Genomic DNA, 121,896 nt, shown 5'->3' on the forward strand with positions numbered 1-121,896 from the left:
AATATTCCCTTTAGCCATCGAAGTTGGTCCTGGGCCGACAGGTGTGCATTTCTCTCTCAGTGGTCTACTCAGAAATGATAAGGTTACAGCTTTTTTTTTCTTTCTTTTTTTTTTTTTTTAAATTTTAAATAAAAAAAGCAATTGACTGAAGCATTTTTTTTTTTAGGTAAATAGCAAAAATAAAAATAAAAACCAACCCTGGCATTTGCACAAATAAGCAAATGGAATGCCATGGCCTTTAAGAGGTTAGTAGTAGAAAGACTAAAGTGAAGAAAATCCAGAGAAAAATCATGTATTAATTTCCTTCTTTTTTTTTTTTAAATTTCTACATGTGCAAAAAGAAAAAAAAAAGAAAAGAAAAAAGAAAAACAAACAAACAAACAAAAAACCCCATGCTGTTTGAGGAAACCGAAAAGAAATGAATACATAAAACTAAAAATATAAATAACGTTTGGATGATTCGGTAAAAACAGAAACCAACCTGGGTTATAGAAGGGTTATACATTCAAGATGCTTTTAAACCCAGTGGGATAACTTATGTTAAAACTGTGTTAATAGTTAACTTTAAAAATCTCAAGTTTGTTCTTAAATCTTCACAATACAAGCAAAGCTGTTTAAAATATACACTATACATATTTCTCATAGTCTCTCCAACCTCTTAGTGCGCATTAGGCTTTTTCATATACTAAAAGGAGGGGTTCTCAAAGCTAACTTGCTCATTATAACCTGCATTATTTAAATGTTTTATATGGGTTAAAAACCTTTTCAGACTTACATAAATAGGATTTAGCAACACAAGTGTTAATTTAGAAACTCTAAAGCATTTACAAATAGTCAGGTTGGAACAGCCTAGGCAAGTTATGTGCACTGTACTTTAAAATGTTATTTACATCAGACCATTGTTTTTGTAAAAATTTCCCTAAAAAAATAAAAAAAAAGAGAATTAACCTATTCTAAAACTAGCAGAGAAGGATCACAAAAAGTAAAATAAGAACAAAATTATTTCCTAATGGAAACCCCACACATCCCCCTTCACTTGGATTTTACTCTATAAAACCACCGTGACTCCTAATAGGCTCTTCTATCAAGTGTCAAGATTATGTGGTAAAACAGTTTGTTAGGTAAATTACTGGCCAAGTGGACTTGAAAAAAATGTTTTTCCACCTTGTCTCTGGCTTGGGTTACATGTGTATTTAAATTGAGGGGCAATCTAAATAGGCACAATTCCCATTTAATGTGGACAAAAAGACAAAATTAAATTGTTAGGAAGAAAGGGTGATGATTTCTTTCAGAGTATGACGTGCAAGGACAACAGCACATGTGGAATGAATGGGCAGCAAAAGACAACAGCATGGCTGTACCCTAGGGCAGCCAACGCCTTGATAAACTGATAGCTGTTTATGACCCAAAGAAAGGGCAAGGGCTCCAGTACCCTCACTGTTATTTGAGATGGAGACCAACCAAACTGCAAACTCAGGCAGCTGCATCTTTCAAAATGACAGAATTCGCTTGATGACCATGTGCAATTTATATTAACAATAATGTTCATGCCGAGGCAATGTATTTGAGGGCTAAGAAAAAGCAAAGTGTGCCACTGAGAGAAACCTGTTTCCGTATAACTGGTCTTCATGCTTTCAAGTGGCTCTAATATACCTTGGACACTAAGCCAAGCCATGCAAAAGCAAAGAGTACATACTTTTCATTAACATTGGTATCTCATTTCTAAACCACTGACTTCAAAGTTGCCATAGAAACATATAACACAATACTGAAAGCATACAATTGAGGGTTCATGGATTTTTAAGAAATGCATTTCCCTCATCTATGTTCAACAGTCTTTAATATCTTAGCTACAAGGCATATCAGAAGGAGGGAGGTTAAGTGGGGTAATGTCAAGGAACATACAGAATTCTGGAAGTAGGAAAAATGTTCCAGAAATGGGATCAATGTGCCAGCAATAAGCATAGTTCATTTCATTTTAAAATTCAGTTAAAAGAGCCCATAAACAGTCCCAAACCATAGTTATCACCTGCATAATTTACATAAACATCAACACACTTGCACTTTATAGACAAAACACTCTGTAAACATGGCCACTGGGGGGGGAGACTCCCTACACCTCACTCATGACTGACAACATGTAATCATCATATTAAATAAAATTACTTAGTTTCAAATGATTTCAAACCTGACCAATGATTAAGCTCCATTTCTCCCTGTTTAACAACATTTAACCATTAATTCTAAAAATGTCACCTAGGATGGTGTCAGGATTAGGTGCTAGAATCACAACTAGCAATGACAGCAACCTCTCTAGCTGGCACAGACCTATAAACTTTAGTACAAAACCAAAAAAATACAGAAACTAGGTCAATTTGTTAGCTACATATTTACAGATAATTACATGATTTCCACTCATAATTGTTAAAACTACAAGTGAAAGGAAACTGTGCAGGTTGAATTACCCGTACTGGGGGGGGGGAGGGGTTCTTGAGCATCAAGATACCCTTTTTCATTCATTGAGAAGTCTTTCCTTCTCTTCTCTCCACATTTCAACTACCTACAGATGTAAAGACTATATATCCAGTGGGCATTGGCTGGAGAGGATTAACTTTTTCCTCTGTTAAAGAACCCCTTGTATATTTAAAAGCAAAGCAAAACCCTCTCTCCCTCACTCTCTCTCTCTCTCTCCCTCTCTCCCTCCCTCCCTCCCTCTCTCTCTCTCTCTCTCTCTCTCACACACACACACACACACACACACACACACACAGTTCGGATTGCTGCAAACAGTGAACAGATATGGTGACATAGTACATGCTCCCCAGTTTGTATTCCGTTTCTATTTCTTAAGATACTTATTTTTGCATGGATGGGCAGTGCAAGTTTCAGAAGCCTGCAACAGCAGATATGGTGCCTATTTCTTATGATCTGAAGGCCAGCCACTTATTTGAATAAAACTTTGGAAATCTGAATATAATCAAAGAGGAAAAAACAAGTCAATACAACTTTAAAAGTGGGCTATCAGAATTCAGCAGAAAATATAAATGCACAAAAGGAAGAGTTCTCAGCTTCACTTTCTTTTTCTACAGTGTTTAATAAAAATTTCTTTACAAATTAATAATTATTTCCAACGCAGATGTACTGTAGTGATTTCATAAAAGTGCAGACAACATAACCAGACACAGCAAAACAGACTTCAATCAGTAGTCCTTGCATACAAGAGGCACGTATGCTGAGTGTACAGCACACTCTTCATCCTTTAAGGAATCCGAGGGTGGGAATTTCCAGTTCTTAACTAAGGGTGAGCGCCTTTTAAAAGGCAATGCTAAACCAGGGAAGGGAGACTTCTGTTATAGGGGAACAAAACAAAAACAATGTGTTTATCTTCAATATTGATCTGTATTTTGATAAGCAGCTCAATGACAGCCCAAATTTTGACTTTGCTCTTTAGAGAAGGCTCTATGTAAGAAGTGAGAAATTTTCATCATTATAGAAGATTCACACTTAGTACACCTTAAATATATTATTTTTCTGACTTTAATATACATTAGGACACTTCACATTCTGAACATGAGTCAAATGCAGAACTATAAACCTCCAAAAGAAAGGGTTGCTGTGGCTGAGCATGGTGGTTCAGGCCTGGAATCCCACTACCTGGGAGCCTGGGACAGGAGTGCTAGGAATTTGAGGTCGGCCTTGGGAAAACATCAATTACCAGACCAGAAAGGGTTACACAGCAAGACCCTGTCTCAAAAGAAAAGAAACTAAGAAAGGGGTGTTGTGTTGGACCAAATCTCTGCTTGAACAGCAGTGGCTCAGAAGGGGTGGAAGGTTCATAAGGAACTTACTATTAGCAAATAAGAAGAGTACTTAAAAGGAGACAACCCTTCAAATCAGTTCACACCTTCTCTCCCAGTGACCACCTCCTGTAATTAACAGTTTAGGAGAACCTTAGATATGTTTTAGTAGTAATTTCTTTCTTGGCAGTTTTGATCCTCAGTAAAATACAGAACTATTGCTATTAAGAGGAAAAGGGAATGAGGGGGTCACGGATTCAGCACTAAGAATCTAAAAGGTCTATTAAGAATGTGACTCACTGACTTTTTTACCTTTGCAGAATCAGCACTAGTGTGTTCTTTGCACAGTTTACTTTTCTCCTGCTTGTATCTTTTGTTGCATTGTAAAACAAACTCAAAGAAACACCATCTGGCTCCTTCCCTATCACATTTTTACTACATTGTAATTTATGGTTTCATTTTACTTAACTTTCTCCTAATAGAAGTGCTAAGGGATTGAAAAAGAAAGACTGCATCTACTAATCATCTCATAAATATCAGCCCAGAGTACTCTTTAAAAACAGACACATCCTTGCCTTAACAGAGGATAAAAAAGAAAACAACAAAACTCAAAGCTGAACCCTGGCAGACATATATAGAGTGAGTTATAACCATCCATCTACACACACATATAGACACACTCTCTCTCTCACACACACACTATACACAAATGAAAACAGCTATACCAAAAATGTGCATATGTAACAGTTTTAAAAAGCCAGTAGATCATGGTATAATACAATTTATTTCCACTTGTAAATGGCACAAATGGAGAAATGCAAAGGTGTTCAAGTACAATGAAATCATTTTTATAGGTGAAAATAAATCATATTATTCCAGTGTCCAAAACAATGTATTCTATATATGTTTAAAATGCTAGACATTTACAGAAGCACAAACTTACTAAATTCTGCCTTAAGATCTGGGGGAAAAAAAAAAAGGATGTACACAAAACCTTGTTAGTAGCAGGATGGATCTGTAGGTCAGTTTCTTTAGTGTTCTGAATGTTGTTTACTTGGTATCCAGGCAGTCAAAAAATCATAACGACGATGTACAAAGCCCCACTTACTAGCAAGGCCTTGAATTGAGACTAAGTGTGTTTCATCTGTGGATGTGACATTATAATCAGGACTATTCATCTCTAGTTATGGAAATGTGCAGAATAGGAACTCTAAAATATAAACACACTTTCAGCAAACATTGTTTACACAGTGTAAACACTTTCTGATGTCACAATTTAGGGTTAGAGCTAAGTTTAAAAGAAATGTTATGTGCAAAGGGCAGTGAATTTAATGAGAAATAAAATATCTCAAGATATGAGGCTTTGTATTTTTAAAATGCTGACCCAAGAAAGGTAGAACAAGAAAGTTTCCCTGTTAGGTTCTGGATACTAGAAATATATCCATAACTTCTGGTGCACTACCCATTTTTCCACACTTTCACTTTCTTCAACACACATATAATAAGTGAATTAACTGGGGAGGAGGTAGTGCTAATTTGGTCAAATGTTTACATTTCTACTCCCCCCCACCCCCAGAAAGTACTTGCCTTATCTTCTGGGTATTTCAAACCCTTTCAAAATTTCCTGCTACCAGTTTTTACTGTGATAAATTCTGCCGTGTACATGATTCCTCAGAAGTTAGCACTTACACACAAACCTATTAATTTTAATCATTTTGCAAACCACATGTATTTTAACTAAATTGATCGTATAATCATGACCTACATGGGAAAACTGGGTGCCACACAATTAGATGAGGCAGAAATTCCTATTGGACATGACACACAGTATTCAATCACACTAGTATGAGTGCATTACGATCAAAATGGACTCAGTCACTCAATCTGACCAAGTGAAGCTCACAGCTGGACTATAAAGTGTATCTCTGGTAGTAGTTTGGAGTCTGATGGAATTTTTTAATTCACATTTGACTTGCTTTCCCATTCTAACCCTCCGGGAGCAGATAGGGGCCAGATGTATGAAAAATGGTTTTTAATGGTTTTATAAGACCATCTTATAAAAGATGGTCTTCTTTTATAGTTTTGAACATCCTATTAAATCTAAAGCTTTCCCTTATTTCCTCCAAATATACAGAGCTCTCAATTTGTTTGAAACTCTTGAATAGTGTTTTGAATGCAAAAGACAGACAACTAAGAGCCCTTTTCATTAGTTATTTTTTCACCTAAAAACTGACATAGAACATGCTTAAACCCTGCCCAGAAGTGTGTGTAAACTTTACTGTCAACCTTCTATTGGTTTTCCAAGAATCTATATTATAGCATCTTTCTTTCTGCCCTTCGTGAGACAGATGAAGGCAACCTTGAACCCCAGACTCCCACTTCCCAAGTGCTGGAATTATAAGCATGTGCTACTACACCCTGATCTAATTTTTGTTTTAACTAGTGTCAGAAACCCTCAAACCAAAGTCAGAAATTCCTTAAGGGGGTAAGTCATGGAGACTGGAATGACATACCTGGACAAGACATAAAATGTTAAGAAAAGAAAGAATGTCAATAGTAGCAGATGACAATTTGGTCGCTAGTTTGTTCTAAGTATGATTAAGTGTGTTCTTACCCTCTAAATTCCATGAAAAGCAGGACCCAGAGTTAGCAACAAGAGCTCTTCAAAACAACTGAAAGGGGAGCAGGGCAATAACTTGTAAGAAACTCTGGTCTGTCACTAAAAATGGCACTGCCCCTTGTCTACCTCCAACTCACACTCTCCACAAGCAACCAGAGGACAAACTAGCACTGACGTAGACCACTGGATTGATCCTTCATTGAAAAAGAGAACACATTTTCCAGTTAGTGGTCCCTGACCACTATAGAACTTACTTTTAATTTTTGTTGTTGTTTTCTTTCACTCACCAAACTACTAGTTTCTTCTCAGTAGTATTTCAGCACTAAGCTGGAGACTTCTGAAAGGGATCTGCTATTGTGTGATATTAACATGGACCAAGGTGGTCCCCATCGAACTAAGTCTGTAAGGTACGCAGCAATACAACAGCGGCTGAACACAGAGGACCTGCACACAAAGCGGCACCCACAGTGTGAGGATTAGTCAGCGGCTGGTAGGCATTGGCTCAGACTCCTGGTGGCAACTAAATAAATAACTGACTATTGCTACTTGTAAACAGGAAATCCCATACGCCAAAAAGGGGGTAATAAAATTATGTCTGTGTAGTGTGATGAATATTCTAATAGGTGGCAGTTCACAAATATGGCATCATTCAAATACCTCTGGCATCTGCTCTGTGTTGGCTAAGTGTCTTTGTTTTTGTACAAACAAAGCAAAAGTACTGTCTGGGGTCTTAGAGTTTGGGTAGCATGAGATCTCACTGTACAAGAGACAAAATGTAGGAATAGAGAGGCTTTAGCTCCTCACTCCATGCTGAACATATCTATCACAGGAACTTTCAGGGTCCCCTGACCTTCTGGTTTTTCCCTCTGATAGTTCACAGGCTTGGTAGTGCAATCCCCACACAGCTTATGATCTCCTTAAGCAACTCCATCTTATAATGATAGAACCTACAAAATCAGCGACAAACTTCTGAAGCACTTAGCAAAGAACTACATGATTTTTTACCACCTGAAAAGGTGAATACAATCTTTTAATGTTCATGGTTTTCTGCTTTTTAGTCCGAATGAGGTTGGGAAGTCAGGCCCATTTCATAAAGAAAGGAAACACACTGGTAAGGAGTGGAGGTGTGTTTCAGCACAGATGCTACCTGCCCTCAGTGGCTCACAGACTGTGGAATAGGGAGGAAGGCTGTAGATCTTCCAATAAACTTCTTAGGCTATGGACATCCTAAAGTGATGATTCAGGCCAGTTTGCTTCATTTTATTTTGACATTGTTCAGATAAAACCCCTTCTATTAAGCCAATTTCTTTTTGCCACACACATGAAATATTTATCTATTCCCACTTTTAAAATTTTCCAAAAGTTAAAAACAAAGAAACAAAAAGCCAACCACAAAAACCCGGCAGCCAAATACTATGACAACCCAATTAGTAAACACAAAACATAACGCTTTACAAAAACGAATAAAATATACCATATGCACTCAGCTTCCACATGGTAGTACCCAAGTGAGGAGGCTGCGGTGATGATTTCTGTAGGCAGTTTCTTTTGGCAGACAGCTCCAGCGGAATTGCCACTTTCAATTATTATGTGTAAGACATGTGTGACCCATTGGATATTTGTGAAGTGACACTCGTGCTTCTGCTCATGCCCTGTTCTGTCCGTCCCCCAGAAGCTGTCCGCCTCAGAGCCTGGGGGCTATTGCGGACTCCCATACTGCTACCTCGAGGGACCCCTTGCATTGGCCCTGAGGGATGACCCCAAGGCTGGGGTCCACCTTGCATTGGATGGCCCCAAGCTTGTGGTGTGCCACCCATGGGATGACCCCAGTGAGGTCCGGGACCCCCAGTAGGATTGTGAGACCAACTAGAAGCTCCTGGGTAGCTGTGGCTGAATGCCTCAGGGGAGAGATTAGAAAGGACCATGTTACTGAAACCTAGTCTCATGCTTTCAGAGTCAAAAGCTTCAATTTCTCGGGCTTGACGTTCAAGCAGGCTACGTATTCGTTCTGTGCGTTCATTCTGCAAAGCCAACATCTCTTCTTCAATCTGTCAGGGTAGGAAAAGGGAGTAAGAATATCAATTTATGTTTCAGATCTATAAGCTAAAGCAGCAATAACTACTCAAAACAATCAACAGCTTTTTTTGTTTGTTTGTTTGTTTGTTTTCGAGACAGTGTTTTTCTGTGTAGCTTTGCGCCTTTCCGGGAACTTGCTTTGGAGACCAGGCTGGCCTTGAACTCACAGAGATCCGCCTGGTTCTGCCTCCCGAGTGCTGGGATTAAAGGCGTGCGCCACCACCGCCCGGCGATCAACAGCTTTTTTATGAATTATACTGAAAATTGTTTTAAAAGATACACTGGGATTACAGGTGTGTGCCACCACTGCCAAAACTACTTTTTTTTTTTTTTTTTTTAAATAGAGAAAGTGTTTACAGTTTTTGAAAGACATTCTATTCTTAAGTACAAATAGGATTTGAGACAGGGTCTCACTGTGTAGTCTTAGCTGGCCTTGAACTCACAACCTACCTGACCCTCCCTCTGGAGTACCCAGCCAGATTGTACTTTTTGACCTCATGTTAATTATGGTTAACAAAATAACCATTTCATTGTGATATCTAATAAATTGATAACCAATTTTTAGTGTGTATCTAAATTTCTCTTATTATCTCAAAAGTCTTGTTGATAATTTTTTTATTTGGATTGAGGTTCAAACAAAAACCATTCATTTTGTCATTTGTCTTTAATTTTTTTAAGTCTATAGCAGCTGTCCATTCTCCTCACCAGTCACTTGTAAACTGGCTATAAAAATGTCTAAATTCTGGATTTGATCAAATATATATATATATATATATATATATATATATATATATATATATATATATGTGTGTGTGTTTTGCTTTTGAGACAGGGTTTCTCTGTGTAGCTTTGGAGCCTGTCCTGGAACTCGCTCTGTAGACCAGGCCGGCCTCGAACTCACAGAGATCTGTTTGCCTCTGCCTCCCGTGTGCTAGGATTAAAGGTGTGCGCCACTACCACCCAGCTTACCAATTATATCTTGATGCCATCATTTAGTATTTTCTCCTGTGCTCTACTTGGTATTTGCTATAAACTGGTAGATCCAGAGGGATGTTTATATTTAGGTTAAATAAGGATTGACTGATTAATTGGTCATTATTGATATAAATTGGCCAAAACTCATTATCTTTCTTGCATCAGTCAGAACTCTCTGTGCCAGACAGAGGACAGTATATCCACATCTTAAATCAAACTGCACAAGAAATGGATTCAGCATGATATGGTTACCATGCTGAATCATGGTATGGTGTACCATCTTATCAGCTTTCTTCAAAGAAAACAAAACAAAACAAAATTGGGTTGGGGGTGGATGAAGTCACTACTGGTGATTGAACCCCAGATCTCCCGCAAGCTAGAAAAAATTACCACCTAGATACTACATTTTACATCACATAAAATGTGTGTCTGTTCAAAGAGTCCATTGCTTTATGTACCTCAAGCTATGCTGGAACTTTGCATCCTCCTGCCTCAGCCTGCCAAGTGCTAGAATTACAGATATGTGCCACCATGCATGGCTTGATCCTTCTTTTGATTAAACAAAAACATTTTAAATTATTTTTATTTATGAATATATACATTTTTGTCTGCACCATGTGTGTGCCTGATACTCATGGATAAAAGAAATGGGTGTCTGATCCTCTGAAATTAGAGTTACAGGTGGATATGATCTATTATAAGGGTGCTAGAAATCAAACCAGTGCTCTTAACCACTAAGCCATTCTCCAGGCCCATGTTTTGAGTAATATTAATATTAATCGGTAGATTCTGATGGTCAACTCATCCATGCAACAGAAAGTTTTCTTTCGGCTTTTTAAATTGACTGGGCTTGGCGATGCACACCTGTTATCCCAGCACCCAGGAGGCTATACATCTGGAGGTAAGAGCTGAAATAAGACTTTATAAAATTTGAAGAACTAGGGTTAGAAGTATTGCTCAGTCATAGAGCATGTGCTTAGTATGTGCAATGTTTTGCATCAAAAAGAGGAGAAGGCAGAGGAGGAGAAGAGAGGGGAGAGAAGGAAGGGGAGGGATAGCAGAGGAGGTGGATGACAGTTGAGCTGGGTCCTGGGGATCACACACAGCTTGTCAGGCTTGGCAGCAAATGCCTCTACCTGCTCAGCCATCTCACCCGCCCTACTTTTATTTACTTATTTAACTCCCCCTCACCACCCCAAGACAGGGTTTCTCTGTGTAGCTCTGGCTGTCCTGGAACTCACTCCATAGACCAAGCTAAGAGACAGACAGTGATCTGCCTGCCTCTGCCTCCCAAGTGTACCGCTGCTACCACAATCTGGCTTCTGCTTTTCTTTTTTTAATACAGAGTCTTGCTGAGTTGCCCATTATGGCTTTGAACTTGCAATTATCCTGTCTTGGCCTCCCCAGTAGTTGACATTGTAAGCCTGTGCCACCAGGCTTGATTGAAGTAAATAAACAAATATTAATTTATCAACAGTAATTATAAGCGAACACACACACACACACACACACACACACACACACACACACACACACCACACACACACACCCACACACCCACACACTAATGTATTCTATTTTTATTACAAGAACTACATGAACACAAAACTTTACAAGGCAATGGTTCAAAACAATGGATGGCAATTTTAAGATGACCAATAGGCAAGTACTAACTAACAATGCACAATGGACTGAACTACATCAGCTATTGTGAATTTACTGCTCAAGAACTTTGGAACGTATCACTGAATTCCGTATATAAATTACTAACATTTCTCATAACGAATGCCTTCCCTTTTTAAACTCAAAAATCTTTTGCTAATATCCTTTTACTAAATCAATCTCTCTCAGACAGACAGACAGAAATACATATACCTTAGTACTTTGAATGACAAATTAATTTCAAGATTCTAGGTCTGTTTTCTAATATATCTGACAATAAGTCAGAAAAAGTAAAGACATGCTAACATGGTGCTGCATGTTTGTAATCCCAACGCTAAGGTGGAAACAACTCTGAGGAGAGTTCAAGGCCAACTTAAACTATAAGACTTGTCTCCATCCCCGCCTCCACCCCCACCCGCCAAAGCTCCAAACAGTAATGATGAATCTGGATGTATAAGATGTATAATTTTTCAGCTTGTGGAACTGGTTTTAACTTCTGTTCCTCAGTAATTTCCCACTAGCTGTACAGTTTCAGACAAAGACTTAAAGTTTATATATACACTCCTGGTTCGTTCTCTCTCTCTCTCTCTCTCTCTCTCTCTCTCTCTCTCTCTCTCTCTCAGGCAATCCCTGCAATTTTTTTTTTTTTTTTTTTTTTGGTTTTTCAAGACAGGGTTTCTCTGTATAGCTTTGCGCCTTTCCTGGAACTCACTTGGTAGCCCAGGCTGGCCTCGAACTCACAGAGATCCGCCTGCCTCTGCCTCCCGAGTGCTGGGATTAAAGGCGTGCGCCACCACCGCCCGGCAATCCCTGCAATTCTTATTCCTCATTATGTCAGTCTTTCTGCAGCCTCCTTAGGTAGAGCTAGGCAGACAAAGCAGTAAGGGAAACGGAGAAAGCATTGCTCCTCTCATAGTTCCATGATCTTCACATAGCTTCATATTCTTTTTGTCTGTACTGAGACAAGCTCTCACGTAGCCCAGGTTGGCCTCAAACCTGCTATGTAGGCAAGGATAACCTTGAACTCCTGTCCTCCTGCATCCACACCCAAATCCCAAGGGCTTAGATTATAGGTATGTGCCACCACACACAGTTCATTTTTTATGTGTTATTGTTTTTGGACCCCAGGCCCTGATAAAGTACTTGCACAGTGGGTATAGCCATTACTCCCTTTCTTCAGTTTCTCGCTGGGCTCAGTGGTGCATGGCTCATTTTTTCTTGGGCCAGAGGTCCATGGGCCTGTACTTGTCCCTGTAGAATTTTCTGTGGTTTTCTTTCTGAGTCTGGTTAATGATGGTGAGGACACGAATGATTTGTGGACAACTCCGAACTTGGAAAGCTTAGCACAGAGACACATGTCAACCATAATTTGAGACAGCTCCACCTTCAGATCACTGAGTTGTTTCAGCAGCTCCTTCATACCTCCAAGGTCTCAAGTCTTAGTCTTCTCACAGCTCATAATCTTTATCCATTAATATTTCTTTGAGGTTTAGAACTCATTAATTAAAAAGTTCGTTATTGAATACTTAAACTACAAAACTAGAACTAACGAAAGACAGTATTATAAAAGAAATCTAACTCAATCCCTGTTGGTATTAGTAGAGTTCTTGTCTTGTAAGTGCAAGACCTGAGGCTCATTCCCTCAGTCTAAATAATTAAAAGCTGTGAGCCTGGGTGTAGTGGTGCAATTCTTTAATCCCAACACCTGTAGAGGCAGGGAGAGCTCTGAGTTCAAGACCTGTCTTGTCTATCTAGAAAATTCAAGGCCTGCTAGGGCTACGGAGTGAGACCCTGCCTCAAAAAAACGAACCAGAGCTATGGAGATGGCTCAGGAGGTAAAAGTATTTGACATGCAAGTATGAGGACTTGAGTCCAGATCTCCTGAACCTATGTGAAACATAGACACAGCCAGGTATACTGCTGCACCTTCTCTGTGAGTTTAAAGCTAGCCTGGTCTACATAGAGTTCCTGGCCAGCCAGGGCTACATAGCGAAACTTTGTCTCAAGAAGAAAAAAAAAAAGAAGGCAGCAAAGCATGAAAAGGCATATCTGTAATTCCACTGTGTTTATGGTGAGATGGAAAGCACAGGAGATCCCCAGAACTTGTGGGCCAGCTACCATAACAAGGCGCAAAGTGAAGAATGACACCTGACATCCTTCTCTGACTTCCACAATGCCATGGCATATAAGCCTGCACTCACACACAAACATGCACTTGTACAGACAATACACGATACGCACGTATTCAAAGAAAATGAAAACATACGCCCCCACATCCCCAAGCTTGTGAGCACACACGTATATTTAATTCTTTTGATTAAAAACCAATAGTAGGCCGGGCGGTGGTGGCGCACGCCTTTAATCCCAGCACTCGGGAGGCAGAGGCAGGCGGATCTCTGTGAGTTCGAGGCCAGCCTGGGCTACCAAGTGAGCTCCAGGAAAGGCGCAAAGCTACACAGAGAAACCCTGTCTCGGAAAACCAAAAAAAAAAAACAAAAAAAAAAAAAAAAAAAAAAAAAAAAACCAATAGTAGGCCGGGCGGTGGTGGCACACGCCTTTAATCCCAGCACTTGGGAGGCAGAGGCAGGAGGATCTGTGAGTTTGAGGCCAGCCTGGGCTACAGAGAGAGTTCCAGGAAAGGCACCAAAGCTACACAGAGAAACTCTGTCTTGAAAAACAAAACAAAACAACAAAAAAACCAATAGTAGCCGGGCGGTGGTGGCGCACTCCTTTAATCCCAGCACTCGGGAGGCAGAGCCAGGCGGATCTCTGTGAGTTCGAGGCCAGCCTGGGCTACCAAGTGAGTTCCAGGAAAGGCGCAAAGCTACACAGAGAAACCCTGTCTCGAAAAACCAAAAAAAAAAAAAAAAAAAAAAAAAAAAAAAAAAAAAAAAAACCAATAGTAGAAAAATTCTCTTCCTTCTCTTATCTATACCTTTTGTTCTAAGAGTGCTCTGCGAAGGGAGACCCTCTGTTCCAGCTCTCGAAGCTCTCGATCATGTTGGGCCTCAGCCTGCATCTTGATTTTGCTCTGATATGCATTCAGTAGCTCCAGTTCCTGCTGCAGCTGCATCTTCAAAACCTGGCATTCTGCTTCCTGTGCTTCATCCAAACGCAGCTGAGAGAAAGAAGAGAAACTGATATATTCTACTGTGAACTAACCATTCATAACTTATAGCAGAGTGAGAGAAGACAGACTACGTTTTTGTAAGCTATATAAGAGCTCTTTCTTGTAGTCTGGTGTGAACATCCCTGAAAAAGAAAGATAATAACCAATACTGCATGACAGAAGATGCTATCATAAGCTGTTCTAAAGATGCCTGAATAACTATACTTTTTCTTAAGAAAAATCTAGAATATGATTGGGTAATATAAAGTGCTCAGTCTCTCCTTCCCTAGTAGAATCAAAGTCAATAAGCACAGTACACAAGCCTGATCTGGGTAGCTGCTTATTTTTGTTCAGTTCAATATCTAAAACTGAGTCTTACATATTGACATGGTTACATTTTTAATAGTTAGAAGTACCTATACAATATCAATTTTACCTCCTGGTTTGCAAATCTAAAATACTGATTATTTGGTCCTTTAAGAAAATACTTGCGCCGGGTGGTGGTGGCCCATGCCTTTAATCCCAGATTAAATCGGGAGGCAGAGGCAGGAGGATCTCTGTGAGTTCAAGGCCAGCCTGGTCTACAGAGCAAGATCCAGAAAAGGTGCAAAGCTACACAAAGAAACCCTGTCTTGAAAAACCAAAAAAAAAAAAAGGGGGGGGGGGAGGGCGCAGAGCTGGAGTGATGGCTCAGTGGTTAAGAGCACCAATTGCTCTACCAGAGGACCCGGGTTCAATTCCCAGCACCCATATGGCAGCTAACAACTGTCTGTAACTCTAAGATCTGACACCCTCACATAGACATACATGCATACACCAATGCACATAAAATAAAGACAAATTGTTTAAAAAAAAAAAAAAGAAAGAAAAAGAAAATACTTGCACAGTATTTCATCTGTGTGCTCCAAAGTAACCATTTAGATTCGTATATACATAAGTATGTTTTGCCTACAGTTTACTCACCTGGTCTTTTTAAGTTGTTGGAATACACACCTGCGGGGAACCTTTATAAGATCTTATGTTTAAATATATCAGTGAAATTCTATATACACCATGGTTTTTCCAAGCAATGCTAAGAATAGGAAGAATATGGATGACCACTATTTTTTCCTGTGCTATTAAAGAGCTATCATTGCCAACTTATCTTTTAATTGCGAGGGTTTCATTTAGGTGGTACAAAGAAAAGGGTACTAAATTTGTTTTGCCTAAACAAAGCAAACTCACAGCTTGTGTGGAGAGCATTTCATTAATGCTATGATCATACTGCTCAGCCAAGATGGCTAACTTCCGAGTCTGTTCCTCCTTGAGTCTCTTCAGAACGGCTTTGTGCTCACTCTTTGGTGTAGTCTCCAGTAGGTGGTTTCTTAATGCTTTGTACTGTCTGGTTTGAATTTTGCATGTATCCTGAAACTGCTTTTTTATCTGGAGTTCTTTAGACTGGAAAGAAAAAAAACAAACAAAAAAATATATATATGGAGAGAGAGAGAGAGAGAGAGAGAGAGAGAGGGAGAATATCTTAACATATAGCATTTGGCATAGTGTATACTTACTTACTTATATATAAAGTCAAGAAGAAAAAAGAAGAAAACCACAATGTCATATGATAAGACTGCAGCTATTTTTTATACTTGGCAAACATTCACGTCATAAACCTAAATTTCATCTCATAAATCAAATTATGGTAGTTATACAGCAAGGCAGAATTTTACCAGGTATCTTGAGGCAGAAAACAAAGCATTGTTTCTTTGTTTATTTAGAACGCTCTATTCTAATTTCTTTTCTTTCCATGATAATCTCAACTCTAACCACAATCTGTAACAGATCCTACTTTCTGTGGAATCTATGTGCCAAACTTTAGATTGATTTTGAAGTGTGCAATAGTAAATGATTATTCCAATTGTCTTTTCTTTAAGACAATAAGCTAGACAGAATCAAACATTAGTTCACTCCACCTGCCTTACAATATTAAAGTCTGAACCTGAAGCATCATACATGTCAGCAAACACTCTACCATCAATTCACATTCCAACCCCTTTTAAAAAAATGTTTTATTTTGAAACACGGTTATGCTAAGTTGACCAAGTTGTCCTTGAAGTCCTCCCACTTCAGTGTGCTTCAGCCTACTCAGTGCTGGGACTACAGGAGGCATGTGCCACCTGCAGTAATGGCTTACTTTATTCTTTTCTATTTTTATTGATTTATCTTTGGTTTTATGAGACAGGGTTTCTCTGTGTAACCTTGGTTGTCTTGGATCTTACTCTGTGGACTAGGCTGGCTTCGAACACACAGAGATCCACCTGTCTCTGCCTCCTAAGTGCTGGGATTAAAAGTGTGCCAAACCACTGCATGGCGAGATACATTTCTATAAGGTATGTATGTTAGTTCAGCCTAGAAGTGAGAATATATTCACTTACTATACTGAAACAGAACCCACAGTTAAAAAAATATTTTTTGCCATTATAAATAACGGCAGATATAAATTAGTTGATTCAATATACACGTCAAGAATACAAATATAGCAGCCGGGCGGTGGTGGCGCACGCCTTTAATCCCAGCACTCGGGAGGCAGAGCCAGGCGGATCTCTGGGAGTTCGAGGCCAGCCTGGGCTACCAAGTGAGCTCCAGGAAAGGCGCAAAGCTACACAGAGAAACCCTGTCTCGAAAAACCAAAAAAAAAAAAAAAAAGAATACAAATATAGCTGGGCGTTTGTGGTACATGCCTTTAATCTCAGCACTCGGGAGGCAGAGCCAGGAGGATTTCTGTGAGTCTGAGGCCAGCCTGGGCTACAGAGTGAGTTCCAGGACAGACTCCAAAGCTACACAGAGAAACTCTATCTCAAAAAGAGGAAAATGAATACAAACATAAACCCAAGTTTAGCTGGGGATTAGTTCAGAAGTAGAGCACCTGCCTAGCAGTGAAGTATAATTAAATGAAAAGTTACCTATTTGTCCAGGAAAAGAAAATGTCTCTATTTCCACATTATAACATTAATATACATATATATGTATTTCTCACCAACCGAGGAACCATGTCCTGGCCATATGCTAGGGCTCATTATGTGAAGAAGGGTAAAGAAATGGAAAACTAGGTTGGGGATTTGGCTCAGTGGTAGAGCGCTTGCCTAGCAAGCGTAAGGCCCTGGGTTCGATCCTCAGCTCAAAAAAAAAAAGAAATGGAATTTTTTTTTTGTTGTTGTTTTTGTTTTTGGAGACAGGGTTTCCCTGTGTAGCTTTGCGCCTTTCCTGGAGCTCACTTGGTAGCCCAGGTTGGCCTCGAACTCAGAGATCTGCCTGGCTCTGCCTCCCGAGTGCTGGGATTAAAGGCGTGCGCCACCACCGCCCGGCTAAGAAATAGAAAATTATAAAAGACTTTTGGTTTAGCCAAGCTTAGTATCATTGCTCTTAAATACTGGTTTGGTTTGGTTTGGTTGGCGACAACGTCTCACCATGTAACTCTGGCTGGCCTGGAACTTGATATATTCAGGCTGACTCTGCTTTCAGAGTGCTGGGACTAAAGAGCCACCACACTCAGCTTAAATACTGTTCTGGATCAACATTCTACCAAGACCTTCTAGACAAGAACAAATAATGAAATTTAGACATTATCTTCTACCTCTGTGTAACAGTCTCTTCTTTAAAATGTTAATCATCCCATAACATGGAGAGTGCTCCTTAAAATTTTCTTTATCATAAATAAAATTAAATTATTGTTGGCAGACACTATAATACCAGCACTTGGGATGCTGAGGTAGGAAGATTAAGGCCCATCTGGACTTCATAGAGAGACTGCTGCACAGACCAAGAGGAAGAGCCAGATTTGGCACATGCCTGTAATCTTAGTACTTAGGAAAGGTAAGAGGAGTAGGAATTAAGGCTATTCACAGCTACACACAATGGTTTTGAGACCAGCTTGGACTATGAGATTGTGCCCTGAAAAGCAAAAAAAACTGAGAAACACAAAAAATGTCCCTTACTTAACTGCTGACACCTCCACACCCCCCCCAAAAAAAAGTCAGAGCAGTCTTAAGAGCACTAGGTACTCTTGCAGAGGACCTGAGTTCAGTTCCCAGCACTCATATGGCAGCTCATACACCACCTGTAAGTCTAGTTTCAGAGGATCCAAGCCCTCTTCTGGTCTCTGAGGGCACCAGCCACATACATACATGTAGGCCAACATTCACACACATAAAATGGAAATAAAAAACCAAAAGTGAAACCAAAGCCCCAGAGAAATATTAATAATCAGACCAAGAAAAACTACATCCTTCGATGTTGATTCAACAGAAAATGAGATGGGAAGCTGGGTGGTAGTTGCACATGCCTTTAATCCCAGCACTAGGCAGGCAGTGGCAGGTGGATGTCTGTGAGTTTAAGGCCAGCCTGGTTTACAGAGTGAGTTCCAAGACAACCAAGGCTGCACAGAGAAATTCTGTCTCAAAAAACCCAAAGAAAGTGAGATGGATTCAAATTATAATTATTTCTACTCATATAATACTAACAAAAAAGTCATCACCTGGAAAGAAGGTTGAAGACATAGAAGAGGTAGTAGTTTTACCTAATCCATTCCACAGAAACAGCACCCTTCTCTCAGAAATCCTAGTCAACATATATATGTACCCAAACTGACGTTTCTCCTCTAGCTCAGCGTCTCACAGAAAACTACAGGTGCACAGACACTTATTGGGATATGTTGGTGGTAAACCAAACATTCTGTTGAAACTAAACAAATAAGAGAAACATTTTTTCTTTCATACAAGAGGGAAACCTTACATTCGTCATCAGTAGAAGGTATTCTCCTTAATGTCTGAAATGAGATGGTGAAACATTTCCCTCACTTTCATGTGATGCCTGAGAAAATCAGATTACTTTTTTTAAAAGCTCTCAAACTAAAACGGTTACAGGAAGAAAGGTTCAAGTCGAACAACGCCCTAGGAAAATGGAGTCACATCGGAATTATGGTATGACTACAGTAAATGAATTAGGTGTCATTTTGGTTCATCTCTGGGTACTGCAGACTTTCAAGCTATCATTTCAAAAGCAAATACTATTTTAAAAAATCTTTGGTAGGGTTTACGAACGTAGCTCACTTAGAAGAGTGCTTTCTCAGCATGTATAAATCTCCTGGTTCAGTCCTCAGCACTACGGGGATGTTGGTACATCCCAGCAATTCCATCACCCAGAAGGTTTAGACAGAAATATCAGATTTCAAGGTCATCTTTGGCTACATGATGAGCAAGCTATACTATATGTGACCTCATCTTGAAAACTAAAAGGTGGGGGGGACACTTTGGTGGGCAGTATCTGAACTACAGCCATATGATTCTCTCTCCACTATATAAACAAAGAAATCGGCCGGGAGGTGGTGGTGCAGGCCTTTAATCCCAGCACTCGGGAGGCAGAGGCAGGTGGATCTCTGTGAGTTCGAGGCCAGCCTGGTCTCCAAAGCGAGTTCCAGGAAAGGCGCAAAGCTACACAGAGAAACCTTGTCTCGAGGAAAAAAAAAAAAAGTCATTATGAATTCTAACCTCTTTAAACACTGGCAATCAGCACAACTACTCTGTAAGTGCTTCAGTCTTCTGAGTGCTGGATTAAAGGATGCCATATTTGGCAGAAAAGCAATCTTTTCAACATAAATACTTTGGGACCTGGAGCTAACTGGACATAAAAAAAATTTTAATCTGTAAACAAGTACAGATTATAATCACTGATGAAAACCTTACAGTGAGTGCTTTTTGTTTTGTGTTTTTAAAAACTGATTCAATTACTTCAAATATTCATTCTAAAATATGAAATTTGAAAATTTTCTTAGAATTGTTAAGTTCCATTTGAGCTAAATATTTAAAAAACAATCTTTGTTGGGGTTTAGGAATGTAGGATAAAGGAAGAGAGCAAACTTTTACATTAAATTGTTTTTTTAAAACTTGATTTTATAGTAAAGCTACACAGAGAAACCCTGTCTCGAAAAACCAAAAAAAAAAAACCAAAAAACAAAAAAAAAAAAAAAAACTTGATTTTATAATTATGAGTGTTTTGCCTGCATGAATGTATGTGCACCATGTATTATTCCTGGTGCCTGAAAAGGTTATTGGGTTCCCTGGAACTAGAGCTGCAGATGGTAATGAATCACCATGTCAGTGCTGGGAATCAATTTCAAGTCCTCTGAAATAGCAACCATTGCTCTTAATTGCTGAGCCATCTCTTCAAACTCACTTTTATATTTTTAAATTTTATATAAATCAGCTGGGCGGTGGTAGCACACACCTTTAATGTCAGCATTCAGGGAGGCAGCGGCAGGCAGATCTCTGTGAGTTTGAGGCCAGCCTGGTCCATATAGTTACAGGACAGCCAGAGCTACATGGTGAGACCCTGTCTCAAAACACCAAAAATTTTATATAAATCATATTGACATCAAATTAAGAGTCCCAGACTGAGTTACTTAGAATAAAAAGAGCCGGGCGGTGGTGGCGCACGCCTTTAATCCCAGCACTCGGGAGGCAGAGCCAGGCGGATCTCTGTGAGTTCGAGGCCAGCCTGGGCTACCAAGTGAGCTCCAGGAAAGGCGCAAAGCTACGCAGAGAAACCCTGTCTCGAAAAACCAAAAAAAAAAAAAAAAAAAAAAAAAAGAATAAAAAGAAAGGTTAGTATTTTGACTGTGGACTATAATTTAAGCGTCAGATACTATCTACATTTAAAAAAATACTGATTAAGAATTCCCAGAGTTAGCCGGGCGGTGGTGGCGCACGCCTTTAATCCCAGCACTCGGGAGGCAGAGGCAGGTGGATCTCTGTGAGTTCGAGGCCAGCCTGGACTACCAAGTGAGTCCCAGGAAAGGCGCAAAGCTACACAGAGAAACCCTGTCTCGAAAAACCAAAAAAAAAAAAAAAAAAAAAAGAATTCCCAGAGTTATAATTTTGGTGATTCTTTTCCTTTGATACAAAGTACACAAGCAAAAGCTGAAGCAGTCCATACAGGAACCAAGGAAGCATGCTAAAAATGAACAGGACTGAGTCAACTCAACCTGTCTCAATGACTAGACATATGCCAAGAAGCTTACACTAACGGTACCTTTAAACTCTTAGGTTGTTGTCGAACTTCCATAACATGTTTTCGTCTTAGTTCCCGTTCCCTTCGCTTATTGTATTCCAGCTGGTTAGTGAGCTCAGTTTGATGCTGCAGTCTGATCAACTCACAGCGCATCTTCTGAATAGTGTTGAGGTGGCGAAACTCCAGTTCTTGCATGGATTCATGCTGTCGTAGTAGCATTGCATGTTCTAAGTCCTTCTGAGTCTGCCTTTTGTTTAACTCCTAAAATATAATTCCAAAGACAAAGGTATACTTTATAGCTTTACAAACCCAGGGGGGAAAACATTAACAAATGTTTTCACTTTCCACAGAAACATGAAGATCTGATTTCAAATCCCCAGAACCCACGTAAATTTTAGCCATGATAGAACAGAGAAACCCTGTAGTAAACAAACAAAACAAACAAACAAATAAAAAGTTATTCTCTTAAAATATTTTTTTCAAATAAAAAGGGGAGCTGGAGAGAAGATAAAGTAAAAAAGAGCACTTGATGCTCATGCAAAGGACTTGGTTTTGGTTCCCAGCACTTGCATAGTGGCTCACAGCCTCCTCCACTTCCAGGGCAACCAACATCTTTCTTCTTCCCTCCACAGGCACTGCACACACATGGTGTACATATAATCACATACATACATACACATAAATGTTTTAAAAGTATATATACATATAGAACTATCAGTAACATGAAAATCAATGGCATCTATTATGCTGCAAACCCTCATTCCTAGAGGTAACGGGTTGTTGTAGATGTTTCTCAGCTTTATCTAATTTATTGGGACATATCCATTAATAAAAAAAAATAAAGCTGGACAGTGGTGGCACACACCTTTAATCCCAGCACTCAGGAGGCACAGGCAGAAGGATCTCTGTGAGTTCGAGGCCAGCCTGGTCTACAGAGTGAGTTCCAGGAAAGGCACAAAGCTACACAGAGAAACCCTGTCTCAAAAAACCAAAAAAAAAAAAAAATAATAATAATAATAAAAAAATAAAATAAAATAGAAATAAAAAAATAAAACATCTCAATTGATTAATATAGGCACAAAACTTTGTTTTCTTCCATTTGATAATCTAATGCATATATACCTGGATCAGACCAGCATACAAACACTTTTTTTTCATTCATTCATTCATTCATTCATTCATTCATTCATTCATTCATTCATTCATTCTCTCTCTCTCTCTCTCTCTCCCGCCCTCCAAAATTTTCGTAACTAAACTGCCAGGAATGAAAAAATCCTCTTGCCTGCCTCTCCCTCTCAAGTACTGGGATTAACAGTGTGTGCCACCACATCCAGAAAAAGACATTTTACTTTTACTGAAAGCTACCACTTTGTGATACAATTTTCAAATGATTAGTCATTTAAGATGGTTCCCTCTGTTTGCTTCTACCAAAGGTATCAACAAATGTCTAACTATGTTTATCATGTTACTATTTCTACAGAATAGAACTCCAAATGTACATTTGACAGGTAAATGTTTACGTGCATAATTTTTAAAGATTTACTTTTATTTTTAATTATGTGTACATGAGTGTGTATACACCACATATGTGTGGGTATCCTGAGAGGCCAGAAGAGTGTCACATCTGCTAGAGCTGGAATTACAAGCTGTTATGAGTTGCCTAATGTTGAGTGTTGGAAACTGAATAAAGGTCCTCTGAAGGTCCAAGAACTTTCTTAACCATTGAACCATTACTCTAGTCACTCTGTATATTTTTAAAAGCTATAGTTCAGTCAGGTGGTGGTAGTGCACATCTTTGACCCCAGTATTTGGCAGGTAGAGGCAAGTGGATCTCTGAGTTTGAGGTCAGCCTGGTCTACAGAGTGGGTTCCAGGACAACACAGAGAAACCCCATCTTGAAAAACAGCAACATCAAAAAGCTGTAATTCAATATTGCTCAAAGGATGGTAGGTACTAACAATGTCCATTAACACCTACGCCTACATCTAAGACTGGATGTTTTTTCTTATCAATATAATTTTAAATTTAAATCTAATCAATATAACTTTAAATTTTAATTTCATTTTTATGATTTATTTTTATATATGTACATTGGTGTTTTGCCCACATATGTGTCTGTGTGAGGATGTTGGACCACCTGCAACTGGAACTACTGACAGTTTTGAGCTGCCATTTGGGTACTGGGAATTGAGCCCAGGTCCTCTGGAAAAGCAGCCAGTGCTCTTAACGGCTGAACCATCTCTCCAGCCCCTCTCTCATCTTTTTGATACAAGGTTTCACTATGTAGCCCTGGCAGTCCTGGAACTCAAAGTCTGTCTGCCTCTACCTCCCAAGCCGAGTGACAACATGCCTGGCTAAGTTCAAATGCCCTTAAAATTTAAGAACTTATCTTAAATTACAGGTATGCGTGCTGTTGTGTGGTATGAGCACTTGGGTGCAGGTTCCTGAGGCCAGAGGCATCAAATCCTCTTGGAGCTGGAATACAGGCAGTTGCAGGCCCCTGTGAGTGCTGGGAACTGAACACATGGCCCCTGCAAGAGCAGTATGTGCTTTTAGGTGCTGTGCCATCTCTCTAGCCCCTGAGTTTCTTCACTGAATACTCAGCATTATACTCTAAGCACAACTTACTTTATTCCATTCTTTGAAAGAAATTTATTTATGTTGACAGACATCCTGGTAAAGGGAATAATTATTAAGACACGACTAGGCCTGGTGGCACAAGCTTTTAATCCCAGTATTCAGGTAGCAAAGTCAGGTTGATCTCCCCATCTTAAAAAAAAAAAAAAAAAAAAAATGGGCTGGCAAGGCTGGCAAGATGTCTCAAAGGGTAAAGGGGTCTGCTTGTCAAGCCTGAAGTTTCCCAGGACCTACAAGGTAGAAGAATACACCTAACTTCTACAAGTAGTCCTCTGACCTCCATATATTCATGTGTCCACATCCAAAGATAAATAAATAAAAGAATTAAAAAAAGAAAAAAAACTTTCAATAACATTTGCCAAGTAATAATTAACAAGATTATTAAAAAGTAAATGGTAATTAATACATACCTCATGGTACCCATTCCAGATCAGAGGTAAGAGTTGCCAAATTAATTTTCTCATATTCAAAAATTAGTATTTTTGTAATTCCCATATTATCAACAAGTTATTTACTGAATGCCTACTATAGGGTAGATGCTGGGCATACGAAGAACTGAACAAAGTCTGAGACTTCATAAAAAGCCAGGTCTAAGCCAGGCAGTGGTGGTGCACACCTTTAATCCCAGCACTCAGAAGGCAGAGGCAAGTGGATCTCTGTGAGTTCGAGGCCAATCTGTTCTACAGAGCGAGTTCCAGGATAGGCTCCAAAAGCCACACAGAGAAACCCAGTCTCAAAAAACCAAAAGTCAGTTCTAATGAGGAAGATAGACACACTGACCTCCAAAATATTGTGTCTTCATGTGTACAGAAGAGGGCGAAAAGCAGAGCACCTTTAGAAGGAGAAGTAATTGGTACCAAGAGGAGGTTTTTCTCAGATGCTATCACAGGGGAAAGGTCTTGTGAATATCTGCACAATAGTGACTCAGGTCAAGAGAAATCCATGTAGAAAAGCAGAGATTTGGAAGTGACTGGAAACTGAAAATTTTCACTTTCTTTCAGTTTTTTGAGACAGGTCTGCTATCCTGGAACTCACTATGTAGACCAGGCTGGCCTCAAACTCAGAGATCTGCCTGCCTCTGCCTCCGAGTGCTGGAGTTAAAGGTGTGCACCACCACACCAGACAAAATTTTCAATTTTCACAAAGGATTCATTGATAAAGAGTTTTACAGTAACAATCAGGAGATGAGGCAGGAGTTACCACACAAGTCTAAGATTACCTTGGACTCAATAGTAAGTTTTAGACCAACCTGGCCCATAGACTAAGGCCTTGTCTTAAAAAAATGTTTTAATTTCCAGCTCTGACTATTTACTTATTTTAATTTTTATAGCATTCAAATATACATACCTCCCTGACAAGGTCCTGTTCCAAGTTATGTCGCCCAAGTAACATTCTTCTCTTGAAGCGGCGACATTCCAGCTCTAGATACTGCCTTTGGCGTCGAAGAAGGTTAGCTTCTTCTTCTGCCTGGAAGTGTTGTATGTTCTCCTTCTGCTTGGAAAGCCATTCCTGCTTTTCTTTTTTAGGTGTGCTCTGGTTTTCATTCAGCTCCTGGAAACAAAACCACCAGAAAAATTCAGCTACATAAAAATTAACTATGTGAATGTATAATGTAACATGGTACACTGATCTAGTAATGTTTTGAGTTTTGTTACTGTTATTACTATGCAGCCTGGGCTGATCTTGAATTTACAATCCTCCTGCTTTAGTCTACTTGTTGGTAGAATTATGCAGGTATACATCCCCATGACTAGCTAGGATAAATTTACTTATTTACTTTTCACAAGGGAGGGAACTTAATGTAGGGCCCTGACCATGCTGGAAGCTACATCCTCAATCCATTACATGCTAAACTCTAGTTGTGTTTTGTTTCTAGTAAGAGCTCAGTAGACCTGGAAAAGCTAGGTAATATGATTCTATGTACATCATAATATATAAATAGCTTTAGTTTTGCACAGGCTCATTTTCATGTTTCCTGGCTTTAAAGCACAGAATGACTGGTTAAAAAGTAAATAAACTTTAAAAACCTTTCCAAGGTTAAAAAGTAAAACTTTAAAAACCTTTCCAAGAAGAGCCAGAAGCTATTTCAAGTTAAAAACAAAATCATATTTTAATTGGAATAAGGATAAAACATTTAAGCATAATTTTAATCCCTTTGTTTTTCAATATTCTGAAATACATTCATATTAAGCAAAACTGAAACACAAACAACTAATCATATTACTCAAGGAGATGAACCCTAAGATGCTAATTAATACTGGTAGATTTTTCCTCAGACTCCTAAGTACAGGATTATTAGTGTACAACACCATCTCTAGATGAAGGAAATGAGTCTATTTAGCTCCTAGTCAACTAGAAAATTTAAGTAACTTAGACATTACACTCAATGCCGTCACATAAGCAGATATATACTCTGTGGCCACAAACAAATCTTTATGCTAACTGCCAAGTAGAGAACCATTAAACACAGGAATTTGGTAAAGAAGTACCTCCTTAAGCTGCTCTTTTCGAAGTTTATATTCTCTTTTTTGGGACTCCAAAAAGCTATTCAGTTCTTTCTTCTGTTGAGCCTGAATGTGCTGCTGGAATTTTTTCTCCTCATTGGCCATCACTTTAGCCTATATAGAATGTTTTAAAAAAATGAATCAAATCAGTTAAGTAGGAAAGTTTAAAGCAAAAGTTTACTATCTCTGACCAAGGATACTTAGTAGTAGTAGAAGAGGAGGAAGACTAACAGAATCATCAGAACACAAACAACCAAACAACCTAACCAGTTCATTCTTTTCAGTCTAATTTCAGATGATTTGTTTTGTTTGTGCAATTTATTTTTTAAATATATTTACAGAACCAAAATGTTTTCCTCATTTTATTGAATAAGAACATACACTCTGCCGTGCAGTAGTGGCACACACCTTTAATCCCAGCACTTGGGAGGCAGAAGCAAGCAGATCTCTGAGTTCCAGGCCTGCCGGGTCTATACAGAGTGAATTCCAGGACAGCCAAGGGTCTTATACAGAGAAACCCTGTCTCCAAAACCAAAACCAAAACCAAAACCAAATACCCCAAAACAAACAAACAAACAAACAAAACAAAAAAAAATCCATACATTTCCTTCAATAAATAAAAACCAAATACATATTTATCTTCAAACATAAACTAATAATTAAAAAAATATTTTTAATTATGTGTGCATTTGTCAGTGTATAGGTATGTGGAGATGCCTGTTGAGGCCAGAGGAATCAGCTCCCCCTGGTGCTGGAGTTACAGGTGTTATGAACCACCTGATGTGGGTGCCAGAAACTGAACTTAGGATCCCTGGAGTATGTGCTCTTAACTGCTTAGCCATCTGCCCAGTCCTATAAACCAAGCTTTTTTTTTTTTAACCTGAGTTAATATATATATTAAATAATGACATACATTCATCTTCAAATTAGATCCTTACCTGTAACTCATACTAAAATGAATGCTAAATATTACATATGTATCACATATAATTTGGGTGGAGTGTGTGATGTTTTGAGTCTACATATGTGAGTGTACGTAAGTGGAGGCCAGAGGTTGATTCTGGGTGTCTTCCCTATTTTCTGAGATTCTCACTGACCAAAGCTCATCAATTTAGCTAGATTAGCTGTAACATTCTGCTGCAAAGCCACTGCTTTCTAGGATGAACCTTTTTAAGCATTGTTGTTGTTGTTGTTGCAGTGCCAAGAAAGGATAAAATATTGAGCCTTGTACATGCTGGGGAAGCACCCAATCACCTGCTTTGATCTCTACCTCCAGACCCTTTTGTAAAAATATTGAGTCTTACTGTGTGACTCGGGTTATCTGTAAACTTGCTATGTGTGTAGCCTACCTCCACCTCCCAAGACCTCAAACTCACAGAGGTGCACTTGCCTCCACCCTCCAAGACCTCAAACTCAGAGGTGCAACTGCCTCTACCTCCCAAGACCTCAAACTCAGAGATCCACCTGCCTCCACCTCCCAAGACCTCAAACTCACAGAGATCCACCTGCCTCCACCTCCCAAGATCTCAAACTCAGAGATCCACCTGCCTCCACCTCCCAAGTGCTGAGAATAAAGGCATATACTACCACATGTAACCTGCACAATTATTTGTTTATTTGTTTGTCTGTTTATTTATTTAAATATTTTTGAGACAGGGTTTCTCTGTGTAGCCCTGACTGTCCTGGAACTCACATTGTAGACCAATCTGGCTTTGAACTTACACAGAGATCCATCTGCCTCTGCCTCCCAACTGCTGGGATTAAAGGTGTGTGCCACCACAACCTGAACCAGTTTGTTTTGTTTTTGGTTTTTTGAGACAAGGTTTCTCTGTGTAGCTTTGCGCCTTTCCTGTAGACCAGACTGGCCTAGAACTCACAGAGATCCTTCTGCCTCTGCCTCCTGAGTGCTGGGATTAAAGGCGTGCGCCACTTGTTTTTGATTCTTAAATAGAAAGCTTTATACAAGTTACATAAATGCTTCTCCTTCCTGGATCAATTTCCTTAGTTCCTAGGGCTAGAAACTTCAAACATCAAAATGCTAATCTAGATAATTCAGAGATGGACACAGTCTAAAAGGAATAAATAATATTAGCCACCTCTTTTTCCATAGCAGCTTGGTGTTTCTTGATAAGTTTCTCCATTTCTGCAGCGAAATTGTTACGCTGAGTTTCAAGATCTTTGTCTAATCTGAGACGGTGTTCATCCATCTCCGCCTTTAGTTTATTTTCCAGAGTCATCAGCTGCTTTTGATGCTGCCGCCTCATCCGCTTGTAACCAGACATCTGTTCTCGAAGTTCAGAGTCCTGCTCATGCTCTTGCATCTGCCTTGTAACCTAGACACAAAATTGAGAAGCAAAAGACAAGAAAGTCAAACATTTTTCTTTCACAGCTTTAGAAAGAAAGCTGGGCATGGTGGTACAGGCCTGTAACCCTAGCACTTGCTTGGCTGAGAAAAGAAATCACCCAGAGCTCAAGTCCAGACTGGTAGTACCATATATAATGAGTCTAAGGCCAAGCCAAGTCTTTTATGTCACAAGACCCTCTCTCTACTAAACAAAATAATAATGATTAAGCATTCAGAACATTAGTATCACTGGAGGAGGTAGTTAACCTAAGAAATTCCATTACAGTTTACAATTAAAATTCTAGCAGATTTTTTTTTTTTTAATTTATTTTCATGTTTGTGTACAACATACGATTGTGAGCTGTCCCATATGGGTGCTGGGAACCGGAACTCAGATCCTCTGGAAGAGCAGCCAGTGTTCTTAACCACTACGCCATCTCTCCAGCCCCCTCCTCTAGCATTTCTTTTAAAGAAATAGACAGGCTTGAGAGATGGCTCAGAGGTTAAGAGCACTGTTTGCTCTTCCAAAGGACCTGGGTTCAATTGCTAGCACCCACACAACAGCTCACAACTGTCTTTAAATCCAGGGGATCTGACACCAGGAAAAAAAGAGAGAGAGAGAGAGGGAGGGAGGGAGGGAGGGAGAAAGAGAGAGAGGGAGAGGGAGGGAGGGAGGGAGAAAGAGAGAGAGAGAGGGAGGGAGGGAGGGAGACAGAGAGAGAGGGAGAGGGAGAGAGAGAGGGAGAGGGAGAGGGAGAGGGAGAGGGAGAGGGAGAGGGAGAGGGAGAGGGAGAGGGAGAGGGAGAGGGAGAGAGAGAGAGAGAGAGAGAGAGAGAGAGAGAGAGAGAGAGAAAGAGGGCCTGGCAGTGGTGGCACATGCCTTTAATCCAGCACTCAGGAGGCAGAGGCAGAAGGATCACTGTGAGTTCAAGGCCAGCCTGGTCTACAGAGTGAGATCCAGGACAGGCACCAAAACTACACAGAGAAACCCTGTCTCAAAAAACCAACCACCTCCCAAAAAAAGAAGAAAAAAAGAAAAGAAATAGACAAGCTGATTCTAAAACTTATACTAGTCAAGACAGCATAAGGCTAAGCTAAGCAAAGAAACAAACTGAGCAGGGCTTAGAAGCACATGGCTTTAATTCTAGCACTCAGGAGGCAGAGGCAGGTGAAGCTCTGTGAGTTCTAAGACAGCCAGGGCTACACAAAGAAGCCGAAAAACATTCACATTCACATTCACATTCACATTCACATTCTCTCTCTCTCTCTCTCTCTCTCTCTCTCTCTCTCTCTCTCTCTCTCTCTCTCTCTCTCTCCCAGGGCTACACAAAGAAGCCGAAAAACATTCACATTCACATTCACATTCTCTCTCTCTCTCTCTCTCTCTCTCTCTCTCTCTCTCTCTCTCTCTCACACACACACACACACACACACACACACTCACTCTCTCTGTCACACACACACACACACACACACACACACACACACACACACACACACAACCAAAACCAAAACCAAAACCAAAACCAAAACCAAAACCAAAACCAAAACCAAAAAAAACCAAAGAGGTGGGAGTGGTGGCACACACCTATGACCTCAGCACTTGGGAGGCAGACGCAGGTAGATCTCTGAGTTAGAGGCCAGCCTGGACAACAGAGAAAGTTCCAGCATAGCCAAGACTACACAGAGAAATTCTGTCTTGAAAAACTGAAAGGGGAAAAAAAGAAAAGAAAAAAAGAGAAAATAGCAAAAATTAGAAACACCTATACACAAAGGTATATGCCTATAGCCTCAACTACTTGAAAAAAATCAAAAATGGAAGATCACTTATACTAAAGAGCTCAAGCCTAGCCTGGGCAAGAGACTGAATCATCATCTAAACAACTAACCAACAACAAAAAACAAACCAGGGAGAAATGAACTAGATGGAACTAGAACAATGATTGTGAACTGTCATGTGGCTACTGGGAATTGAATCCTGGTTCTTCTGGAAGAGCAGCCTTTTAAATGTTGAGCCATCTCTACAGCTCCATGAAAAGTGGTTTTTAACAAACTATAAAAACAATTGGGCCAGGCAGTGGTGGCGCACACCTTTAATCCCAGCACTTGGGAGGCAGAGCCAGGCGGATCACTGTTAGTTCAAGGCCAGTCTGGTCTATAGAGCGAGCTCCAGGACAGGCTCCAAAACTACACAGAGAAACCCTGTCGGGGGACCACGACAATTGGTTCTCAACACAGAATTTAAAAAAAAAAATACTGACCCTCTTTATCATCATTTCACATAAAAAAAAAAAATTGGGAGGAAAAGGGATGCTGAGTAAGCAAGGGAAGCTGAATTAAATTCCAGAACGCATGTAAAAGCCTGGCATGGTGATGTGTTCCTATACTGAGTACAAAAGAGGCAGGGGTAGGTGAATCCCTGAAGCTTATTAGCTCTGCAATCTGGTCAAGACTTATTTTAGTAAAAAATCATCTAGTTTATGTGTGTGAGTGAGTGCTCTGCCCACATGCGTTGTGTGTGCACATGACGCAGTGCCCCCGAGAGGCCAGGAGGGGTGCTCTGTCCTCCAGAACTTAAGCGTCAACTTTCCAATCTCTATTTTAACTTTTTACATTTATGTGGGTGGGGAGGGGGTATGTGTGTGTTAGTGCAGCTGTTCAAGGACACCAGAGGTGTGAGCAAGAGTTATAGTCAGTTGGTCTTCTGCAAGGTCTGTACACACGTCAACCACTGTTAACTTTTCTCCACTCGTTCTACCTTTAAACAGACAAATATTTTTTGGGCCAGTCAAAAAAAAAACACTGACCATAAAGAAAAGATAGATATCTATGATCTTAAAGTTGAAATAAAATTTTCACATTTACTTGTTTTGGGTGTGTATATAGTGAATACATGTCATAGCATGTTTGTGGAGGGTAGAAAGCGACCCTTCCACCATGTGGGTTCCAGGATCACACTCAAGTTGTCAAGCTAGACAGCAAGCTCTTTTACCAATGCATGAACATAAAGAGAACTTTCTGAGTTGACAGAAATTTGACAGCTTCTTTGTACAAGGCATGTATAATTATAAAAATTTCGAACTGAGTATGTAAAATCTGTGTAATTTACTGTACAAAGAAAGTAGATTAAATTATTGTACAAAGTCCTTATAATGAATGAGTACAGCTATATTTATTTGTGAAAAAAACTACACACATATAAGATAATCTACTTGAAATAAATGGAATAACTGTTTAAGAATATAAACATTTTCCAGGTTTTAATTTTTTCAAGATTTCACTTATTATTTTATGTCTATGGCTGTTTGTCTCCACGGACATCTGTCCAGCAAATGCATACCTGGTGCCTGTGGAAACAAGAAAAGGGTGTTGGATCCCCTGGAACTTGAATTACAGATGGTTGTGGGTGCTGGGAATGGAACACAAGTCCTTGGGAAGAGCAGGCAGTGCTTTTAACTGCTAAGCAATTTCTCCAACCCCTTTAGCTTTTTATTGAACTTATAATCTAAAAGTATTAACTAATTCAAGGAAGCCAAACCTTGGGAAGGAAGAACCTGACATTTAATGTGTGAGGTCATGGAGAGGTTTTCCCTTGAGCTTGAGCCTTCTCTATCTACCATCACAGTCATGAAAAACTACAATGTTGTCACTGTCTCTATATAAAGTATATTTATTACACTTTACATAGTAGTAAGATTTATAGTGGAAAATTATGTTCTTTATATGTATCTGTACATGTGTGCACATATACAGGCCAGAAGGCAAGGTCATGTGTCTTAATGGCTATGCACCTAATCTTTCAAAAATAAATTTTAATGTTTTATTACATTTATTTATTTATTAGGTGTGTGTGAGGCATGCCATGGTGTTTGTGTTGAGGTCAGAGGACAACTTGCAGGAGTTAATCCTCTCATTCCATTATGTGGGTACTAGTAATAGAACTCAGATTGTCAGGCTTGAAGGTAAAATTATCTTTCCCACTGGGCTATAAAGCTGGCCCACCATACTTTTTTTGAGACACAGTCTCTCACTGAACTTGGAGCCTTTCTGATTCTGTGGACCAGGTTGGCCTCGAACTCAGAGATTCGCTTGTCTCTGTCTCCTGAGTGCTGGGATTAAAGGAGTGTGCCAGCATCACTCAGCCAAATTCAGGTTCTTATGCTTGTGTTGCAAATTCTTTATTAACTGAGTCTTTTTCCTAGACCTATAAACACTGTGTTGTTGTTTTTTTTATTTTTCTTTTGTTGTTGTTGTTTGAGACAGGGTTCCTCTGTGTAGCTTTGGCACCTGTCCTGGAACTCACTTGGTAGCCCAGGCTGGCCTTGAACTCACAGAGATCTGCTTGCTTCTGCCTCCCAAGTGCTGGGATTAAAGGTGTACCCCACTACCACCCGGCAACACTGTGTTCTTGATTGTGTATCATATAGTTTCATGGCCATATAGCATTGTGAAGTTGATAAACCAGACAACTCTGAAACTCTTATTTTGGTGTATGGTGTTGGAGATAAAATTTAAGTGTTTGGAATAAATGACTTAAGTACTCTACTACTTAGGTGAATTGTCAATCCTTGGGGTTTTATTTGTTTTTGTTTTTCAGACAGGGTCTCAACTATGCAGCTCACACTGGCCTTGGACTCAAGATCCTTCTCTATCAATATTTTCAGTGCTAAAATTACAGGCATATGCCACTATACTTGGCTCACGCTATATATTCTAGTAACCAAACCATGACATCTTAATGCACTTTCCTTTAAATTGAGAATCTTTTATCATGCTTGACTCTACAGGGTCTCACTGTGTAGTCGTGGCTGGGCTAGAACTTTGTATATTTATCACACTTGTTGTAAACTCACAGAGATCCACCTGCTGGAATTAAAGGCATGCACTACAACTGGCTACTTTCAAAATCTTTTACAATTGTATATATTTTTTAACAGTGGGGAATCTTCAGAGGAAGAGTAAGAATATCAAGGCAAGCATGCTTATGACTTAGGCCAGTATCCAAAGAAACAGAAAAGGAAAATGGAAATATTACACTTTTTTAGTTAGAACTCAAAAGAAGTGGAAAGGCTTAGCAGTGAAGATCTGCAAGCATGGCCGAAACAGGGTTTTAAATGTCCCATAATATGTTTGTAATAGAAAAATAATCCATGCTGTTTTTTGGGAAATGGAAATGACATTTAGAGCATATTAATACAATCAACTGCAATTTTCTAATTTTCAAACACTTCCCTCTTACTGGCTACCCTAACCATATAGCTTTCTCTTTTTGTTAATTCTTATCTTTCTTGATCTTTTTTTTTGGGGGGGGGGGAGGTGGTTTCGAGACAGTGTTTCTCCATGTGTAGACTTGGCCATCCTAGAATCCAAGATATCTGCCTCCTGTGCTTCCCAGTGCTGGGATTAATGGTGTGTGCCACATCACCAGGCATTTCTTTCATTTCTCTTTTTGAGACAGGGTCTCATTATGTAACTTTGGCTGGCTTGGAATTCTTTATGTAGACCAGGCTTGCCTTGAACCCAGAGATGCACCTGCCTCTGCCTCGTGGGTATTGAGATTAAGTTTGTGTTAACACACTTGGAATGTTAATTTTATGTGGCAATACACTGATTCTCTTCTCCTGTTCCTAAAACCTAACAGCTTTAAATGCTCAAACTCTGTCACAAAACTTTTTTTTTTTTTGAGACAGGGTTTCTCTGTGTAGCTTTGGTGTCTGTCTTGGATCTCACTCTGTAGACCAGGCACAAAAACTTCTTTTGTATCACTAATCAAAACTAATTTGAGGGGCTCAGAGGCTAAGAGCACTGGCTGCTCTTCCAAAGGTCCTGAGTTCAGTTCTCAGCATCCATATGTGGCTCACAACCATCTATAATGGGATCTGGTGCCCTCTTCTGGCGTGCTGGCATATACACAGACAGCACACTGCATACATAATAAATAAATAAATAAATATAAAAAAAAAGGGGGGGAGGCTGGAGAGATAGATGGCTCAGCGGTTAAGAGCACTGACTACTCTTCCAGAGGACCTGAGTTCAATTCCCAGCAACCACATGGTGGCTCACAACCATCTGTAATGAGATCTGGTGCCCTCTTCTGGCCTGCAAGGACACATGCATGCAGACCACTGTATACATAATAAATAAATAAAAAAAAGAATTTGAAGCCAAGCATGGTGGCATACTCCTTTAGTTCCAGTCTTCAGCAAGCAGCGGCAGGTGGACCTCAGTGAGTTATAGCTCAGCCTGGTCTACAGAGTAAGATGCTGTTTCAAACAAACAAACAAACCAACAAAAATTACTATGTGAATATATATCTCAAAGACATTACTAAGAGTGCTTTCTTCTAACAGGAAAATTAAATGCTTAATGTTTTGTAAAATAAATCCCAAACACAGAAACAACGAAGTTATTATATTTGAGTTCATATACCAACATAACAAAGATAGTGCTTTTTGGACAGGAATACATACCAGTGATGCTGTTCTTATAGTTGCAAAGTGTTCTCTATTACGATAATGTGATTTGTGACGAGACACTTGAGGTGGAGACTGTGGATCTGATGCTCTTGTTCTAGGATCTCCTTCTTCTCTGTAATTCTCCTCCTCCTTAAAAGAGAAAGAGAGACAGAAACTATTTTGTAAGGTGAACCATTTTTTGAGGTTTCAAGGAAAAGAATAAAGGCAATTTTAATCAATAATCTTAAAGAAACACAATTTTACAAAGCAGAAATAGGAAGGAACTTGAAATATTATTGTTGTTTTCAACACAAGTAGAGTTAGCTGAAATTATTTCCAGAGTGCGTGAAAAAATACAGATTCAACATATGCAATATACAGTTTTATATTCTATATATTATATGCAAACCAAAAAGCTTGAGCTGGAGAGATTGCTCAGTGGTAAATAGCATGTACTTCCCGCACAGAACCCAAGTTTCATCCCAGCACACACATCAGGCTGTTTACAAGCACCTCTGACTCCAGCTTCAGCGGACCTGACACCTCTGGCTTCCAGGGTCAACTGCACTCATTTGCATGTAACCCCCACATACACAAATATTTTAAAATAAAACCGAAAAACTTTAATGTAAATTAAAAAAACAAAATAATACAACATGTAATGAATGCTTCAAATAATTAATCTTGAGTTTTATAAGCAATGCAGTACAACACCATTTTGTTGTGTTTTCTTTGGTTATAGATAGGTGAAACTATGATAAACTTAAGATTATAATAATATTTCTGCCATTTGTCTAAAATAAACAATAGAGGGCTGGGCGGTGGTGGCGCCCACCTTTAATCTCAGCACTAGGGAGGCAGAGGTAGGAGAATGTCTATGAGTTCAAGACCAGCCTGGTCTATAGAGCTAGTTCTAGGAGAGCAAGGCTACACAAAGAAACCCTGTCATGACAAACCAAAAATAAATAGGTAGACAGACAGAGTAAACACTAGAAAAGATGTAAAAATTAAGGAAAATCGCCAGGCGGTGGTGGCACACGCCTTTAATCCCAGCACTTGGGAGGCAGAGGCAGGCGGATCTTTTTGAGTTTGAGGCCAGCCTGGGCTATAGAGTGAGTTCCAGGACAGGCTCCAAAGCTACACAGAGAAACCCTGTCTGAAGAAAAAAAAAAAAAAAAGAAACCCACTCTTGCTGTTACTGGGTGTGGGGGCTGCTGCCTGTGGCTGAGACAACACTGCCATGAATGTAAACCCAACCTTGTCTAGACTACGAACAGGTCTCAAGAGAAAATAAAAATTATGTAGAATTTTTATAATAACAATGATGTTATAATTTAACCATCATTCATAATAGGTGCTATGTATATGTTAAGATATATTAAGGCTTGGCATATACAGCACACAGAGGCAGAGGCAGCCGGATCTCTGTGAGTTCAAGGCCAGCCTGGCCTACAGGGTGAGTTCCAGGAAAGGCACAAAGCTACACAGAGAAATCTGGTCTCGAGAAGAAAAACAACAACAACAACAAAAACAAAACAAAACAAAACAAAAACAACAATGTGTTTCAAAACAGTAATTTCCCATATTCAGGTGATAGATTAATACTTTAAACCATTGCTATGGAAAACAAAAATGATCTAAAGTTTGTTTTTTGGGCATAGGATGTCCTCTATGTAACCCTGACATCCAGAGATTTTGTATGCACATGCACACACACACACATCTGTACATTTTGAATGCAGATGTCCATGGAGTCCAGAAGAGGGTATTATGTCCTTTGGACCTGGAATTATACACAGCTATGACACAAATGCTTGTTGTGGATGTTGAGAAACAAACTCAGGTCCTCTGGAACAGCAACAAACGATCTAAACCACTGAACCAGCTCTCCAGCACAAACTCTTTTTTGCTTTTTTCCTTTTTCTAGGGGTAGTGGTGGTGGTGGCACACAGGGTCATATGCAGCCCAGGTTGGCCTCAACTTTACTATGTAGCTGAGGTAGCCCTTGAATTCCTGATCCTTCCAAGTACGGGATTCAGGTGTGTGCCACCACACCCAGATTCCAAACTTCTTAAACTTCAAGGAAAATCTCTTGAATTAATCAGTCGAAGAAAATGATGGGTCAAAGTTGAGGGTTTGGCTCCCACCCCCCATAGAAATGCAAATACTCACAGGTTTTAAGTGGATGACAGAACTGTTAGACATTACTGTATGGTCTCCCTCCATCATGTCTAGCTCACTCTTGTCATCCGAGGCATCTGGAAGACTGTTAACACTGCTGCTTTGACTGCTGGCACTGATAGACATACTGGGAATAGACTGATTACTTCCAACACTATTCACTGTTCCTGTCCGGCCAACACCATGATCTTGCTCCTAAAGGAAAAGAGCATTAAACTAAAATATCTAAATCTTTTTTTCAATTATCGATTAAAGGAGAAGAGAAGCCTGATGAACACAAAGAGGTTTCTTTAGTAAAAGACTTCTCATACTCAATAAAAGACTTCTTGTATCCTTTACTACACAACATAAAACAGTTGGATAGAAAGTATATAATAACAAGATTTTTTTTTTGGAGCGAGGACCAAACCCAGGGCACAAGCACTCTACCACTGAGCTAAATCCCAAACCCCTATAAAAATAAGATTAAAGGATTTCAGAGAATCAATGATAATAGCACAGTATATTGGAACCATTGATATTAAAAGTATGTTTAGCTGGACAATTAGTATAAGAAATCAATAAATCAAACTAAAAATTTGTGTTATTTTGGGGAATTATACCTCTTCTTCTTCCTGTGCTTCTACCGCTGGTCCATTATGTGCCTCCTGGAAAAGGAGTTTCTTCATCTTTCTATACTGCAGATTGTCCAGCTCTCTTACTGCATCCTTTGTCCTTTGAATAAGATCTATTAACACTGTGTCCGGGCGCTCTCGAAGAACAAACATGTGCTGGAAGGGAAAAAAATAAAAATAGATTACTTTTTTCCTAATTAGTTCAAATATATTCCTTTCTCATAATCTACAGTTATTACACTATGATATACAATTCATACAATCTATAGCTATCTGATTCTTTTACATCAAAGACTTTTGATACTTAGGAAGAAGTAATTTCTACATTCAATTTGTGCTTACATATTAAATACTCTTGAATAATTCCTCACCATGATATATTTAGTTGGCCAATGAAAATACAGTTGAGAGCTGGGTGGTGGTGGCACACGCCTTTAATCCCAGCACTCGGGAGGCAGAGACAGGAGGATCTCTGTGAGTTCAAGGCCTGCCTGGTCTACAGAGTGAGTGCCAGGACAGGCTCCAAGGCTACACAGAGGAAACCCTATCTCAGAGGGAAAAAAAAAATAGTTGAAATTATCAAAGCATATAAAATCTAAGAAAATTCACTACTGATTATAAGCTATGCTTGCTTTAAGTAACCGAAAGTGAATGAAGTAACCAGAATTTAAGACACTATGGATTTCTTTTTCTTGAGGCAGGATTTCACTGTGACAGTCACAGTTTTGCTTTGAACTAGTGATCCTCCTAGTGCTGAAATACAGGCAAAAACAGCCATGACCAGACTATTATAATATGTTGCTAGTGTGAGTGTTCAAATGGTCAGGCTTCCATTTCTGAGACTATAGATGAGCTTATTCCCTGGAACTACAAAAGCAGTATGGAAAACTTTTACTGTTTTTTTATATAACATGATAGCAAATAATATTATCCTATGTATGTATATTTGTTGTAGTTTAATTTAGCTGACATTTGTGAGTGAAAAAAAATTTACCTGTTTTGAAATTCTAAAACATTAATACAAAAATAGTTCATATAAATCTTGTGGAAACAACTTCTAGCTAGAGTCAAATTCTCATTACTGCCTAGTCAAGATGATTTATTTATTTATTCGTTTATTTATTTATTTATGGTTCTGAGACAGGATTTCTCTGTGTAGCCCTGGCTGTCCTGGAACTCACTCTGTAGACCAGAGTGGCCTCAAACTCAGAGATCCATCTGCATCTGCCTACTGAGTGCTGGGATTAAAGGCATGCACCACCACTGCCTGGTGATGTTTTGTATTTTTATTTTATTTGTATGAGTATTTTGTCTAAGTATGTTTTGTGCATGTGCAGTACCCTCCAAGGCCAGAAGAGAGCATCATATGCTCGAGGACTGAGAGTGCAAACAGTTGTGGGTGCCGGCAATCAACCCTGGGTCCTCTACAAGAGCAACCAATGCTCTTAACCACTGAGCCACCTCTTCAGATCTAATCAAGATATTTTAAGAGAGCTGTGGATGTAGTTCAGTTGGTAGTATTTGCCTAAGATTCACGAAGTCTTGAATTAAATCCCAGTACCATATACACAACCATGGAGAACACAGTACTTGGGATGTAAGGCAGGAGGATCAGTACTTTTGAGATCATTCTCAATTACACAGCAAAAGTACAAGGCCAGTCTAGGATACATGAGATCCCTTCTCAAAAAAGATGCTTTAAGAACCACATTAAGACAAATATGAAGATGTATACTTTTAACCACTGCACTAGGGAGGCAGACAGAAGGATCTTTAAGAGTTCAAGGCTAGCCTGGTCTATATATTGAGTTCCAGGCCAATCAAGGCATAATGAGATCTTGAGTCAAAAAAAAAAAAAAAAAAAGGGCAAGGGGCTGGAGAGATGGCTTAGAGGTTAAGAGCACTGGCTGCTCTTCCGGAGGTCCTGGGTTTAATTCCCAGCAACCACATGGTGGCTAACAACCATCTATAATGAGATCTGATGCCCTCTTCTGGTATACAGGCAAACATGCAGGCAGAACACTGTATACATAATAAAATAAGTGTTAAGAAAAATAAAATAAAAAACCAACCTTCCTGCAAAAAAAAGGGGCAAAACCCACTAAAATCAGTAAAACTATTATACTATTATCAGTATTAATTAAATGGTCAACACTCAAAACTTTTTTGAGAAAGGCCAGTTAAATTGAAGAGAATCTATATTTTAAAATATTGTAAATGAAATTTTTTGTGAGAAAGGAGTTGCATGAGCATGTGCATTCCTATCTATGCAGATGTCAGAAGACAACCTGTGAGAGTCAATTCTCTCCTTCTATAATATGGGTTCCAGAGATAGAACCCAGGTCTTAAGTCTTAAGTGCCTTTATCCACTAGGTCATCTTGGCAATCTAAAGCTACACACTTTTTATACTATTTCATTGCTAAATGAGTCAAGAGTTCAGATGCCAGCATTCACAACGAGGTGAAGTGTCTACAAATGGAGGGGGGACCAGAAGGGCTTGTGATCTTCCAGCCTAGCTGAGATTCTGCCTCAGAAGAACAGTCTTCTCTCTCTCTCTCCCTCCTTCTCCCTCTCGTACACATACACTCTTTAAAAATCTTTAAAACAAAATACAGTATCTAAGGTAAGTCACCAGGGCCAGGGGTGTGGCTCAATTGGGAAAATGCCTGCCTACTATTTTCAAAGTCCTGAGTCCAATACTCAGAATCAAGAAATAATGATATAAACATACTAATATTTTAGCTGAGTGGGTGGTTCATGCCAGCACTTAAGGAAGCAGAGGCAGGGGAATCTCTGTGAATTCAAGGCCTGGTTTATATAGTAATTTCCAGAACAGTCATAGCTACAGAGTTGAGACACTATCTCAAAAAAACAACAATTAGTATTTCAATAGGCTGGGGGAAATAGCTAACTGATAACAGTACATGCTTAATATGCAGTCCTATTTGAGTGCCAGCAGTGAAAAAAAAAAAAAACCCAAGACAACAACAACTTTTAAATTATTATTTTAGAACTACAAAGCCTTTATTACATGTGTTTATTATTTATGAAGGGGAAAACACAACACAGACATGTATGCTGAAATTAGTTCTCTCCTCTCACCATGTAGATTTCGGGGATTCAATGAAGGTTGTTAGCTTTGGAAACAAGTGCCCTTACTGAGCTATGTCACTGGCCCCAAATATAGTATTTTAGTAAAAACCAACATAGTTAATCCTGACTGAGTAAAAAAAGCGTTTTAAAATCATTTCTTAAGGGTTAAAACAAAGTTTTACAGACTGACCTTTAAAAGTTCCTCTGAAGTAGGGCGATCTTGAGGGATTTTCTGGAGGCAAGAATCTACAAAGTTGCGAAAATAATCAGACCTATTGTAAAGAAAGTATCAAGTGAACATATTGCTATTTCCTTTAAAAACACATTCAAAAAGGCATAAGCCTACTCACAGGAGGAAGAATGGAAAAGAAATGATAATATAATTTCATCTATTCAAAGATATCAAACGCAACCAATGACTCAACATTTTTCAAAAATAGATTTGCACAGATCATTTAAAAATCTTAGGCTAGGGGTATAGTGCCACGATAGAGTATAAGTATATACTTGGCTAGAAAAAAAAATCTTGTTCCCACATATTTACCTATCAGAAACAATTCGATATTTAGTCAAAAGGAAGAAAGGCCATCCAGAGTTTTTCCCCATTCAAATACGCTTTCCCACATTCCTTCCCCTTTCAGTATTGCCTTATTTGTGCTTTGGACTGTTTTCTATACAAGCTGTTTTAGAACATAACTCTTACTCCCTCTGGAAAAGAGCATTTGTTTGTTCTGTTTTTCAAGACAGGCCTTCTCTGCGTAGTCATTCTGCAGACCAGGGAAGAAGAGCATTTCTAAACACCTGAGCAGTTGTTGTCCCTGACCAAAAGGATAAGATTTCCATTACATCTAGAAAACCAATAAAGGTATATTTTAAAAATATTAAAAGCCTGTTATGTGTCATGGGAGCTCAGTGGATCACTCAATAAATAATTACTCCATCAATGTTTATCTCTAATATTAAAAGAGTAACATTTTTTTGTTGTTGTTGTTTATTTTTTGAGATAGAGTTTCACACTATAGCCCAGGCTGGCTTTGAATTTGAAGCAATCCTCCTGCCTCATCCTCCTAAAGGCTAAGATCATAGAAAATGAGACTTGTTTTTCATTGCACAAGTGGTCATAAGTAAGAGTTTACCATACGTCTCAGAAGAGACCTCAGGCATTGGACTTTTATATAATGTTGGAACTGTTAGAGACTATGGGAACTTTCAGAGATGAAATAATGTATTTTGTATTATGAAATGAACATGCAAGTTTAGGGGAAAGAAGTGTAATGCTGACAAGGTGTGGAATAGTAGTCGTTAATCCTACCAACTGGAGAGAATTTAGAATCACCATGGGAACACACCTCTGAGGGGGTCTATGAGGGTGCTTCCAGAAAGGTTCAACTGCAGAAGACTCACTCTGAATGCAGGTGGCACCATGCCATGGGATGGAGCTCCAGACTGAATAAATGCATCAAAGCAAGTAGAGCTCCATTATCCATCTCTTTCTAATTGCTCACTGAGGACACAATGTATCAAGCTCCTACCACTAATGCCTTCCCTTCACAATGGACTATATCCTCTAACTGTGATCCCAAATAAATTCTTCCTTCTTTAAGTTGCCTTGTCAGGTAAATTATTAAAGAAATGAGAAAAGTAACTAATATACATTTTTTTTCAACTCATAACAATTCTAGTCTCAACTTGTTAATAATCTCTTCTCCACATACTACTTTACATGAAGTTTTATCAAATTAAAGACTACACACCAGAAGAAAAATCAGAGCAATGAGAACAACATAGTTAGAACATTTCCAAGGTTTTAAATAACCTAACAATTTTGAAAGAATCAAACCATTTTACCTATGTCTTATACAATATAAATGATAATCTATTCTTCATACAATTATCACAACAGGTTATAGCTGTGCATTTTTAAAAATGCTATTATTACGGTTATCTGTGCTCCTAAAATTTAATAGAAAAGTAAACCTACTTTCTTTTCAGTAAGTATATTTACTTACATAAAATTAAGTCATCTTGATAATGATTTATATTTTATCAATATTTACAAAATTTTCAAAATGTTAATCAATATCTTGTGGGAATACTCACCATTCATTAGACTGTAGTGTAGGGGATTCATTTTGGGCTATGTGATATAAGGCACTCATTGCATTCATATTAAATAAAGGAGGCTTCCTCTCCGCTATAAAAGAGAGGAAACCTTTCTGTTAAAATGTGAATATATAAAAATACTAAAATGTTAATCAAGTTTTTAAAGAAGATATTTTCAAAATAACTTTAAGCTTAATAAAAAATTGTTGTAGACAGAAAAACCTTTTTGTTTTGTTTTTTTGAGACAGGGTTTCTGTGTAACCCCAGCTGTCCTGGAACTTGCTTTGTAGATCAAGTCGGCCTTGAACTCACAGGGATGCGCCGGCCTCTGCTCCCCGAGTGTTGGGATTATAGGTGTGTACTATGACACCTGGCTACAAAGAACCCTTTAAAAATATTTATAGATTCATTTTATGTATGTGAGTGGCCTGTTTTCACGTACACTGTAAGTGAGAATTAGACCCCATTACAGACGGTTGTGAGCCACCGTGTGGTTGAACTCAGGACCTCAGTTAGCTCCCTTACCAGCTGTGCCATTTTTTTCTGCCCCTACAAAGAGCTTTTTTTTTTTTTTTTTTTTTGAGACAGGGTTTCTCTGTCAAACAGTTCTGGCTGCCCTGGAACCCACAGAGATCCTTCTGCCTCTGCCTCCCGAGTGCTGGAATTAAAGGTGTGCGCCATCACTGCCTGGCAACAAAGAACTTTTTAATGTAACTCAGTTGAGATAAACTACTTGTTCTGATGGCCCACCATCCCTAAACATGTCAATATACAAGAACATTTTCATAAAAGCCATACGATATGCATTAAATTGTGCCACCTAATGGTGTTAAAGTCACCTGGTACCAAACCCCACTGAAGTTTGGTTCCAAAGCCTCAATCATGCTATAGGTAGTTTTAATCACTTGCGCCTATCAAAGAATCAGGCCACTGTACTGAGTCCTCACATTCAAACAGAAAACTGTTCATATTTCCCTATTATTTGGGGAGGGGGGTGTGCATGGTTATGCATGCCTTTACATATGGATCCGTGCCTTCCTCTATTGCCCTAACACAGGGGTCTTTCCCCCCCCCCTTGGTTTTTCAAGAAAGGTTTGTTGTGTAGTCTTGGATGTCCTGGAACTAGCTCTGTAGACCAGGCTGGCCTCAAACTCAAGAGATCCACCTGCCTCGCTGGGATTAAAAATGTACACCACTACCACCTGGCAACACGGGTATTTCCTGAACTTAGGAAGCTGAAGGTAGTAGGTGAATCACCATTGTTTGGAGCCAAGCTGGCCACACTCCTTCCCTTTAAGTATTATCTTATTTGTACTTTGGACTGTTTTCTATAGAAATTGTTTTAGAACATAACTCTTACTCCCTCTGGAGAAGAGCATTTGTTTGTCTGGTTAGTTTGGTTGGCTAGCAAGTTCTAGGTACTTGCCTGTCACTCACACTTAGTGCTGGGATTATAGTCACCCCTAGATTTTGACATGATATTGACATGAGTGCTAAGGATTTGCACTCAGGCCATGTTTACAAAGCAAGTGCTCTTATCCACAGAGCCATCTCCCCAGGCCCTCTATTTTCTTTTATTTTTTATTGCTACATTTAAATTACCTGTTTGTGTCTGTATAGGGGTATGCATACAAGTGGAGATATCCATATAAATCAGAAGAGGGTATCAGATCCTCTAGAGTAGTATAAGCTCTTAACTGCTAAGGCATCTGTCTAGTCCCCTACATAACTTTTTAATAATCAATATTAATCTTTACTTCTCATTCACAGTCCCTACCTTTGATTTTACTTTTTAGACAAGGTCTCACGTAGTAGCCTAGGCTATCCTGGAACTCACCATGTGGCCAGCTTGGCTCCAAACAATGGTGATTCACCTATCTTCAGCTTCCTAAGCTTTAGGATATAAATGTGATCTATCATACCTGGTTTCTCCCATTCCTAATATCAGATATTTGTATCTTCTTTTTCTAAGCACAATGAAAAAAGGTTTATCAATTTTAATGTTCTTCATAAAGAATTAGATTTTAGTTTCAATGATGCTTTCTAGTTTTCAATTTTCTGTTTAAGTTTTATTTTGATCTTTATTATTCTGTCTTGTTTATCCTGAGTTCAGATTATTCTCTTTTTTCTGCTTCCTAAAATGTGAAATTGGGGGAGACAGCTCTGTTGTTGGTTGTTTTTTTTTTTTTTTACTCTTCTCTTTTGGGGGGCCCGCCACCCAGCTCCCAAATAAATCATACACAGAGGCTTATTCTTAATTATAAATGCCTGGCCTTTGTTTGGCTTCTTTCTTGCCAGTTTTCCTTAACTTATCCTGTCCACCTTTTGCCTCTGGGCTTTCCCCATTTTCTTACTTCTGTAAATCTTACTCTTACTCCGTGGCTTGCTGTGTAGCTGGGTGGCTGGCCCCTGGAGGCCTCCTCCTTCCCTGGCTTCTAGTTCCTTTTTTCCCTCTCAGTTTTCTCCTTCTATACATACTCTCTGCCTGTCAGCCCCACCTATCCTTTCTCCTACCTTGCTACTGGCCAGTTCTTTATTAGCCCATCAGGTGTTTTACACAGGCACAGTAACACAGCTTCACAGAGTTAAACAAATACAACATAAACAAAAGTAACACTCCTTAAAGTAATATTCTACTACATGGCTCAGCGGATGAAAGCACTTGCTACCATGCCTATAACCTAAGTTCAATCCCCAAAACCCACATGATGGAAGGAGATAAAAGACTCCCCTCAGCTGTACTTTGATTCCCCTGCATATACACAAGTGTAGACAGCCAATGACACCAGAAGAGGGTGTCAGATCCCCTGGTGCTGGAGTTACAGGCAATTGTGAGACACCTGATGTCAATGCTGGGTGGCTCTTAACAGCTAAGTCATCTCTCTGATCCATTTTTTACATCTTCTCAGTAGACAGAATTAAAAGACACATGCATAAACTTAACAGACATACACAACACATTCCTTTCTACATTATTATTGAAAATAGCCAGGTGTGGTGGTGCATGCCTTTAATCCCAGCACTTGAGAGACAGAGTCAGGCAACCTGGACTACATGAGACCCTGTTTCAAAAAAGCAAAATCAAACAAACAAAAAACCAAACAAAAGAAACAATAATTCAGCATTTCATCTCAAATTCCAATCCCAAACTACAGAATTTGTTACACTGTACTTTAACAATAGCAAGTCTTATTCCTATTACCTCCTCTCTTTCCTTTCCCTCCATCTTAGTCTCATTCTGCAGGGCAGGCTTACCTAGAATTCATGACAATCCTCTTATTTCAGTCTCCCAAGTGCTGTGATTATAGGCATGAATCATCATACCAAGCCTTTAATGTTTATTTGATAATCTGCTTTTGTGTATAGCCAGGGTAGCATTTCTGCTACCATTCTCTGCCAATGCCCCATCCCAAACACAGTGAGAATAACTTCTTTTCTGTTTCTGACCACCTCAGGCAAACCAGGTCTCTTCTTTGCAGTGAGGAATGCCTCATTAGGGGAAATCCATCATTTTTATTAGGCTCTATCACTATGCTTGGTTAACCCAAAATATGGATTTCCTCTATAGATACTAACTCTATACTTCCCTACTCTCCTTGATCCCTGCTAACTCTCAGCTATCTCTAGGAATGAATGCTTTAGTAACTCTACCAGACCTTTTAATCTCCACACTGGACCTTCCTCTTGTATACATACTCTTTATCCATTTCTGATTTCACACTATGCTACAGGAGCTCACTTCTACATTCGAGCCTGATATCCACCTAGGTTAGCATGGTTAGTTCACTGGCTAGCGGGTATCTATATTCTATTTCACATAGTAGCTTTAAAACTACTATAGGGAGTCAGGCAATAGTGAGGCACACCTTTAATCCCAGCACACCAGAGACAGAAGCAGGAGGATCTCTTTGAGTTCTAGTCCAGCCTGGTCTACATAGTGAGATCCAAGATTTTAAAAAAGCAAATTCTTTTTTTAATTCAGTGTATCCCTATGTAGTCCAACCTGATTTGGACATCACTATGTAGGCCAAATAAAGATCCTCCTAAGCCTTCCACCCAAATGCTGGTATTACCATATGTGCCATCAGGACTTTATCTTTTTTTTCTTTTTCTTTTTTTTTTTTTTTTTTTTTTTTGAGAAAGAATCTCATGTAGCCCAGGCTGGGCTCTAAATCATCATGTAGCTGAGTATGACCTTAAACTCCTGATTCCCCTGAGTGATGAGATTATAAGCATATGCTACCATGCTTGGTTTCTGGGTTACTGGTATCAAACACAAGGCTTCATGAATTCTATGTTCTACCAACAAAACTATCCTCTACCTCTCACATTCTTGTAAGCTACTATGTAAATTTCATTTAAACAAAATAATCATTTATCTGATTATTATTTTTTAAAAAACAGGCTCTCACTATATAGCCCTGGTTGGCCTGGAAGTTAACTCTCACTATGTAGGCCAAACTGGTCTCAAACTCACAAATTCTGCCTGCCTCTACTCCCCAGTGCTTGGAATTAATTAATAAAGGCATGATGGTATATGCATGGCCATTTTTTTTTAATTTCAGAGGTCTTATTGCTTATTATTGTGTGTGCATTTTTTCCCAACTGCAACCTACACTGCATACCTACATTACTATGGTTCCACTTGAATAAAGTCTGGCTTGCTGTCTTTTGCAGGTCTTACTAAATTTCCCAGGTTACTCTGAGTCCACTCTCTTGTCAGGCAGACTTTGAATCTGCAGTCTTCCTGCCTTAGCCTCTATCCTAACAGGAGTCAAGGCCTACCCAACCAAGGACAGCTTGGACATCTAATTTCTAAACTTAAAAGTAACTAACTTGCAGAGTGGTAATGGTGTACGTCTTTAATCCCATCATTCAGGATGCAAAGGCAGGCAGATCTCTGTGAGTTCAAGGGCAGCCTAGTCTATAAAGAGAGTTCCAAGACAGCCAGTGCTGTTACACAGAGAAATCTTGTCTCAAAAAACAAACAAGCAAACAAAAAAAAAAAGTAACTAATATATAGTGAATAATTCATGGATAATTAAGAAACCTACGGATAGTAAATATGGTATACATTCTAAGTGTTAAACAAACATTAATTAATGTCAAACACAGATATTTAAGACCATAGTGAAAAATTATTTTGGAACTAATTTAACAGCAAATATATTTAATCTCATATATGCTAGGTTAACTAAATTATCAGATAATCAAAGCAAAAGCTTTATATGATTTATTTCTCCCTTTAAATCTGAGGCTGAAGAGATGGTTCAATGGCTAAGAGAACTGGCTGCTCTTCCGGAAGACCTGAGTTCAATTCCCAGCACCCACACAGAGGTTTGGAACCATCGGAAACTATAGTTAAATCACTCAACAGAATGGTTTTAGACCAAAGCCTTGTAATTCACATCAGCTTAGCAGAGAGCATCTTTTCCTTTGCCTTTGAAGAGAAACTCAGAAAGTCTCTTTTAGCTTAATGTTTGATAACAGACTTTTGGACGGTCTTTAGCAATTCTTCCATTGTATATTTTTTTTCTCAGTTTCCAACATGTGGGATTCTGAATAAACACGAAATTTTGTTCCTTTAGGGGAAAAAGCGCATCCAAGCTAATTGCTGTAGTGCTGGGAATCCCATAGCCAGCATTAGTATGCCAATATCAGGACAGAGGCCAGAGTTGTTACTGGTACCTTCATTACACTCTCCCTGCACATGCATGGAACTCAGACATACATTCAGACAAAAGTATTCATACACATATAACCAATTAATTTTTCAAATAATTGAGATCTAAGACCAAAATCCAATTTAATATGGTGATTGAAATAAAATATTGGATCAAAACTTAATTCAGCTAGGTGTGGTGGCTTACACTTTTAATCTTAGTACTCAGGAGGCAGAAGCAGTTGGATCTCTTTGAGTTTGAGGCCAGTCTGATCTATATAGCAAGTTAGAAGCTAGCCAAGGTTATAGAGTGAGATCCTATTTCAAAAAAACAAAAGCAAAAAAACTTAATCCCTAGTAATAAAAAATGATGCTTACCTAATTCAATACATGTTATTCCAAGAGACCATACATCAACTTTGCCATCGTACTGTCCTTCATCCATGGCTAAAATTACTTCTGGGGCCATCCTAAAACATACAATATTCAATCAACTTAAAAGTTTGAGAACATAAGTTCCATCAACATAAATAACATTGAACTCCAGCCAATATACGTAAACAAAATTTTTTACAATGGGAAGCAAATTAGAAGTTGTGACGTAAGGAAAATAAAAAGTTGTGACATACGTAGTTAGCAATGCTCAGAAAACATAATACTTATTCCCACCATCTGCCATGACCATTTAACAACATTCCAAAAGGAAAATACCAAAGCAGGGTTATATCAGAATCTCATTATAAAATTTTAATCCTTGTTTGAAATATTGAAGTTTACCATGGGCAACAAACACTGTCAGCTGTTTTACCTGAGATGAAAAGGCAGGCACATGGCCTAGCCATAAAATTGTATCCTGACCCTTTAATGTTTCTTTTAGAAACTGGACAGTCACAAACGTCTCTAAAGTATGCTTTTGAGACTTTACATCCCAGAGCCATGTACAGTTGAAACAAGTCTTTTATAAAATAAGAAGGGAGATTTCAAACATAGATTTAAAAAAAAAAAAAAAAGATTGAGTGAACCAAAGGTACTATTTTTAGAATCTACAAAGGTAATACATGGAAGTTTAAATAGCTGAAAAATTATTTCCTTCAAATTTTCACTGACAGATACATATAAAATTATTCATAAACCAGAACAGATATTACCTAGAATTTCATTTAAAAAAAAAATACCTGGGGTAGAAAATAGGGAGGGCAAAATTAACTATGGGATAAGGTTATAGGGCTGGGTAACTGGGATGAAAAATCTCACCCATACTTCTATTTTTATGTACATCTGAAATTCCTCAAGCAGAAAATTCCAAACAGCAAAATCCCTCCAATTGAGCTACCAGTCTAAGCAGCAATATAAAGTAAATTTGCTCACATAAAACAGAAGCAGGAGGATCAGGGATGCACATAACCCTCAACTAAATATAGGGAGTTTGAAGCTAGCCAGAGCAACAGGAGACACAGTCTCAAAAAAGAAGTGGTGCTGCTGCAGCAGTTATAAGCATCGCTGCTCTTCTGGAGGACCTCAGTTTGGTTCCCAGCATCCATATCAGGAGGCTCATCTGTAGAGTCACCTGTAACTTCAGTCCTAAGGGTTCTGATTCTGGTACATGGGTACCCCATACATGTGGCACACATATTCCAAGACACAAATTTCACAAATTTATTTTAAAAAGTAAATTTTAAGAAAACTTGTTACTGTTTAGTGTGTCTATTTCCTCTATTTGAATGCTAACAACATTTTACTCTCATACCTAATACACAATACAGTGAATAAGAGGAAAACAAAGTGGCAAGGATTAAAAGGACAGATGAAAAGGGAAAAGAAAAAAAAAAGCATCGTAAGGACAAACCTGCAAATCTATATTTTAAGTATGAAACATAAAGTAAAAAATATCAAAAATGATAGTATATTTTCAGGAAAATGACATCTTAGAATAACATCTGGGGGCTGGAGAGATGACTCAGAGGTTAAGAGCACTGGCTGTTCTACCAGAGGTCCTGAGTTCAATTTACAGCAACCACATGATGGCTCACAACTATCTACAATGAGATCTGGTTCCCTCTTCTGGCCTGCAGGCATACATGCAGGCAGAACACTGTCTACATAATAAATAAGTAAATCTTAAAAAAAAAAGAAAGAAAGAAAGTATAATAACATACTGCTTACTTTAATTATGAGCATCAATACCAGATAAAACCATTCTTACCAATATGGTGTTCCCACAAAAGAATTGGCAGGGGAAGCCATGGAAGCAGATCCAAAGTCAGCAAGTTTCACCTGGCCTGGCTCTGTCAGAAGGATATTTCCTGCTTTGATATCTCTGGTTTAAGGGACACAGAAAATTAGTTAACTTCCCTTCATTAGATTGTGTTTAAAAATAATAAAAACCAAAATGTTGTCAGACAGTAGAAAGGAAATATAAAATAATCAAGTACTGCAATAATTTCATAGTGATAATAAAATCAGACAACAAAAACAGAATTCAAGTAAAAATAGAGTAACAATTAAGAGAATACTTAACAAAACAAAAAAGTCAGGCAACTGTATCACACTATGTGTGTTTGAGCTTGTTTATTAGTATGACAATGGCTTTGAAAAATATAATAATCATTTCATGATTTCATAATATTTCCAGGTATCCCTTTTAACATTTTTGTTTTCTTTTCTTTTTTTCCTGGTTTTTTGAGACAAGGTCTCTCTGTACAGCCCTAGCTGTCCTGGAACTCACTCTGGAGATCAGGCTGGCCTTGAACTCACAGAGATCCACCTGCCTCTGCCTCCCACGAGCTGGGATTAAAGGCTTGAGCCACCACCACCTAGCATTAACATTTTAAGAGTACAGAACCTTATCTTCCAAACTTGTTAATAACAAAGAATGAACCATTCTCAAGCTTCCACATAGTTCTGGATTAAAATGAAATGAAAACTGAAACACATGGATAATACACTATCAATGCCCCCCCACTATCCAAACTAAACTATATGGATATTTACACAACAGGAATATATGTTCCATAGATGCTACAATAAATACTTAATTTTTTAAACTTAAAAGACAAAAAACAAGTTTACATGACTTACTAATTCTTGTTATAGTAAATGTAGTACTGAGTATAATACACTTTTACGTGTGTTTTTTTTCTTTCTAAGTGCTTTTGTGTATGTGGCGCTGGGAATTAAATCCTTATGCACAGTGAGGCACTGTGGAGATGAGAAATCATATTCCAATTCTGCCACTCACTCACTTGCTACCATAGAGATTTCTCTTGGACTGCACTTACCCTCATCTAAAAATAATGACAATCCATTAACTCCAAATGACTGTACTGCATAGTTCAATATTTACTGTCTGGATCACATAATTTTTGAAATGCTAATATCTATCTGAAAGTCAAAACTAATAGCAGTGTTAAAAATTACATCAAAATGGTTTTTGTCCATGTCACAGAATCAATGGAACAAATCTGTCATTATCAGTTATCAGGAAGACAAAAGAGCCATTAAATTCAAGCTCTAATCTATTTGGCTTTGCAATCTTAGGGAAATTATAGTCACAAATTAGAGCATCGATTTACACAGAAAGACAGACTCTATGATCCCTAATGCCCCTTCCAGTTTGCAAATTAGGTAATTCTACAATTAAGTTCCATAAAATACATATGCTTTAGGAAACATAGCGGCACACATAGGCAAAAATAAAAATTATCCTAACAGACATGTATACTATCCTATTTAGACATGAACAGTCTAAATAGTGTTGAGTTTATATAATTCTTTTTGGCTCAAGTAAACAAAAATTTCATAAACATTGAACTGTAGGGATGATAAATTCAACAAACCATTTGCTTGTCAATATATGATAATTTTTGAGTCACTTACCTATGGATCATGGTATGAGAATGTAAATAAGCTAATCCCTGGAGAGCACCATGTGTAATTGCTGCTATTTCCACTTCTTGTAATGGCTTTTTATGAACTGAGAAAAAAAATTTATTTGAAAGTAATCACATAGAATATTCTTGTTTAAAAAATATATAGGGATAACGAGACAGGATATTGGGTAAATGTGGAAGCCTGAGAATCTGAGTTCAATGTGCTAAACATATATAGTGAAAGGAGAGAACTAACTCCTTCAAGTCATCCTCTGGCTTCCACACATGCACTGTGGTGAACATGCACAAAAATGCAAACAGATACACATATAAAACAAAGAAAAATTTTTTAAAAAAAACTATTTTTAAATAAATACTAAAAATTGACACATTAAGCCGGGCAGTGGTGGCGAACGCCTTTAATCCCAGCACTCAGGGAGGCAGAGGCAGGTGGATCTCTGTGAGTTCAAGGCCAGCCTGGTCTACAGAGGGATCCAGGAAAGGTACAAAACTACACAGAGAAACCCTGTCTCAAAAAACCAAAAAGAAGCCGGGCAGTGGTGGCGCACGCCTTTAATCCCAGCACTCAGGAGGCAGAGGCAGGCGGATCTCTGTGAGTGTGAGGCCAGCCTGGGTTCCAAGTGAGTTCCAGGAAAGGCGCAAAGCTACACAGAGAAACCCTGTCTCGAAAAATACCAAAAAAAAAAACCAAAAAGAAAAGAAAAAAAGACACATTGGGTTTTTTGTTTTGTTTTGTTTTGTTCCCCTCCACACACACACACAGGGTTTCTCTGCACAGCCATGGCTATCCCAGAACTTGCTCTGTAGACCAGACTAACTTCAAATTCAGAGATGCCCCTGCCTTTGCCTCCCAAGTGTTGGGATTAAAGGCATGCACCACTACTGCCCAGTTGACACATTGGTATTTTTAGTAACTATGTATATAGTATGGTGTGTGCACCATAGTCTATGTGTGGAAGTCAAAGGAAAACACTGATCCTCACCTCCTACCTTATTTGAGGCAGTCTCTTTGGTATTTGCTGTTCCGAACATGCCAGGCTATCTAGGTCACAAGCCTCCAAGGATTCTCTTGTCTCTACCTACAGCTCCTTGTGAAGCACTGAAATTACTGCAGCACACAACCATGTCTAACTTTACTTGTGTTCTGAGGATTTGAACTCCTGTCTTAATACCTGTGTAGCAATAGCTTTACTCGCTGAGTTATCTCAAGGGTAATTTTTAAAAAACAGGTATTTAGCAAGGAACAATTTCCATGGGGATAAAATAAAGCCAAATAAACGTCCTAACTAGTATACACTTACGACAAGTGTTAACAATAGTCAGTCAACTGTTCCTCTAAGCTTAACAAGACCAAACAAAACTTGATGACTGTGAAACAAAAAAGATACTTGCCCTTTTTTTTACTTTTTATTAACAGGACAGATCAAATTGACAGAGAATTTTTTTTTCAATGCATATAAAGTTTCAATGAGAAAATTTGCCTACTTTGTAAGAATAGCAAATTTCATGTGAAGAAAATGTCAAAGGCAAGGAATTTTCTAATTTCTGCAAAATTTTATTTTTATTTAGTATTAATATTGTTTAAATAAACTCTAACTGAATTCATTTGGTTTGGTTTTTTGAGAGGGGTTTCTCTGTGTAGCTCTGCCTGTTCTGAAACTCACTATGTAGACCAGGCTGGCCTCAAACTCAGAGGTACACCTGCCTCTGCCTCCCCAATTCTGGGATTAAAGGATTGAGGCAACCAGCAACCACCTCCTGGCCTAAACTGTTATTTTATTCTAATATTGTAATAAACAATCAAGGTCAGGAATGGTGGTACATGCTTTTAATTAAATCAGTCAAGATGCAGAAGCAGGTGGATCTCTGTGAGTTCAAGGCCAGCCTGGTCTACATAGTGAGTTCCAGGACCTCCAAGGACTACATAGAGAGACCCTGCCTCAATATATAAATATATAAATAAATAAATAAATAAATAAATAAATATATATATATATATATATATATATATATATATATATATATAAAATATTCATCCATTTATTTATGGTTTTTCAAGACAGGGTTTCTCTGTATAGCCCAGGCTGTTCTGGAATTCACTCTGTAAACCAGACTGGCCTCAAAATCAGAGATGCCCTGCTTCTGCCTCCTGAATGTTAGGATTAAAGATTATGTGCCAAAATTAAACAACCAAAAATCAATAATCAAAGTTAACTTACCTTCTAGTAAATCTGAGGCAGATCCCAAACAATATTCCATTACAAGCTGCATGGGGAGAAAAAAATATAAATGCATTAAAATTTCTTATAAAGACAGTTTATCTGAGATAAATACGAAGTCAAGAAGATAGTCCAAAGTAAAACAAACTCAAGCTATCATCTACATTTACAATATAGTTATATATTTAGCAATTTGTTAAACTAAGCGAATGGTTCAGGCATGGTGACACATGCCAGTGATCCCAGCACTTGGGATGCTAAGCCAGAAAATATGAGGCCAGCATGAACTACACAGTTAGTTCCAGGGTGGCCTAGGCTACATAGTAAGACTGTGTCTTAAAACTATCAAAAAAAAATTAAGCCAATGTTAATACTTGTCTTCTAATAATGTTAACATGCAACCAATTATATAAAGCTGTGTATTGCATATATACTTTCCTATATAAAGGCATTTATAATTATATTAATCCAATTCTTTTAACAAAATGTCACAATTCTCTATGTTGTGTTATTGGGCTAAGGAATCATGTCATCTCAAATTTCACCAGAATGTACCAAAACTTCACAAGGATCTTTGTACTTAAATATACTAACACACATTTACGTCAAAAAGATATGTTCAGTTCCACTCTCAAATAATGGTACTGCTCTTGAAATGCTGAGTTGTTATTCCTGAAGTTATGGGAGAAGTCATGTAAAGTTCTTTTATCTGTTAAGAGTTGCAAGAATATATTCTTCCTCTCCCAGGATGAACTAACATTTCAGGTGTATGAGCATTTCTTCATATAACCAGTCTGAGATATTTTGAGTTAAGTTATGCTAAACCAAAAGCAATTAATTTATAACAAGAAGAGAACAAATACCAACCCAAGCGGTGTGTTCCCGTAAATAGCAGCCTTTATATTCTATACTGTTGGGATGTTTTATTCTTTGTAGAAACTTGACTTCCTTAATAATATCCTGCCATTTCTAGATAGAGGGAGGAAAATAAGGAACAGGAGGAAGAATTATGAACACCTGGTTTTCATTTGAAAGATACATAAGAAAAAAATAATTACTATATTTAAAAAGGTTAGAAGAATATAAAACTTTGATTTATACAAGAAATGCCAAAATGAAGTTTAAAAGAAATATATAAGGTACAAAATAATTAAGGACAAATTTCAGTTTAATAATATTCATAATCAATGAGTCCTATTAAGTTTATAATCAAAAGTTAGCAAGATGGCTCTGAAGTTAAAAGCACTTGTTGCTCTTCTAGAAAACGTGAGTTCAATTCTTAGCACCTATACGGCAGTTTAGAATTGTATGTAAATCCATTTTCAGCGGTCCATCCTTTCTGGTCTCTAGAAGCACCAGGCACACACAAAGTATACAAATATACATACAGGCAAACACGAATGCACATGAAATAAATCTTAAATCATAACAATTAAGTACTCTGACTATGCTATAACACATGTAGGTTTTTTTTCCTTCAGAAGTCCAACCTTTTTATTTTTTTAAAATAAGATTATTTTTAAATTATTGATTAAAATTAATTTTATTAATTTCTTGAGCATTTCGTAAAATATATTTTGATCATATTCATCTTCCCACCTTGGACATTTCCCACATTCACCCCACCTCCTTACCCACCCTATTTTGTGTTCCCTCTTTCTTGCTTTAAAACCCATCCAGGTGGGCAGTGGTGGTACATGCCTTTTAATCCCAAATCTTGGAAGGCAGTGGCAGGTGAATGTTTGAAATGGAGGCCAGCCTGGTCTACAAAGTGAGTTCTAGGACAGTTAGGGCTACACAGAGAAACCCTGTCTTGAAAAAATAAATAAATAAATAAATAAAATAAAACACAAAAACTCTTTCAGTTCAACTTGTCCTGCCCAAATACTTTTGGGTGTTAGAGAGGGCTGGCCTACCAGGGGTCACACCCTTCAGAAAACTGACTCTCCTTCCTCCAGCAGCAATCAATTGTCACTACCCTCTTCTGGCCTCCCTGGGCACCACGCACATACGTGGGGCACAGAAATACATGCAGGCAAAATACCCATATACATAAAAGAAAATGCTAATGGAATAACTATGTATAAAAAAGGAAAATGGAAAAAAGGGAGTATAATATCCATTTTCCTACATATTCTGCTAAGATCCTTCCCAAGTATCATGAAATACAGTTAACACTTAGGGCACATCCTTAACGTAACTCTTTTTTTTATGTGTCAGAGAGTGTGTATGTACATATGCCCGTATGTGTATGCAGACTTATCAATATCATGGTGCATGTGTAGAGGTCAGTAGACAACAATAGGGTGTTTTGGGAAACAGGGCCTTTTCTTTCTTCTTATTGTATATGCCAGGCTAGCCATGCAGCCAGATTCTGGAGATTCTGTCTCCACTTCCGATCTCATGACAAAACACTGGAATTACAGGCAGGTACCTAGCTTTTATGTGGGCCCAGGGGAGTCAAATTCAGGTCCTCACACTCAGGTGGCAAGTACTTTACACATTGAGACATCTCCCCAGTCCCTAAACATAATTACGTGTGTGTGTGTGTGTGTGTGTGTGTGTGTGTGTGTGTGTGTGTGTGTGTGTGTGTTTTGCTGGGAATTGAAAACAGGGCCACATACATGCTGGGTAAATGCTCTATTACTGAGCTAAATTTCCAAACCTACATACTTACTCTTAAGAAACAAATCAGTGAAATCAAAGGTCATTAGGTTGAGTCAAAAATTCAACAAGTTTAATAAATACTGTATAGAGACCAATCTGTTTTGGGTTCTTGTTTTAGGTTTTCATAAGCTTTACCACTCACTAATGGGCTACAAAATTAAGAGATGAGAAAGTAAATAGAGAAATTAAGAAGTATTTTACACTAAATTTAAGAACATCCATCTCTGATATTATTTTACAAGCTCTTAATCAAACATAGCAAAATATATTCAGTCTTTTATATAAATGTGTATCATAGCCAGGCAGTGGTGGTATACTCCTTTAATCCCAGCACTTGGCAGGCAGAAAGAAGCAGGAGGATCTCAGTAAGTTTGAGGCCAGCCTTATCTACAAAGTCTACAAAGCAAGTTCCAGGACAGCCAGGCCTATTACACAAAGAAACTCTGTCTCGAAATCAAACAAACAAACAAACAAACAAACAAACAAACAAAAAGTGTATCATACATTTAAATAGTAAGATTCAGAAAAACTTATGAGCTTTAAACTTCAAATTTGAATAATCCACGAGATAAAGTCTTAAGAAAATTTAGATATCCCTATGTAAGCAAAACTTCGAAGGACAATACTAGATCCTAAAAATAATGCAATAATGAAATACTGGTTCAGTAGATCAATAGACTTTAACAATTTAACAATCTGTTAGCCCTAAAATTGTTTTAACAAAATAGTAAATAAAATTATACTTCTAAGTAAGGTCAGTTTTTAGATATCAAAATGACAGAAAGATACAATTATAACAGTATTACCATACCCTCAGTGTAATAATCACCAAACCAAGATTTACCACAAAACAGATTCAAAACAAATAGGACCCAAGCCTTTGAAACAAATCCACCAAGTCTACTTCTTAGACATATAACCAAAAGAAAGTAAAGCAAGGATCTAAAGAAATGTTTGTGAGCTCATATTCATAGCAGCATTATTGACAATAGACAAAAGACTGGAGGAAACCAGGTCCATTTGTAGGTTTGAATATAAATGTATGAGTGCATGTAGAAAAAGATATAACACATATAAACACAATGGAGTATTTCTCAGTTTCTTGCAACAGAAGAAAATTTACATGTTATACTATGTATCAACATTGAGAATACTGTGTGATACAAAATACACTAGTAACAAAAGCACAAACACTAAATGGCTACTTCAGGAATATTCAATCTGTAGTTCTAAGGATTCAGGGGGCAACGTGTAGCTGAAGATGGCTAGGAATGCAGTCTAATACAAAACAGAAAACTTGATTTTTGCAATTTTTGGTTTTTTGTTTGTTTGTTTGTTTGTTTGTTTTTTCGAGACAGGGTTTCTCTGTATAGCTTTGCGCCTTTCCTGGAACTTGCTTTGGAGACCAGGCTGGCCTCGAACTCACAGAGATCCACCTGCCTCTGCCTCCCGAGTGCTGGGATTAAAGGTGTGCGCCACCATGTCCCAGCTGATTTTTGCAATTTTTTAAAAACTCAGTTGCGGGCTGGAGAGGTGGCTCAGAGGTTAAGAGCACTGCTTGCTCTTTCAAAGGTCCTGAGTTCAATTCCCAGCAACCACATGGTGGCTCACAACCATCTATGAGATCTGGTGCCCTCTTCTGGCCTGCAGAGATTTGTGCAGACAGAACACTGTATACATAATAAATAAATCTTAAAAAAAAAAAAAAAAAACTCAGTTGCACAGCTCTCCAGCATGAACTCTGTACATGACAACATTATGCCACAGTGTCAAAGGTTAAATATGCTTGAAAGTGCCCCCAGTAGTTAACATCATGAGAAACAGTAGAATTGTAGATGCTAGAGGGTAGGTGTTTAAAAAAAGAATTACTGTTTTGGTGGTATTGGGGTGGTCATGTGAATAGATATCAACTACTTTACCACTAAACCAAATCTTATTCCATATTATGAGTACACTTCCCCTGTCCCAAAATGAAAAGTAGAATTCTAGAGAGGGGTGTTGGTAATGGTTATATGACATGCATGCACTTTACACTACTGTGCCATCTATTTGAAGATGGTATAAGATAGAAAATTTTGTTATAACTACTTTATCACAACTAAATAACTGTTAGTTTTTAAAATTAAAGACCTTCAGAATCCTAGATTGTGTGTGTGTTTTGTTTTTGTTTTTCTAGACAGGGTTTCTCTGTGTTGCCCTAGCTGTCCTGGAACTCACTCTGTAGACCAGGCTGGCTTCAAACTCAGAGATACACCTGCCCCTGCCTCCCAAGTGCTGGGATTAAAAGCGAGTGGTACCATGCCAGGCTCAGAATCCTAGATTTTATTATATAAATTTATATAATTACACAGACCAAACAAAATCTAGAAATAAGAATACTGGCAAACTAAAGTATCTAGTTCTCTTTTTGCTTTTTCAAATTATTACATATTATCTTTGGATAAAATTTAAAATAGCCATGAAACATTTTCTAAATCATTTTTAAATAAAGGTTATGTCCTATTAATTTACTGCCATGTACATCTTAATTTACTTAAGTATTTAGAAATCAGGATAAACATAGAATAATTATTAAACCACAGCTTAAAAAACTAAAACCATAAGATACAAGTTAGGAGGCTTCTGGTATGCCACTAATGTTTTGTTTATGGCTCTAAGTAATAGCTAAATGGGCCTCACCCACTTGTAAAGAAAGATTCGTTGATGTGACTGCGGGCAGAAGTCAGGAAATTTAAGAAGCCAACTAGAGGCGAACAAAGCACTTGACAGAAGCAGTGGGGAACCTTTCCTAGGGCAGAAAGGTACAGACTGGAAGGGCAGAAACCAAGCAGGAACAGGAAGGGGAGGGGAGGAGGGAACCAACTACAATTAAGTATGTATGAAAATAGTATAAATAGTATAAAGAAATCTGGGATTTAGTATGGCAATCAAAAAGGTAAAGAAAATAAATGAATGAACGGGGGAGCAAAGAAAAATGTACTGGTACATTTAGGAATGTATGCTTTTACATATAATGTATCTATTTTAAATTTCCTTCCTTCTCTCCCTTATTAAAAGTAGTTTGTTTTCCTAACACGCCAAAAATATGTATATAATTAACTTACCTCAGTAGACTGCTTTCCACTATAAGACATTTTCTTGATGGCCACCACTTCATTAGTACGCACATCTCGAGCCTTAAAAAGAAACAAAGAAAGAACCGTTGTGAAATAGAAACCAATAGATTAAATCTGAGATGTTATTTCTTTGAGAATGAAGGTGCTTATAAACTAGAATTCAAAAAAAAAACATGAAAATTACCTTTAGTGGCAGAAAAAATAGGGAAGATGTGAGTCAAAAGAAATCAAACAGGAATCTGAAGAACTAGTAACAATTCAGAACTAAAGTTAGTAAAGTTGTATTAGGGATTTTAGTTAAGTAAGTAGCTTTTAGCTGCTCTTGTCACATACAAAAGTCACTATGTAAGGTAATAGATAAATCATCAACTTCACACTATAGTCACCATTTTACAATCCATATTGTAAAACTCAAATATATAACCAATTTTTTAAAAAAACCTAAAATGCAATAAAGCTCCTTTTAAAGAACACTTGTAAAAACCATTACTGTATTTATGTGTGTGCATATGCATGTATATATTTGTGAATGTGTATGAGCTTTGTGTGTCTAAAGATGAGAGGACTTTAGAGAATCAGTTCTCTTTCTACTATGTCAGTCCAGAGATCCGCCTGCCTCTGCCTCCCGAGTGCTGGGATTAAAGGCGTGCACCACCACCACCACCACCACCACCACCACCACCACCACCACCACCCGGCAAGAAAATATTTTTTAACCTCTATTTTATATAACATGAAAAGAACTATCAGGATACTGGGAAAACACTTCATAATTCCTATTTTATTCTAGTTGTTTTGAGACCAGGTCTCTCTATGTAGCCCTGGCTGTCCTGGAGCTTGCTATGTAGACCTAGCTGGCCTCAAACTCAAGAGATCCACCTGTCTCTGACTCCTGAGTGCTTGGATCAAAGGTGTGCACTACCTTATATAAACTTACATGCTGAAAGTTTAGGAAGGGCTATTTCCAAATCTTCTCAACAGTAAAGAAAGCCAACACTTATAAAATCAAAATTAGAAAAGTTAGGTGTTCAACATGACAAATCATATCTATAAGGTTTGGAGTGTGTTTCTGCTGTTTTTTTATTCTGTTTTTTCCAGTCTCTAAAAATCTATAAGCTAGACAAGACTTGAATTCACTAATATATCCTATGCTGGCCTCATACTTGAAACGTTCCTGCCTCAGTTTCCTGAGTTCTGATGTTGAGGTGTTTATAACCATGGCTGGCTTTACCTTATACCACATTTGCCTATCATTCTATCTCCTTTAGGCAACTTCTCTAAGCAATAATAGACTTACTTCCTATGCCTGGAGATTTGCTTCTTCTGGACATTTCATTTAAAAGGAACCACATGTGGCTTTTTGTGATGATACTTTACAAAATATTTTGCAATTCATGAGTAATGATGTTGAATATTTTTTATAAGCTTTATTTATTATTCATCTGTAATTTTCTTTGGAAAATTTCTAATTCAATTACTTGTAATATTCATGTTCTAAACTATGCATCTTTATTACTGAGTTCTAAGAGTTCTTTATATAGTCTAGACAGAAGGCTATTTAAAATACAAAGCCACAGACCTGAGATTGAGAGTAGAGAGATGGCTCAGTGGTTAAAAACATTTGTTGATCCTCCAGAGGTCTTCAGTTTGATTACAAGTACTCATATTGGGTGTTTCACAACCAGCTGTTAACTCTAGCTTCAGAGAATTCAGGCCCTCTTCTGGCCTCTGAAAATACCCTCACACTTGTGGCATACACACATAAAAATTCAAAAATACTAAAAAAAAAAAATTCTCATTATGCAGCCCTGGCTGGCCTGGAACTCTCTAAGTAGATCAGACTGGCCCAAATTCACAGAGATACACCTGTTTCTGACTCCTAAGTGCTGAGATTAAAAGTGTCTGCCCCCATATACAGCTTTAAAACAACAAAAATAACCAATACAGATAGAGAATGGTTTGAAGCCATCCTGATCCTTACAGTGAGAGCCAGGAAAGCTAGGGCTACAAAGAAAGACCCTGTCTAAACAACAAAACATGTTCAGTGTCAATGGTTATTAGAATAACAGACATTATCACAAAGGTAGGGAAATTAAAAGTCTTTACTGTTGGTGGGAATGGAAACAGTAGCTGCTGGACTTGCAGTTAGAATATTCCTCAAAAATTTAAAGATAGACTTGTCATAGATATCTGCAATTATACTCTTAAAGTATGTACATACATACTCAAAACTGAAAAGTGGACTTGTGCTCTAAACCCAATATCCCAAAGTTTGGCCATTTCTATCAACTGGTTAGGTATTTTGAACTAAAATGTAGGCTCTGAACCTTGATCTTTCTGACCTATGGTAATTCTGTCTTCCTCTCTTTCTCACCTGGCTTTCTCTAAAAGTCTGCAATTATAATGCCATTCTCAGTAGCATATTCCATCTGGCTAGGACATGAACCATTTCTTTCTTTCTTTTTTTTTTTTTTAAATTTCGAGACAGGGTTTCTCTATGTAGTTTTGGTGCCTGTCCTGGATCTCGCTCTGTAGACCAGGCTGGCCTCGAACTCACGAAGATCCTCCTGGCTCTGGCTCCTGAGTGCTGGGATTAAAGGCGTGCGCCGCCGCCATCCTGCGTGAACCATTTCTTTTGTCCAGCACATCTATGATGTAAACTCTAGCCACCCATAAGTGACTTAGAGCATCCTGATGATTTGTCATGGTTATCTAAGTCCTTGTGTTCAAACAATCATAAATTTACACAGTAACAGTACCAAACTATGAGAGTAATGAGAAAACAGCAATCTTGACATGACAAAGAGAAGACTGTTTCCTTCAAAGAAAAAAGTATGAAAATAAGCCAGGCACTTAGACAGAAGCAGGAAGATCTCTGTAAGTTCAAGGTCATCCTGATCTATATTGAAATTTCCAGGGTAGCCAGGGCTTCACAGAGAAATACTGTCTTACAAAAAAGTGACAAAGGGGGCTGGGGAGATGGTTCACTGGTTATAGCACCTACAACACAAGAAATCACAAGGAACATAGAAAGTAGCAGAGTATGGATTCCTCAGAAAACCAACACCATACTGGGTAGATTTAATGGTCCACCTAATTCCAACTCTGGAAGGAGACAGGATCACTGGAGCAAGCTAGCTAACAAGAATAGTCCTGAGAGTGAGCTCTGGGTAAACCCTGCTTAGACAAATGAGGTAGAAGAGGAATCTAGGATTGATTCCCAACATGCTCATGACCATCCATGTCCCCACACATGTGAAAACATGCAACACACATACACACACAGGAAAAAGAAAAATATGATAATGAAAACTTTAACTTGGGGCCTGGAGAGAGACATCAATGGATAAGAACTCTTACTACTCTTGTAAGACCCAGGTTTGGTTCCCAGCACCCACATCAGAAAGCTGACAACCACCTAGAACTCCACGACCAGAGAATCTGATACCCTCTTCTGGCCAGCATGGGCACCTGCATGTACACGGTACATATGATATGTGTGTGTGCACGCGCGCGTGCGCGGACATGGACACACACACACACACACACACACTTTAAAAAACCAATAAATAAATCTTTTTTTTTTAATTATTTATTATATATACACACACCAGAAGAAGGCACCAGATCTCATCATAGATGGTTGTGACCCACCATGTGGTTCCTGGGAATTGAACTCAGGACCTTTGGAAGAGCAACCAATGCCCTTAACCTCTGAGCCATTTCTCCAGCTCCCTCAATAAAGAAATCTTTAAAAATATTCTCAACTAGATTAAGAAAAAGCTATGTTAGCCAGGCATTGTGGCACATGCCTTTAATCCCAGCACTTGGGAAACAGAGGCAGGAAGATCTCTGTGAGTTTGAAGCCAGCCTAGACGACATAGTGAATTCTAGGACAGCCAGGGCTTTGTAAAGAGACCTTGTCTCAAAAATCACAACAACAAAAAGCTATGTTGATGCTGCTAAAACTCTACAGAAAGTACAAGATTCTATTTATAAAATTATAGAGAAAGGGGGCTGGACAGATGGCTCAGCGGTTAAGAGAACTAGCTGTTCTTCCAGAGGACCTGGGTTTAATTCCCAGCACCCACATGGCAGCTCACGACTGTCTATAACTCCAGTTCCAAGGATCCAACACCCTCACACAGACACACATGCAGGCAAAACATCAATGCACATTTTAAAAAATTATAAAGAAGGAAGTGAAATGTATGCTAGTTTTGGTGCCACACCTCAAAATGCAAAAACTGTGGCCACAAAACATGGAAAGTATTTAGTTAAGACATTGAGTTATAAGGTTCAGTATTATCTTCGGCTTCAAGTATGGGGAGGGGGATTTTAGAATACATACTCTGAGAACAGATGAAAGCTGTATAGGGAAGTTTTAAATTTTTTCTTCAGAAGGTTCAATAATTTTAAAAAATGAACTTATTATAGAGAAAAGGGGGAGGAGACAAAGCATATAAATTATTAATGTGCACACACAGGAGCCATACACAAAGTAAAAAACTCAAAAGAATGGCCATATGGTTGACCAGGAAATAGCACTCTACTCTACAGAATGAGGCTCCGAAAGCTTCTGAGGATGATGACAGCAAGCAGGCTATGGGACGCTAAGAAAACTACAGTGAGGAGACTACAGTGAGGCAAGCAACACTGTTCTAAACTGACAAGTCTTCCAAGGACAGCATCTGAGAGTCATTCCCGTGTCTGCAGAATAACTAACACAAATCTTGCCAGAAGATATATTTAGGGTAGTATATTTTTATTTCCCAATACTTGGTAAAATTTTGGAATTTTGTCCTTGGTTGCAAGCAACCTCCAGAACAACTACACTAGTGAATGATAAAACAGCATTTTTTATTTACAGTGAACCTCTCTCAACCACACCTGAGGTGTTTTGAGGAAAGAACCTAGACTATCACAGGATTAGAGGGAATGATGGTTCTCAGGGAAACCAATCCTGAGCCAGAGAATTGGAACCGGCATTACATACCCAACTCTTACCTTGGGGGAAGGGAGAGAAGCTGAAGGTGAAGTTAATCACCAACAGCCAATAACTTACTAATCAGGTTATATAACAAATAACCACCCAAAGGACTGGGGACTGTGAGGAGAGATGAGAACAAACATCTAATGGCCAAGAAACTGACATACTTAAACTCCACATGGACAAAAGCTCCTGTTCCAAAGAGGATTCTAGGGCTCAGTCTATGTATCTTTTCACTGCATCATTTAAAATACAATCTTAAATGAGTTTCACTTAATAATTACACCCAAAGAAAGGGTTGGAGGATCCCAATTCCATAGTTAATGGAAGCACAAGCTAGAGGTTATTTTTGTTTTGTTTTTGCTTTGGTGCTTTGCCTGCATGTATGTTTATATGTGAGGGTGTCAGTTCTTGGCATTATGGATAGTTGTTAGCTGCCATGTGGGTGCTGGGAATTGAACCGGGGTCTGCTGGAAGAGCAGTCAGTGCTTTTTTTTTTTTTTTTTTTTTTTAATTTATTTGTTCTACCTGCATGTATGCCTGCATGCCAGAAGAAGGCACCAGATCTCATTACAGATGGTTGTGAGCCACCATGTGGTTGCTGGGAATTGAACTCAGGACCTTTGGAAGAGCAAGCAGTGCTCTTAACCTCTGAGCCGTCTCTCCAGCCCAAGCTAGAGCTTTTAACTGGCATCTCAAAATGGGAGGCATTCTTATGGGACTGGGCGGAGATGACATATCTCTAGGTAGTTTTGAAATGGAATTGAATTAGAGGACAACCAAGTGATGTCAGCTGCAAAAAGTCATTCCTTGCATAATGCATGTAGACATGTGTGGTATAAAAAGCAATGTGAGAGCAGGGTTTGTTTTCCTACTCAGCAAATTCCTTATCTCTTTTAACATTTTTCACTCCAACATCTCTGACATCAAGCCTTTAACTCACAAAATATACTGCTCCAAAGCTCCCATGGCCGATTTCTCTGAGGTCTGTGAAGAGCTTTTCCGGATCTTCTTTGAAGAAGAGCTCTGCAATCTCAGGGTCCTTTAGGCTGCCTGCTCTGTTAGTTGATGGCATCCTGCTGAGCAGTCAGCTGTCTGATTCTAATTTTATATTGCTATCCCAATGCTTGGTTCATCTGTAGGAATAAAGCCACGCTGGCATAAACTAGGAAAAGAAAAAAGGAAAAAAAAGTTAAAAGTTGCTAAGAATAATTAAAAGATCATTTGCAGTCATTATCTACAAAACTGTATCAGATCTAGAATGTTAGTGAACAGTGTAGTCTTCTATTGCATTAGTTCCTAAGCTCATCACAATCACCTGTGGCACTTTAAAAATGACGCAATCTACAACACAGTCCATTTCAATGTTAGCTTCATCTTTAAATCGTGGGAGACTTTCTACTACTTAATAATCCAATTTTGATGAAACTAGAGGAAGAGACAATTAACATACTATTAAAAACATATATACTAAGGCACATACATAATTAAAGGCACATGTCTTTAATCTCAGTACTTGTGAGGCAGTGGCAGAAAGATTTCTGTGAGTTCCAGGCTAGCTAGGGCTACCTACTAAGACACAGGCTTAATAAACAAAACAGGTGTTGGAGAGACAGCTCATTAGTTAAGTACATGCACTGCTCTTCCAGAGGACCTGCACTGACTACTAGCACCAACACTAGGCAACTTACAACTGCCTTAATTCCATCTTCAAAGACCTAATATCCTCCTCTGGTTTGCACACACATGCACAAACACTTGAGTGTACACACACACACACACACACCACATACACACATAATTTTAAAAAGTAACAAAAAAAACTTAACACCTCCACACACATACACACAATCACAATAGCCCAAAATTGGGATACTTGAAGGGTTTTTCTTACAACAGGAAAGCCCTTACCAATGTGTTCATATATAAGAAAAAACACAAAAAATGTAATTCAGACACTTGATCACAGTGCATTAATCAAATCTGATCTATCCCAAAGAAAAATGGAGCCAGACGGTGGTGGCACACACCTTTAATCGCAACAGTGGGGAGGCAGAGGCAGGCGGATCTCTGTGAGTTTGAGGCCAGCCTGGGCTACAGAGTGAGTTCCAGGAAAGGCTCCAAAGCTACACAGAGAAACCCTGTCTCAAAAAACAAAACAAAACAAAACGAAACAAAAAAAAAAAAAAAAAAAAAAAAAAAAAAGAATGAGGGCCAGTACAATGTCTCAGTGGGTAAAAGGGTTTGCCCCTCAAGTCTGTTTTGTCTGTCTGTCTGTTTTTTGAGACAGGGTTTCTCTGTGTAGCTTTGTGCCTGTCCTGGATCTCGCTCTGTAGACCAGGCTGGCCTCGAACTCACAAAGATCCACCTGCCTCTGCCTCCTGAGTGCTGGGATTAAAGGCGTGCGCCAACACCGCCTGGCTGCCCCTCAAGTCTGATGACCACAGTTCAATCCCAGGAAACTAGAAAGGGGCAGAAGCTTCTAAGATGTTCTATAAGGGAGAAGAAGCAACTCCCAAAAGTTGTCCTCTGACCTTTACACAGTAAGTACATGCTCACACTCATATCTGTATCTATCTCTGTCTCTATCACATACACAAATTAAAATTAAAGAAAAAAATACAAAATAAGAAAGTCTGAATTTAGCACAGACACCTGGTTTTTAATAAACTTAATTCACATGGTTAACACATTAAAATATAGTTGTTATCATCTGATTCCTTCCATAAGTAGACTTAGAAAGAACCAGAGATTCCTTGGTTCTGCTACCAACTCTTTTATATAAGATTATTTGATGCTTAAAAATGGTTGTCCTAATTAAGAGGCTTAAGAACCTGGGTTCTGGAATAAAACTGGCTAGATATAAATCCCAACACTATTCATAAACTGTCTCCTTTTTTTTTTAAGTACAAAACAAAAACAACCTACTTTATACAGTGGTTATGAGGGTTAAATGAGTTACCATGTGTAATCTCAGAATACTCTATACCATAGTAAGCACAATAACAAATGTCAGTTATCAAGACAGGGTTTCTCTGTATAGCTTTGCGCCTTTCCTAGAACTCACTCTGTAGCCCAGGCTGGCCTCAAACTCACAGAGATCCGCCTGCCTCTGCCACCCAAGTACTGGAATTAAAAGTGTGCGCCACCACGGCCGGGCCAGTTCAGTTTTTTTTTTTTTTTTTTTTTTTTTTTTGGTTTTTCGAGACAGGGTTTCTCTGTGTAGCTTTGCGCCTTTCCTGGAACTCACTTGGTAGCCCAGGCTGGCCTCGAACTCACAAAGATCCGCCTGCCTCTGCCTCCCGAGTGCTGGGATTAAAGGCGTGCGCCACCACCGCCCGGCCAGTTTTTTTTTTTTTTAATTCACTTAATTTCAGGAATTAAAATTGGAATGTATTTCATTAGACTTCCAAGGAGGAAAAGTGCCATCCAAATTCTTTTTTTTTTTTTTTAAGATTTATTTATTTATTATGTATACAGTGTTCTGTCTGCATGTATGCCTGCTGGCCAGAAAGGGTGCCAGATCTCATTACAGATGGCTGTAAGCCACCATGTGGTTGCTGGGAATTGAACTCAGGACCTTTAGGAAGAGTAGCCAGTGCCCTTAACCACTGAACCATCTCTCCAGCCCGTGCCATCCAATTCTTCCTACGCCCTTTATATGACTCCTAAGCTGATCTCATTTTAATGAAACAATAAAACCAATTAAAAGGCTTAATTTCTAAATTTTATGTGTATGTACATTTTAACCTGATGTATGTAGTATGTGACCACATGAATGCCTAGTGCCCATAGAGGTCAGAAGAGGGCATCTGATCCCCTAGAACTGGAATTATGGATGATTTTGAGACATAATAGGAACCAAACCTGCAACCTCCTCTAGAAAAGCAATTAAGTACTCTAAAATATTGAGCCATCTCTCCAGCCCCAAAAGAACTTTAATTCTTGCCAGAAAATACTTGTCTTTTGTATTTCAATATAGCAACACCACACCGCAATTTAAAAAATTTCAATACACACACACACACACACACACACACACACACACACACAACTGGCTTTGGACACATACATATATATGGAGTTAATTTGAGTCCTGTTTTTTCTAATGCGCCCGCGTGCCTGTGTGTGTGTGTGTGTGTGTGTGTGTGTGTGTGTGTGTGTGTGTGTGTGTGTGTCCCAGGCATCTCAAACTCATGGCAGTCCTCTTGACTCAGTCTTCTGAGTAGTGGGGTTACAGGAAAGACCATTATACCCAATACATCCAAAGCCAGTTTAGTGAAAGCCAGTTTAGTGCACATACCTATACTTCCAGCACTCAGAAGGATGAAGACAGGAAGGTAAGAAACTCAAGTTCATCCTCAGTTACACAGCAATCTTGAGGACACCACCACCAAACCACACATACCATCTTTTTTTTTTTTTTTTGGACTGGGTCTTACTGTATAGCCCCGGGTGGCCTAAAACTTGCTATGTAAATTAGATTGGCCTCGAAAAGAGGTCGTCTATACTTGTCTCCCAAATCTGGGATTGCAATCTTCTAAAAAGGCTAGAAGAAGCTGGAGAGATGATTCAGTGACCCAGAGTTCATACTACTCTAGCACAGGACCTTAATTCAGTTCCAACATCCACATCAGGTGGCTCACAAATGCCTGTAACTCCAGATCCAGAGTTATCTGACACCCTCTTCTGGCCTCCATGGGCTCTTGCACACATGTGGTATACATATCCTCACATAGGCTCACAACATAAACATACATATAAATAAAACAAATATTTCAAAACTATATAACTTACTTTAAAAAACTAAAATATGAGTTTTTACAATTAAATAACTTCACATTTCCCTAACACAGTCAGGTAATTAAGCAGATAAGCCAAAAAGCAACAGAATTAGAAGATAATCAGAAAACATTCTGTATTACTTAAAGAATGTTTCTTGAGTCAACAGTAATGATTTCACAGTATTTCATCTTTTATGAATCACCAAATTTTCATAAAAGGGACATTATTGGCCCTAAGCAAGTGATTTAATATTACAAGGCCTAGAAGTCAAGATTCAGGCCTAGAAATAGCCAACCGAAGTCAAATGTTTGGTCCCTCTAGAGAAAAAAAAAGGGGGGGGGGGTTCTTTTATACACAAAATTGGCAGAGAGTAACACCTACTGTATCTTTTCCTCAACATATGGATGTACAAAGAAACATGCATTTTAATAATTGCAATATTAAATACAACCAAGAACGGTCATAAACAGGATGCACTCATGACCTTACACTTAACCTATAAATAATTTGACAGCTAATTCAACCTTATAAACCTGATTATCATTTTAAATTGAGGGTTGGAATTAAGAGATTATTTGGCTCTAAAAGGTCAAATACCTTGCCGGGCGGTGGTGGCGCACGCCTTTAATCCCAGCACTTGGGAGGCAGAGGCAGGCGGATCTCTGTGAGTTCGAGGCCAGCCTGGACTACCAAGTGAGTTCCAGGAAAGGCGCCTTTTCTTAAAAAATCACAAGATCAATTAATACTGAGAAATATACTATTGATACTCTGAACCATCTGCCTAATATTTCAAATAGAAATGAAGGACAAAGATGAAAAACAAAGATACTACTATTCAAAGCATCACTGGGTCAGAAGTGATGTTGCTTGCCTGAAATACCAGCCCTTGAGCAAAAGGATCACAAGCTGGAGGCTAACTTACAGAAAATCCAAGTTAAACACACACACACACACACACACACACACACACACACACACACCACACACACAGAGTATTTTTGTTTGTTTTTAATAAATACTTAAAATCCATGTAATTAAGACTTCAAGTTGAGACGGGAAAGATGGTTCAACAGATAAAAACACTTGCTGCCAAATCTGACAACCTGAGTTCAATCCATAGGACCCACTTGGTGGAAAAAGAGAACCTACTTCTAGAAGTTGTCCTCTGACTTCCCTATGTGTGCCATAACATATGTGGACACATCCCACCTTACAAATAAATAAATATTTTAAAAAGACTCAAAAGTGGAGTGTTAGCATTAGAAATTAGTTCAAAATGCCAATGGAGGAGAGGGGACAGTGAGATGGCTCAGCATATAAAACCACTTGCCCATTAAAAAAAAAAAAGAAAAGAAAAAAAGCCAGACAGTAGTAGCACTCGCCTTTAATCCCAGCACTCGAGAGGCAGAGCCAGGTGGATTTCTGTGAGTTCAAGGCCAGCCTGGTCTACAGAGTGAGTTCCAGGACAGCCAAGGAAACCCTGTCTCGAAAAACCATTTAAAACAAAAACAAAAACAAAAAAAAAACCTTGCTGGACAAGCCTGACATTCTGAGTTCAATCCCCAGAACCCAGATAAAAGTGGAAGAAGCCAGGAAGTGGCGCACACCTTTGATCCCAGAGCTCGGGAATCAGAGGCAGGTGGATCTCTTGAGTTCAAGGCCAGCCTGGTCTACAAAGTGAGTTCCACACAGAGAAATTCCATCTCAAAAAACAAAAATGCCAATTTACATCTTGATGTTTATTCAATATATGTATAAAATAATCTATCCTGTGGTGGCATACACCTGTAAAGCTAGCCCTGGATAGCTGAGGGGAGAAGATGGAGAGTTTTAAGCCAGCCTGGGCTACATAGTGAGATCCTGCTTCAAAAAAAATAAAAATAAAGCAGGAAGAGGGAGGAAGGAGGAGGAAAGAGAGAGGAGAGAAGAGGGGATATTGAGAGAAGAGAAAATGGGAGAGGGAAAGAGAGTAGGAGAGGAAGAAAGGACGAAGGGAAGGGGGAAATGGAGAAAGAGAAAAGAAAGGGAGATGGAGAAGAAGAAAAAGAAGGAAAGGAGCCACAGTGCACTCCTGAGATGCAGCATGAGTCCATTCTTGGGCAGTCTGCTCAGTCTCTCTCTGTGTCTGTCTTCTTCCCTCCTTTCACTTTTACCAACGTCCCTGCTTAAATCTCTAGTAAAACTTCTTTACACTCCAACCTTGAACTAATGTTTTGAACTAAATCTCAAACTTTTAACATGCTACGCAAAGAGCTAGGAAATAGCTCGCTATCTATATCTGGTGTACGCTCCCCCCCCTTCCCCATTCTTTTTCTCTCTTACTTTTGAAAATTACAAGATTATGCAATTTAAATTTGGGCTTAACTGATTCCCCAAATCAATTTCACATTGAACAGTACAAGTTTAATTTGGTTTAAAATACCATTACTTAATGCTAACATTTATCATTTTACCAAACATGCAAATTTGCACAATAAGACTATATAGTGCCAGGCACACACACCTGTAATTCTAGCACTCAGGAACTAGAGGCAGGACAATCAGGAAGGAGTTCAAGGTCATCTTCAGCTACACAATGAAGCCAACCTGGGATATATGATACTTTGTCTTAAAACAAACAAAAATCCTACATTATGCCCTCATTTGTATATTTAAGTTATATGGGAGTGTTTATTCAATAGTGGGCTTTTGACAGGACCTCATGTAGTCAAGGGTGGTCTAGAACTCCTGCCTCCCCAATGCTAGGATTACAGGAATGTGCCATCATATTTGGCAGAGTAGTAGGGAGTGGGAGACTGAGACTGCAGTTCACTGTGTAGTCCTAGCTGGTCTGGAACTTCCTTTGTAAACCAGGCTGGCCTTGCAGTTGAACTCAGAGATCACTCTGCCTCGGTCTCCCTGGGTTTAATGGTAGTTAATGGTATATTTTTGCTAAGTGGGAGAAAGACGCATTTTTGAGATATAGATGAGAGAGGGCTGGATGAGATGTTTCTGGAAATAAATGTTTTACATTTGCCTCCAGAAAAAGGGTAGATTTTTATTACCCTTTAGTTAAATGTACAACCCCCAGAACTGCTTGAGACAAAACACTAGCACTCTATTTACTAGTGGTATAATATTGGGCTAGTTACTTAATTTTTGTATGGTCCTGCTCCTGTCTGCACAATAGATCAGTATTTAGTGTTGTCTCATAAATTACTGCTGACTGGTATTCTATTACATGGTTATAATAATGGTATTTTTCTAGAAAAGCTATACATCACTATTATCTGTTGCTGGTAAACTAGAAAGATAAACATTCTAAATCATACTAACCTAGTTAATAATGGTTAAATAGCACAGTTAAGACAACAGCCTCCCATCTTCTATTATTCAACACTGTCTAGAAGTACTAGCTTTATTAACAATTTATGATAATACATAAAGCACTTCTACAAGCCAAGAACCAAAAATAAATAAGTTCCATGAATGGACATTTCATAGAAGAATTATAATCAGTAAACTGAAAAAATGTATACTTGTTGAAGCCTGAGCTTCATATGAGATCCTGTCTAATATTAAAAAAAACATTTAAGAAAAAAAGAAATAGGGGGCTGGAGAGACAGCTCAGAGGTTAAGAGCACTGACTGCTCTTCCAGAGGTCCTGAGTTCAATTCCCAGCAACCACATGGTGGCTCACAGCCATCTGTAATGAGATCTGGTGCCCTTTTCTGGCATGAAGGCAGAATACTTTATTTTAAAAAAAGAAAAAGAAAGAAACCTGGGCAAGCCTTTAATCCTAGTACTCAAAAGGCAGAGGTAGGCAGATCTCTGAGTTCCAGGACAGCCAGGGCTACGTAGAGACCTTAACTCAAAGCAAACCAACAACAATAAATAAATGTTAACTAAGTAATCAATTAAAGAAAAACTCACAGGTACCATCTTCCAAGGAACAAATACCTTGTTTCAGCAGGACAGAAGTCCTGTTCCTCTTGCCTGCCTTAGCCTCTCCAGTGCTAAGATTACAAGAGTACTCTGTCACACACATACACACCCTTCATTCCTGGCTGTCTGATCACTTCTAAAACATTGTACAGGAAGTTCTAGCCAGGGCAATTAGTAAAGAAAAATAAACAAAGGGCATTATAAAGCAAGAAGTGGGACCATATTCACAAATGATACAATTTTATTTAAGAGGTAATCCTAAACAATCAACAACAAAAAATTTTAGGATAAATAAATGAATTCAATATAAGCTAGCAAGTAATAACCTTCAGGGCTGTTTGTAGTTGCAATGACTAATTTTGATTGTCAACTTGACTGCTTTTTATTTTATCTCACTATTTTTAATCTGTGTGTGTGTGTGTGTGTGTGTGTGTGTGTGTGTGTGTGTGTGTGTGTCCCCGTCCGTCCCTTGGAGGCCAGGAGAAGGATCACCTAGAGTTGGAGCTACCGATGTTTGTGAGCCAGCTGATGTGGGTGCTCTGGAAGAGCAGTATATGCTCTTAACCACAGAGCCATCTCTCAAGCTCAACTGACTGCTTTTGAATCAACTAAAACCTAAATTGCTGGATACTCCTGTTATGATTTTTTTTCTTTTTCTTTTTGCTTTCTTTTTTTTGTTGTTTGTTTTTTGAGACAAGGTTTCTCTGTGTAACAGCCCTGGTTGCCCTGAAACTCACTCTGTAGACCAGGCTAGCCTCAAACTCACTGAGATCCACTCGGCTCTGCCTCCCGAGTGTTGGGATTAAAGGCACACACCACCACTGCCTGGCTATGAGTCCCTTTTAATCATCCTCCCTCTCTTATTCTATCAGTTCTGTTCCTTTTGAAAACCCTGACAAGTACAGTAATCTATTATTATTATTATTATTACTGTTAGATATAATATATATATATATGTATGTATGTATGTATGTGTTGCGTATGACTACAGGCATGCAAACCATGATAAGACATGTGTAGAGGTCAGAGGACAACTTTCAGAAGTTGGTACTCTTCCATGAGAGTTACCAGGCTTGGGCAGTACTTTTACAATGAGCCATCTCAAAGGCCCATCTAGTCTTATTCTCTCCAGTCCTTCTGTCCACATTCTTCCTTGCTACATTAAGATTTATACAGTGTAAAATAAGGTAAGGAAATACTTAAAGAAGAATCACAGAACTATTACTTGTGGGGGCTTTTGTTTTGTTTTGTTTTGTTTTAAAGATGGAGTTTCACTGCTGCCCTAGCTGACCTAAAACTCACTATGTAGACCAAGCTGAACTCAGACTAACAGATATCATCCCTGCCTCTACCGCCTGAGCATTGAGATTAAAGGATGAACGGATCATCAAGCCCAGCCAATTGTTGATGAGAGGATGTTATATCCCCCAGAACCAGAATTACAAGCAGTTGAGCCGCAGGTACTGTGAACTGAATTATGGTCCTCTCCAATAGCTGCAAGTGCTCTTAACCACTAAATCATCTCTCCAGACCCTAGCTGATCACTTTTGATACAAGGAATCACATCAGAAAAAACTATTTTCATCACTTCACAAAGTTTTCACGACCCTTGATCCAATTTTTGGGCTGCCTCAAAAGTCTCAAGGAAAATAAACAAAGTAGCTGATAAAGAGTTTGCTGAAGAAGGATGCTGAGGAGTGGAGTGGTGTAAAAAGAATGTGAGTGATTGAATCAAGGCAGGTGGGAGGACAGTGGTGGAGTGCTTGTAAGGCCTTGGATTCAAACCCAAAACAAAGAGAGGTGGAGACAATTTGCTTTTCTCCCCAGTTTCTAGGAAGGAGATATAAGCTATTACTAAATACTCAAAATATGGGGGCAGGACACTGATGGCTTTTTTTTTTTTTCACCGAGACAGGGTTTCTCTGTGTAGTTTTGGTCCCGTCCTAGATCTCGCTCTGTAGACCAGGCTGGCCTCGAACTCACAGAGATCCACCTGGCTCTGCCTCCCGAGTGCTGGGATTAAAGGCGCCACCACCGCCCGCTGGCCACTCTTTCTTCGGTCCCAGCACCCATATGGCAGTTCACAACCATAACTCCAGTTCCAGGGGATCTGGCATCCTCACACAGACATACAAGCATGCAAAACCCCAATGTACATAAAAAGTAAATAAACTTTAAAAAAAAATTTAAATCCTTAAAATATTCTACACAATAGGAATTTCTTTGTTGTTCTGGAGGCTAATCTACAACCCAAGATTAACCGGTCATTACTTATACATCAATATACTGAAACCTCAATAAAAACTGTCCACCAAAGCACTAGTGAATTTCCTAGTTGATTGGGATGATGATTACTAACCAAGGACTGAAGATAACAGACATCTATGTTTGGAATCCTCCTAGACCTTGCCCTTTAATCCTAGCACTTGGGGGGCAGAGGAGGTTCTCTTGAGTTTAAGGTCAACCAGGTCTACCAAGTAAGTTCCAGGACAGCCAGGACTACACAGAGAAACCCTGTCCCTGTCTCAGGGAAAACAACAACAACAACTAGACAGGTAGGTAGGTAGGTAGATAGATAACAAGAAAACCAGCAAGGAGCTGAAGAGATAGTGAGCACAGTGGTTAACAGCGCTGGCTGCTCTTCAAGAGAACCCAGACTTAATTTTCAGCACCCACATGGTGACTCACAACAGTCTTTAACTCCAGTTCCAGATGATCAGACACCTTCTTCTGGACTCCTCAGACACCGCACACACATAGTACACAGACATACATACAGGCAAAACACACATATTAAAATGAAAAGATATTAGAGGGAAAATAAAGGCAAATTGACACAATATACAAATTGATAAATAGAATGGAATGAAAGATTAGTGACTATCAGGGGAAAAGGAGAACAAAAACAACATGGGAGTATTTGTGCCTAAATATTGAACCTGCTGTTAGAAAATGCTTTGGGGGGTTGGAGAAATGGCTCAGCTGTTAAGAGCACTGGCTGCTCTTCCAAGGAACCTGGGTTCAATTCCTAGCACCCACATGAGGGCTCACAACTGTCTGTAACTCTAGCTCCAGGGATCCAACACCCTCACACAGACATATAAGCAGGCAAAGCACCAGTGCACATAAAGTTAAAAAAATTATTTTTTTAAAAAAAAAAGAAAAGGCTTTGTACAAAAATATGCTTTGGCTGCACAACACTCTGAATGAACTAAATGTAAATATTTAACTTGGGAACTGGGGATGCAGCTCAGCAGTAGTGAACACTTTGCCTAACATGTGCAAAGCCCTAGACTCCATCCCCAACACACACACACACACACACACACACACACACACACACACACACACACACACACACGAGAGATGAAGACAAGACCTGAATCACGTTAAGCATATGTGTGTATACATATATACATATGTGCTTTTATAGATAGATAGATAGATAGATAGATAGATAGATAGATAGATAGATAGATAGATAGAAAGAACATACCATATATCCATAAACCTAAACTGATGACTCCACCCCTCCCTACTCCTCCTCATCTCTTTCTTAGACAAAGTCTCGAGCCCAGACTGGCCTAAAATTCCTTATATAGCCAAGAATGACCTTGAACTTCTGAACTCCCTGCCTCTACCTCTTGAGTGCTAGAATTACAGATATGTCCCAACACATCTTATTTATTCAATGCTGGAGATCTAAACACTCTACAAACTGAAGTATATAACCCCATCCCTAAATGGTAAGATCTTCTTTGTTTCATATATAAATATATGTCTTGCGTGTATGTGCATGAGGAGAGGAGGCTATGTACAGAGGCCAGAGGAAGGCATCAGATCCCTGTGTAGTTACAGGCGGCTGTGAGCTTCCTGATGTAGGCTGTGAGAATCAAATTCAGGTCCTCTCAAAGAGCAACAAGCAATTTTAACCATCTCGAGCCATCTCCCCAATCCAAATTTTAATTTTTTTTTCAGGGTTTCTTTGTGTAGCCCTGAGTGCCCTAGAACTCACTCTGTAGACCAGCCTGGCCTTGAACTCAAGAGATTCACCTGCCTCTGCCTCCCAAAGGCATGTGTCACCACCACTTGACTCAAATTTTAAGTTCTTAAAAGTTCATTTTAATTAGAGACAGAAACGCTTTGTTTTAGACACCTTTTTTTGTTTGTTTGTTTTTAAGATTTATTTTGTGAAGTATTTTGCCTGCGTGTTAAGTATGTGTACCATGTGTGTGCCTGGTACCCCTAGAGATCAGAAGTATGGGTGGGATCCCCCGAAACTGGAGTTACATATGGTTGTGAGCTGCCCTGTGGGTGCTGGGAACCATATCCACATCCTCAAAAGAGCACTGAACATCTCTCCAGCCCCTCTTCCAATTTCTTACTTCTCCTTTGTTAAACACATCAGAGTAAATCAAACTAAAAGTTTTCTGTTTGGTCAGGATCATTACTATGAATAACAATGACATCTCTCATGTCTTCACTATCTTTGAACTTCAAGTGTTTCATTTCTCATTTTTTGCAAGATAGTATTTTTTTCAGTCACAGATACCTTGAAAATATAAATTATGAATTCTTACTCTGAACTGTTCCTGTGTACAAACTTAACATATTGCATGAATCTCAAGGAGTTAACAGATCTACTATGACCCATACCAGCAATTCTTATTTAGCTTGTTTAATAATATTATTTCTATGATCCTTTGTGGTGCTAAGTTTCTGACTCGACTTCAGTCTAACACAATGGGATGGCCTAAGATTTTCATAGACCCAAGGAGCTGTGCTATCCTTTTTGGTTTTTGTACTTTTATGAATAGTTGCCCTAGTTCACTGTCAATTTCTCCATGACTGCTAGTTGCTATCCAAAGCTTCAAAGAACTTCAATGAGATTCTACTACTACATGACCTATGTGAGGCACTAAATGAGAGGAATACATGATAATGGTTCTCATGAAGCTAAGACAAATAATTACACAAAAGGAATGCATCTTATTAGGTACTAAACTAGAACATCAAAATGAGCCAAAAAGAACTCTTAGAAGAACAAGGACAGAATAATTTGAGCACTGGGGACAGTTCTGTGGAAGAGTACTTGAACAGATAAAACGGGATAAAAAATAAGATCAAAGGAGCACAAAAATGACACCATACACACAGGCAGAGAAGGTATTATAAGGTGTGTTGGGCAGTAATGTTTATTTAAAAAAAAAAAAAAAATGTGCCAGGCATGGTGAAAGAGCCAATCAGAGAAAACCTTAAAAACTAAACAGTCCAGCAAGATGTCTTAGAGAGTAATTGCCACAAAAGCCTAACGTCCTAAATCTGATTCCCAAAATTCATGGTAAAAGGAAAAAAAACAACTCCTAAAAGCTATCCTCTGATCTCCACTTGCACACAGACACCTGCAAATATAAACATATCATAAATGCACACATATACATTCACAGTAATTTTAACTAAGCAAAACAATTTATAAAATAACCAAAAGTGAAGAAGTAAGAACAGAAGCAGAAGAGTGGATTGCTGAGGTGGAAGGGACAAAAGGGAACCTACTAGGATGTTGGAAACTTCCATAGACAAATTTTAGTGCAATTTCCATGATTAAATAAAGAAAAAAATTCTACAACTTTAACCTGAGTGGTGGATTAATTTATAAGTCTTCATTTATGTAATGTAACTATTATCTACTACAACACAACTGAAAAGGGGCACAAACAGTGACAGGATGATTCAGTAACTCTCTAAGTCTGAGTAAGCAGAAGAGTGATATCTCAGTGGTAGAGCACGTATCTACATGCTTGAGGAGCTGTGTTCAATCCCCGGCACAACAAGAAAAGAGTACTGTAGTAGGAGAGAAATGAGAGCAAGACATAAGAGGATCAGAACTAGGAGAAAAAAAAAGCTTTAAAAATTTTTTTTACTGTAGGCCGGGTGGCGGTGGCGCACGCCTCTAATCCCAGTACTAGGGAGGCAGAGCCAGGCGGATCTCTGTGAGTTCGAGGCCAGCCTGGTCTACAGAGCGAGTTCCAGGACAGGCTCCAAGGCTACACAGAGAGACCCTGTCTTGAAAAAAAAAATTTATTGTATTATTTTATGTGCATGGATGTTTTGCCTGACTGTATGTTTGTGCACCACATGTGTGCCTGATACGTGGTACTGGAGTTATTGTGAACTGCATGTGGGTGTGAGGAATTGAACTCTGGTCCTTTGGAAGAACAGCCAGTGGCTCTTACTGCTGAGCCATCTCTCAATCCCCAACAAAAGCCTTCTGAGTAATACAGAACTAAGATAATACTAACACAATATGCCAGGTACTGTTCTCAGGTCTATATAATGAATCTAATCCTCTTAGACCAACATTTCAAAGTATTATCAGTTCTAATTTACACAAGTGATGAAACTGAGGCCCAAAGAGATTAAATGATTTCCTCGAGTTCCCATAGCAGTAAATAAATTTCTTCACCATGCCATAGCACATGCATACAAAACATGTAAAAAAACAGAAAAAAAAATTAAAAGTGACTACCAGAAAGTACGAATTGACACAGGGATAGAGTGCATCCAACACCAACAGCATTTATCACAACTCTGTAATTTCAATGTCAGCACCTTCCTCACCAATCAGTCAACATTCCCACTTAACTATAAATCTTGCTCAGCAAGTATACCATCTATATCACCATCCTTAAATTTCCCACTCCTAAAATAAACCTTCACAGAAATAAAAAGTAGTATCTGAAGAATGTTACAATTTCTAATATATGAAACATACTTAAGAAGCACCATGGGGCTGATTGGTGGTGGCACACATCTTGGTCTACAGAGCGAGTTCCAAGACAGCCAAGGCTACACAGAGACCCTGTCTCCAAAAAAAAAAAAAAAAACAACCAAAAATATAAAAAAAGAAGAAATACCATGAGTTTATGAGGAAAGAGATTAAAAGAATCAAAGCCAATCCCAAAGTTTCTAACTTAGAAAACTTCAGAAAGGTTAAAATGTTCACAGTAGTTTTATTCATAAATGTAAAAGCTGAAATTATTTCAAATATTACAAACAGGTGAGTCAACAAATTGTAGCACACCCAAGATTTGGACTATTACCTATGCAATAAAAAGAAATCAACTACTTCTGGTCATGGTGGCACACGTCTTCAATCTCAGCACTCAAGAGGGGTAGGCAAAGGTCAGCTGATCTCTAAGAGTTTGAGGCCAACCTGCTGTGCACAGTAACAGAAACCAAATAAGTGGCCCAGTATGATGGTGTGCACTTGTTATCCCATCTTCCAATAGGCTGAGAGGACAGACAGCAAGTTCAAATCATCCCCAGCTATAGATCACGCCCAAAGCCAGCCAAGGCTACATGAGACCCTACCTCAAAAAAACAAAACAAAAAAGGAAAAAAAGCTCTAATTCAGCCTGTAACAAAAATTTGCCATAACTGAAATAGTTTAGTTCTCTTCAAGGGATACTGAAGAGCTGCACCTCCTTAACTTTTATGGAATCTTTTAAAGTCACACCTCACTTAGTCAATGAACTTGGCCAAGTAGAAAATTCAAGAGGCAATATCCCCTTTTCGTTGTCATGAAAACTGCAGAAACATGTATGATAGAGCCCCCATAAACCTGAGACACCAAAAAACACGAACAATCAGACTCCAACCCATCTCCATCTATCAATACATAGCATGTTACAAAGAAGCCTTTTTTCCTGTTAGAAGCCACAGGAGGGCCAGTGAGATAGATAGCTCAGTGCTGAAAGTATCTATCACTCAGCCTGATGACTTGAGTTTGATCAACAGAATCCATAGTTGAAAGAGAAAACTGACTACCAAAGTTTTCCTCAAACTTTCACTGTTGTCTGTGGTCCACATACACTCTTACACACATATCCCATACATACACACTAAAAATCTTTTAAACCACTGGAATTTTTAAATTATTACAATATATCCTAGCCTCTGATCATTACCAAAGCCAAAAATCATTCTTTCTCTTGCAAAATAGTCATTCTCCACTATCCTTTCCAATCTCTAGTAAACTCTAAATTGAAAATTGTTCTACCTTAATCTCCCTCAAATACATCAGTTTAATCCTACGTCTTAGATTTCTGCAATAGTCTCCCTCCCCCACTTTTTGGTTTTCTATGTGTTAACAGTCCTGGCTGTCCTGGAACTCACTCTGTAGAGCAGGCTGGCCTCAAACACACAGATCCTCCAGCCTCTGCCTCTGGGTGCTGGGTTTATAAGCGTGCACCAATACAACTGAGTCTGCAACAGCCTTCTAACCAACTTCCCTACATGTAATTTCTACCCAATTTATCACCATATTTCACTCTTTTTAAAACACAAATCATATTTTAACATATTCCTGTTTTTATCATTTTCATATCATTTAGAAACAGAACTTCAAGGAATAACAAGGGCTATAGTACAACATCTGAAGTCTTCCTCTGGCCACCATCTGAGAACACACATGTACATACAACATCACAAACATACATACACCATACACACAAAAGCAACAAAAAAATGATGACTATAAATTTTTAAAGAAGAAATAGTTAGAGCTAGAGATATAACATAGTATCAGAAGCTGGGAGTGATAGTGTGTGCCTGTAATCAAAGCATTTTGGAGTCTCAAGAGAAGCTTCAGGTCAGCCTAGGCTACATAGAGAAACCTGTTAGGGGGAAGAAAGAGGAACCTCAGTCTCTAAGGAGTCATTTTTCGTGGACACCCCTTAACTCTTCTTGACTTGTACTGCAACAGTTCTTTATACATTCCACTTGCCACCTCAACATCCACTTTACCAACATGTTTCTCAGCGGTGATTTTGCTCCCTAGATAAGATCTGGCAACATTTGGGACACAAGGGCTTGCCACTGACAACATGAGCAGAATTCAGATACTAGAAAATATGCTACAATGCACAGCACAGATCTCTGTAACAACTTGCCTTTTCCCAAATGTTAATGCTATGCTTGAGAAACCTTGCATTACATGTATTTATTTCTGTCTGTACCCTACTCAACTACTCAAATTAAGAGGATATCAGGTGTTAGTTCTTTGTCTCCTCCTACAGAATTTAGAAAACAGCACATTTAAGAACCTACGTTACAAACACAGACATATCTTAACTGAACCTATTTTGATAAGCACAGGCAGTGCAGAGATTGTAGCATTCAGAATAACAGAAAACATAAGGGAAGATAGATGGCACTTGCTGCCAAGACTGATGACTTGAGCTCAATCCCTGAGTCCCACAGAGTGGAAGAAGACATCCAATGCTGCCCCAAATTGTCCTCTAAATTCATGTGGAACACTCAAGAGCGCGCACACACATACACACACACAAATAAATAAATCTAATAAAAAGTTAATGATAAGAGGGCCAACAACCTACATCTGGATTTTGTGTTTCCCTAGCACATGCCATAAAAATCACAATTTTATAACTGTTATCTCAAAAAAGTATTAATCTAAAATTGGTTTCTGTACTTATTACAACATAAGTAAACCAACTGGCTTACAGACTATGATTTTTTTTGTTTTAATTTTATAGAATTTATTAAAAACCTTGCAAATAAATAAAAACGTTACACACCAGAATTTACCAGAACCAAAGTCTATATACCCTATGAACTTTCTATACAGTTAAAAAGGCATTTGGAATAGAAATTGTAGAGCTTCACATTAAACTTGACACTCTCAGTACTGAATATATTTTATGCATTTATCTACCACCAAAACAAAACAAAAAAACCCAAAACAGAATCATAAGTAGAAAAAGTTTATGCTTCAAAGGAGTAAAAGGAGCTAGGTAGGCATGGTAGCTCACTTGTATAATACTACCACCATAGAGGCTATGATAGGAAGATTGAAGTGAGTTTGAGACCAGTCTAGATTACAACATGAGTTTCAGACTAGCCTGAATTGCAGTATGAGACCTCTCTCTCTCCCAAAAAGAGAGAAAGGGAGTGTGGGAGAACTTTTCAAAAAATACTTGAATGATAACACAGTGCTAACTGAATAAAGTACAAAAAAATGAATACTAAAATACGACCCTAACAATAAATTCCTAACCCTAAAAAAGGAAAAACTTGACCTTGTCTAGTAATGCTGTTCCATCAACTTTTCCTGATATCTCTTTCTTGGTCTCAGGAGGAATAAACTGGTAGTATCAATCCAAACACAAACTATAAGGCCAAGCATTGTAGTACATGCTTGTAGTCTCAGCACTTAAGAGAATCAGGAATTCAAGACCAGCCTTGTTTACATAGCAAGTTCAAGGCTACCTACCACCCTACAATGACACCCATTCTCCTTCCCCCTAAATTTATCTAATGTGTATAAGTATTCTGCCTGCATGCATGTGTACTACATGCATGCCTGATGCCCAGAGAGGCCAGAAGAGGCTTTCAGATTCCCTCGAACTGAAGTTATAGATGGCTCTAAGCCACCATATTGGTGCTGGGAATCAAAGTCACGTCCTATGCAAGAGCTAGCGCTCTTAACTGTTGAGCCATCTTCTCTAGCCCCAGACCTGTCTTAATAAACAAAAAAATTGAAGACTTGGCCGTGCAGTGGTGGCGCATACCTTTAATCCCAGCACTCTAATCCCAGCACTCGGGAGGCAAAGCCAGGCAGATCTCTGTGAGTTCGAGGCCAGCCTGATCTACAGAGCAAGATCCAGGACAGGCACCAAAGCTACACAGAGAAACCCTATCTCAAAACAAAACAAAACAAAAAACTAAAGACTCATAACTACTTCCATGAAGAGATTAAAAGAAATCAAAATACAAGGTCTATAGTTAGGTGTAATACACAGAAGCACACTGAAATCTTAATATATTTAGTAATCAGTCACAATTTTATGAAAACTACATTCCATATTTAATATTTGAATATTAAATTTATGTTAAGTAAAAATAAATATTATTTTCTTATTATGCTTCAATTTTTACTGCTGAGCACAGTAGTGCATACTTGAAGTAGGAGACCATTTGGGCCCAGGAGGTCATGACAAGCCTGAGCAACATACAACCTTGCAGCATTTGAAAAAGAATAAAAAAGGGGGATGGGGGGCAAGAAATAGAGCCTAGTTGGTAGACTGATTATCTAGTATGTACAAAGCCCTGGGTTTGATGCCCAGTACCACATCAGAGATGATGGCACATGGTGGTAATCACAGCACTGGCTACATAACAAATGTGAAGCTAGCCTGAGATATATGAGACCCCATCTCAAAAATAAAGTTTTCCCTTTTGCGGGGATTAGGAAGACAAGAATATATTTCAGTAGCAGTATACAAACTCACTAAAAACAAGACCACAAATCCAATTCCCAGAAACCCTGCAAAGTTTTCCCTACTAATTCTGCAGTGTACAAAAAAATACATTTACACATAAGATGTGACACACATTCCCAGTATAAAAAGCTCTAGAATTGCCTTTAGTCCCAGCGCTCAGGAAGCAGAGGCAGGCAGATCTCTGTGGGTTCGAAGCCAACCTAGTCTTCAGAGCAAGTTCCAGGACAGCCAAGGCTACACAGAGAAACCCTGTCTTGAAAAAACAAACAAAATCTCAGGAATTATTTACAAAACTCTTTAGAGTATTGACCCTCCCCAGGATCTCTTTGATAAATAAAGTCCTTAATACCTAACAAGACTTAAGACCTAGGGAAGGTAAATGTGCCAATATGATGAGCAAAAAGACTAGACACTGAAATCAGTAAAGATTTAAAGGTAAAGAGTTACTGAAAAAATCAAGGCCACACAAGCATTCTTCAGAGGCATGCAATTAGAAGTAAAGGGGGATCTAGAAGAGCTGCCTAGCATGTGCAAGACTGCTGTTTCCATACTCAGTTGGGATAGAATTCTAAATAAGAAGATAAGGTACCCAGAAAACCTTATGGCAAACAAATTTCCCTAACTAATCCAAGACCTTGGATTTCCATGAACATCTATATAACTTGAAAATAAATTATTTAGAAGACTTAAAATATAGAGAAAATAAAACCCATGCATGCCAGGCAGTGGTGGCACACGCCTTTAATCCCAGCACTTGGGAGGCAGAGCCAGGAGGATCTCTGTGAGTTCAAGGCCAGCCTGGTCTACAAAGTGAGTTCCAAGAAAGGCGCAAAGCTACACAGAGAAACCCTGTCTTGAAAAACAAACAAACAAAAAAACCCATGCAGGATAAGGACAGTATCTTAACAGCACACAATAATCTCTTAAAGCTTGTATTAGCTAGGCATGACGGCTCATACAGCTTCCCAGCACCTAGGACACTGAGACAGAACTGCTGCAAGTTCAATATAAGCCAGGGCTACATAGTGAGTTCCAGGCCAGCCTTGGCTACAGAATGACACCCTATTTCAAGAAAACAAAATATGGGGGCGGGAGTATTCGCTCAGTGGTCAAGAGCACTGGCTGCTCTTCCAGAGGAGTAGGGTTCAATTCCCAGCACCCACATTTCAGCTCACAATTGTCTGTAACTTCAGCTCCAGGAGTTCCAACACCTTCACACAAATACACATGCAGGCAAAACACAAATGCACATAAAAGAAAAAGAAAAAAAATGACCTAGAGAGCATTAACAGTATTTGTTTTTCTTGCAGTGAATTTGGGTTCAATTTCCTGCACCCACATGACAGCTCATGACATCTGTACTCCAGTTTCAGGTGATCTGAGTCTCTTTTTCTGACCTCTGCAGGTACCAAGCATACACATGGCAAATAGACATTCATGCAAGCAAAATATCCATATACACCCATACACACAAAAAAGTAAAAATATATATACACACACACACATATACTAATTTGTTCAACCAATATATCCCATAATATATTTCAAGGTAAAGACGCACCTACAAAGACTATCTAAATAATAAAGCTTAGATGGACTGAAGAGATGACTCAGCAGTTAAAAGAGTGTTGGTAGCACTTCCTGAAGACATGGATTCACTCCCAGCACCCACACTGAGCGGCTCACAACTCTGTATTAACTCTAATTCCAGAAAGGTCTGATACCCTCTTTTTTTTTTTTTTTCAAGACAGGGTTTCTCTGTGTAGCTTTGCGCCTTTCCTGGAACTCGCTTTGGAGACCAGGCTGGCCTCGAACTCACAGAGATCCGCCTGCCTCTGCCTCCTGAGTGCTGGGATTAAAGGCTTGCTCCACCACCGCCCAGCTTCTGATACCCTCTTTTGCTCTCTGAGGGTACAGGCATGTATATGGTGCATATACATATACTCAGGAATATACACATACACGTTTTTTAGGGGTAGGTAGTGATAGCACACACCTTTAATCCCAGAACTCGGGAGGCAGACCAGGTAGATTTCTGAGTTCAAGGCCAACCTGGTCTACAGAGTGAGTTCCAAGACAACCAAGGCTATACAGATAAACCCTGTCTCAAAAAAATAATAAACAAAAAAATTCATATACAACTTAGAGAGAGCTGGAGAAATGGCTCAGCAGTTGAGAGCACTGGCTGCTCTTCCATAAGATGGACTCCCAGCACTCATATGGTGGCTCAGAACCATCCATAACTCCAAGTCTAGGGGCTGACTCCCTCTTCTGACCTCTGAGGGCACCAGGCACACAAGTAGTACACGTATATACGTGCATGCATATAAAACACTCATACATATAAAATAAATAAATCTAAAAACTAATTTTTAAAAAAAGCTTTGCATATAAGTAACATTTTAGGAGTGGTGTAAAGAGCCCCAGGAATAAAAAATGTTATAACAAATTCTACCTAAATGAGCAAATGAAGTACTAAAGTGGGGGGAAAAAAAGAATTTCATTCCTTCAGATTGGCTTTACATTGAGCAAAGAAGAAAAAAACTTCTCACAGATTTAAAAACTCCAATCAGGCAAGTGGGGTGTAGCCCACTGATGTTTCAGTCCCAGAGTGTTACAAGGCCCAAAAATTCATTTTTAGATACCATTCTCCTCACCCCACCACACACACATTAGTATTAAATAATACATACTAGTCTATTCTAAATACAATAGTAAATTACTCTGGTATTTTAACTATTTCTCTCAAAAAATATAAGTCAGGCAAAAAACTAGGGCTGTAATTCAGTAGTAGAAGTGCTTTCCTAACGTACCAGGTTCTGGGTCCAATTCAGAGCAGCACCATTGATATGTACATCAGATGCCAAAAATTATAAATCATTGATGGTTCAGCAAGTAAAGGCATATTCCACAACCCAAGTTCAACCCCCAGAACCCACAAGGTAGAAGGGGAGAACCAGCAACTCCCATAATTTGTCCTCTGACCTCCACATGTGCACACACATAAACACAAAATAAATAAATTTAAAATTATCTAAACAAAAAGTATAAACCCAACTTCAAATCAAAAGTACAGACTACAGCCGAGCGGTGGTGGCGCACGCCTTTAATCCCAGCACTCGGGAGGCAGAGGCAGGCGGATCTCTGTGAGTTCGAGGCCAGCCTGGGCTATCAAGTGAGTTCCAGGAAAGGCGCAAAGCTACACAGAGAAACCCTGTCTCGAAAAACCCAAAAAAAAAAAAAAAAAAAGTACAGACGACAAGTCAGCTACTCAGGAATCTAAGGCAAGAAAACCCAAAGTTCAAGGCTGGACTAGGCAACTTAAGGGGACTCAAAGTTTAAAAAAGGGCTAGGAGGGACTAGAGAAATGGCTGGGCATCGTACGTTAGGGCTTACAACCAACCACCTCTAATACCAGTCTCTGGGAATTTGACCCTCTCCTTCGGACCTCTGAAAGCTCCTATAGTATGCATACATACACTCAAATACACACACTCAAATACATACACACACACACACACACACACACACACACACACACACACACACACACCAAATAAGTATTTTAAGTAATTTTTTCTTGAGACAAGGTCTGTCTATGTAGCCCTAGCTGGACTACAACTCTCTATGTAGACCAGGCTGGCTTCAAGCTCACAAAAATCTGCCTGCTTCGACCTTCCAAGTGCTGGGATTAAAGGCGTGCACCACCACACCCCATTTTAAAAAAATAATAAAAACAGTAAAGTGCTAAGAATAACTGCTCAGTGATATGGTATTTGCCTACCATACTCCAAATCCTAAATTCAATTCCCATTACTGCAAAAAATAAAAAATTTTAAAAAAAAAAGAATGCAATACACTTGTTTTTCTCCCTCCGGTAAGGAAATGTAACTTTAAAAAAAAAAAGGCATCACACATTTAGCAGACAAACATTCTATAAATAAACTACATTCCTAGCTCTTGTAACTCACTCTTAAATATTAGACTACTTGTGTTCATTCATAAACATGTATTAACCAACTAATATGTGATAGTCCACAATTCCACAATTTACTGAGTGTTTACTATTATCAGGGGTATATTAAGTAAATAAAGATCATCCTATTTAAATCTAACAACTTAGTAAATACTATCTTCATAGAAAAAGTTAAGACTGGGCTGGAGAGATGGCTCAGCCGTTAAAGGCTAGGCTCACAACCAAAAATATAAGAAAAAGTTAAGACTTAAAAAGTTAAGGAAGTGAGCAGGTGAGACAACTCAGCAGGTAAAGATGCTTCCTGCCAACGCTGATAATGTGAGTTAATCCTCAGGACATATGTGAAGGGAGGGGAAGAACAGACTCTCAAGTCCTCCTATACTCCCCACAAATGTGATAAAAAATAATTTTTAAGCTAAGGAAGTTATTAAGTTTATAAATGCTATCATTAAAATACAGTAACTGGGCCAGGGAGACAGCTTAGTGGGTAAAGGCTCTTGCTGCCAAGCTTGACAACACAAGTTCAAACTCCAGAACCCACATGGCAGGATGAACCAACTCCTGCGATTGTCTTCTTACCTCCAAACATATGATGCCACCCTCACCTAAATAAATAAACATAATAATTTTTTAAGCTCAAATTTAAAATATGCCAGTTTTACTATGGTTGCTTCTGTTCCATTCCATTACCTGATAATTATTTCTCAGAAACTGAACTTTGCATGCCTTTCTAGATGTAATTCATTCACCTTCTTAAAATTATTTGATCAAAAAAATTGAACAGAGACTAGAGGGACGGCTCAGCAGTCAAGAGCATTGGCTGCTCTTGCAATGACCTCGGTTCAGTGCCCAGCACCCACATGGCAGCTCACAACCCCTAACTCCAGTTCCAGAGGTTTAATGCCCTTCTCTGACTCTGTGGGAACCAGGTACACAGACACATATAAGTGTAGACAAGGAACTCATACATCTAAATCGAAAAAGTAACAAGATAAAAAGATTTTTAAAAACTTATCAAAAGAAAAAAAAACGGTCCTTTTTTGCTTAGGTAAGTCAGGGAACTGTTAAAAGCAGTTATATTTAAATAGTAACTTTTCTGGATATGATGTAATCCCAGCACCTGGGAAGCCCAGTCTGGACAGCACAGCAAAAAGCAACAAGAGCTGGAGAAGTACTGATATACTTCAGTTAGTAGAGTGTTTGCCTAACATGCACGTAGTCCTGGAATCAATCCACAGCACCACAAAAAAAGACGTAAGGGAACAATGCCTATCATCCCAGCACTGGGGTGTGGAGCAAGAAGATGAGAAATTCAAAGTCATCCTAAGCTACACACCCAAGTACATGCCAGCCTGGCTTGTTTTGAGATGGAGTTTCTTTATGTTGCCCAGAATGGCCTGGAACTACCAGGCTCAAGAGATCCTGCTACCAAGGTCTCCTGAGTAGCAAATTGGCATTTTTTTTTTTTTTTTTTTTACAGAATAGCATATCTACTAAGCATGATATTTTGTAATATATATTCTTACTTATTTAGAGGTAAGGTTTATATTTTAAAAAACTCTTCTACCTTTTATAGGCCACTTAACTTTGTCACTATTTAGACTATAATTCAGAAACAACAAAAATCTGCTTCTAGCACAAAAGACTGATACACATACAAATAATTGTTACTAAATGATGACAGAAACATCTTAAATAAAAATAGGTGTTTCTAGTAGCTAGGAATTCTTGGTTTTTAGAAGGACTGTGACACTATTAACAAAATTAAACATCAAATTTTATCACTAAAAATTCAGTATTTTAACCCACCAATGAAATAAAATGAAATGAGACACTGTAAGTTCTTATCCTCTCATATTTTACAACAGGAAATCTTGAATATATTTTTTAAAAATCCAGCCATGAACAAGTTCAGAAACGTAAAAGGTACGGGGCAGTGGCAGCACACACCACATGCCTTTAATCCCAGCACTTGGGAGGCAGAGCCAGGCGGATCTCTGTGAGTTCAAGGCCAGCCTGGTCTACAGAGCAATATCCAGCACAGGTACCAAAACTACAGAGAAACCCTGTCTCTTGAAAAATCCAAAAAAAAAAAAAAGAAGAAGAAGAAAGGAAGGAAGGAAGGAAGGAAGGAAGGAAGGAAGGAAGGAAGGAAGGAAGGAACCTAAAAGGCTTTATAGATGAAAATATTTTGACACTCTTATTTAATGGTATAGTCTCAATTTTATGTAGAACTTGACTACATAAACTTGACTTTGGGGGGGGGGGCAAGTGGGGGAGCTGAGGACCAAATCCCGGGCCTTGTGCTTACTTTACCACTGAGCTAAATCCTCAACCCTGACTTTTTTTTAAAAAAGAGATCCATTAATATATGATTCTGAACTGAACAGCAGTCCTTAACCAAAAAGCTTCTAATTTCTAAATGATTAAGTTAGAAAAAGTGGAGTTTGTTGTTATAATAGACTACTGATATCCAAAGGGGTATGAGAAACAAACCAATTTTAATAAATGAGCCAAACATAGAAGAGCATTTCTAGATGACATGAAGAAAATAATCTGAACTCCAATGTCAACAGCTGAACCCTACATAATTTACGGGTTTTTGTTTTTGTTTTTGTTTTTGTTTTTTTCCAGAGCTGAGGACCAAACCCAGGGCCTTGTGCTTGCTAGGCAAGCGCTCTACCACTGAGCTAAATCCCCAAACCAATTTATGGTTTTTTACTAAGTATTCATGTCTACTAAAAACCATCAAATTTTGTTTTTTTAGTCTATAGTCCTGGCTGGCCTGGAACTCACTATATAGATCATCCTGCCTTGGCTCCCAAGTGCTGGGGTTTACATGTATGTGCCCTCTACATAGCTAGAGCCAGCATTTTAAACATTTTATTTGTTTGTTTATAAAGGCAAAGTCTCACTGTGTAAGCCCTGGCCAACCTGGAACTTGTTATGTAGAGCAGACAAATATACACACACCTCTACCTCTCAAGTGCTGTGCCCAAGTAGAACCAGCAAATTCTTAAGTTATCTTTTATGGCTAGTAGAGAGCATCCAATTTTAACCTGTGTGGTAGCCAATGCCTGTGATCCCCAAATCCAAAGCTAAGAACAGGAGGAACACTTAGTTCAAGGGCCACAAAGTAAATCTGAGGCCACTCTAGGCTACTATGCAATATACCATGACCCTGACTCAAAAATAGTAATTAATTAATTAAAGTAAAATAGTACTGGAGAGATAATAGCTCAGTGGTTAACAATTGCTGTTATTCTGGAAGAGGACCAAGGATCAGTTCTCAGCACCTACATGGCAGCTCATGTTCCAGGGGATGTGATGCCCTTCTACTGGACTCTTTGGGCACCAGGCACACACATGGTACACTTACAGGCAAAACAGGCATATACATTTGAAAAAGAGAAAGCTAGAGAGACAAAGGGAGAAAGGGAGAAAAAGAGAATTGAGAATGAGTATTCAAGAGTAAACAACAAAGTGTGTGTGTGGGGGGGGGGTGGTGACAGACACCTTTAATCCCAGCATTCAGGTGGCAGAGGCAGGCGGATCTCTGTGAGTACAAGGTCAGCCTAGTCTACAGAGTAAGTTGTAGGACAGCAAGGCTACACAGAGAAACCCTGTCTCAAAAAACTAGAAATAATTAATGAATTATTTTTTTAAAAAAGTAAGCATCAAAATTTTCAAGTATAACTAGTATATTTGTTATTGGTAGAATGGCATCATAACATGGGACTAAACACCACTATATGCCTCCATATACAAGTATTTTTTAAGACAAGGTATTATGTAACCCAAGCTAGCCTCAAACTTAATCTGTAGTCAAGAATGATCTTTAACTTTTGATCTTCCTGCCTCCACCTCCATGCTGGATTACAGGCCACTGACAGAATTACAAGCATGTTCTACCATACCCAGTTTATACAATGTTGAAGACTGAACCCAAGGCCTTAAGTTTATCACTAACTTACATCCCTAGCCCTAAGATATTCTTATTTTGTATTAATATGCAAATAATTGCCATATCCAGAACTCTCTAAAAATATGTATTACAGAAAATACAGTAATTATTTCCTATTTAATGTGCACATATATTTGGTTCTGTATACTCTAGTATCTCTTTAAACCTTTCAGACAATTGGCATGTAACTCAGTGATAAGATTACTGGCCTAGCATCCTCAAGGCCCAGGGTTTGATACTCAGCACAGCAAAATAGGTAATTTTCATCAAAGTTTAAATTTAAGACACCATTCTTTAGAATGGAAGCAATTTTGGGGTTTTTATTTGTTTGGTTTGGTTTGTTTTGGTTTCTTTTTCGAGACAGGGTTTCTCTGTGCAGTTTTGGTGCCTGTCCTGGATCTATCTCTGTAGACCAAGCTGGGCTCGAACTCAGAGATCGGCCTGGTTCTGCCTCCGGAGTGCTGGGACTAAAGGCATGCGCCACTACTGCCCAGCAGAAGCAATGTTTTGATACACTTAAGATATTATTGAAGCCAGGCTGTAGTGGCACACAGCCTTTAATCCCAACACTCTGGAGGCAGAGGCAGGTGGGTCTCTGAGTTCAAGGCCAGCCTGATCTACTTTGTGTGGGGGAGATGAATCATTGGGTAAGAGCAGTTGCTGACCAAACATGAGGGCCTGAGTGAAAATTTCCAGAACCCATATAAAAAAAATTCTAGCTGTGGCCATGTGCACCTATAATCCCAGACTGTGGGAGACACAGAGAAGAGAATTAATGGGGCTTGTTGCCATCAGCCTACCCCATTCAGCCAAGATACCCTCGCTTGGAAGGAATAAGGCAGACAGTGATAAAGCAGGACACTCAACATCCTCTTCTAGCACTCCCCCACACATGCACATACACATTTTTTTAAAAGACACTCTTAAACCAGTCTTGGTGGAACATGCCTGTAATCATAGTCCTCAAGAGGCAAAGGCTGAATTGCAACAAGTTCAGGATACCCTGGTCTACCTACTAAGTTTCAGTCTAGCTAGGATTCACAATGAGATGCTTTAAAAAAAAAAAAAAGTACTCAATTATAAGTCTCTAAACCAGTTGATTCTTAGAAATTCCTCCACTTATAAAACATGAGAATAACCAAATTAACAAATCAGATACAAGAATGCCAAAAATTAAGTCATTAAAAGGGAATCTAGAGAAAGAGCCAGTTGTGAAAGAACAGGAAGTGATGTATACTCCATTTTGTGGATGAACTATTTAGAAACATAAGCACCACACTAATCTGGAATCAACTCAGACTAACCGCTCTCATTATTCTGACAGTGGCATCAGGGGTCATGAAATAACCCTTAGATAATTCTTTCCTTAATAATGAATTTATTTAAGTGATCACCAACATACTTTTGTCACTTTTAGGGAAGAGCTCCTACCAGCTATAGAGAAGACACCTTAATTCTAATATGAAATAGTAAGCAATTAAAGCAATTAAACCTACACCCTGTGTATATCCTTGAATTTTGTGGCCATTATTGATAAATCAAAAATCGCTCTTCTTGCATTTTTCCAGGATAAAAAGTCACTCTTTACTAAGTAGTATGTTTGGGTTTATTCTTGCTAGTATGATATGAATCCATTATCAACAAACCATAAAACAGAAAATTAAGCATCATGGCATAATGTTTCCTGTATGAAGAAAAAACTATATATTCTGCAAACAGGACAACATACACTTTGTGTCATGAAGTAAAGGGTCACATGAAGCTGGTCACAATAGCTCAGCACTCAGAAGGCTAAGGCAGAAGGGCTGCCACAAGTTCAAGAACAGCCAGAACTGCATAGTAAGAACCTCCCTCAATAAAAAAAACAACAAATTCCAGGCACACTGGCACAGGTTAGGCATGAGGTTCAGTTCAGGGCTAGCCTCAGCTACACAACATTTGAAGATAATCTAGACTACACGAAACCTTGTTCCCCCACATCCCCAAAAAGAAAGAAAGAGAAAGATTCAAATGAATGGTACTATTTACATTAAATGAACTGAGATGAATATTAAGATAATAAATAAGGCAGAAAAATTTCATTTTTGAGAAAAACATAATGTAGCTTTCTCAAAATCATGAAATAAAAGAACTTAGGACAGGTACTATGGCCCACACCTTTAATCCCAAGCACACAGCAGAGACAGGCAGATCTCTTATGAATTTGAGGCCAGCCTGTCCTACATAGCAAGTTGCAGGTGAGCCAGGGAAGACCCCGTTTTTTTTTTTTTTTTGTTGTTGTTTTTTGCTGTTGTTTTTTTTTTTTTTAAAGTTTCTACTGGATGATGGCAAACACCTGTAATTCTAGAACTCGGGGAGATTGGAGACAGAGGTATCAGTAATTTAGTCATCCTCAGCTACACAGTTACACTAGCCTGGCCTACATGACAGAACTTAAATCAATGCCTAGCACTTCTGCTACATCTTTAAATTCTTGTCCTCAATTTAAAAGTAACTCGTTAAGTAAAGCTCAGACAACAAATATGATTTGTTAATAAAATAAGACATTAACGTTTTAGTAATCTTTATTACTGCTAATATTTACGTATGGAACATTTCAAAAACACTTCACGACTATATCTAAACAGTTAAATAAAAAAATAGAGTCAAGTGTGGAGGCGCACACCTGTAATCCCAGCACATGAGAGGGTTCGGCAGGATGATTGCCGAGTTCAAGGCAACCTGAATAGAAAGACTCTTTCTTTAAAAGGGGGGTGCAGAGGGAGGCGTGTGTGTACATCAAGACTCCTTTAAGGAAGAAAGGAAAAGTAAAAAATGTACATCAAGACTTCTTCAAGACTTGAAGACTAATTTTTTTATTTCAGAAGGCACTTGCCAGAATGCCAAAACTGTTATTTTTATTCTACTCGACTAAGGACAAAATCAACAAGTATTGTTGACAGATCAGACAAGATGGTTTCTTTTAAAACAAGTATGACATAAAGCAAAAGTGGGGGGAAAAAAGAGTACAGGATACAGATCACAACAAAACTGGGTGCATTACTTTGCATTTCCTCAAGAAGCAACATCTGCTACATAAAAGTTTGTAACATAATCATTTTCAGAAATTTCTGTATCAGTGTCATGCAAAACAGTATTAACCTTACAAAGTCACAGCCCGGGGCAAATGTCTGATCATCCGACAGTTTGAATGTAATAATTTCTAATAATTCTCCAAGAACTACAAAAGCTAAAGAGAAAAAAGGAGGAGAAAGAATGGAAGGAATATAAAATTATTTTATTAAACCCTAACGAAAACTAACCCACCCGACCCCCGGGCCAAAAGTCAATCCAGGCACCTTCCTCTCTCTCAAAACAGAGCAAGAGAAACATCAAAACTGTTCTAACCTGAGACCATATCCCAACAATAACAAGAGCGGACATACTTCCCATGGACAGATCTCAGGAGAAGAATCCAAACAGTATTGTAATCGATTTAAAACTAAAGGAAAAAAAAAAAACAACTAACCTCTCCAAGGGAAGCGCCATTACTTGCCACTCCTGCCCCCCCCCCCTCAGTATATACACGGGTCTGTGTATGAAGAAACTGACTTGGACTTCTGCAGCATTGCAGTAGACTAGAGAACGGAGAGAGGGGGGAGGGTGGGGGGACAGAAATGCTTCCATCACCCCCTACAGAAGAAAGATATGGATTTCCTGGGGGGGAGCAGTTATCCAGTTAACTACCCAGAGCATTCTCCATTCCCAAGAATACAGACAGTACAAAGGAGGAGGAGCAGGATGAGGAGACCAGAAAGGGACCTCGCGCCTTTAAATCGGGGTGCACGTCAACTCAAATCTCCCTACTAGGGCCACACCTTCCTAGAAACATCCCCTTCCACCACCTCTTCCGGTGACCCTCAGGAAAAAGGAATGCAATTGCTCTGGCCCCTAGAAACAGGAGGGCGCCCAGCTCACCAGTTTCTCCCACCCCACCCACAGAATCACAGACCCTCCTTGTCTCCCTCCCCCACTCTACCCCTAGATCTTCCACCCAGAGAGGACTGAGTGGGCCGAATTTCCCCGCCCCCTCCATGTCTTCCTCTCCCAAAGCAGAGGTGCCCTTACCCCGTTCGCCGGCAGGTCTGGGGCGGAGTGGGCAGGCGCAGACCCCTGGAGCGCTCCGGTGGCCGCGGCGCTGGAGAGCGAGGAGTGAGGAGGAGGAGGAGGAGGAGGAGGAGGGGGCCCGGCGACAGACCGCCGTCCCCCCCCCCCCCAGCCGCCCAGCCCAAGCTCTGCGACAAGGGGCCGGGGGGAGGAGGGGGGGACGAGGGGACGCCCGGGGTCGAGGAGGCGCCCTTAACGCTCGGGCTCAGTTAAGATGGCGCGGGGAAGTGCCGGGAGCCGCCGCCGCCGCCGCCGCCGCCTCGGGGGAACCGGCCCGGGCCTCGGCCGCCTCCGGTCCTCACAGCCGAGGCCCTGTCGGTCCCCCGCCGCGGCCCCTCGGCGGGCGGGCGGGCCCACGCGCACCCCTCCGCCACCACCAGCACCCCTGGGAAGGGGGCGCTCACAAAGGGAAGACAGGCCGCGGGCCGGCGGGCGGCGGGGCGGGGTCCCCGGGGGCCGAGAGGCCTGGGAGTTCCGCGACTGCTCCGCGCTCGCGGCCCGCCGAGGGCGCCAGGCGAGCGGGACCCCTCCTCTCTCCTCAGGCGGGCGGGCGGCGGCGGCGGCACCGACTCACTCTCCGCGCCACCCTCCCTCTCTCCTTCCAAGCCCTGAAGCCACAGAGCTCGGCCGCTGCCCAGGAGCCCCCCCCTTCCCCAACACCACTCCCCTCCTCCCGACAGACATCTCAGTCTCAGATCTCGCGAGGTTTCTCGCCTGACAGGCCCGACCCTGCGCGAGACCCGGCGGCGCGTGCACGCGAGCGCGCGCCCAGACACACATACCCACCCGGGAGCGCGCGAGTACTTGACGCTGGGCGGTGCTGCCCGAGCTGCCTGGAGTGCTAGGGCTTCTTGGTCCGGTTCCACCCTCAGCTGGGCAGTGCCACGCGGGCGTCAGGTGCACGCTCTCCAGCCCGGAAATCCAAGGGAGATGAGCTCGTCTGCACGCTCCTTCCCTCTTCCCACCTCCAGAACATCAGCCTCCCACTAATCCTGCCAAAGTGAAAGTTTGCTCCAAAGTGTAGAACATTTCATTCCTACACACCTTAGTTGGGCTCCTCGTGGGATCCAGGGATAAACTTGGCAGCATAATCACTATGTAGCTGCGTTCGTGCGATTCTAATAGTTGAATCTGGAACGGTTTGGAACGGCAGTTCGACCTGCCTATAAACCATCCTGTGTATGGGTGATGGAAAGCAACTTCACAAGGCTTTGTGGACTTAGTAAGAAACTTTTCTCAGTATAAAAGCAGCAAACTGGTGACACACACCCCTTTAATCCCAGCACTCCGGGAGGCATAGGCAGGTAGATCGGAGTTCTAGGCCAGCCTGGTCTACATAGTGAGTTCCAGGTCAGTCAGGGATAAACAGTGAGACCCAGTCTTTAAAAAAAAAAAAAAAAAAAAAGGTTCTGTCTTAAAAAGCAACAAACTAAAGGATCCTGTGCAAGAAAGAGATATACCTTATCGTGGGTTTAGAAGCAATTTTTACAATCCATCCAGTAAGCCCTGCTGTGGTGGCACACACCTTTAATCCCAGCACTTGGGAGGCCTACAAAGCGCGTTTCAGGACAACCAGGGCTGTTAAACAGAGAAACCTTGTCTTGAAAAACCACCACCAAATAAAATAAATTTAAAAAAAAATTTAAATCTATCCAGTAGTGTTTGTTCCTCCTCTCTCTCTTACACACACAGACAAATACACAGACACATACGTCTCTCCAGTCACCCCTTATCCCTGGCTAGCCTGGGACTCCTTATGTAGAACAGACTAGCCCATCTGGGCCTCCTGAAATTGTTATTCAGGAACCAACAAGTGATCCGGTTGTGATAGTGCACACCTGTTGTGATGGTGCACACCTGTAATCTGTAATCGAGCCACACAAGAGGCTGAGGCAAGAAATTGCAAGTCTGAGTTGGAGGCTAGTTTGGGCTACATATAAACACCGTGTGTGTGTGTGTGTGTGTGTGTGTGTGTGTGTGTGTGTGTAGATATGTGTGCGTGTGTATACACACACACACACACACACACACACATATATATATATATATATATATAGAGAGAGAGAGAGAGAGAGAGAGAGATGGTTCAGCAGTTGAGAACAAGTACTGCTTGCTCTTGCAGAGGACAGGAGTTCAGATCCCAGCACCCAGGATGTGGAGCAGCTCCTAACCAACTGTAACTCTAGCTTTATACTATCCGATGCCCCCAGGTACCCTCTACCAGACCTGCATTTGTGTGTGTTTTGTTCTGTTTTGTTTTCCTAGTGTGGTGGCCCATGGCTATAACTCTCTCAGCATTTTGGTGTTGGGTGTGGAGGCCAGAGAATCAGCAGTTAAAGATGAAGGTAAACTAAAGATGTTGAGCCAATCTGGGTTATATAAAACTCTTCTCAAAAACAAGCAAACACACAAAAAGAATGCATAAAGCCATTTAAGAAAACACGTGCTGGGGCTGGGGGATGACTCAGCTGATAAAGTGCTTGCCACACAAGCAGGAGGTCATTAGTTCGGATGTCCAGCACCCACAGGGGATGCACCTATAATCCCCATGCTGGGGAGATAAAGAGGATGCCAGGGACTCAGAAGCAGCCAGTCCGGCCAAATAGGGCAAATTCCAGGTTTAGTGAGAGACTTTGTCTCAAAAAATAAAGTGAGGGGCTAGGAGGAGAGGAGGGAGGGGAAACAGCAGTTGGGATGTAAAATAAGATTTTATATACATATGTGTATATGTATACAAAACAAAGAGGGGAAAATAAAGTGAAGGGTCAGCAAGATGACTCAATGGGCAAAAGGTCTTGCCTTGAAAGTCTGATGATCTGAATTCAACCGGTGGAACTCACTTAAAGATAGAAGGAGAGAACTGATTCCACAAAGTTCTCCTCTGACCTCCACACCTCTACTATAGTATTCCTGCCTACATACACACATCATACACTCACATACTAATAATAATGTTTTTAAAGTGGAAAGGCAGGCATGGTGGCTGGTGCATGGTGGCTCACTGTGGTATCATAAACCTATATACTAATAATAAATATTTCTTTTAAAAGTGGAAGCCAAGGCTGGATGGTGGTGGCACACACCTTCAATCCTAGCACTCAGGAGACAGAGCCAGGCAGATCTCTGTGAGTTTGAGACCAGTCTGGTCTACAAAGCAAGATCCAGGACAGGCACCAAAACTACACAGAGAAACTTTGTCTCAACAAACCAAAAAAAAAAAAAAAAAAAAAAGTGGAGGCCAGGCATGGTGGCTCATGCCTTTAGACCCAGCATTTGGGAAGCAGAGGCAAATGGATCTCTGTGAGTTCAAGGCTAGCCTAGTTTACATTAGTAAGTTCCAAGACAGCCAGGGATATGTAGAGAGATCCTATCTCAAGGGGATGAAAAAGTGGAGAGAGCCATAAAGGAAAATACCTGATCCACATGCACAAGCTCCCATGGGCAAACACATATACATACATACACAAAATCATGCACTGCCTGGGTGATGGCACATGACTGTAACCTCAGTGCTTGGGAGGCTGAGGCAGGAAGATTATGATTCTAGGCCGGCCTTGGCTACATAGGGAGACCATGTGTCAACAACACCAACAGAGAAGGGGAGAAAAGGAAAACAAAATCTGCAACGTGGAGAGAGTTCTGATGTACAGCAGTTGCCTAACATGCATAAGGCCCTAAACTAGACTACCAGGCACCACAATGGTGGCTCCTTAACCAGCCTAACAACTTCAACAAGTAGATCTGTCCTGGTAGTTTTATGAGCAAAATTTTACTTTGAAAATGAAAATGTAATTTAATTTGAAGAATTCAAAATTTTAGTAAACTATGGAAGTACATTGACCAGCATCAGAAAAGCAAGCCCTCTGCCTCAGCAGAATGTGCTCATGACTTGTCCTCAATATTCCTGCTGGAGTCAAGAGCCTTGTTCTATGAGTCATTGATTCCTCTTTCTGCCTATACCCTCCTCAACTCTCAAAGGACAACTTCCTCTCAGGATAAAAATGCATGCACTAGTTTCTCCATGGGGATGGGGAGAAGTAATTATCTTCACCTCCCTTCCCCTTCCTGACCTGCCTTTTTGGGTAACTTATTAATCTTGCACCGCCACTGAAACTTGATCATACTGACCTTGGTTGCTATATCTAGTGAAGTCATTTAATCCTTTCCTCCCTGTAATCTACAATATTTGATATAACTGTCACTCCCTCCACCTTAAACTATTTTTCCTTGGCTTTTCAACACTCCTCAAAAACCAGTTTTCACAAGCAGTGGTGGCTCACATGCCTTTGATCCCAGAGCTCAGGAGGCAGAGGCAGGTGGATCTCTGAGTCAGAGCGAAATCCAGGACAGGCAGGGCTACAGGGAAACCCCGTCTCGGAAAAAAAACAAAAAAAACAAATAATAATAATAGTAATAATAATAATAAAATAATTTTTCTATCTTCCTGTCCTGACAGGGCCCCTCCCTCTTCCTCCACCTAGCCCGTAAAATATATGTTCCTCTAATTCTGGTCTGTTTCAGCAAGAGATTGTCAGCATAAGAATGTCTTCTCCCAGAGCCTGGGGTTATAACGCTGTAATGGAGCACATGCCTATCATGTGGAAAATCTGAGTTCAATCACCAGGACACATCTCCACACACACACCCCAAAATATTCTCTGCTACCTACTTATTTCATACATGGGAATAGAAGGAGAGTTGAGCCTTCTCATAGTATTTTTATGGGAAACTTCAAACAGATAAAATAGAATTAGTACAGAATGATCATCTCTCTGACTGCTATGCAAGTTTCCTTGACTGCAACTTTTTTTATGCTGGGGGGAGGCAGGAATTAAGGTCTCTGCATCCCAGGCTGGCCTCAAACACTCTATGTAGTTAAGGCAGTCCTTAATTCCTCATCCTCCTGTCTCCAACTCTTAAATTCTGGGATTACAGGGTTGTTCTATCATACCTAGCTAACATTTTACCTTTTTTTTAAGGCTGTGCCACCACTGCCCAGCTTTATTACAATATCTTTATATAATTTGCCTAAAACTTTAATAGCATTTAATATCAATCCATGGTCGTTTATCCCAGTAATTTCCAAAACACCTTTTACAGTTCATTTATCTGAATTGGGATCTGAACATGATTCACACTTCGCGCTTGATTAATCAATAGGTACTTGTTTTCGTGTACAAAAAGTTCCCTGTCTCTTATACCATCTCAGTTTGTCGTTTTTCTTTCTCATCACTTGTTTAAAGTTTACTTGCCAAATAAATGAGATCATAATGCCAGGAACGTTAGCTCATGCCCACAATCCCAGCACTCTGAAGGTTGAGGCAGGAGGATTGTTGCAAGTTCAAGGACAGCCTGGGCTACTGTGGGACCCTTTCTCAGAAACAGAGAGACAGAGAGACAGACAGACAGACAAACAGAGAGACAGAGAGAGACAGACAGACAGAGAGATAGACAGACAGACAGAGAGACAGACAGAGGGCAATATAGAATTTTTCCACATCTGGACTTTAATCCAGATCCTCATGATGTCTTTCACATTTGCTTCAAAGCTCATATTTCCTGGAAATTAGTAGTTAAATCTAAAGGTTTGGTTGTATTTAGGATAACTTATTTTTGTAGGAATGATGTTTCTAAAATATTTTGTGGAGGTTTAATTAATTGGTTTTGGGATTTTTGGGGGTTGTTGTGGTTTTTTTTTCTTTTCTTTGTTTGTTTGATTTTTGGTTTTTCAAGACAGGGTTTCTCTGTGTAGCCCTGACTGTCCTGGAACTCGTTCTGTAGACCAGGCTAGACTCGAACTCACAGAGATTCTCCCACCTCTGCCTCCCAAGAGTTGTTATTTTTATTTTTTAATTGTATGTGGGTGTGGGTGAGTGGTAGTGGTGGTGGTGGTGGTGGTGGTGGTGGTGGTGGTGGTGGTGGTGGTGGTGGTGGTGGGTGTGTGCATGGAAATGAAGATGTCTGCAGAAGCCAGAGACTGTAGATCACCCTAGGGCTGGAGTTAAAGGCAGTTTTGAGCCAACTCAGGTGCTCTGCAAGAGCCACTGAGCTCCACTCTGCTTTTGGTTTTCTGATGCGTGGTCTCCATAAGTAAGCAAGCTGACCTTGGAACTCGCTACATACCCCAGGCAGGCTGACTTCAAAGTTGTAGCCATCTTCCTGCCCCAAGCTTCAGTGTACTAACATTGCAGGTGTGCACCCCCTTGGCTGGCTCACACCTGGTGTTTTTATATTTTGTGTCTGCCACTACTCCAGTCTCATACTTAACCTCCACCTCAGCTGTTTCAAGTTGTTCCATTCCTCCCCATTTCCCTAGCATAGAGAGAAGAGGTGTTTCGGTTTGCTTAGGGCTGAGAATTAAGCTCAGAGTCTCAAAACAAAACAAAAAATCTTACCATCTTGATCTATTACCATAAACTATTAATACATTGTTCTCAGGGTGTAGATCAAATCCCTACGCCTTCTCTAGTTCACTAATGTCCTGCAACATTCAAGTTAAATGTCACTTTGAAAGGATATTTTTATATCTCAATTAGGTTTCTTTTGAATCTATAAATTAGGGCCAGGAAACTGTTAAAACAATTAGTACCAATGATGTTTTGATCTTGATAGATCAAATTATTCTCAATGTGACAAAACTCTATCAACATTAATACTTCCATTACAAGTAAACCAAGGTACTAAGAGCTTGCACCATATGTTCCAAGTCATGTAGCTGGTAGATGAGGGCAGGGCTAGAATCTGAACCTAAGCATGAATGAATCCAAAGCACACTGGTCTTCCTGTCATCTTGTATTCTTGTCAACTATTGACCAAGGATATGCGTGACATGAACATTTCGGGTATGTGTAAGAGATGCCCAAGTATGCGTCATATCTGTTTGGCTGTTGTCATACATATATCTGTATGTGAAAAAGATAGCTTGTCAGTGTGTCATCAGGTGCACTGAAAATCATGACCATCTGTCCAGTGGAACAATTCAGTATCGTAACCCAGCAAAGAACTGAGTCACGGTGACCTCAATTTAACAACGACTTATTGGCATGTGGTATGGTGGCTCATGCCTATTAATCCTAGCATTTGGTAGGCTGATGCAGGAGGATTGCCTTGAATTCAAGGCCAGCCTAGGCTAGAGAGTAAAACTCAATCTAGAAAAAAACAAACTAACTAACAGGCCCAGAAAACAAGGCCCAGCATCATGGTTCAACAGGTAAAGGCGCCTGTCACCAGCCTGACAGGCCGAGTTAGATCCCTGGGTAGGACTCACATGGTAGAGGGAGAGGACCTCTGAGTTCCCGTGCATACAGTGACACATGTGTCCCTCCCCCCACCACACACAATAAGTGACTGTAACAAAAATTTAAACAAACACAAACAAAATACTCTATGATGGAATGGAAAGAAAAGAAAAAAAAACTTGTTGAATTTCTATTGCATGTCAGCCTTCTTTTCAGTTTTTGGAGACAGGGTTTCATGTAGGTCATCTAGCCCAGGCTGGCCTGGAACTCATTATGTAGCCAAGAATGACCTTGAACTCCTAAACTCCTGATCCTCCTGCCTCCACCTCCCCTGGACTGTGATGATAGGTGTATACCACCACATTAAGCCAGCTTAAATAAACAAAATACAGATCTAATGTTTAGAGTTACTCTGTGGCAAGTAGTGTTCACATTTTTTGTTTTCTGTGGTCTTCCCAGACTCCTTGAAAAGAGGTGATATAATGATGGTTCCCATTACACATAAACTTGGAGAAGCTAAGTAACTTTGTGTAACATTGCACAGCCACTAAATACAGACAGAACACAGACTCTGGTGATTTGTTTTTGTTTTTGAGTCAGGGTGTTACATATAGCCTTGGCTGGCCTGAATTCACTATATAGATCTGGCTGGCCTGGAACTCACAAAGATCATCCTGCCTCTGTCTCCCAAGTGCTGGGACTAAAGGCATGAGCCACAGTGCACAGCCATTAAAAGTTAAAAAACAAAAACAAGGCTTGGAAATGTTGCTTCATGGTAGAGCTCTTGCTTAGAATGCATGAGGCCCTGGGTTCAATCCCTAGAAACAGATTAAAAACATTTCAGTGAGAAATTAATTGTTGGTGGTAACCCTTCTACCTAGTGTCAGTTAATGATAGCTTCTTGCAATCACATTGATAGTTCCTATAGAAATCTGTATTCCCACTGGGCAGTGTTGGAACACAACTTTAATCCCAGCACTCAGGAGGCAGAGGCAGGTGGATCTCGGAATTTGAGGCCAGCCTGGTCTACAGAGTTCCAGGAGAGTCAGGGCTACAAAGAAACTTTGACTTGAAAAACCAAAAAGAAAAAGAAAAGAAAAAGAAAGGAAGAAATCTTTATTCCCTCATAAGAGAAGAAAAAAATAAAATAAAATAGAAAGCTGGCCGGGCAGTGGTAGCGCACGCCTTTAATCCCAGCACTCGGTAGGCAGAGCCAGGTGGATCTCTGTGAGTTCAAGGCCAGCCTGGGCTACCAAGTGAGTTCCAGGAAAGGTGCAAAGCTACACAGAGAAACCCTATCTCGAGGGGAAAAAAATAGAAAGCTGAATGAGAGGATATACTTTGGTAAGAAGGATGTGTCTTAGAGTTATCCATTTAGAAAAGAATAGTGAAGCACTCCATGGAACCAATAATCATCCAATAAATCTATACATTACTAGAAGCCCATTTAATGTATTCTGGAATATTATCAGTGTACCCATGAATTTTTTTTTCCATTAAGCCCTCCTCCCTTCTTCTGTGTTTATCTCCCTTTCTCTTGGATAATTAGAGCCCCTGACTCCCATTTTTCATGTAGCCATCATAGACTTTGGTTTTAAATGCCAGGAGCAGCCTATAACAGCAGATCGCAACATGGCTCACTCAGATAGATCTCTAGAACGATGCCTGACAGAAGCAATTTCACAGGCTAGAAAATAAAGCTGATCACGTACAGAGTTACTTTTTTATGGGGGTGGTATATGGTTTTTTGCTTTGGTTCTGTTTGGTTTTGGTTTTTGTTTGTTGTGGTTTTGTTTTGTTTTTTTGTGAAAGGGTCTCCCTATGTAGCTCTGGCTGTCCTGGAACTCACTATACAGACCAGACTGGCCTCACACTCACGGAGACTCTCCTGCCTCTGCCTTGCCAGTACCAATGCCGGGTTTCAGCATTACTTCTTCTTTTTTTTTAAATGATTTCTTTATTTTTATTTATGTGCAATGGCATTTTGTTTGCATGTATGTCTGTGTTAGAATGTTGAATTACTTGGAGCTAGAGTAACAGACAGTTGTGAGCTGCCATGTGGGCATCAGGAAATGAACCCAGGTCCTCCGGAAGACCAGCCACTTCTCTTAACCAGTGAGCCATCTCTCTAGCCCCCAGAGTTACTTGTTAAGCCCTTCATTCTCCAATGATAGGATCCATCTTGTGAACATCTTTTTCAAACACCAGTCTTATGCAGCACAAAGCCATGTGGTGATATATTGTGTACCCTAATAAAATTTGCCTGAAGATCAGAGAACAGAACAAGCCACTAGATTAAACACAGATACCAGGCAGTGGTGGCACACACCTTTAATCCTAGCACCAGATGGATCTCTGTGAGTTCAAAGCCACCCTGTACTACATGAGATTGACTCAAGGAAAGGAAACAGAGCCAGGCAGTGGTGGCACACACCTTTAATCCCAGCACCAGGGAGGCAGAGGCAGGCAGAAATCTGAGTTTGAGACCAGCCTGGTCTACAGAGTGAGTTCCAGGACAGCCAGGGCTACACAGAGAAACCTTGTCTGGGGGGAAAAAAAGTGTGTGTCACCATTGTCTGGCCTCTATGTTTAATCTAGTGGCTTGTTCTGTTCTCTGATCTTCAGCCAAAGTTTATTAGGGTACACAATATATCACCACAAAGCCATAGGTTTGACTCCTGGCCCTGGAAAGAAGGAAGGGGGAATGGATTGGGAAGGGAAGCAGGGAGGAAGCACTGAGGAGTGCGATCTTTTTAAAATATTCTGCAAGTGGAAAGAACAAATCCTTCCCTTTCAAAGCACAAGAATACGCGAGTGTTGGGTCAAGGTACCAAAAGATGGCAGCATGCAATTCAGTCTGAGAAAGTCCTGACCTGGACCGCTTTCAGTCTCAAGTATCAGATAAGCTTCTGCAGCAATCCATGAATAAGTTAAAGCAGCTACCCAAAAGAAGAACCCAGCCCTGGAGAAATTCACCAGTGGCTGGAAAGGAGGTGTAGCTGTCATTGAAAACACTGACTTTGCAGTCCCAGCTCCCTCACCCACTGTCAACGACCACCTCACCTTGTATCATTAAAATAAGCCTGCTGAGTGCATGACTCTTCATCTGTGAAATGGGCTTAGTTGAGAGCTGGGGACTCGGCTCATTAGTGAACTACTTGCTTGACATGCACAAGACTCTGGGTTCAATCTGAAGTACCACTTTAAAAAAAAAATGGGCCGGGCGGTGGTGGCGCACGCCTTTAATCCCAGCACTCGGGAGGCAGAGCCAGGCGGATCTCTGTGAGTTCGAGGCCAGCCTGGGCTACCAAGTGAGCTCCAGGAAAGGCGCAAAGCTACGCAGAGAAACCCTGTCTCGAAAAACCAAAAAAAAAAAAAAAAAAAATGGAGTCGACATTAACCCCCTCGGAGGGTTACAGGAGGATTACATAAAATAACATGTAAAACGCTTAGCTTAGCTCTGTGCCTAACCCATGGAAAATGTTTTACGTGGTTAGCTATTATTGCCTATGTGTAAGGGGGTAAATATTTATCCCACTGCTCTGACACTACCCACTGGCAGGCATCCCATGATCAGTGTCTCACAACGGCGATTGTCTGGGACATCTGTGACGATGGGAAAGGTTGGGCAGAATGTTTGTGGACTGAGAGGTTTTTTTGGAATTTATCTTCAAGACCAATTGGTGATTTTTGTCTTGGTTTTTCTTTGCCTGACATCTGCTAAGATTCAAAAACAAAAAGCTATGTGAATGATCACCAGCTTCGTGCCACACAGGAAACAGAAACAGCTGGTAATCAAAACCTAGAAAAGCCCATGTTCTTAACACCCTGGAATTATCTTTGGGCTTCGTTCGTTTGTTTGTTTAAGACAGTCTCCTTTGCCCAGGCTGGCTTTGAGTTTGTTGTGAACTCAACGAGGATCTTAAAGGAAGTCCTTGAACTCCTGTGCTCCTGCCACCAGTGCTCAAGTGCCTCAGTTATAAACGTGCAATGGGGACCAGAACTCAGGGCTGTGTCCATGCTGGACAAGCACCCTACCACCTGAAATACATCCCCAGCCCCACCTCCAACTCCTGGTCCTCCAGCCTTCCGTGTTCCGGGGCTAAGTCGACAGGCAGGCTGCTGCCACGTCTGTCCAAGGATCTTCTTGTTGGTATTGGTTTTGGGGGTTTTGTTCGTTCGTTTGTTTGTTTGGTTGGTTGGTTTTTTGAGGTAGGGTTTCTCTGTGTAGCTTTTGGTGCCTGTCCTGGATCTCATGCTGTAGACCAGGCTGGCCTCGAACTCACGGAGATCTGCCTGGCTCTGCCTCCTAAGTGCTGGGATTAAAAGTGTGCGCCACCACCTGCCCGTCTGCCACCACCGCCCAGCGGTATTGTTTTTAACTAAGTAGTAATACTGAACTAGTAAGAAACCTTTTTATTTTGGTTGAAAGTGGCAGTTCAGCCAGGTATTGTAACATGGCCATAATCCCAGGATTCTGGAACTGGAGACCAAAGAAAGATCAGGAGTTCAAAACTATGCTTGGCCACATAGCAAATTTTGAGGACAGCTTGGGTTATTTGAGTCCCTGTCTGAAAAAGAAAAAAAGAAAAAAGACAATTCAAATCAAATGGGGGTGGGGGGACATATTTATTACACCATGAAAAGTCAGTCTCCGAAACTGAGTGTTGTAGAGGTCAGGGAGAGAGTCCTTACCCAGCATGTAGGAGGTCCTAGCTTTGATCCCAGCTTTTGGGGGGGTGGGGAGAGATGGAAAATTCTATTCAATTGTTCGTTTGCTTCTTTTGCAGCGCTGGGGACCAATCCCACAGACTTGTGCATCCTGGGCAAGCCCTCTGCCATGGTTCCATCCCCAGCACTTCTTCTTCTCTCTCTATGCACTGTACTCAGCCCGCAGCTCCTGGGTATGTTCCTCTACACAGTGCATCTTGGTTTAAAGCTGTACGTGTTCATACTAAGAACAAAGGTACAGCTGATAAATGTGGGTTCTTCGGTGCTTCCCAATACTGCCACTAATGTCACGTACTCCATTCCTGAATATTGTCATTGATACCATACACAGACAGGAAATGAATCCAAAAGTTTTCTGATATTAGTTTGCCTCCCCCCTGCCTCGTTTTTTTGTACTAAGGGTTGAATTGCAGGCCTCATACATGGTAGTAAGTTCTCCTTTTACTGATACTGATTTTAAATTTGTATTTAGTATATTTGTATGCATGAATGGTGTATGTGTGGTGGTTAGTGATTTGAGGAGTTGGCTCCCTCTCTACAGTGTGTTCCAGGGATCAAACTCAGGTCCCTGGGCTTGGCAGCAGTGGCTTCATCCACTGAGTCATCTGGTCAACCTCGATATGGTTTTTATACTCACTGATAATAACAAGAGCCTTTTCCCCCAAAGTTCCAGTTTTTTTTTTTTTTAATTTTATTTATTTTTATTTTATGTGCATTGGTGTTTTGCCATGGGTGCCAGGTCCTCTAAAGCTGGAGTTACAGACAGCTGTGAGCTGCCACATGGGTGCTGGGAATTGAACTCAGGTCCTTAGGAAGAGCAGTCAGTGCTCTTAACCGCTGAGCCATCTCTCCAACCCCCAAAGTTCCAGTTTTATGTAATATTTCAGCTTGCTTAGTACTGGAGCTTTCCTACTTAAACTGCTTTTCCCTTGCCCACTGTCCAGAAACTTCTGAGCAGGGGGCAGATATCTGATACAGTTATCAAATGGTGCTGTGTAAATGGTCACCTATCTACCCCCTTTTCGTAAGTTTCCCTCACACAGAGCATGGGATATAGTAAATATGGAACTGAAGGCAACTGAGGAGCCAGCCAGATGGCCTGTGAACCTACCCTGGCGATCTGAAATCAATCCTACATGGTATAGGGAAAAAAACCAACCCCCAGTAGTTGTCTGATCTCCACACACTGTGACATGCATACAAACACACACACAGAGAGAGAGAGAGAGAGAGAGAGAGAGAGAGAGAGAGAGAGAGAGAGAGAGAGAGAGAGAGAGAGGACAGACAGAGACAGAGACAGAGAGAGTAAATTGAAAGCATTTGAAACTTCAGGTTGAGTGGTTCTCAACCTGTGGATCACGACCCCTTTGGCAAACCTTTTATCTCCAAAAATATTTACATTACGATTCATAACAGTAGCAAAATTACAGTTCTGAAGTAGCAACAAAAATGATTTTTTGATGGGGGTGGTCAGGAGGACATGAGGACCTGTACTAAAGGATCACAGCGTTAGGAAGGCTGAGAACCACAGCTTTATGAGGACTAGAAGGTCAGAACTGGAGACTTGTGAACTGTTTCCATAATGAGTTTCACAGCCATCACACTGAGGACAGATTGCAGCTTAGTGTTTTGTTTTGTTTGTTTGTTTTCTCATGTGGCAAAAGGATGTTGGACCAGGGGTGGAGGAAAAGTGGACTGAGAAGAATGGCCATTAAAGATCCAGAGCTACACCATCCTACTTTAGCCTCCTGAAAGCAAAAGGGAACTTCTCGGTCTGGTCTAACAGCGTATAGACTCCAAATGAACAACCCTGAGAACGTTAGCATGGGCGCTTCCCCGGGCTTTTAATCTTAGCACTCAGAAGGCAGAGGCAGGAAGATCTCCATGAATTCAAGGCCAGCCAAGGCTATATAGTGAGACTGTCTCAAAACAACAAACATAAAAAAGCCTCCCTGGGCCATTTGCTTCACCAAGCAGGAAGACTTGTGACTGCCCCAGCTAGGATTGTGTCCCCACCCTGTGTCAAAGGCTCAGAGTCACTCTCCCACAATAAGTACACAGACAGGATATTCCCAGAAGGAACGTAGGATACTTTTGCCAGAAAAAGAGAAATACAGGACAGACAGAAACAACAGATGTTCACTACAAAGTAGAAGTTAACTGTTGGTGAGGCCAAATGATGCAGTTCTGTGGGCATGCTGGTTAGAGGAGTTCTGTGGCATGCTGGTTAAAAGAGTATGGAGACACCTAAGGTAAAAGAAACCATCACCTCACTACAGCAAAACTGCCTGTCTATGATCTCTTCTGGGAAATAGGGCATGCTAATGCAATGGGACATTTATTATTATTATCATCATCATCATTATCATTACTTTTATTTTTTATTTATTTATTTATTTATTTATTTATTTATTTATTTATTTATTTATTTATTTGGTTTTTCGAGGTTTCTCTGTGTAGCTTTGCGCCTTTCCTGGAATTCACTTGGTAGCCCAGGCTGGCCTCAAACTCACAGAGATCCGCCTGCCTCTGCCTCCCGAGTGCTGGGATTAAAAGTGTGCGCCACCACCACCCGGCTACTTTTATCCTTTTATTTTTATTATTGCTCTGGGGTTTTGTTTGATTGTTTGTTTGGTTTTGTTTGTTTGTATGGTTTTGGTTTTTTGAGACAGAGTTCTTCTGTGTGAAGCCCTAGCTGTCCTGGAACTCACTCTGTAGACCAGCCTGGCCTTAAACTCACAGAGATTTGCCAGCCTCTGCCACCAGAGTGCTGGGATTAAAGGTGTGCACAATCCACTGTCTAATAGGGTGTAATTTTTTTATTTTAATTCTGTGTTGTAGCTAGAGTTTTCCTGCCTTGCCCACAGTCAGGACAAATCTTTCTTACCTGCCGGTCCCACAGCCGCTCAGACCCAACCAAGTAAACACAGAGACTTATTTTGCATACAAACTGTATGGCCGTGGCAGGCTTTCTTGCTAACTGTTCTTATAGCTTAAATTAATCCATTTCTACAAATCTATACCTTGCCACGTGGCTCATGGCTTGTGGCTTACTGGCATCTTTACATCTTCCTTGTCCTGGCGGTGGCTGGCAGTGACTCCTTCTGCCTTCCTGTTCTTTTATTTCTCCTGTTAGTCCCGCCTATACTTTCTGCCTAGCCACGGACCAAACAGTGTTTTATTTATTGACCAATCAGAGCAACTTGACATACAGTCCATCCCACAGCACAGCCAAGTGCAGACCATCTCTGACACCTGTACTCAGGCCCGTGGTCCTAATCATCCTCTATGCGGACCTGCTGGGTAAAGCCATGAGGAACCCGAGAATGGGCTCCCACAGGACATACAGAACATCCCACAGCACTGTGTTTATGGGAGTTTGTCTGCATGTATGTCTGTGAGCCACCTGGATGTAGTGCCCATAGAAGCCAAAAGAGAACATGAGATTCTCTTGAAACAAGAGTTACAGACAGTTGGGAACAGCCAGGTGGATATTGGGAACAAAACCCAAGTTCTCTGGAAGAGCATCCAGTGCCACCTCTCCAGCCCCAGGATATACTTCAAGACTTTAAGTTTCACAGTGAGGCCTACTAGAAAATGCATGGCTCATGTGACATTTGGAACTGTGGCATGTTCATCCCATGGAGAAGCATTCCAAACATTCCTAGAACCTCAGATAACCCTGCAAACATCCGGCAGGTGCAAGAACCCAGAAACACCCACAGGTCAAACACATAGTACCAAAGGAGCAGCAACTTTTGAGGACTCCAGCATGTGAGCGAGTGATCGAGCTTTTCTTTGGCTGGAGTTCCCTATCATGCTCACCTCACAACTGCTTCTCTCTGTACACTGTAAGTAAACAACATTCACCCATTTGATTTCTGCTTTCTACACCTACCCCAATGTCTAACACATCACAGAAAATGTTGTGGAATGACTGAACTGATAGATAGTACTCATTGAATGTCAGCTATGTACCCCATACCAGGCTCTGGATGTAGAGATGAGTAAGACAGTATACTTCTAGCTTCAAGAACATAGCCTCATGGGAAAGAAAAACTCTTTGGTTATAAATGACACAAAAGCAGACCCAAAGCCGCTTAAGGAAAACAAGAATATTTTGGCTTCCACATGCTTTTAAAGTGTTTTTAGGTAGGTAGCGAATGGGAGTTTTTTTGTGCCAGGCTGGCAATAGAGTTCAACAGTAGATTACATGCTCAGCATTCGTGAGGCCCTGAGCTAGATCTCTCTCTGCCTCAATTCCACCATATGTAAAAGAGAGCAATAATCATCCATACTTAATAAAGTTATTGAACACAATAAAATAAGTTCAGTGTTTCTAATTCTCCCTGATACAGGATTGAACAACCAATAAACATGAAATGTTTCATTATCTCTCCAAAATGCCAAAGAAAACCTTATGACATCCCAGGCTCTGACCGAATCTGAAGGCATCGCTTGCCGTTCCTGAGCTGGACCTAAGGGAAGGCTGGACACTGGTTTACTCTGATAAATACATCCCATCCCCGGGATGCCCTAAACTCAGCATGACCATCCCTGAGTAGACTGTGAATAAAGGAGAGGCTGCTTCCCAGGAAGAAACTAAGGTACGGTGACCAGAAAGAAAGACAATGGTTGCTAGCTAGCAAAGACAAGAGATGAGCAGCATGATTGGCTTTGTGGGACAGTCTGACTGGCGCCATGATCAGGATAAGCATCAAAGCCAGTCTGAGGAGCTCTGACCTAGACAGGAAAGAACTGAAGAACTGAGAACCCCCAATGCGCGCGCGCACGCGCGCGCGCGCACACACACACACACACACACACACACACACACACACACACACTCGCCCCTCACCCTGCTGCCTGGCTGACCCGAGAGCTCCTAGGCTCACACTGTCCCCGTTTTGCAGCTCCTAGGGCTGGCACATCCTTGTCCCTGGTCCAGTTTTTTATTCACTATGAACTCTTAGGGATTTTATGTGAACTTTCTCTTCAGCCTTATCATTCAAATACCCAGATGGGGCTGGGGATCAGGCTCAGAGGCAGAGCTCTAGCCTAGCAAGGGCAATGCCCTGGCTCATCCCCAGCATTGAGAGGCTTGGGGTTGGGGAGGTCTATCAGTTAGCATGGTGGTTCACGCCTACAGCAACAGCACTCAAGAGGCTGAGGATTACAATGAGTATAAAGCTAACCTGGACTATAGAAGTGAGAGGTCTGAGAGACAGCTTAGTGAGCAAGGCACTCGCCAAGCCTGACAACCTGAGTTTGATCCCCAGGACCCACATGGTAGAAAGAGAGAATTGACTCTGGAAAGTTGACCTCTGATCTCCACACAAGACTATAGCACTTACATGTCCTGCAGGCACACATATGTGCAATAAAAATATATATTTAAAAAAACTTCAAGTGGTCAGGGGACTGGGGAGACAGCCCAGTCAACAAAGCACAAGAATAAGGACCTGTGATCCAATCCTAAGAACCTACTTAAAAGCTGGGTGTTGAGACTGGAGAGATGTCAACAGGAAAGAGCACTCGTTGCTCATGCAGAGGACCAGGGCGTGGTTCCCAGCATCCACATGGTGGCTCACAACCATCCATAACAGCAGTTCCGAGGGATCTGATGCCCTTGGAACTTCCACAGGCACCAGGCATGCAGGCAATGCACATATACACAGGTAGGCAAACACTCATACACAGGAAATAAAAATAAATAGATCTGATGGGCAGTGGTGGCACATGTCTTTGATCCCAGCACTTTGAAAGCAGAGGCAGGTGGATCTCTGTGAGTTTGAGGCCAGCCTGGTATACAAATTGAATTCCAGGACAGCCAGGGCTATTACACAGAGAAACCCTGTCTCAAAAAAAAAAAAAAAAAAAAAGAAAAGAAAAGAAAAGAAAAAAGCAAAAAGCAACAAACAAGCAAACAAAGGCTGGGTGATGGGGGCAAATGCCTACAATCCCAGCACCGGGAGGGTGGGAACAGGAAGATGCTTGGGGTTTGCTAGCCAGTCAGTCTATCCAAATGGGCAAGCTCCAGGTTCGGTGAAAGACCCTGTCTCAAAAAATAAGGTGGACAGTCATTCCGAAAGACACCTCTGGCCTCCACATACATGTGTATATACATGTGTACACACAAACATACAAGAATAAAATAAGAAGTGAAAACAAAAATTCCAAACAAACTCCACTCAAAAAAAAAAAAATTGGCGTTGGGGATTGGTGGTAGGAGCACTTGCCTAGCAAGCGCAAGGCCCTGGGTTCCGTCCTCGGCTCCAAAAAAAAGAAAAAGAAAGAAAGAAAAAAGGAAAAAAATTGTGTTCTGGATTGGGAATATAGCTCAGTTGGTAGAGTTCTTACCTAGCATGCATGAAGCTCTGGGTTTAACCTCCAGCTTTCTGTAAACCAGACGTGGTGGATGATAGCTGTATCCTAGAATAGGTGGAGGCAGAAGGATCAGAAGTTCAAGATCATCCTTGGCTACAAAGCAAGTTTCAGGCCAGCCTGGGCTATTTGAGACTGTCTCAAAAACAAGAAGAGAAAGAGAACAAGGGGAAAGGAAGGAAGGAAGGGGGTGCTGTGTTAAATCCTATTCCCAGGCCATTTCTAGCTTTGGTGACTCCCACTTCATTATCAAGCCACAGTCAGCTCTCCCATACACAAATGCGAAGATGTCCCACGCCCCTTCTGCTTGGGCTCTAGACAACGCATTAAGAAAGCTAGCCTTGCTCTCAGATCCTGCTCTTCACACAATGGGAAGAGCACAGGATTGAGACACCTTGGTTTCCTGGGAGGGAACATTCCAGCTGTGAAAAACCCAAAGTTGTAAATTGTCAGCTGGTGACTGCCCATGAAACCTGTCAAGATGCCCGACAGCTCAGCTGAGAACCTAATTACCAGTTACAAAGAGAGACAGGAAAAACGTGTTGCCAGAGAGCTCCTGGTCAGACAGAAGGAGGTGCAGTGTCCTGGCCTCATCATCAGCCTCCTCCTGCTCCAACTAGAGCAACACACATTAGTATAATTGACAGTGCACATGTTTACTGTCTGAACAAAGGAACCATGTGCAGCCACAGCCCTGTGTCAGCTGAGCCTTCGGCAATCACATGAATTCAACAGTGGCATCTGAGTTGACAGCATAAACACTTCGGGTATTCTTGATGCCAAGGACAGTGTCATCCTATACTTAACTTTTCTCTGCGGTTCACACAGACTTCAACCACTCCTCCCTGTTTTCCTAGAGGGAAGGAGATCCTTCAGGAGGGATCACAACTTACCAAAGGTCACACAGTCAGTCAGCAGTCCAGCATCTTCTTTTCCAAAAGGGAATATAAAAATATTACAAGAGGGCTGGAGAGATGGCTCAGAGGTCAAGAGCACCAACTGCTGCTCTTCCAGAGGACGTGGGTTCAATTCCCAGCACCCACATGGCAGCTCACAACTGTCTGTAACTCCAAGATCTGATACCCTCACACAGATATACATGCAAGCAAAACACAAATGTACATAAAATAAGAATAAATAAATTATTTTTTTAAATTACAAGAAAACCATTGGGCATAGCAGGTAGAGACAGCTATGGCCAAGCCTAATAGCCTGACGTTTAGCCCCAGGATCTACCTGATGGAAGGAGAGAGAGAGCCAACTCCTACAAGTTGTCCTCTGAGCTCTACACCCATGTTATAGTATGCACCCTACTCCTCCACATACACAGAAAAAAATAGATGTGAAAAGGAATAATATCAACAGGAGGTGGTAGCTCAGATCTTTAATCCCAGCACTCGGGAGGAGGGACACTCTGTGAGTTTGAGGCCAGCCTGGTCTACAAATCGAGTTCCAGGACAGCCAGGACTACACAGAGAAACCCTGTCTTAAAAAGAAAAGAAAAATCAGTCTAGGGCTGATGAGATGGCTGGGGCCAGTGAAGGCACTTGCCACTGAGTCTGATGACTTGTGTTCAATACCTGGAACCCATGATGGAAGGAGAGAACAGATTCCCAAAGTTGTCCTCTGACTTCCTCAGACATAATATGGCAGGCATGTACACACACACACACACACACACACACACACACACACACACACACACACGAATGAATAAATAATTAAAAAGAGAAAGCCAAAAGCCATCAAGAGTGGAGGAGGAAAAAAAGAGAGAGAGAGAGAAAGCCATCAACCTTCATTAAGAATCCTCTAGTTAGAGAAAAACAGTGTTTATCTTTCTTTGCACAATTGCTTCAGCAGTTCTGGAACATAAATGATATCTTTCTTGTTAGGAAACACCCCCCCACACACATACACACACACCTTGAAAACAGTGACCTGGCACTTATAGTAACAGGGAGCCCAAGAAAATACTTATTAATCACTTACTGTATTCCTTGCTTCTGTCTATTTAATCTGCAAGCCAATTGGTAAAGTATATATAGAGATGGTCTGAATCCTTACCTACAGCCCAGGAGGTTAGGCAAATTGTCTGAGTTCAAGCAGCTAATAACTGGCAATGCAGCCATTTGTGGTAGCTCATACCTGCAGTCCCAGCTACCTGTGAGGCTGGGGAGGGAGGAGCAGGTGAGGCTAATAGTACAAGGCCCTGGATTTGGTTCCCAGAAAAACTTTCTTTTAATAGCCCAGTACACACATGATTTTTCCCCCAAGACAGGCTTTGGAGCCTGTCCTGAAACTCACTCTGTAGATCAGGCTGGCCTCAAACTCACAGAGATCTGCCTGACTCTGCCTCCCAAGTGCTGGGATTAAAGACTTGCACCATCACCGACCAGCTATATGAAAAAATTTAAATGATAATAAAAATAAGTAAATAGCCAGGTAGTGGTGGCCCATGCCTTTAATCCCAGCACTCTGTAGGCAGAGCCAGGTGGATCTCGGTGAGTTCAGGGCCAGCCTGGTCTACAGAGCAAGATCCAGGACAGGCGCCAAAGTTACACAGAGAAACCCTGTCTCTAAAAAAAAAAAAAAAACTAACTAAATAAATAAATAAAAGTAAATAAATAAAAAGTGTCTGGTTCAAATAGAAGGCATTCAGGCATCTCTGACAACATACTCCACCAGATTCAAAGCCACAAAGAACCGGGAGCCAGGGTGGAAAATGGGGAGAATGAACCGAAAGAAGAGGTCAGGGAGAAGAGACCAGGGAGGGGATCTGGCTAGGAAATTTAACAGACAGCGAGAGTCCTTCTCAGGGACCTCCTACCAAGCCCCACAGAACAGAGCTGGTAGACTGCGGAAGCTATAGTCTTTTTTCCCTTTTTCCATTTACCACTTATTTTCTCTTCTGTAAAAGGATTAGCAGGATGAACTCAGTGGGAAAGGAGGCCCCTGTGGGATCCTGTTACCAGCCATCTGTGTTCTGTTCTTTACTTTCGAACAAGACGGCTCCAAAACTCTGAACTGGAGAGGGAGTTGGAGCGGCATACAGATCAGCGGAGCTGTTGCTACCCGCTCTGACGCCTGCAGGATGACTCAATCCTCTGTGCCTGGAGGAGTCAGCTGTGGTCCCCTGGAGCCTCCTACTCTAGGGAGGAAAAATCAGAGAAGTGGGAAAGTGGCTTGGAAAAAGGGAAGGAGGACCCTAGCTTTGGGGCAGGGATTCGGGCTGGAAAGGTAAATTGAGACACCCTGAGACCTCAGTGAACAGTCCCAGCTGATCATGGGGGAGGGAGGGATTTAAGGCACGAGCAAGAAGAGCACAATCTTCCGTAGGTTTTAGCTGCTGCCCAAGAGGGGTATACATACCGTGTGGAGGTTGGCAGTCGGTAAAAGCCATATGGCTGTGTCCCCAGGAATTCAGCTCAAACGCAAACCTCACTCACCTCCCGGGTGGGTTTTGTCCAGGTATAGGCAGCTCCCGCTATTTCCTGGCTTTCAGAAGATCGCGCCGACTCCTCCTGCTCCTACTGGGCACCATTAATACTTTAGAACGTGTTTGTGCTGAACAGTGGCTAGCATCAGACCTCTCCCCTGGTCATTCACTCAGATCTCTGAGATACAGGCAATTAGGAAGAAGAAACCCTGCCAGGAAGCTCCTAGGTAGCCTTCCTGTTTGCCCTGCTTTCAGCTGCTTGTGTATCCATAGTGCCAAGAGGCATCTGGATTTACCCTATGCTAATACATAAACACGCTGCTCCACCCCCACAACAACCCCAGGCTTCCCTCAAAGAACTGTCTTTTCTTTTGGCTCCTTATCACTCACCAATAAACAGTCCCCGTCCCCCCACCCCCACCCCCCACCCTGGTTTGGCTTCCAGTTGCCATGGCAACTCAAAAGCAACGGGTTGAAGCTGCCAATAAAGGCATCTGCAAGAGCTCCGTACAGCCAGACTCCTTTAAAAACAATAGTACAAAGTGGAATCACCGCTCCATCCACCCTCCCTTTCCACCCCCCATACACTCTCCATTGTTGGGTTTATGGAGACACTGGCAGTTTTTGGGATATCCAAGAAAGGGGTTGCTTAGCCCCAGAGGAAAGGTTTTCATGCCGTATACAATGATCTTTTTAGATCCTAGCCTAGAAATCTGACCAACTGTCAGGTGTTTGCAGCTGTACAAAGGCCAAATATTTACAAAATAATTCTTTCTGTGTTCTTTCCTTCTATTTCTTTTTCTGTTCTTTTTGTTGTTGTTGTTATTCAAGACAGGGTTTTTCCATGTAACCCTGGCTGTCCCAGAACTCACTATGTAGACTAGGCTGGCCTGGAACTCAGAGATCCACCTGCCTCTGAGGCCCCCTAAGTGCTGGGACTAATGGCGTCCGTCACCTCAACTCGCTGTGCTTGCAGGGAAGAAACTGGGTTTTCCTTATTCCAGGGGTAGAACTGCTAGCTGGTTTCACACAAAGGGCTCTGAGAGATGGCTCTGTGGTTAAAACACTGGCTATTCTTCCAGAGGACTTGGGTTTGGGTTTCCCAGCTCCCACAGGAAGGCTCATGACTGTCTATAACGCTGGCTGTAAGGAATCTCACACCCTCTTCTGGTGACCAGGCACACATGTGATGCATAGACAAATGAAACCCTCATACACATAAACACAAAAATAAAAATAGAAAAGCATGAGCAGACGCTTGATAATAGACAGACAATATGTATGGAAATGCTCTGAACGAAAGGGCTCAAATAGAGGTTGGAGAGACGGCTCCGCAGTTAAGAGCACTTGCTGCTCTTGCAGAGGACCTGGGTTCAGTTACCAGCACTACACAGTGGCTCACAACCATCTACAGCTCCAGTTCCAGGGGGATCAGACGTCCTCTGCCAACTTCTGAGGGCACCACAAACCCACATGACACACATACATACATGCCAGCAAAACATTCATACACATAAAATGACATACATAATAAATATATTCTCTTAAAATTCTCACATAGTCACATTAACTATCACCCTTGTCCACACTCCCCTGCCATTCAGGTTCCATGGCAAAATTGCTAAGTGCCTATCCTCTGAGCCAAACTTCCCAACTTGCATCCCTTCTGTCCTCTTTGCTTTTCAAACCCCTGGCAAAGCTTTCTCGGCTGCACTTCCCCTGCCTGTAAAATGAGGAGTGTAACTGTATCTGTTCAGAGGGCTTTCACGTAGATGAAATAAATCGAAATCTATAAAGTGTACAGAGCAGTATCTGGCTCTCTGTACCAAGTATCTCTGCTGTACCGCAGTCTACTGTGGGACACACTGTTCTGCTGGGAACAGACAAGGTACCCTGTCCTCAAAGAATTCACAGTCTAAGTCTGGCAAAGTGGTACACACCTTAATTCCCAAAACTCAGGAGGCAGAGGCAGGTGGATCTCTGAGAGATCAAGGCCAGCCTGGTCTACAAAGCTGCCTAGTGAGTACTAAGACAGCCAGAGCTACACAGTGAGACCCTGTCTAGAAAAAAAACTAATAAAATAAAATATAAAATATTCACAGTCTAAATCATCACGCCAGAGAAGACCAAGTAATGATATTAGGAAACATGACCAGTGCTTCTCCCCATGAAGCAAGGAAGCAGAGGAGGAAGCCAGAAACTTTGCCTCGAAGGACCTAAGTTTTTCCCAAACAGATAAATGGTTCCTGT

General features: G+C 40.2%; 1 protein-coding gene across 3 annotated transcripts; it reads right to left on the reverse strand.

The window, feature by feature from the left end:
• Window positions 1-7,650: 7,650 nt before the first annotated feature.
• Window positions 7,651-120,095, reverse strand: Taok1 (TAO kinase 1). 3 transcript variants are annotated; one of them, XM_042282429.2, is made up of 20 exons: window positions 119,657-120,095; window positions 66,703-66,924; window positions 60,758-60,829; window positions 55,854-55,955; window positions 54,987-55,032; window positions 52,754-52,850; window positions 51,081-51,194; window positions 49,256-49,347; window positions 43,213-43,306; window positions 41,303-41,384; window positions 38,007-38,174; window positions 37,396-37,599; window positions 35,239-35,373; window positions 28,521-28,757; window positions 26,410-26,538; window positions 25,268-25,471; window positions 21,305-21,544; window positions 15,464-15,676; window positions 14,066-14,248; window positions 7,651-8,465 (listed from the first exon to the last, which is right to left on the reverse strand). In XM_042282429.2, exons 2-20 carry the CDS (start codon window positions 66,832-66,834, stop codon window positions 8,004-8,006), a joined length of 3,006 nt encoding a protein of 1,001 aa, XP_042138363.1. In that variant the 5' UTR covers window positions 66,835-66,924; window positions 119,657-120,095; the 3' UTR covers window positions 7,651-8,003. The 3 variants fall into 3 exon arrangements, with proteins under 3 accessions (XP_042138363.1, XP_006977502.1, XP_076433717.1); XM_006977440.4 differs by lacking the exon at window positions 119,657-120,095 and adding an exon at window positions 97,819-97,973; XM_076577602.1 differs by lacking the exons at window positions 51,081-51,194; window positions 52,754-52,850; window positions 54,987-55,032; ... (2 more) ...; window positions 66,703-66,924; window positions 119,657-120,095 and having other exon boundaries at window positions 41,303-41,358.
• Between the last annotated feature and the right edge of the window lie 1,801 nt (window positions 120,096-121,896).

This window comes from Peromyscus maniculatus, chromosome 8, assembly GCF_049852395.1.
Source record: "Peromyscus maniculatus bairdii isolate BWxNUB_F1_BW_parent chromosome 8, HU_Pman_BW_mat_3.1, whole genome shotgun sequence".
In the NCBI taxonomy this organism is placed as follows: Eukaryota; Metazoa; Chordata; class Mammalia; order Rodentia; family Cricetidae; genus Peromyscus; species Peromyscus maniculatus.

Coding starts and splice junctions, on each gene's coding strand:
- Taok1 (XM_042282429.2), bottom strand. CDS start 66,834: ATGCCATCAACTAACAGAGCAGGCAGCCTAAAGGACCCTGAGATTGCA. Junction 51,195..52,753: donor TCTCATACCATGATCCATAG/GTAAGTGACTCA, acceptor CCCTTAAACCAG/AGATATCAAAGCAGGAAATA. Junction 26,539..28,520: donor AAGCTGCTATGGAAAAAGAG/GTGGCTAATATT, acceptor CATTCTATATAG/GCTAAAGTGATGGCCAATGA.